General features: G+C 39.5%; 1 protein-coding gene across 1 annotated transcript; it reads right to left on the reverse strand.

Annotated features, from left to right (window-relative positions):
* Nucleotides 1-28,503: 28,503 nt before the first annotated feature.
* On the reverse strand, nucleotides 28,504-80,314 carry slitrk6 (SLIT and NTRK-like family, member 6). Its single transcript, XM_062059634.1, has 2 exons — nucleotides 79,979-80,314; nucleotides 28,504-32,222 (listed from the first exon to the last, which is right to left on the reverse strand). The coding sequence occupies exon 2, from the start codon at nucleotides 32,205-32,207 to the stop codon at nucleotides 29,673-29,675; it is 2,535 nt and encodes an 844-aa protein (XP_061915618.1). The 5' UTR covers nucleotides 32,208-32,222; nucleotides 79,979-80,314; the 3' UTR covers nucleotides 28,504-29,672.
* Nucleotides 80,315-144,179: the final 63,865 nt, after the last annotated feature.

The raw sequence follows: 144,179 nt of genomic DNA on the forward strand, positions 1-144,179 counted from the left end.
ATTCAGCTGGGAATGACTACAACAGTAAATAAACACAAGACATATATATACTCTATTAGCCACAACACAACCAGGCTTATATTTAACATGCCACAAATTAATCCTGCATAAAAACACCTGCGTGTTTGTTATGCTAGCTCCTAGCTCCTCTGCTAGCTCCTAGCTCCATAGAACACGCCAATACAATTCAAACACCTGATCAACACACACAATCACTCAGCCCAAAAGACCGTTCACCTAACCCAAGGTTCATAAAGCTTATATATTTTTAAAAAGTTACGTACGTGACGCGCACGTACGGTACGGTACGTGCTATGCTAGCTCCTAGCTCCTATGCTAGCTCCTAGCTCCATAGAACACGCCAATACAATTCAAACACCTGATCAACACACACAATCACTCAGCCCAAAAGACCGTTCACCTAACCCAAGGTTCATAAAGCTTATATATTTAAAAAAAGTTACGTACATACGCAAAAAAAAGTTGCGCACATACGGTCAAGCGATCAAATGTTTAGAAGCCAAAGCTGCATACTCACAGTAGCACGTCTGCGTCTTTGTCATCCAAATCAAAGTAATCCTGGTAAGAGTCTGTGTTGTCCCAGTTCTCTACAGGCGTCTGTGTATCGAAGTCAAAAGTCCTCCTGGTTAGAGTCTCGGTTATCCGAGTTCTTCCATCTTGACTGCATCTTTCGGGAATGTAAACAAAGAAGCGCCGGCTGTGTACTGTTGTGGCTGACTACGTTCGAAAAATACGTCCATTTCGCACCGACAACTTTCTTCTTTGCTTGCTCAGCTTCCTTCTTCATAATGCAATGAACATGATTGAAACAGATTCACGAACACAGATGTCCAGAATACTGTGGAATTATGAAATGAAAACAGAGCTTTTTCGTATTGGCTTCAATGTGGAAGGCATACCCGTGTTCGCCGGTCTACGTCACGCGCATACGTCATCCTCAGAGGCGTTTCGAACCGGAAGTTTAGCGGCAAATTTAAAATGTCACTTTATAAGTTAACCCGGCCGTATTGGCATGTGTTATAATGTTAAGATTTCATCATTGATATATAAACTATCAGACTGCGTGGTCGGTAGTAGTGGGTTTCAGTAGGCCTTTAAATGGTCTTGTGTGCTCTACAAATAAACTCGCCTCGCCCGATGAGACGCCCTTAGTAAGAATGGTTAGCGCAATGCATCTACTAATATCGCTAATATTATTACACGCAACATGTATATGAGGTGATATTGCCGGAGTAATCTGGGGGTCATACTTGCGGAGTTTGCAAACAAACGACAAAAAAAAAAGATTTCGAGAAAATTAGCAAAAGTATCAATCTAATCCCTCTCGTATCGATTATGTACCATTGGTATCAACTACCGATTGACGCATCAATCCGTCTCCCGCTTACGTGTGGATCTGGCAGCGGTTGCTAAACTTAATTTCCTGTTAAAAGCTGCTTACTTACGAGCTTATTAAACTTGACTAAATAACACATTTTACAATTTATTTAACTTTGCTAAGCACGTATTTCCTGTGTTGTTTCAAGCTAATTTAGCAGCTAGCTTAGCTAAGGGCTTGCCTGCTCCTGCTTGCTCTTCTGTGTGTAACATGTTTAGCGTTAATTTGCCGCCATTATTGACTCAATGTGTTGCAGCTATTTCTTCCGGTCAATTAACTACCCAACCTCTATCCTGGGCTTATTTTTATTTATTTATGCATTCATTTGTTGACAGCATTATTAGAAGGCGTTTCTCATGAGCAGAAGCAGCTTCTTGAGGAGCCACGGGCGCTGATGTCGGCGCCGCACTCCCTTCATGCTTAACACGCTCACACTGTGTGGCCAACGAATAAAAATGGCCCAAAAGTGCTCTCTTGTGGGACGTGCACTGTACTTGTATTACCTTCGCTTGAGTGCACTTGTCTGTTTACATTTGCAACAATTGCACTTCGAGGGTAAAGTTTTTTTAAGCCTGTTTGGCCTATTGATTTTTTTTTTTCTCCCATAGTGCTGACCGGTGCAAAAAACACACGATGGAACCTCGAAAGATGGGTTGTTCCGTTTAGAATCTCAATACTCACAAGTAGTGATGGGTTGATGAGGCCTCATGAAGCGTTTCGACACATTGTGAAGTGAAGTGAAGTGAATTACATTTATATAGCGCTTTTTCTCAAGTGACTCAAAGCGCTTTACATAGTGAAACCCAATATCTAAGTTACATTCAAACCAGTGTGGGTGGCACTGGGAGCAGGTGGGTAAAGTGTCTTGCCCAAGGACACAACGGCAGGGACTAGGATGGCGGAAGCGGGGATCGAACCTGCAACCCTCAAGTTGCTGGCACGGCCGCTCTACCAACCGAGCTATACCGCCCCATTGCAAAACTGTATTGATACTGTGTCGATACTGTGTCACTAAATACTGACATCTGCTGGACATTAAAAATCCCTACAGGCAACCTATGGACCGACTCAACTGACACTGATTTTATGACCTAGTATATACAATAATATAAACCAAGTCATTGTATTTCATTTAGGATTATTTCATATCTTCATTTAAATAAAAATATATTTTTATCTTTTTTAGATACAGTCAATAAATAATGTGAACATGTATCGTGACTAGGATGGTAGAAGGTGGGGATTGAACCCCGGTAACCAGCAACCCTCCGATTGCTGGCACGGCCACTCTACCAACTTCGCCACGCCGTCATTCCTGTAACTTTCTCTAGTAACAGTAGTGATGGGTCTTGCAACACAGATGCATCGGCGCATGTGTCGAGCTCATAGAGCGAAACCCTGTGTCGGTGCGCGTACCGCTTTTAGAAAGTCACGTGACCGATCATGAGCTGCTTTGGTCACGTGACCGATACGCGAACTGTATCGCACTGACGCCTCCTCTGTGCCCTGTGAGCAACGTTCCCTCTAAGGTGCGCGCCTGCGCAATTGCGCAGTGCTCAAGCGTCCTCCGCGCATACCGTGCGCCGCACAGCCAATATATGCCGCGCACCAAATCAAACCCATCTGAATTCTAAACAAAATAAACACATTTATTCTGTGTAATTTTGAAATGCAACTTTGAGTGACAGTGACAACAAGCGGCCCTAACGGTGTTCGTCAACAACACGCATTGCGCCGCTTCCTAATAAACACAGTTTGGCGCGCAGGCGTCAGTGCGATACAGTTCGCGTATCGGTCACGTGACCGGAACAGCTCATGAGCGGGTCACGTGACCAGAACAGCTCATGATCGGTCACGTGACCAAAACAGCTCGTGTTCGGTCACGTGCCTTTCTAAAAGCGATACGCACACCGACACAGGGTATCGCTCTATGAGTTCGACGCATGCGCCGATGCATCAGTGTTGCCGGACCCATCACTACTCACAAGGTGTTAGGAAGAGAAAGATATGAAGACATAAAAAGTATTAATTAATTTATTCTAAAATTCTAAAACAGGGTTTTATCATTTCTACGCCTTAAATAATTTATTCAAACAGTAACAAACAGAACGTTGTAAATGAATTTCTGTGAAGTAGGAAATGTTCATTATAAATCAAGTATTTTAATAGCAAACCTGTTTACAACCTTCTAATTATGGCTTTTAAAATTATGAGAGCCCTCTAGAAATTAAATAACACCAACATGTTAAGTTAAAGTACCCGTGATTGTCACACACACACACTAGGTGTGGCAAAATTATTTGACCCATCACCCTTGATCACCCCCTGGGAGGTGAGGGGAGCAGTGAGCAGCAGCGGTGGCCGCGCCCGGTAATCCTTTTTGGTGATTTAACCCCCAATTCCAACCCTTGATGCTGAGTGTCAAGCAGCGAGGTAAGGGGTCCCATTTTTATAGTCTTTGGTATGACTCTTGACTCATTTCATCCAATATAGAAATGCTGCCTGAAACTCAGAACACTGAACTCTGAACAGTGCGCTTATTTAGCCTTTTTTTTTTGCTAGATTTAGGCCAAAAATACATCGAATATGCTTGAAAAAAAGAAAAAGAAAATAGCTGCCAAAGAGGCGGTTAGCAGCATACACAGTGTGGAGCCGCTCCAGTAGAGCCATCCATTGCGGGAAATAAACTACATTTTTTTCGACATAGCTTTATCACTGGAGGATGAGGATTAAGATGTTTAATACAGAGTAAGAGCAAGCACGAGCAGACAAGAAGGCATGCTAATTGCCAATGTTACCTCTAATTTTTCATGTGTGTGAGCAAACGCAAAAACTCCCTGAGCATTCAGTGGAGCCCATGTGAGCAACATCAGACGTGCACACTGTGGCTACACCAGCAGCACACCTGTCCCAAACCTGACTAAATAAGTTCAATCTCCATCCATCCATCCATTTCCTACCGCTTGTCCCTTTCGGAGTCGCTGGAGCCTATCTCAGCTGCATTCGGGCGGAAGGCGGGGTACACCTTGGACAAGTCCCCACCTCATCGCAGGGCCAACACAGAGACAGACACCATTCTCTTATTATTATAATCAAATGACAGCAGTCATTTCCATGAGGTTATTTTGTAATATAAGTGTTTAGGCCCACTTACAATAACAATAACAAAAAATATTGTTTTTCATGAACTGTGTACTTGTATTGTTTGTCTGGGTGGAGGTCCTGCTTTGGAAATAATTTGTACCCCTTTCAGACATTGCATTTAGTTCCCATTAAAACATTCACATGTTGCACAATGAGATGTAAGCAGGGGATCATGTGTACTTTCCTGCAACTTCCTGTGTGTAAAAAAATACATTTGTATTAGTATTTATTTAATATACTAACAGCATTTAATGATTAATATTTATAAATTGAGATTCCTAATAAATGACACTTGAATAAGCACACATTTAATTGGTAAATCATAGTGTAACGACCTGGAATTACACTTTGTGTGGTGTTGGAGTTGTCTGACTTTTTGTGTGTCTGTAAACGCATCACTGGCTAAGTGCCATATGTGCATGTGTTGGCGCAAGTGAGAAAGAGCGAGCGGCTGCTGTTGATATAACAAAGTTGATTTGGGCTGGTTTGTACTGCAGAAAATTACCACTTTTGCTAGATATCATTTTTTTTACTAATGTTTTGGCGATGTGTTTATGGCCGACAATAAAGAGTTTTGCTCAATAAAGTGATCGATGGAATTCATGTCCTCAAAGCGTCTCGACAGACGTTACAATATTTGAACAATGATGACGAAAACGGTTTTCTCTGTCGTGTCCGTGTGTCGAAAATTGTTATGCGCTTATTTTTTTATTTGATTTTGTGCGTGGCATAGATTTGCCGTGCGCAGAGGACGCAATTGCACAGGCGCGCACCTTAGAGGGAACGTTGCTAATCGCTAAACTAGCCACTAAGCTAAACGCTAAAACCCATTAAATAACCATCCAAAAAGCGCCAACATAACTCTATTTACATGTTGTGACCTGCTCAGTGGCCTAGTGGTTAGAGTGTCCGCCCTGAGATCGGTAGGTTGTGAGTTCAAACCCCGGCCGAGTCATACCAAAGACTATACAAATGGGACCCATTACTTCCCTGCTTGGCACTCAGCATTAAGGGTTGGAATTGGGGGTTAAATCACCAAAATGATTCCCAGGCGCGGCACCGCTGCTGCTCACTGCTCCCCTCACCTCCCAAGGGGTGAACAAGGGGATGGGTCAAATGCAGAGGACAAATTTCACCACACCTAGTGTGTGTGACAATCATTGGTTGGTACTTTAACTTTAACTTTAACTAAGTATTAGAGATATTGTTCTTATAAGGGCTAACGTTAAAGGCCTACTGAAACCCACTACTACCGACCACGCAGTCTGATAGTTTATATATCAATGATGAAATCTTAACATTGAAACACATGCCAATACGGCCGGGTTAACTTATAAAGTGCAATTTTAAAATTCCCGCCACACTTCCGGTTGAAAAACTCCTTTGGATATGATTTATGCGCGTGACGTCACAAAATCCACGGAAGTGGTTGGACCCCATCGACCCGATACAAAAACCTCTTGTTTTCTTTGACAAAATTCCACAGTATTCTGGACGTCTGTGTTGGTGAATCTTTTGCAATTTGTTTATTGAACAATGGAGGCTGCAAAGAAGAACGTTGTAGGTGGGATCGATCGGTGTATTAGCGGCTAAGTACAATACTTACAGCAACACAACAAGGACTACTTACTACGCCTAGCCGATACTTGCCGCCAAACCCACGGATGAAGTCCTTCGTCGCGCCGTCGATCGCTGGAACGCAGGTGAGCACGGCTGTTGATGGGAAGATGAGGGCTGGCTGGCGTAGGTGGAGCGCTAATGTTTTTATCATAGTTCTGTGAGGTCCGGTTGCTAAGTTGCTAAATTAGCCTTAGAGTCGTTAGCAACAGCATTGTTAAGCCTTACCAGGCTGAGAATTTTTAACCGTGTAGTTACATGTACATGGTTTAATAGTATTGTTGATCTTCTGTCTATCCTTCCAGTCAGGGGTTTATTTATTTTGTTTCTATCTTCATTTGAGAACGATGCTATCACGTTAGCTCAGTAGCTAAGTGTGTCACCGATGTATTGTCGTGGAGATAAAAGTCACTTTAAATGTCCATTTCGCGTGCTCTGCTCTCATTTTCAAGAGGATATAGTATCCGAGGTGGTTTAAAATACAAATCCGTGATCCACAATAGAAAAAGGAGAGAGTGTGGAATCCAATGAGCCAGCTTGTACCTAAGTTACGGTCAGAGCGAAAAAAGATACGTCCATCACTGCCTCTCTGGTCCTTCACTGTAACGTTCCTCATCTACGAATCTTTCATCCTCGCTCGAATTAATGGGGTAATCGTCGCTTTGTCGCTCCGAATCTCTCGCTCCATTGTAAACAACGGGGAATTGTGAGGAATACTAGCTCCTGTGACGTCACGCTACTTCCGGTACAGGCAAGGCTTTTTATTATCAGCAAGCAAAAGTTGCGAACTTTATCGTCGATTTTCTCTACTAAATCCTTTCAGCAAAAATATGGCAATATCGCGAAATGATCAAGTATGACACATAGAATGGATCTGCTATTCCCGTTTAAATAAGAAAAAACTCATTTCAGTAGGCCTTTAAGGACATACATTTAGCGACTTCCTTATGCTGCTGTACTGACATACTGAGCTGGTGAGCTGCTTTCTGCCCTCTGAGCTTGTGAAAGTTCATTCTAGATTATAAATCATGCTTCTCACCTGGATAGTACAAGGATGTGGACATAAACCGAGAAGTTGGTACAATTCAACGGCCGACTCAGACCTGTAAATGGCGAAAAAAGTTCTTATAGTCTTGGGTTCTTGACCTGTGTGTTTATTTCCATACCTGACGGTTTCGGCTACAACTGTTGCCTTCCTCAGCATATGAATATGTTATAATTAATTAAATAATTAACATATATTTTTTCTTACACAATATCCCTTTGCTCTATTTTTTAATTGTTGCTGCTCATTGTGCAATCTACATTTTATGTATTTTTTTTTCTAGAGATTTCTCCAATTCTGTTAGTCACATTTTCTTTATTAAAAACGACTGGCAACAAATCTAGCATCTATTTCTGGTGTCATTGGAGACTGTACTCGTGTTTAGGGACTTTTTACTTCTGTCGCTCCATGTCCGCGACGAAAAGCGAACTGCAGAAAGCCCGACGTCACAATCGCTTTGCCTTTCTCTCCTTAGAAGCCGCCTGTGTCATCTTAACTTTTGAAGATCGCTGTCCTTGGGTAAATCTTGGATACGATAAAGTACGTCCACATCGCGGACATGCTGCCTTCGCTCCAAACAACCCCTGGCATATGGCTTTTGTCATCACAACAAACGGTTTCCCCTCCATCACTTGTCAACAGTGTGCAAAAATAAACCAAATATATCCATTCATACTGTAACTACCTAAATGTGTATGTTAGTGTGTTATGATTTTCTTTTTTCCCACGGTCTGTGAACACACCGTGAATGAGGAATTGTCGTGTGTCTAGGAGTGAAACACGGAGACACGGAGGCTAACGTGTGCACGTGGGACATACTTTATTTTGTTGTCACGTAAAAAACCCTAATTTTTAAGGTGTGGCGGCTAATATTTTGCCGTGGTGCACTGCCACAGGCAAATACGTTAAAGGCCTACTGAAATTATTTTTTTTAATTTAAACGGGGATAGCAGATCCATTCTATGTGTCATACTTGATCCTTTCGCGATATTGCCATATTTTTGCTGAAAGGATTTAGTAGAGAACATCGACGATAAAGTTCGCAACTTTTGGTCGCTGATAAAAAAAAAGCCTTGCCTGTACCGGAAGTAGCGTGACGTCGCAGGTTGAAAGGCTCCTCACATTTCCCCATTGTTTACACCTGCAGCGAGAGCGATTTGGACCGAGAAAGCGACGATTACCCCATTAATTTGAGCGAGGATGAAAGATTTGTGGATGAGGAACGTGAGAGTGAAGGACTAGAGTGCAGTGCAGGACGTATCTTTTTTCGCTCTGACCGTAACTTAGGTACAAGGGCTCATTGGATTCCACACTCTCTCCTTTTTTTATTGTGGATCACAGATTTGTATTTTAAACCACCTCGGATACTTTATCCTCTTGAAAATGAGAGTCGAGAACGCGAAATGGACATTCACAGTGACTTTTATCTCCACGACAATACATCGGCGAAGCACTTTAGCTACGGAGCTAACGTGATAGCATCAGGCTTAACTGCAGATAGAAACTAAATAAATAAACCCCTGACTGGAAGGATAGACAGAACATCAACAATACTATTAAACCATGGTCCTGTAACTACACGGTTAATGCTTTCCAGCCTGGCGAAGCTTAACAATGCTGTTGCTAACGACGCCATTGAAGATAACTTAGCTACGGGACCTCACAGAGCTATGCTAAAAACATTAGCTATCCACCTACGCCAGTCAGCCCTCATCTGCTCATCAACACCCGTGCTCATCTGCGTTCCAGCGATCGACGGAGCGACGAAGGACTTCACCCGATCATCGATGTGGTCGGCGGCTAGCGTCGGATAGCGCGTCTGCTATCCAAGTCAAAGTCCTCCTGGTTGTGTTGCTGCAGCCAGCCACTAATACACCGATCCCACCTACAGCTTTCTTCTTTGCAGTCTTCATTGTTCATTAAACAAACTGCAAAAGATTCACCAACACAGATGTCCAGAATACTGTGGAATTTTGCGATGAAAATAGAGATTTTTGTATTGGATAAAATGGTCCCTGAATACTTCCGTTTCAACCATTACGTCACACGCATACGTCATCATACATAGACGTTTTCAACCGGAAGTTTCGCGGGAAATTTAAAATTGCACTTTATAAGTTAACCCGGCCGTATTGGCATGTGTTGCAATGTTAAGATTTCATCATTGATATATAAACTATCAGACTGCGTGGTCGGTAGTAGTGGGTTTCAGTAGGCCTTTAAGGGGAAACCCTGAATGTGATCGGTATAGGACAATTTCACCCATGGATTATCGGGATCTGTGCCAAAAAACCCTGATCAGAACATCCTTAGTTACAATACTGGGTCACCGGCTTGGTGTTCCAACTGTTTGCTCAGCGAACAGCAGGATTGGGGTACAATCCAGCATGGCATAAGATGGCCTCTGGGGAAGTTCTCACTGGCAACTCTTGCATACTCCAGCTGGAAGGGGGAAGATGTTTTTGAAGGGTGACAACTGAACATTTCATTTACCGTTTTGTCGACATGTCAGTCACTTTCCAGTAGGGCTGCGAATCTTTGGGTGTCCCACGATTCGATTCGATATCGATTCTTGGGGTCACGATTCAATTCAAAATCGATTTTTTTTTTCGATTCAACGCGATTCTCGATTCAAAAACGATATTTTCCCGATTCAAAACAATTCTCTATTCATTCAATACATAGGATTTCAGCAGGATCTACCCCAGTCTGCTGACATGCAAGCAGAGTAGTAGATTTTTGTAAAAAGCTTTTATAATTGTAAAGGACAATGTTTTATCAACTGATTGCAATAATGTAAATTTGTTTTAACTATTAAATGAACCAAAAATATGACTTATTTTATCTTTGTGAAAATATTGGACACAGTGTGTTGTCAAGCTTATGAGATGTGATGCAAGTGTGACACTATTGTTCTTTTTTTATTTTTTATAAATGTCTAATGATAATGTCAATGAGGGATTTTTAATCACTGCTATGTTGAAATTGTAACTAATATTGATACTGTTGTTGATAATATTCATTTTTGTTTCACTACTTTTGGTTTGTTCTGTGTCGTGTTTGTGTCTCCTCTCAATTGCTCTGTTTATTGCAGTTCTGAGTGTTGCTGGGTCGGGTTTGGTTTTGGAATTGAATTGTATTGTTATGGTATTGCTATGTATTGTTTTGTTGGATTGATTAATAAAAAAAATTAAAAAATTAAAAACTAAAATATATATTTAAAAAAAAAAAGAGAATCGATTCTGAATCGCACAACATGAGAATCGCAATTCGAATTCGAATCGATTTTTTCCCACACCCCTACTTTCCAGAGTATATTTTAACTGAAGAAAAACACATTTGATGAAAATCATTGCAAATGGCATGTTTATTGTGGTTTGATTGTGTTCTTTCAGTGAACAAACACATTCATGCTTCAATGACTACAGTAGACATATTCTCGATGATTTCCCCAAGCCGTAGGAAAGTACAAACCATCTATCATTTCAGGTCTCAGCGGATCTCACCAATATCCCTTAATGTCACATTTTCCAGTAATCTTAGGTGTACTTCACTTCATGTGTTAATGTGCTATAATAGATCAAATATAATCAACACAGTAAATCATCCAAGAATAATACTTGACTAGATAGTAGTCTGGGTTCCAATGTAGAAGTCCGGTCTCAATACTTCTGTATCATGCAGGATTTTGTTCATCAAATACGATCTCTTATATCAGCTAACCTAGTTTAGCACATTTGGATGTCCTGCTTAAAGTACAGTTGGTCCTCGTTTTATACAGTTGAATGTTTTGTTTTATGGTACGACATTTCATTGTTTGACTTTTTATGTAACAACCTTTCATGGTACAACCTTTTCATGTTACGACATTTTATGGTATGACGTTTCATGTAACAACCTTTCACGGTACGAATGTTCATGTTACGACATTTTATGGTGTGACGTTTCTTGTAACAACCTTTCATGGCACAAAGTTTAATGTTACGTTTCATGGTTAGATGTTTCATGGTAAAACGTTTCAAGGTATGGCGTTTAATGTTACGACATTTTATGGTACGTGTCATGTCTGTGTTGATCTTGTTTTTGTTTTGCTTGGTTTTTGGACACTTTTTAGTTCTTGTCTTCACTCCAAGGCTTTGTCACCATAGCAACCATTAGTTTCACCTGGTTCACATTGTCATGTCACGCACCTGTTCACGGTTAGTCACGCACCTGTTTTCACTTATCATGTCACTATATAAGCTTTTCTGTTTCTGTTGTTCGTCCTGGCGACATCACACCTTCTCCACACAAATGTATGCTCTGCACCTGTTTACCATAGTTCTTGTTTCATCTCATGCCAAGTAAGTTTTGATTTAATGTTTATAGTTTTTATGCCCAAGTGCATGTCTTTTATTTCATAGCCAAGTTTGTTACCTCCTCTGTGAGCGCCTTTTGTTTATTCCTTTTTATTGTCCTTATATTAAATTATGTACTCACCTGCAAGCCGTGTCCAGTCAAGTTGCTTTGCACCTCGGAAAAACAATCCACGCCAAGGACCAAGTCGTGACAGTACGGCGTTTCATGGTTTGACGTTTCATGTAACAACCTTTCATGGTCCGAAATTTCATGTTATGTTTCATGGTAAGATGTTTCATGGTATGACGTTTAATGTAACAACCTTTTATGGTACAAAGGTTCATATTACGACATTTTAAGTTACGATATTTCATGGTACAAAGTTTCATGTTACGTTTCATGGCACAAAGTTTCATGTTACAACATTTCATGGTATGACGTTTCATGTTACAAAGTTTTAATTTACGACCTTCCATGGTACAAAGTTTCATTTTATGACATTTTATGGTACGACGTTTTATGGTATGACTTTTTATGTAACAACCTTTCATGGTGCGATGTTTCAAGTTACCACGTTTCATGGTAAAACGTTTTATGGTACGACTTTTCATGTTACGCCATTTCATGGTACGACATTTTATGGTACGACATTTTATGGTGTGATGTTTCATGTAACAACCTTTCATGGTACGAATGTTCAAGTTAAAACGTTTCATGGTACAAAGTTTCATGTGACAACATTTCATGGTATTACGTTTCATGTTATGAAGTTTTAAGTTACGACCTTCCATGGTACAAAGTTTCATATTACAACATTTTATGGTACGACGTTTTATGGTACACGTTTTTATGTAAAAACCTTTCATGGTGCGAAATTTCATGTTACAACGTTTCATGGTAAAAATTTTCATGGTACGACTTTTCATGTTACGACATTTTATGGTACGACATTTTATGGAATGACGTTTCATTTTACAACATTTTATGGTACGGCGTTTCATGGTTTGACGTTTCATGTAACAAGCTTTCATGGTACAACGTTTCATGTTACAACATTTCATGGTATGACGTTTTATGTTACGTTTCATGGTACAAAGTTTCATGTTACAACATGTCATGTGACGACGTTTTAAGTTACGACCATTCATGGTACAAAGTTTAATGTTACAACGTGTGATGGCACACAGTTTTCACGGTAACTTAATGAATTATTGTGGCAACTCTGTGTTGCCAAAAATTACTTATCCACACCAACTTAAAGACAGCTTAAGTCCATTCCAGATGATTAATAATTAGAGATGTTCTGATCTCGATCATGGGATCGGATTGGGGCTGATATTTGCCTTATTTTTTTAACTGATTGGTGATTGGCCGATTAACTGCTGAACCCAACAATCTTTACCACAGCTTGGTCCTAGTTAGGGTTGCAATGATTTATCGAGTAAACGCAAATCAAACTAATACTACAAAGATGTGGTTATTGCTGTTTGACACCAAAAAAAAGACACTTTATTTTTCAGTTGTATTTTTTGTATTTTAAAATAAAATAAATCAATATTGTTTTTGTTCATCAATTCCATTCACGAAAAGAAAAAGCAATGACCAAAACACAGACTGATCATGAACATGCTTTTTACTAAATTACATTCATACTTACAGCATGTGTATATACAACTTTGTTGAAATTTTTTTTAAGAGGGTTCTATTATTACAATAGATGAATCCTTATTAACCGTACTATTAGCCGGCTCGTACTAGCAGTTTTTCACTATTTAGAACACACAGATAAGGGAAACACGTGTCTCACATAAGGATTGTGGATTATGGGCAACATTCCAGATAAAAAGTGCAGTTGTCTTTTACGGTTCAAAGTGAAGCTGCTGGTGAGGATGATAAAGCAGGAAGTGAGATTCCTGATGTGTTGGCTGCGATTATAAAATAGATTTTTTATCTATACATTTTTTTTATTACTTTTTTCATTTGGTACTTATATTTAGTGTTTTATTACTGTATTTTATGTAGTTATGCAATATAGTTATGGTTTTGGACTAACAGTAAAATCCAATTTACATAATCTCGTTCGTAACCCGAGTAGGTTGGAGTGAAATTGCTGCCAAAACCACACAAACATGTTTTTACTCACACCCAACAATTAACAAGTAAATTAAATAATTGTCTTCAATTAAAAAAACAATTTTGTGCAAGTAAAAAAAAATAAATTCTGCAGTTAAACGGTTTGCAAGTACTGTATTTTTCGGAGTATAAGTCGCACCGGCCGAAAATGCATAATAAAGAAGGAAAAAAACATATATAAGTCGCACTGGAGTATAAGTCGCATTTTTTGGTGAAATGTATTTTATAAAACCCAACACCAAGAATAGACTTTTGAAAGGCAATTTAAAATAAATAAAGAATAGTGAACAACAGGCTGAATAAGTGTACGTTATATGACGCATAAATAACCAACTGAGAACGTGCCTGGTATGTTAACGTAACATATTATGGTAAGAGTCATTCAAATAACTATAACATATAGAACATGCTATACGTTTACCAAACAATCTGTCACTCCTAATCGCTAAATCCCATGAAATCTTATACGTCTAGTCTCTTACGTGAATGAGCTAAATAATATTATTTGATATTTTACGGTAATGTGTTAATAATTTCACACATAAGTCGCTCCTGAGTTTAAGTCGCACCCCCGGCCAAACTATGAAAAAAACTGCGATTTAATAGTCCGAAAAATACGGTAAAAAAAATAAATCTTCAATTAAAAAAAAATATTTGCATGTATAAAAACAATTTTCCTTAATTAAAAAAATTATTTCCAAGTATAAAAACTATTTTCTTAAGTTAGAAAAAAACGATTCACGAGTATAAAAACAAGTTTCTTAAAAAAACAAGACGATTCGCGAGTATAAAATAATCTCAATCTGTAAATTTCCTCTCCTCTGTCTACCATTTTAAACCCAACTCTGCTTCTTCTTTATTTATTTGTCGTAGAGTGTAAATTACGAAGAAGAATATTGAAGAAAATTGTTTTAATACTTGCAAATCGTTTTTTTCATTGAAGAAAACAGTTTTTGCAGAAAATGTTTGTTTTTTTAACCTAAAATGTGTTTTTTAATTGAAAAAAAAAAATAACAATGTTTTTTTTTACTTGCGATTCATAGGGTGTTTGTGGTATTTTGGCAGTAATTTCACTCTACAGAGGACCAACTGTGTTATTGTTTTTGTTACAGTAGAATTATTTAAATGGTGTGAATCACAATTCAAGTTTCCAGAGTTTTTTTAGAGGAAAAAGAACCCCAAAAAACACTCGTCCGGACTGGAAAATTCTACTCGAGGACAGGATGTGGGTTCATTGTGATGAAAAACAAATACAGGCGAACGGTTACAGTGGGTGGTCAATGTGTTATTCTGCCTCGCTAGTTTTTAACGCATCAGAAAATGAATCATGTGCGCTTTTTGGAAGCCTTTACCAAATTAGATCCGGTCACACTTGAGTAAGTTGAATAACAAATGAAGTTTCCACATAAATACATTTCATTGAATTACAGTGCGTTTGAACTGGAGAATCTGTACTGCTGCTGCCTTGACTCGCTGGCTTTGACAGCGCCTTGGCCCAACTGAAACTAAAAATATATAACCCTAAAATCGAGGTTATGTGTAGTTTAAATGTCACCAAAATTTAAATTAAAGGGTGATCATTTAAACAGAAAAATATGTGATTTTTAATCATATTATTTTTTAACTCAACTAACTTTTTTGTATTATATTAGTCAGGTCTTACATGTATTTATTTAACCTTTATTTATCCAGGATAAGGAACTTAAAGGCCTACTGAAACCCACTACTACCGACCACGCAGTCTGATAGTTTATATATCAATGATGAAATCTTAACATTGCAACACATGCCAATACGGCCGGGTTAACTTATAAAGTGACATTTAAAACTTCCCGGGAAATATCCGGCTGAAACGTCGCGGTATGATGACGTATGCGCGTGACGAAGTCAGAGTAACGGAAGTTATGGTACCCGTAGAATCCTATACAAAAAGCTCTGTTTTTATTTCATAATTCCACAGTATTCTGGACATCTTTTGCAATTTGTTTAGTGAACAATGAAGGCTGCAAAGAAGACAGTTGTAGGTGGGATCGGTGTATTAGCAGCGGACTACAGCAACACAACCAGGAGGACTTTGTTGGAGCGCTAGCCGCGGACCTCACCTTGACTTCCTACGTCTCCGGGCCGCCAAACGCATCGGGTGAAGTCCTTCGTCCTTCTGCCGATCGCTGGAACGCAGGTGAGCACGGGTGTTGATGAGTAGATGAGGGCTGGCTGGCGTAGGTGGAGAGCTAATGTTTTTAGCATAGCTCTGTGAGGTCCCGTTGCTAAGTTGCTAAGTTAGCTTCAATGGCGTCGTTAGCACAGCATTGTTAACCTTCGCCAGCCTGGAAAGCATTAACCGTGTATTTACATGTCCACGGTTTAATAGTATTGTTGATTTTCTATCTATCCTTCCAGTCAGGGGTTTATTTTTTTGTTTCTATATGCAGTTAAAGCACGATGCTATCAGGTTAGCTCGTAGCTAAAGCATTTCGTCGATGTATTGTCGTGGAGATAAAAGGCACTGAATGTCCATTTCGCATTCTCGACTCTCATTTTCAAGAGGATATAGTATCCGAGGTGGTTTAAAATACAAATCCGTGATCCACGATAAAAAAAGGAGAGTGTGGAATCCAATGAGCCAGCTTGTACCTAAGTTACGGTCAGAGCAAAAAAAGATACGTCCATCACTGTCTCTCAAGTCCTTCACTGTAACGTTCCTCATCTACGAATCTTTCATCCTCGCTCAAATTAATGGGGTAATCATCACTTTCTCGGTCCGAATCTCTCTCGCTCCATTGTAAACAATGGGGAATTGTGAGGAATACTAGCTCCTGTGACGTCACGCTACTTCCGGTACAGGCAAGGCTTTTTTTTTATCAGCGAGCAAAAGTTGCGAACTTTATCGTCAATTTTCTCTACTAAATCCTTTCAGCAAAAATATGGCAATATCGTGAAATGATCAAGTATGACACATAGAATGGATCTGCTATTCCAGTAGGCCTTTAAGAACACATTTGCAATATACACCTACCAATGAGGTAGCATTTACTAACAAAAGTTAGCATTATAGCTTGCTATCAATAGTTCAGAAACGCCCATAACAGGTGTTTGAACAAAAATGAATGTTTAAGACGGACAAACAATTTTAAAGTGTAAAACATAGACAAAAAATGTGTTCCAATTGTGGGCGACAGTACGGGACGGCAATAAGAAAGCCTTTGGTGGTGTTTTGTAATGACTGGGAAGCCAAGGATGCAGAGAACGGCAGGCGTAATGCAGGTAGAAGTATTATTCATTACAAGGTTTAGAGTAGTGCAGCCAGCGAGTGCACAAGAACCTTCCAGCAGTGGCCAGGGCTGGCATTTATATAGGAGCCTGATTGGCAACCAGGAACTGGTCTGTCCAGGTTGCCAATGAGGCACACGTGACAACACCTGTCACGAAGGTCATGACAGGTTTCTTTTAATAATTATATTGATTTATTACTATTATTAGTTATAGTTATTAATACAGAACAATAATTTGACAATGAGCTCTCAGTATGTGCTTTTACTGCTTACTAGGGCCTGATCTACTAAAGGTTTGCGTGTATTAAAACAGGTGCAAACTTGATAGCACATGCAAAGTTGATCTACTAAACCTGTGCGCAGAGGATTGCTTTTCTTAAGGGGGTAAAATACGGAGTGCAATCAATTTAGCGTGTCTGTATTCATGAATATGCAGAATATATATTGATTATCAAAGCACCTACAATAACGAGAGGAGAAAATGCAAAAACAAGAATTTAGCACACACAGTGTGATCTATCAAGACTGATATTTTTAGTAGGTCTTGAAAAAACGTGCAAACTGACAGTTGTTCAGTAATGGCTGTGATAAAGGAGGTGATCGCTCTGCAGTGCTGTATTGCGTGGACTGTCAAAAATCAAAACATAAGACATTTATAATTTATAATTTTATAGCTGCTGGATGACTTAAGGGGCTGATTAAGACAAATCATGTTTAATGGCGTTGTTTTTTTAATTTACAAAATACATTGTTATAATATATCTTTAATGAGAAACAAATGTCTTGCAATATGCATTTTCTTGCCTTTGGATCATTCCAGATGAATGTGTTGCGGTGTTGTGATGGTCCACCGTCTCCCCGCAGAGCACATCGCCAGCATACTTAAAGTAGTTTCTGTTGTCTATTATATATATATATATATATATATATATATATATATATATATATATATATATATATATATATATATATATATATATATATATATATATATATATACATATATATATATATATGTGTATATATATATATATATATATATATATATATATATATATATATATATATATATATATATATATATATATATATATATATATATATATATATATATATACGTGGTCAAACGTTTGCATACACTTGTAAAGAACATAATGTCATGGCTGTCTTGAGTTTCCAATAATTTCTACAACTGTTATTTTTTTGCGATAGAGTGATAGGAGCACATACTTGTTGGTCACAAAAAACATTCATGAAGTTTGGTTCTTTTATGAATTTATTATGGGTCTACTGAAAATGTGAGCAAATCTGCTGGGTCAAAAGTATGCATACAGCAATGTTAATATTTGGTTACATGTCCCTTGGCAAGTTTCACTGCAATAAGGCGCTTTTGGTAGCCACCCACAAGCTTCTGGCAAGCTTCTGGTTGAGTTCTGAACCACTCCTCTTGACAAAATTGGTGCAGTTCAGCTAAATTTGTTGATTTTCTGACATGGACTTGTTTCTTCAGCATTGTCCACATGTTTAAGTCAAGACTTTGGGAAGGCCATTCTAAAACCTTCATTCTAGCCTGATTTAGCCATTCCTTTACCACTTTTGACGTGTGTTTGGGGTCATTGTCCTGTTGGAACACCCAACTGCGCCCAAGACCCATCATCATCATAGGTCTTTATTGTCATTGCACAAATCATCAGCCCGGAGGCTGATGATTTTAGGTTGTCCTGACAAATTTGGAGGTAATCCTCCTCTTTCATCGTCCCATTTACTCTCTATAAAGCACCAGTTCCATTGGCAGCAAAACAGGCCCAGAGCATAATACTAACACCACCATACTTGACGGTAGGAATTGTGTTCTTGGGATTAAAGGCCTCACCTTTTCTCTTCCAAACATATTGCTGGGTATTGTGGCCAAACAGCTACATTTTTGTTTCATCTGACATCACATGGACAAATATAATACCTATTGGAGGAAAGTTTTGTGGTCAGATGAAACAAAAATGGAGCTGTTTATAAATGATAAATAAATGATAAATGGGTTATACTTGTATAGCGCTTTTCTACCTTCAAGGTACTCAAAGCGCTTTGACAGTATTTCCACATTCACCCATTCACACACACATTCACACACTGATGGCAGGAGCTGCCATGCAAGGCGCTAACCAGCAGCCATCAGGAGCAAGGGTGAAGTGTCTTGCCCAAGGACACAACGGACATGACTAGGATGGTAGAAGGTGGGGATTGAACCCCAGTAACCAGCAACCCTCCGATTGCTGGCACGGCCACTCTACCAACTTCGCCACGCCGCCCCTTACGTTTGGCCACAATACCCAGCAATATGTTTGAAGGAGAAAAGGTGAGGCCTTTAATCCCAGGAACACCTCCCCTACAGTCAAGCATGGTGGTGGTAGTATTGTGCTCTGGGCCTGTTTTGCTGCCAATGGAACTGGTGCTTTACAGAGAGTAAATGGGACAATGAAAAAGGAAGATTACCTTCAAATTCTCCAGGACAACCTAAAATCATCAGCCCGGAGGTTGGGTCTTGGGCGCAGTTGGGTGTTCCAACAGGACAATGACCCCAACACATGTCAAAAGTGGTAAAGGAATGGCTAAATCAGGCTAGAATTAAGGTTTTAGAATGACCTTCCCAAAGTCCTGATTTAAACGTGTGGACAATGCTGAAGAAACAAGTCCATGTCAGAAAACCAACAAATTTAGCTGAACCGCACCAATTTTGTCAAGAGGAGTGGTCAAAAATTCAACCAGAAGCTTACCAGAAGCTTGTGGATGGCTACCAAAAGCGCCTTATTGCAGTGAAACTTGCCAAGAGACATGTAACCAAATATTAACATTGCTGTATGTATACTTTTGACCCAGCAGATTTGGTCACATTTTCAGTAGACCCATAATAAATTCATAAAAGAATCAAACTTCATGAATGTTTTTTGTGACCAACAAGTATGTGCTCCAATCACTCTATCACAAAAAAATAAGAGTTGTAGACATTATTGGAAACTCAAGACAGCCATGACATTATGTTCTTTACAAGTGTATGTAAACATTTGAGTACGACTGTAAATGTATATTTTAAATTACTCATTGTTAAACGCGGCCCTCTGAGGGCAACCATAACTGCGATATGGCCCTCAATGAAAACGAGTTTGACACCCCTGATTCAAAGCATCCGTTACAAATTTATAGAACTTCAACAATCTAATGTCATTTTGTCCGGATTCACCGCAGTCCTTCCAGAAAGCTGCGGCACACGAGGCTGCAACCATCGCCAAACAAGTCCGTGAAATCCTGCAGGGACTGTTTTAAGCAGCGGTTCTAAGAGTTTCAGTGTATAAAAACAAAGTTTGTCCTTTTTCATCCTCTGAATAACGTGTTAAGGTTAAATCTAAGCCTCCCACTGGCAAAAAAAAACAACTTTTGTAGCCTTACTTACTTAAACAATTCCCTAGTGGGTTTACTACAAGTGCTCCACATTGGACCTACTCCTGTAATTTCCCCCTATAAATCTTTTAGCCCCCTTAAAATGGAAAACAGTGCTTTGTTCGCCGTTTTGACATACCTTCTTGCTTGGAGCAGCTTTTCTTACCTTCGAATGTCTGACCTTTTGTGAAGCTGCAGAGCATCCTTCATAACCGCGTGGAGCGCACGAGGCCATAAACAAACATCCGTCATTGTGTTATCGTGTGCTGTTTTCACGTCTCCCGCTGCGAGGTTACATCAGGCATGTGATTTGACCACAATGAAAAAGACTGAAAACCTTTCCGGGGGTCTGGGGGACGAAGGCCCCCAGCCTGGTCCAGGGCGGTGCCCTGGTGGGGGGACAAGGTGGGCAACGCCCCCCGAAGCTCCTGGTTTTTCACCAATTTAACATGCTAAAATTAACAAAGACAGCACCATTTGAAGAAAATATTTTAGTGTTTAAAGACATGAAAACATCATTAATAGAACATACATAACCCAATTATCCTAATGAATCACTGTATATGGTTCAGTCCCAACAGTATTTAGTCACTAATATTTACATCTTGTGTTCATTTCACATCCACAGGTGTCACATTGATCAGTGTTATTATCTACAGTTTATTTACAGTATTACTTCAGTTCACTTCCCACATTAGCTTCCTCGGAGAGCCCAGCCCTAACATGAGCTTTCCTTGCAAATTTCTGAGCAGCCTGCATTTTCCTTTTGGTCTCTGCTTTTGTAGCTTCTTTTTTGGATTTTTGGATAAATATAACAAAATACCAAATGTAAACATTTCATTTTTTTCTGCCAAAATAGGATATAAATTTATGAAAATAATTAAACATGTTTAGTATTGTTTACTCATATTTGAAAATAGGAAATAATAATAATAATGTGAGGACACTGACATATTGCATAAAACAAGCGTGAAAATATTTACCTTCAAGATTGTTACACCACTGACAAAACAAAGGATGAAGTCCGTAAGGTTTGCTCACTTTCGGTTGACATCCAAAAGTACCAGCTAGTGAAAAGTTTGTTTTCCTTGCTTCAAGTTGTTTCATATGTTCTTGGCGTTTCGCATGTACTTCCAAAGCCTTGAAACCTCGTGATCCATAGTCAATATTATCATGACACCACGTGCACAAAACCTTTCCGGGACGATCGATTTTCCGAATAAAATCACCGAACAAAGTCGTAACTTCCTTCTTCCCAACAGTATCAGTGATTTCCCTTTCCATCCAGTCCCATCGAAACTTATTTTTGACATGTTTATCAATTTATTTTACTCGTAAAGCGTCCTTTCTCTCGAGAACCGACATCGTTTACATATGGAAAATGGCGGTAATAACCATTATGAATGATGACGTTATTAACGTCATCATTCATAACAGATGTCCGGATTGGTCACAAGGAACATATCGACCAATCAACTACGGCGTAATATAAACTACGCCTCGAATCTTGATTTAGGGTCGGAAAAAAACCCGGAAAAACGGGAGATAATTTTTTTTCCCCCGAGATTAAAAAAGACGGAATTCCGACTTTAGACGGAAAAATCACATGCCTGTTACATGCGTCGCTCTCGCAAGGAGTTTGGATTGTTATAGGAAATGTGTTGGCGAGCTGCAACCCCTCCCCACCCCCCAAACACAGCCATTGTTGTGTGATTAAGGAGTAGATTTAAGCCATCGCGCGGAAAACAGGGGTACAATGGAGGGGAGGATAACCTAATTAGTGCTTGGGCAAATGCGCGCCTGGATTTTTAGGAAGCTGTTCAGGCGGTAATCCAAAAAAGCTGAGATGTCAGTTCTGTAAAATTTGAATTTACGATAAATGCATGTCACACACCCAATATTATTTTTTATAGGCCACATCTCCAGGACACACAGATGGTGGTTGGAAAGTACTTCCAACATTAAAGTAAACCTTTTACAATTGTTTCGTGTTCTTTTAAAAGTAATCTGTATTGCCAAGTTAGTCGTCCGTGTTGATTTGTTGTTTTTTATGCTCAGCCAGACACAATGCAGGCATGTGAGCACCCTTTGAGGAAAACTGACCACAAAAAAAAGAGGAAAAAGTACTGCCATGCAAGCCCCGAGAGGAAATTTTGAAAATCAAGACTACATTTTAAAGTTAATAGTTAAAGTACCACTGATGGTCACACACACACTAGGTGTGGTGAAACTACCCTCTGCATTTGACCCATCCCCTTGTTCTACCTCCTGGGAGGTGAGGGGAGCACTGAGCAGCGGCATTGGCCGCGCTCGGGAATCGTTTTGGTGATTTAACCCCCAATTCCAACCCTTGCTGCTGAGTACCAAGCAGGGAGGTAATGGGTCCCATTTTTATAGTCTTTGGTATGACTCGGCCGGGGTTTGAACTCACAAATCTACCGATCTCAGGGCGGACACTCTAACCACAAGGCCACTGAATGTCCTGCAAGTGGGTGCATTCCTACACTATATTTTAACATTATTCTCATATACCAACCTCTTTTATTAGGCTTTTTGACACTTAAATGTCCAATTCAATGTAAAACAGAATTTGTAGGTTTTTTTTTTTTTTTAGTAATTTAGTAACAATATTATCATTGATAATGAAATGTAAAATTCTATCCATCCATTTTCTACCGCGTGTCCCTTTTGGGGTCGCGGGGGGTGCTGGAGCCGATCTCAGCTGCATTCGGGCGGAAGGCAGGGTACACCCTGGACAAGTCGCCATCTCATCACGAATGTAAAATTCTACATAACCCAAAACCAGTAAAGTTGGCATGTTGTGTAAATCGTAAATAAAAACAGAATACAATGATTTGCAAATCCTTTTGAACTTATATCTAATTGAATAGACTGCAAAGACAAGATATTTAATGTTCGAACTGAGAAACATACTTTTTTTTTTGTGCAAATAATCATGAACTTAGAATTTAATGGCAACAACACATTGCAAAAAAGTTGGCACAGGGGCATTTTTACCACTGTGTTACATGGCCTTTCCTGTTAACAACACTCAGTAAACGTTTGGGAACTGAGGAGACCATTTTTGAAGCTTTTCAGGTGGAATTATTTCCCATTCTTGCTTGATGTACAGCTTAAGTTGTTCAACAGTCCGGGGTCTCCGTTGTGGTATTTTAGGCTTTATATTGCGCCACACATTTTCAATGGGAGACAGACTGGCCTACCTGTAGTCCAGACCTAGTACCAGCACTCTTTTACTACGAAGCCACGCTGTTGTAACACGTGCAGAATGTGGCTTGGCATTGTCTTGCTGAAATAAGCAGGGGCGTCCATGAAAAAGACGTTGCTTGGATGGCAACATATGTTGCTCTAAAACAGGGGTCACCAACCTTTTTGAAACCAAGAGCTACTTCTTGGGTACTGATTAATGCGAAGGGCTACCAGTTTGATACACACTTAAATAAATTGCCAGAAATAGTCAATTTGCTGAATTTACCTTTAACTCTGTTATTATTAATAATTAATGATATTTATCTTTGTGGAAACACTGATCATCTTAATGATTTCTCACAATAAATATATATAGAAACAGATAAATATCAATATGCAACACTTTATTTTTATATTTTCTCTAAGTGCACATTTTTCAAATTGAACATTTTCAAATGATCACTTCTAAGACAGTCTTGTGAAATCACAATATCCCATTTTAACTAGCTAGCCACTAACATTTTTTAACAAATCATGAATTACTTTGCACCATGTTTGTACAAATAATAACTCATGTAAAATACAAAAGTCAACTCTCAAATTTTTAAATAAATCATGTCACACTTTGAACTGGACACCAAATCTGTTATCTGTTTCTTTGTCAGTTAGTGGGAAGCCTGGCATTGCATGCTGTTAACTAGTGTGTTGTACTCTGGTGTGTAACTTGACACTGCAACTGTGAGTGAGTCTTGCAGGTGTGCGTCAGTGAGGCGTGTTCTGTGTTTGTTCTTGATGAAGTTCATGTCAGAAAAGGCTGATTCACAAAGATAAGTTGAACCAAACAGGCTTGCAATCTTCATAACTGCTGCGCATACACCACTGTACTTTTCTGTGTCAACAAGGCACCAAAAGTTTGGTGCAGCCTGGTGGGCTTTGAGGTGGAGGTCATTGTGCAGTGTTACAATTTCAATCTCCACCTGTTCAGCATCCAGGCTGAATGGTGCACTTAAAGGCCTACTGAAACCCACTACTACCGACCACGCAGTCTGATAGTTTATATATCAATGATGAAATCTTAACATTATAACACATGCCAATACGGCCGGGTTAACTTATAAAGTGACATTTTAAATTTGCTGCTAAACTTCCGGTTCGAAACGCCTCTGAGGATGACGTATGCGCGTGACGTAGCCCGGCGAACACGGGTATGCCTTCCACATTGAAGCCAATACGAAAAAGCTCTGTTTTCATTTCATAATTCCACAGTATTCTGGACATCTGTGTTCGTGAATCTGTTGCAATCATGTTCATTGCATTATGGAGAAGGAAGCTGAGCAAGCAAAGAAGAAAGTTGTCGGTGCGAAATGGACGTATTTTTCGAACGTAGTCAGCAACAACAGTACACAGCCGGCGCTTCTTTGTTTACATTCCCGAAAGATGCAGTCAAGATGGAAGAACTCGGATAACAGAGACTCTAACCAGGAGGACTTTTGACTTCGATACACAGACGCCTGTAGAGAACTGGGACAACACAGACTCTTACCAGGATTACTTTGATTTGGATGACAAAGACGCAGACGTGCTACTGTGAGTATGCAGCTTTGGCTTCTAAACATTTGATCGCTTGACCGTATGTGCGCAACTTTTTTTTGCGTATGTACGTAACTTTTTTAAAATATATAAGCTTTATGAACCTTGGGTTAGGTGAACGGTCTTTTGGGCTGAGTGATTGTGTGTGTTGATCAGGTGTTTGAATTGTATTGGCATGTTCTATGGAGCTAGGAGCTAGCATAGGAGCTAGGAGCTAGCATAACAAACACGCAGGTGTTTTTATGCAGGATTAATTTGTGGCATATTAAATATAAGCCTGGTTGTGTTGTGGCTAATAGAGTATATATATGTCTTGTGTTTATTTACTGTTGTAGTCATTCCCAGCTGAATATCAGGTACCGTGAGTATGCAGCCTTGGCTGCTAAACATTTGATAGCTTGACCGTATGTGCGTGTCACGTACGTAACTTTTTAAAAATATATAAGCTTTATGAACCTTGGGTTAGGTGAACGGTATTTTGGGCTGAGTGATTGTGTGTGTTGATCAGGTGTTTGAATTGTATTGGCGTGTTCTATGGAGCTAGGAGCTAGCAGAGGAGCTAGGAGCTAGCGTAACAAACACGCAGGTGTTTTTATGCAGGATTAATTTGTGGCATATTAAATATAAGCCTGGTTGTGTTGTGGCTAATAGAGTATATATATGTCTTGTGTTTATTTACTGTTGTAGTCATTCCCAGCTGAATATCAGGTCACCCCCGGCTCTCACAGCATCTTCCCTATCTGAATAGCTTCAACTCCCCACTAGTCCTTCACTTGCACTTTACTCATCCACAAATCTTTCATCCTCGCTCAAATTAATGGGGAAATTGTCGCTTTCTCGGTCCGAATCTCTCTCACTTCATGCGGCCATCATTGTAAACAATAGGGAACTTTGCATATATGTTCAACTGACTACGTCACGCTACTTCCGGTAGGGGCAAGCCTTTTTTTTATCAGATACCAAAAGTTGCAATCTTTATCGTCGTTGTTCTATACTAAATCCTTTCAGCAAAAATATGGCAATATCGCGAAATGATCAAGTATGACACATAGAATAGATCTGCTATCCCCGTTTAAATAAAAAAAAATCATTTCAGTAGGCCTTTAGCAATGCATGACATGTCCACGTTCATGAAAGGATTAGAAATGAACGACACACATGGCTCAAGCTCAAACTCTTGCCCAACTCTGTTTATGACCTGAGAGTACTTTTCTGCAACTTTGTCAAAAGCCTCAGATGCAGAAGCATTGTCTTTCAGCACCATCTGCACAGAGGGAAAGTGCAGCACTTTTTTTCTCTGTAAATGCCAGCTCACTGGTAAGTGCTGCTATTTGAGCTTCTCTTAGAAGAGGCCAGCGGGCGACTCATCTGGTCCTCACGGCCTACCTGGTGCCCGCGGGCACCGCGTTGGTGACCCCTGCTCTAAAACCTGTATGTACCTTTCAGCATTAATGGTGCCTTCACAGATGTGTAAGTTACCCACGCCTCGGGCACTAATACACCCCCATACCATCACAGATGCTGGCTTTTGAACTTTGCACCTATAACAGTCCGGATGGTTCTTTTCCTCTTTGTTCTGGAGGACACGACGGCCACAGTTTCCAAAAACAATATGAAATGTGGACTCGTCAGACCACAGAACACCAAATTGTGTTTAGATCCTAATTTTTTGATATTGTAGTGAGTGTACATAATTCACCCACAGTCGGACGGGTTTTCACGGGACACATTTCCAGTGTTGTGTGTCGCACTGAGAAGCCACGGATGTTTAGTGACTGCTGGATTGCTGATAAGAAAACAAATTTAGCGCCATATTTTGACACTCCTCCTTCTACTCCTATCCTTACATGCTACTATAAGTCATTGAAGAAGCGCGGAAGTGATATTTGGACGCGAAAACAAATGTTTAAAAACGCGGATTTCCGCGGACGTATCCATGCCCGACAATTACATTTCCGTATTCCTTGTTGCACACATGCAGGAGTTGCATGAATTCGTCTATCCACAGTGTGACACCTCCTCAACTCTAGGGATGTAACGATATGAATATGTCATGTCACGGTTATTGTGACCGAAATGATTACGGTTATTGCGGTATTGTTGAATGTGCTCAAAAAGTAGTGAAACCTTTGAACCAAGTTTATTGAATTTTTTTTTATAAAATAGAGTGACACAAAATATTTTCATTGGTACAATAGATATTAGGTATTGTTCTGGTTTTGCGAAGGTTTTAGAGTGTTTTTCTATGATGGGTTTAGGGCGCATCACTTGAATGCAACGTGGTTATATTAATGTATGTCGTTTTTTCATGGGGACAGATGTTAATAACTCTCGTATTCGAGTAAGCATTTAAACTAGCTAATTTTTCCAGGACATGAGGAGTACTTAAGTGTTATCAACCCCAGTTTTACGATAATTTTAATTTAAAACAATAATACTAACCGTTGGGACAGAAAAAGGAATGGCTAAGCATGAAAGCAGGACGACTGCAAAATCTAAAGCTTCAATGTAAAGTAGGGGTGATTGTTACAGATGTCCATACTACTGATACCTAGTATAGTATCAGTATATAAACGATACTAAAGTGATTAGGTTCATATTTTTTTTTGAAAATCATTTTTTTGGTCGTTTTTGTTATTGTTTATGAATTTAAAGTCTCTGGAAACAGGAATATCTAATGGCTATTTAAATGGGTAGTAGATTTTGCTTTTGTTTAGTTATTGTGCACAAAAGCAGAATTCAATACCACAAATTAGGACATCCCTGTTTTTTTTCATGATCAGATTTACAACAATAATAACAAATTAAACATTTTGAAAGATAAGCTTCATAAAAATGTGTTTTAGCAAGTAATGAAAATAAATACCAAATAACATTAGTATCGGTTCAGGACACGAAATGAGGCCAAATAATAAGATCTGGATCTGAGGCCAGAAACGTGGATTAGGACATCCCTGTTTTTTAACCTGCTCAGTGGTCTTGTGGTTAGAGTGTCTGCCCTGAGATGGTAGGTCGTGAGTCATACCAAAGACTATACAAATGGGACCCATTACCTCCCTGCTTGGCACTCAGCATCAAGGGATGGAATTAGGGGTTCATTCACCAAAATGATTCCCGAACGCGGCCACCGCTGCTGCTCACTGTTCCCCTCACCTCCCAGGGGGTGGAAGAAGGGGATGGGTCAAATGCAGAGGGTAATTTCACCACACCTAGTGTGTTTGTAACTATCAGTGGTACTTTAACTTAACTTTACACTCATACCAATTTATTGTACAAATAATAACTAATAAATAAATCCCAAAGGGGTTACTTTTCAATCACGCTGTGGACAAAAATGTGCATGTCCATGTTATTACATCATATTCTTTATTTTCTGTTTATCAGTTACAACTTCTGAATATGTTCTGTACAGCACTGAAGGCACACAAAACCAAAAGATAGAATGCAACATGACTATTTACAAGATGTACAGAATAAATAATTCAATCTAGTTAGGTAGAAAAGCTACGGAGTGTGTGCTTACATGGACTGTATTCAGGTTTATAAAGGGCACAAGGGGAGTTTAGGGCAAACTCTAAATTCTGAACAATGTCCAAGTCGGGATAGTAGTCATCGACAGTCTTTTGCTTTTAGAACGAGGCATGAAATGGGGGAAACATGCATGAACGGGGAACATTTCAAACAGAGTCCGGTTCAGATCAAACATAAACGGGGGCCCGGGAAGAAAGAATATGTTTCAGCAGGTTAAAAGTTGATTGTCATGCACCGTATTGTGGCATCTGATTAGTGCAATGCATTCTACAAGATGATGGTTATGTACTGTACTTCTGAGTGTTTGCTAGACACAGAAATACTCCTCTCTGCGACCTGTTACACGCTTGTATAAAAATAAATAAACGTTCTGTGATTGCATTTGAAATATCTGACAAGAGAAAGTACAAAACCCATGCTTCTGATTTTTCTGATGTACAGTGGATATTTTTTGCTGACCCATAAGCCCCGCCCCACCCCCCGCAGCCAACATATACCACCTGGCCCATGGCACAATGAGCATTCGGGTTCCAGCAATCCAGCTGGCTTATGCTGACAGAGGGCGTAATCAGGTCAAACCCGGAGTGAGGATAGACTGATTAAAAACGCAATTCTAGGTCAAGTGGTGATTCAGATTCACTGTTTTTCAAACATCTGCTTTATCCTGACGGGATGGGCGGGGACAGAGTCTTTGCCAATCAATTTGTTTGGCAGCCGCAGATTTCGCATGGGTTAAAAAAACAAACAAAAAAACAGTCACATTTGGCCAAAAATGACACCTTTCACTGGCTACATAACATGGCTGTCAGATGACAAAAGAAACGTTACATTCTGTGCTACAATTGGACTTAAAGTGACGTGCCCATTACAGATATTTCATACTGTGGAAAATACGAGAGGGCAAAGAGGACAAGGCACTTGTTTCGAAACGTCCCGTGTGATTTCTCTCTGCTGCCGAAGTTCAGTTATACGCAGCTTGATGCTCCACAATCTCCAAATAGTCCGGCTCAGTATGTAAATTGGCCTTCAGTTCAAAGTACTCATTCTTAGTTTGCTCCAGCATGACCTTCCGCGGCCGGGAGTACATAATGGTCTCCATTAGCTTTAACTCCTCCTGGTGCCCCGGGACTTGCATTTCTACAGCCGGCTGTAGCTGGGCCATGTTTTTACGAAGGTACTCCGTAATTCCAAGTTGCTGCAGCTTGTTCTCCCGCTCCAGCATATTCCTGTACAAGGAATTTGGGTCCCCGAGAGTTAGAAACTCGGACGGGCACTCTCCCGGCATGGCTTTGAACTTTGAGCCCGGGTTGCCTGTGAGAGGGGAGGTGTTCTCCTTCTCCATGATGCTTCGGCAGACATGATTCTTAGAGCTGGGGTGGTCTAGGCCGTAATCCAGATCTGCCTCGTGCTCCTTTTGCTGAGAGCAGTAGGTCGGGTTCCGGCAGATCTGCACAATGGGACTGTGCGATCTCTCCTCATACAGGGTGCCAGCTCCGGGTCTTTGTGTCAGAGTGTGATGTGTTGTTTTTTGCCCGTACATGCTGTAATGTAAGTGAATGGGACTGTTGCCGCTGTTTTCTCTCGGATGCTCGCCTGCTGCTTTTCTCTTTGCTCTGCGGCGCCGCCGGTGCACCACGAAAACAACCAGCCCCGCTGAGCAGAATATAATCATTAAGACTAAAACAAGAAGACTTAGGATGAGCACGGAGAGTGGGACGCTGTCTGTGAGGGAGTTCAGAAAGCCTCTGCCAGAACCGTCCGGGCCCAGCGTGGCAGTCACGCTTTCTTCTCCATCCGGAGCCAAAGAGTGGGTGCCCAAACCGGTGCAGAGCACTTCGTGACGTAAGCTCCTAAGATCAGCCTGCATCGCTTTCTTTGGGGTGTGGCACAAAATGGAGCCCACCACCGTGTCTGTCCTCAGTTTTTCCACCCACTGTTTGAGGCTGAACAAGTCACAGCTGCAGTCCCAAGGGTTGTCCTCGAAATAAATCTGCTCTAATGAGTCGAGTTGATCAAGCACGTTGCTCACTGGCAGGTGCATGAACAGATTTTTTCTCAGATTTAATTTGGTGAGGGGTGCGTTGCGAAATATCTGTGCAGGAAGCGAGCTGAGCAGGTTGTTGTTTAATGATAACAGATTAAGGTTTGGCAGGGGATTAAATGTGCCTGGAGCGATGTCCTTGATAAGGTTATATTCCAGATACAAGTATTCAAGGTTGTGGAGCCCCACAAACATTGTGGAGTAAAGTTTTTCAATTCTGTTGCCGTTCAAATGCAGTTTCTTCAAACTGCTCAAACTGAGGAAAGTCTCGTTGTCGATATAATCGATCCTATTATTTGCCAAATTGAGCAATTCCAGCCCATCATATGTAACAAAATCGTACCTGTACAGTTTCTGAATCATATTTCCTGTCATGACCATTTTAGCGGGGCTTTGCTGAAGTATTCCGATATCTGAAACCTTTTGAATTCCTCTGTCTTGACAATGCATCAAAAACCCAGCCACAGGGTGATTGTGACAGGAACAATGCTCTACACAAGGACTACCGGGAATGTGAGACGGTGTTGGCTCCTTGGCGTCGTCTCTGGCATCAGTCAACTTGGGACTCTGCGCCCCTTTGGACGAGGGCGTAACAACCATATCCAGTGACTTGGAGGGTTCCTCTAAATTGATATCTGCGTGGGACGGACAGAGAATTTCTCGCTTGACTTTAGCTAAGATGGTGCCCTTGAGATTCTTTGGTGTGCTGCAGACCACCTCCCCGATTGCAGACTGGCCCCGCATGTTCTCCATCCAGATTTTTAAATGCAAAATATCACAGTCACACAACCATTGATTGTCCTCCAAGAGTAGTTCCATAATCCGACCGATGTGCTCTAAAAACCCAACAAAAGGCAGCGTCTGGAGCTTATTGCCACGCAGGTCCAGGTGGGTGAGAGGCACAAAACGGAAAATGTTGTTTGGTAAAAACTCGATGGAATTGTCATTGAGGATTAAGACCTTGAGGCGGATCAGTTTGTTAAAGGCCCCTGGCTCGATGACCCGAATGAAGTTTGTGTCAGCTTGGAGAAACTCCAAATTCACCAGGCCTTGAAAAGTGTCCTCTCTGAGTGTGACGAGGAAGTTTCTGTTGATGTGGAGTTTTTTCAAAGAACCAAGAGCACTGAAAACCCCTGGTTCCAATTCTTGTATGCTATTCCCTCCGATGTGCAGCGAAAGGGCATTTTTCAGCCCTTCCATTTCCTCGGTGCGAATCTCAACCAAGTCGTTTTTGTAAAGGTTCAGGTGGAAGGGCACATCTGACGGGACTTTAATTTGGGAGATGGTGCTCAGGTTTCTCTGCTCGCAGTTGATGTAGAAGATGCCGTCCTTTGCCTCGCAGGAGCACAAGGAGTCACAAGACTCGCTAATGGAGGTCGACGGCTGTAAGGGATGAGAATCTTGGCATCGGATCGCCTTCAAAAACAAGCTGACCAAAATCAGACAGGGCAACATGATGGTCTGTGATACCTGTAATGAAAAAAAGTGGGAGAGGGGAAAAATTATATTAGGTTCAAGCAGTTTCACATACACAAAATGTCTAAAATTGCATTCTGTTGTTTTAGTTGTTGTCTTTGAAATAGAGGTGTCGCCAAAAATCTGTTTAAAATACATTGCCGACAAATTAAATTGTTGATAATATTCGGTGATATCATCACTCTTTTTTTTCTGGAAGGAAACGAATGTGCGCGGGTCAACACGAATCGTGACTGACGAGGAAAAAAAGGGTGCATCCACTGGCAACAAAACTGTGAGAGAAACCATCGAAAGCAACGATCGCTCTAATTTCTCATGTGTGTGAGCAAACGCAATTGGGTGGAGCACATGTGAGCAACATCAGACGTGCACACTGTGGCCACACCAGCAGCAAACCTGTTCCAAACCTGACTAAATAACAAGTTACATTTCCTATTATCATAATCAAATGACAACAGTCATTTCCATGAGATTATTTTCTAATATAAGTGTTTTGGCCCACTTACAATGACAATAACAAAACATATTGTTTTTCATGGACTGTGTTAGGACTTGGCGATATATTGAGTTTGTAAGATATATCGATATATTTTTAAACAAGATATGAATAAGGAAAATATCGTAATATCGATATAATTTATCTCACCTTAAAATTAGCAAACGCCGCTTATTTGTTGTGTTCCTTGTTCTCCCCAGCTCCCCCTCCATGGGCTACTAAACCCCTCCCCTTCCTCCTTCCAAGACTTGCTTGCACGTATAAAAACATCCATGATTGGTTGGTTGTTTACTATGAAGAGTCACGATTAGGGACAGGCCAATCAGAGGCAAGATAGGGCGGGTCATCGAACCAGGAAGGGAAATCACAAAGTCTGCAAATTTATTTTGTATCCGAGTTTGATACATTTTGTATTATTTGCACAGCTTTTTTATTTATTTTACGTAGAAATAATATTTTTCTATTTCAGTTATGTTATGTAATTCTGTACTACTTAAACAATTTATTTTCTGTGCTGCTAATACCCATCTTGACTAACTGGGTTAATAGAAGTGCCATTGACTGTTCACAGTACAGTTGTCATTCACTTCAATTTCACTGAATATCGCTCAAAAATGAATATCTTTATATGTATACTTTCACCGAAAAATATATCGAGATATATATCAAATATCGAGTTTAAGTAAAAATAGATCGATATATACTTTTTCGTCCTAAGCTGTGTACTAGTATTGTTTGTCTGGGTGGGGGTCCTGCTTTGGAAATAATTTGTACCCCTTTCAGACATCGCATTTAGTTCCCATTAAAACATTCACATGTTGCACAATGAGATGTAAGCATAGGATCATGTGTACATTCCTGTAACTTTCTGTTTGTAAAAATATACATTTGTATTAGTATGTATTTAATGTACTGACAGCATTTCATGGTTAACATTCATAAATTAAGATTATTAGTAAATGACAGTAGAATAAGCACACATTTGATTGGTACATCATAGTGTAACGACCTGGAATTACAATAAAGTGATCAATGGAATTTACGTCCTCTTTAAAGCGTCTCGACAGACATTAATTACAATAATTGAACAACGATGACGAAAACTGTTTTCTCTGTCATGTCGCGTGACATTGAAAATTGTTATGTGCTTTTAAAATGTTTTTATTTTGTGCGTGGCATAGTTTTGCAGGACGCACGTGTGAGCAGTGCGCTATTGCACAGGCGTGCACCTTAGAGGGAACATTGATCGAGAGTATGGAAACATTTCACTCTAAACACGTCAAAGACAATAATAAATAAATACATTGTTTAAAAATCAAAAGTGCCTTACTTTTAATGGTAGTACATCTGTGATGCAGGAGCATTTAAAAAGCAGAGGCATGTCTACGACTCTCCTCGGTGAGATAGTTAGCTAGCTAGCTAACAAAGAAGGGACGGAGTTGTGTGAAAAATAACGTGAACGATAATTTTAGCCAAATTTTGTGTACAGCTTTTTAAACACATCATCATCACAAAATGCACTTTTGTTTTTGAGGAACCTAGACAGCTGCCATTTTGACCCTCCTTTGTTTACAACAGTGGTCCCCAAACTACAGCCCGCGGCACGTCCCTAGTTAATTTTTGTCAACATTAAAGTTAAAGGCCTACTGAAATGAGATTTTCTTATTTAAACGGGGATAGCAGGTCCATTCTATGTGTCATACTTGATCATTTCGCGATATTACCATATTTTTGCTGAAAGGATTTAGTAGAGAACATCGACGATAAAGTTCGCAACTTTTGGTCGCTGATAAAAAAGCCTTGCCTGTACCGGAAGTAGCGTGACATCACAGGTTGTGGAGCGCCTCACATCTGCACAATGTTTACAATCATGGCCACCAGCAGCGAGAGCGATTCGGACCAGGAAAGCGACAATTTCCCCATTAATTTGAGCGAGGATGAAAGATTTGTGGATGAGGAAAGTGAGAGTGAAGGACTAGAGGGCATTGGAAGCGATTCAGATAGGGAAGATGCTGTGAGAGGTGGGTGGGACCTGATATTCAGCTGGGAATGACTAAAACACTAAATAAACACAAGACATATATATATACTCTATTAGCCACAACACAACCAGGCTTATATTTAATATGCCACAAATTAATCCCGCATAACAAACACCTCCCCCCTCCCGTCCATACAACCCGCCAATACAAATCAAACACCCGCACAACACACTCAATCCCACAGCCCAAAGTACCGTTCACCTCCGCAAAGTTCATACAGCACATATATTTCCCCAAAGTTACGTACGTGACATGCACATAGCGGCACGCACGTACGGGCAAGCGATCAAATGTTTGGAAGCCGCAGCTGCGTACTCACGGTACCGCGTATCCAACTCAAAGTCCTCCTGGTAAGAGTCTCTGTTGTCCCAGTTCTCCACAGGCCAATGGTAAAGCTTGACTGTCATCTTTCGGGAATGTAAACAATGAAACACCGGCTACGTGTTTGTGTTGCTGCATCCGGCCGCTAATACACCGCTTCCCACCTACAGCTTTCTTCTTTGCTGTCTCCATTGTTCATTAAACAAATTGCAAAAGATTCACCAACACAGATGTCCAGAATACTGTGGAATTTTGCGATGAAAACAGACGACTTAATAGCTGGCCACAATGGTGTCCCAAAATGTCCGCTACAATCCGTGACGTCACGCGCAGACGTCATCATACCGGGATGTTTTCAGCAGGATATTTTGCGGGAAATTTAAAATTGCACTTTACTAATCTAACCCGGCCGTATTGGCATGTGTTGCAATGTTAAGATTTCATCATTGATATATAAACTATCAGACAGCGTGGTCGGTAGTAGTGGGTTTCAGTAGGCCTTTAAAACATTGCTAATGAATATTTTCAAGATTGTTAGTCATTGACCGTGAGCATTTAACCCTGTAACCCTAATATACAGGTACCAACTCAGACAACCTTTCCTAGTCATAGTCTAAATAATCCAAAAACAACACAGAGGTAATATTCATGGTACAAAACCCACAACCTGCCAAAGGAACTATGTGGACAATATAAAAAATGTCCAGGTACATGTACAATTTAAAATTACTCCCATTTAAATCCACTACATAGCATGATGGGTAAAATGCAAAACATTCTTTCTCCAAACTTTGACGAGTTTAAGGCATTTTAGCTGCTTGATATTTCGGATGGATTACAAAACATGAAGGAGGTTGTTTGGGAAGTAAACAAGGCAGGAGTGGCTCACATACTCTTATTATTCAATATCTTATTGTTTATACTTCATATTGTAGTGAAGTGGGGGTGTGACTAGTGTCGTGCGATTGACAATATCAATTATTGAAATTTGGCTGATGAAATAATGCATGTTGATTACACATTCTAGCTGTGTACCGCACATTTGACCTGAGAACAGAGGCATCCTCAACACAATGTAGCGTCCTCGCTAGTAACGAATGTCCCTCCAGAGTAAAACTTCTAAATCAATAAACCTTGCCTTCATGGCGGAAAATAAATTACGTTTCTTACAGGTATTATTATTACTGGAGGATGAAAAATAGCTGACCTTGCTACACTACACACTGTAGGAAGATAGAAAAAAGCTAAACGCTAAGCTAAAGCTCTCGAATGTAAACATTAATAAACAAGGGTGGGTGAATTGATACAAATATCAACAGGAACGATACAAAGTATAGCATCAGTATATGGTCGTTACTGCAGTGATTAGATCAATGTTTTTTATCATCACAAAATCGTCTTTTGGTGTTTTTGTTAATTGTTTACAAACTCAAGAAATAATTGTAGTTATTTGCTTTTGTTTAGTTATTTTGCACTTTGATGTTAATATCAATGTTATATGTAGTAAAAGGGAATAAGGAAATAATAATAATAATAACATCCGATGATATCATTCCAGCACCATTTTGTGTTTTTGTCTGATAAACAATGGAATCCTTTAATGATTTTAAACATTTTAGGTATGAACATTGGTATGAACACTATTAATTAGATCCACTTGACGTCCATTGCACCGGTCCCCCAGGGGGGGTCCCCACATCTGCGGTCCCCTCCAAGGTTTCTCATTGTATCCCATTGGGTTGATTTTTTCTTGCCCTGATATGGGATCTGAGCCGAGGATGTCATTGTGGCTTGTGCAGCCCTTTGAGACACTTGTGATTAAGGGCTATATAAATAAACTTTGATTGATTGATCGATTGAACATCGGTATGGCCAATTCTGCCCAAGTAAATACTTAGTGTCGGAAGGATTGATACCTATTCATCCATACATTTTCTACTGCTTGTCCTTATCTATCCATCCATCCATCCATTGTCTACCGCTTATCCCTTTCGGTGTGGCGGGGGGTCCAAATTTGTAATACCGCCCAAAACTAAAGTATCCAAACAACAGAAGAAAAGGTGCTTAAATGTAGTTCTGAGAAAATAAAACAAAAGGAAATTATGCAATATGTTTCCACAAATGTCAGCAGTCAAATTAGGAGACTTTGTAACCTGTTATGAAATGCTTCTATTGTAGTTTATATGCCAAATAATATATTGTGATTTTTCAATATGCAATATATATCGCAACACAGACTTTAGGTAATATTGCCCCTCCATTTTCTACCACTTGTCCCTCTCGGGGTCACGGGGAGTGCTGGAGCCTATCCCAGCTGCACTCACCCTGGACAAGTCGCCACCTTATCGCAGTTGCCCATCTCTAATTAACATTAATTAGGATAATGCATTAGGACAGACCACAATAGTTTTGGCGATGTGAGTTATTTCAGATATGCTTGGTAGGGCTGTCAAACAGAAAATATTGTTGAATGAATCGTGATTCTTGTTTGTAACGATTCTTAATCGATAAAAAAAAAAAAGAAACATAGATCTTAAAATGTTTTAAATTGTCCTGTTTAGCCACTCAGGCAAATCAAATTGTTAATGTAAATGCTCATATCTGCTGTACAGATTTACTTTAGAAAAGATAAGTGTGGGATACTTCTCTCGTTGCCTTATTTGTATTTGACTTTATTAAATATTTGGGGAGAATTTTATCAAAGAAAACCAGTTTCCTTTTAAGTACCGTATTTTTCGGACTATAAAGCACACTTAAAATCCTTTCATTTTCTCAAAACTCGACAGTGTGCGTTATAACTCGGTGCGCCTAATGTACGGAATCATTTTGGTTGTGCTTACTGACCTTGAAGCTATTTTATTTGGTACATGGTGAAATTATAAGTGTGACCAGTAGATGGCAGTCACACATAAGAGATACGTGTAGACTGCAATACAATGGTAGTCACACATAAGAGATATGTGTAGACTAGGGATATCGGATCGGATCGGCCGCCGATATTTGCCAAAAAATGCATATCGGCAAGGCATGGGAAAATGCCGATCCAGATCCAGTTTTTAAAAAAAAAACTCTGGTCCGTGTTTTCCAACGCACCGATTTAAATAATACATTCCACTTTTCTGCTGCTCCCTAATTTCCGTTCCGCATTTTCCAGCACACCTTCAACACACTCACGCTGTTGCTTTTCGCTGCTGGCATTACACGACAGGCTCTTCTCACTCTTTTCTGTGTCTCCCTCTCACAGACAGCAAGCGCACCTTCTTACACACGTCACATACTGTCACGTCATACGTAACATACGTATACGCCCTCCCCGAGCAGAGAGGTAGCAGCATGGCTAACGTTAGCTGTGATGCTAGCGCAGCCGTGCGAGCAACGTTCCCTCTAAGGTGCGCGCCTGTGCAATTGCGCACTGCTCAAGCGTCCTCTGCGCACGGCAAATCTATGCCACGCACAAAATCAAATAAAAAAATAAGCGCATAACAATTTTCGACACACGGACACGACAGAGAAAACAGTTTTCGTCATCATTGTTCAAATATTGTAACGTCTGTCGAGACGCTTATCTCCATTCGGTGCCACACGCCCACACCATCAAAATGCTGAGGCAAAAATTTCCACATCAACATCGTATGAAAAAATTTGTGATTTTTTTAGTTGTGATTTCCTTCTCTGCATGAAAGTTTAAAAGTAGCAAATATTAATGCAGTATGAAGAAGAATGTTTTAATGTAGACATGCAAGCCTTGAAAGAAAATTTTGAAAATCAAGACTACAATTCCTGCAAATGGGTGCATTTCTACCCTATATTTTAACTTTAGTTTTATTCTCATATCAAACTCTTTTGGCTGTCTTTTTGACACTTGCATCCGGCGCCCCCCTCCACACCCCGGATTATAAATAATGTAAATAATTCAATGTGATTATCTTGTGTGACAACTGTATTATGATGATAGTATACATCTGATAGTATATATCCAGTGTTTCCCACACATTCATTTATTTGTGGCGGCCCGCCACGAAAGAATTACGTCCGCCACAAATAAATAAAAAAATATACAGGTATATATATATATATTTTTTGTCCTGTCCAGCTTCTCAGGCAAATCATATAGTTGATGTAGATGCCCATATAGGATGTTCAGATTTACTTTACAAAAGGGAAGTGTAGGATACTTCTCTTGTTGCCTTATTTGTATTTGACCACTACTGTTTTCTGTTTATTTGGGACTGACTGTGGCAGGACATCTCTGCCTCTGTTTCACTTTATGTTGCTGGTAAATAATATGGTTGTAGTAGTAGGCTAAAGTTAAATTATTTAGTATGCACTAATTAAAGGGGCAGAGCTTTAAGAGACATTTTAGCTTTTATATTTTATAAAATATATTTTTTGTAAGAACCACAATTAATAAATATATTTCAGTGAATAACTTATTGTTCAAATCTGTATATAAATATGTACATAAAGTGTTGTAATTATATTGTAAAATGAATGGATATATGGATGGATGGACGTTCAAAAGAAAACTGTTATTATTAATTAGTAAGTATACATTTTTTGAGCCTTTTTAGAGAAAATCATATCATTGTAGTAAATTATGCAAATTGCTCGATGATGTCATGGTGACCACGCCCCTAACCACGCCCCCACCGCAACAGGTATCTTGGCAGTTTATGGGAAACACTGATATCTGTATCATGAATCAATTTAAGTGGACCCCGACTTAAACAAGTTGAAAAACTTATTCGGGTGTTACCATTTAGTGGTCAATTGTACGGAATACTTCACTGTGCAACCTGCTAATAAAAGTCTCAATCAATCAATCAAAACACATAGAAATATCATACTGCTGTGATTATATGCATCAAGTGTTCATTCAAGGCTAAGGCAAAATATCGAATTATATATCGTGTATCGCAATATGGCCTTAAAATATCGCAATATTAAAAAAAGGCCATATCGCCCAGCCCTAGTTCAATGATGCCATTTCTGTTTGGCATGTATAATTTTGTCTATTTTGTGTTTATCCTTCAATAAACAGGTCAGTTTCTTGTTACCAACCATTGTGTATTATTCAAACTCCCCTAATTCAGATGGCTAGTTGTTATCAGGAGTACTAAAACCCTTTTCAACATGATTCTGACAACTAAGTAGGCTAAATAACTTTAAACTTTAATGCATGCTCGGATAGGTCGGTATCGGTCAGTATCGGTATCGGATCGGATTTGCAAAAACAATGTCAGTATCGGATCGGGAGTGCAAAAACCTGGATCAGGACATCCCTAGTGTAGACTGCAATATGACTCAAGTAAACAATACAAAAATTGTATATGTTCCATTTAAAATATAGAACATTACACACGGCGCTCAAAAATGTATCAAAATGTTTTAGTACGACTTTGGTAAGCTATGAAGCCGCACCACTTGATGGATTGTACTGTGCTTCAACATACAAGTATTATGATGGTAAGGTAAGACATATTAGCTGGCGTTTTGTTTCGTAATATCATGCAAAAGCAACTTTTCTTACCTTCTGGTACCTGCTGATCTGTATTTGGGATTTGCATAAATCCTGAAAATTTGCGCGTGTCCGCCTTTGTAATCCGTACCGACACAGTAGTCTATAAGCTTCTTCTTTTTCTCTATCTTGTTGTTATGGGACATTCATCCTCCGCTGTTGCCATTTCTGATATAAAGTAGTGTAAAGTTCTTACTTATATCTCAAAAATAGCTCAAAAATGTATCAAAATGTTTTAGTACGACTTTGGTAAACTATGAAGCGGCACCGCTTGATGGATTGTATCGCTCATCGGCAGTGCGCCCTATAATCCGGTGCGCCCTATGGTATATACCAGTGGTCCCCAACCTTTTTGTAGCTGGGGACCGGTCAACGCTTGAAAATTTGTCCCACGGACCGGGAGGGGGGTAGATTTTTTTTTTTTTCCATTAAGAAATACAATCATGTGTGCTTACGGACTGTATCCCTGCAGACTGTATTGATCTATATTGACATATAATGTATATATTGTGTTTTTTATGTTGATTTAATTAAAAAAATATTTCTTGCGCGGCCCAGTACCAATCGGTCTGCGGACCGGTACCAGGCCGCGGCCCGGTGGTTGGGGACCACTGCTATATACGGTAATATAGAAAATCATCACAGCTGTTTATCCATTTTATGGAAGAATGTCGTTTATCATAGAACTGGCACCAAATGTTAGTAAAAAGTATTGATTTTTAATCAAAAATCATTTTAAATCGGGAATTGGTTCTAAATCAAATCGTTACCCCCTAGACTCGAATAGAATCGTGCGGTGCCCAAAGATTTACAGCCCTAATGCTTGGTATGCATTGTCCGATTTATTGCTAAGTGAAGCAAAATAACACAAAATTACAAGTGTGAAGTCAGCCTTTGACAAGGTAAATACACTCAAGCAGCTAATGGAATTCCAAAGAATACCCTCTTCAGCCATTTACTGATAAATATACATTTCAAAGGCTAAGCGACACACAAAGGCGACATTTCTTTCTTATGACTCAATGTTTGAGCCTCCCTATGCTGTGCATCAACTGTATATGACTCACACAGGGCGACTCTGTTCAAATGCTCGCTCAAGAACACATTTATGAGACATTTTCGTCCGGTTATCTCTCAAGTGGACCGAATAGATAGCGCCACAAACCGCGGTATGTGCCACACTGCTACGTCAATAACAAGAGTCTCGTTGATCTGATTGAAATGACAAAAGATCAAAGGGATGAATCGCTCTCGCGAACTGACCGTGTGATAACTTCCATCACGTAACTGATGGGAAGGTGGGAAAGGACAGCTGTCCTACTTCACAAAGCTGAGCCTCGGAAATGCTTCACGCCAACAGGGAAGCGCATGCTTTGCAGATCTAAAACATCTGATTCTGTTCAAAACTTCCTCACTAGTTGAAGTCAATGAGACACTGTAGACACTGGGCCCCATTCAGCAATAAGTTCCTAACTTTTCCTCTTATCTTTCTTCCTAAGTGATTTGAAGAGGACGACGTGTTCTTAAACGGCCCAATTGTTCCCACCTGCTGTTCTTAAATTGCTGAATGTCAAATGGTTAGCTTGTGCGTGTCTATCATAATTTGCATATAAAAACGCCCTAATTTCCCCAATATGCATATGTAAACACCCTTAATTCTGTAAGTTGCATAGGTAAATGACCTTAATTTCCCATATTAGGGCACAATTCCAGCGGAAAAGCCGAACATCAAACACACAGAGAAAACACAAACACATTACAGAAGAGAAATTCGTATTATCCCGCGGGGGAAATACATAATGTCAAAACGTAAGTTTAAGAAAGGCGGGACTGCTGAGGTAGCCTAAAGCGTTCAAATACATATTTGTCACTTCGGGCAAATAGGTCTACATGGTCGTGAAATATGCACTCCCTCCCCAGGGCACGATCTGCGGCATCTTGCAGTAGCAGCAAAAGCATTGCCATTGTGTGAGTTGAGTCTTTTAAGAACGGTTGCTGAATGGGGCCCATTGTCTAAACTAGGATGTATATTTGTCTGTTTAATTAGTTCTGTCACCCTCAGGATTTATCATTTAAAATCAATTACCAAGTTGCAAAACCTATCGGAGGATTTGCGTGAACAATTACGCCATTGCCGATTAATGCCCTTCTGGCTGATCTTTTTTTTTTTACCCTGGCAGACGGAAACGGCGAGCAGCTATGTGTCTCCATATAGTGTGGAACCACTCCCCTGAGTTAATATTTCAGTTCAATTCAGTTTCAGTTTATTTAGAACATGCATACGATACAATGTAATGCATCACACAATTCCAGTTGTTTCCTTACATCACGTCCGAAAAGGAGTAGGAAGAAGCAGAGCTTATTTAATCCTACCCCTTTTCATACCATAGCAATTTAATCCATATTCCTTGTTCTCTGTAACAGAACAGTGAACAAATAAATGATAAATAAATAATATACCATAGTAAGCAAACAAATATTAAATACATAAATAATATTTGTCTCAATAAAAAACATTTTAAAAAAGGGTTCAAGATGTTCATCATAAATATTGTTCTGTGTACTTTGTGAACACTTGTAGTTTGAACAGTCTCTTAAACTGAATCATATTGGTGCTTTGTTTGATTTCTTTGGTTAATCCGTTCCATAATTTAATGCTAAAGGTTTTGAGTGTTGTATGAGCATACACATGTTTTAAATTAGATTTTCCTCTAAGGTTATATATTTCTCCTCTTTTGTTGAGAATAATTGTTTGACATTCTTGTGTAGCAGGTTATAGTTTGCTTTATACATAATTTTAGATGTTTGCAAAAGCACCAAATCATTGATTTCCAATAATTGTGATTCAATAAATAAAGCGTTTGTATGTTCTCTATATCCAACATTATGTATTATTCTAATTGATCTTTTTTGTAACACAGTAATTGAATGAAGCGCACATTTTTAGTAGTGAAGTGAAGTGAATTACATTTATATAGCACTTTTTCTCAAGTGACTCAAAGCGCTTTACATTGTGAAACCCAATATCTAAGTTACATTCAAACCAGTGTTGGTGGCACTGGGAGCAGGTGGGTAAAGTGTCTTGCCCAAGGACACAACAGCAGTGACTAGGATGGCGGAAGCGGGGATCGAACCTGCAACCCTCAAGTTGCTGGCACGGCTGCTCTACCAACCGAGCTATACCGCCTAGTTGTTTCCCCATATTTCTGCACAATAACTCAGATATGGTAACACTAGCGAGCAGTAAAGAATATGAAGTGATTTTTGGTCTCAAACATTTTTTGCTTTATTCATTATTGACGTGTTTCTTACTACTTTATGTTGTATATTTTTTACAGGAGATTTCCAATTAATTTTATCATCTATTATTACACCGAAAAATGTGTTTTCTTTTACCCTTTCAACGTCTACTCCGTCTATCTGTATTTGTTTGGAACAAATACAACGCATCATCATTATCAAGTATGGCTGTACGAATTTGAGAAAAAAAACCTTTTCTCTCAAATTTTGATTTGATTTGAGATGTATATATTTCATACCAAAAAAAAAGCATATAACTGCGAAAATGACGAGTGTTATGTTACTTTTAGACTATCAATCAACATATTCTTGTCTCAAGGTGCCACACAGAACAAAATGCAATACTCTGCTTTAATACATATTTGGCTTTATGCAAACAGACAGAGAGATTTTTTCTTCATCATGCTTTCAAACTGAGAAAATAATCAATAAAAACTATACAGTGTTTATAATGTAATGTAATCATGATATATAATAATGCAAGTACCCATTGAAAAGGATATACACTTATATTTCTCATTACTGTAGGCTTATTTACCATTGTACTTTAATTGGAAGGTAAATAACTTTATCGTAAATAAACAAAAATTAAAATGGGATTTCTGTAAGCAAATTTACTAAAATAAATATTGAACATCTTAAAGTATTTTTTTCCCAGCTGTAAAAATGAGGTTGGGCATTGTCTTTTTCTTTATTCGCCAGCTTATTCATCCGTGTTGATGGGCTCATATTGCCCACCCGCTTTGAAGTTGAAATATTATCACAACGGGACATTTGGCTTGGCAATCATATTTTTTTCTCCTAATTTTTGTTACTTTGTGGTGAGCCGCGAGTAGAGAGGCTGTCTTTACACCAAGACAAAGATTGCAAATTACTGCGTTCAGTTAATTCTACTGTTAAATAAACGCGCTTAGGTGCTGAGAGCGATGCACAGGGTGAGACGTCTTTCTCCCTGTTTGAAGCCAGAAACGAACAAACGCGAGGCTCGATAATTCTAATTTGTGAACATGTCTGCCACTCAAATGCCGGTGAAGACGGAGAAAAAAAAACCTTGTGACGGTATCAAAGGAGAATTTGGAGTACTCCAGTCAATTAGTGTTTTTCTGGCGCTATCAAAAGGGCTGGTCTCACTAAGGCCCCCCCTGGCCCGCTCTACTATTTGAGAAGAACCAAAATTACAGTGAGTGTGTTTATCCTTAACATTTCTGCCACTTTGTATTACCAAGCTTTTATTTTTTTGACAACCTCAAAATAACATTGTACCATGGCCTTAAAACTGTGACGATATTGTACCGTTGATTTCGATATCAATGTATCCCCATTGTTTAGTTATTGTTTACTATAGACTGGCTAAAACAATTGTATATACCGGTAATTAATTGGACTGTAGAATATAAGCCGCACAAACTAAATTTTAGAAGAACTTTTTTTTTTCTCCACCGGACAATAAGCCACAGATATACAGTATGCATTGCGAAATTAGTTATTTACACAATACGATTCTATAAATGTTTATTTGCATACCTTAATTGTTTCCAAACACACGTTTGTAAAACCTGTCACACGGCAGTAAAACGGGTGATCAAACAAAACAGAAGTCCCACTAGCTGCGGAAGCTAGCTCTACAATCAGCTAAACAGACTCAATAACTCCTTGGTCACATCTTGGTGAGTTTGCTGAGGAATTTGTGAAACCGAAACAATACAAAAAGAATGCCATTGTAAGTTAATAATACTAACACAGACAAGTGTTAGCATATTCGCTGATGCTAACGACGCTAGCGTCATAACATTGCGATAGCGCGTACAAATATGCGTGAAAACACTCGTACAGACATCACATGCGGGACGGTTTAATTATATTGTAAAACAGTTTTAGTTATATTGTAAAACTTACAAACATTGCTTGGAGTGATGAATGAAAAATCCATACGAGTAGAAACGCTATAGACGGTTGAAAAAAAAAAAGGAAATGGAAGGACACTGCAGCACCTGCAGTGAGCGAACTTGTCCAAAACACACTCTCAATGTTTTTGCCTGTTTTCTTTAATACAATTATTTTTATTATGGCCACCAGCAAAGACACATCCATAAATTAGCTGCTCCGTCTTCTAAGCCACATGGTTCAAAGTGTAGGAAAAAAGTAGCCTCTTATAGTCCAGAGTTTACGGCAGTTTAAATATTATGTTGATATTGTTACACCGCCAATAGCATCTACCATCAATAAATTAAGACATTTACAGTTAATACACACAATTTGTATTGGCCGATCTCACTCATGGATGATTAGTATCGGAATCAACAGTTTAAGCAATCTGAATTTAAATCGAGGTTTAACCGCTATCATGTCCTTAACAACAATAATCCTAAAAACATGACAAATACTTTATGAAGAGTTTTTCAGCGTTAAGCACCTTTCTGTCTCTCCTAATACAATTACCCTCGCCACATTGGGTGTCTTCCAAGGTCACTTTCCAGACACAACGCAGACAACCAAGCTCAGCGAAAATGACAAGCACGGATGTTTCAGAGAACATTTCCGGATAAACACGAATGAGACAGCGCATTATGAAATCAAACATAATTTGTGTTAACGGTCGCAGGCATCTGAATAAATAACCGTGTCGCTTACAATTCACCTCGGAGGATGAAAACATGCTTTGAGATGAAACTATTAATTCCTCACACTGTGACAGGGAAGCGGTTTCATTTCCAAGGACAAACTGTGAGAACAAAACTGACCAAAATAACTAATTGTTGTAATTGTGCAGTGGCATCTACGTTCTATTTGAGTTTGGAGTACTTGGTGCGACACGATAGGTGTAAGAATGCCAGAAGAGCAATTAAAGAGTCAATAACGAGCAGAACTAATCTGACCCGTGTGTGAAATCTTCTGAGTTAGCACATCATAAAACATTGTGTGACACAACAATTTGTTTATTATTATTATTTGTTTATGCTGGCAGCGATGTCACATGGCGAGGGCACGAGTCGATATTTTGCGTGTTAACATTGCTTACGGGGTTTTTTCCAGTCACGGCGGTTTACATGTGTGCCGTTTAACAAACCCTTCATTCTAGTGAAATACTGGAACAGTTTCAGGATTGAATCCATGGTTCAAGTTTGTCATATTTTCCACAACTATGGGGCTTTTTATGCAACACTCTTTTGAACTTCATACATGTGTGGTGATTTTGCATGCATGATTTAAATTCTTAGAATTTAGATCGTAATAATGTTTTGCAATATTTATCAAAATGTCGATACATTTGACTGACAGTAGCTTTGTGTACACAACTAATCGGATTAAAAGCCTAACCGGGATAAAAATGCTTCATGTAAATACGCCAATCTGAATATTCCAACTCGATCACACACGTTCAGATCAACATTTTCCTTTCGATCGGGTGGTTTGTGCCGGTTTGAAAACGTAACTTCAGTTTCGCTCCTTAAACCGGAAGTATTCATCCCTAGTGTTTCTGCTCAAAAGGATTCTTCATTAATCACTCCAAGCAATGTTTGTAAGTTTTACAATGTAACTAAAACAGTTCATGGATAAAAATGCTTCATGTAAGTACGACAATCGGAATATTCCGACCCGATCACACACGTTCAGATCAACATTTTCCTTTCGATCGGGTGGTTTATGCCGGGTTGAAAACGTACCTCCAGTTTCGTTCCTTGAACCGGAAGTATTCATCCCTAGTGTTTCTGCTCAAAAGGATTCTTCATTCATCACTCCAAGCAACGTTTGTAAGTTTTACAATATAACTAAAACAGTTCATGGATAAAAATGCTTCATGTAAATACGCCATTCGGAATATTCCGACCTGATCACACACGTTCGGATCAACATTTTCCTTCCAATCGGATGGTTTATGTCGATAGTCATTCAGAGGAGCGCATCTTCAGAAGTTTGGGTCGAAAATATCCTTACTGCGTATGTTTGTGACGTCAGCTATACTTTGGTGGTGGAGAGGGGACTAAATTTAATAGTCTCGGAATGAAGTGATTAGCTCGCTGCTGTCTCCCCCCTTTCTACATGTACAGAAGAAGCGTTTTACTTTTGAGTTTGCTGCTCTAAAACTGAGAGTATCAAAAACAAAAGTATGGTCTGCAGTGTCATGTTGTCGTCTCAACGCGCTGTTTTATTCACTGCCTTACAGCTACTCCAAGTGCTAACTGGTAGCGTCAGGCACGTACACAAAATGTCGTAACATTAGGACACGCCCTGATGACATCACGTCTGCGACTACAGAAACTACAGCAACCCGCACCTATTATAAAATGGAGGGCACGGACAGCTCTATTTCAAAAAGAGAGGTAAAACAAAAGTAGCGAACAGAAGGAAAAAATTATAAATGACGTGATGACATCGGACAAAAAGAAATGCACAGAACCTTGTTTGTTTACATCGGAAGTCACTGCTTCTTTTTCTTCTACTTCCGTTTACGGTATGTGCTGTGCATGTCAAAATACAGTACAGTATAACCTCGATTCACAAATGGCTCTACTTGCGTTCTTTTCGGTCTACGAACATTTAGATTGAGCCAAATATGCCTTGGCGTGCGACCAATGTCGCTTCACTTCATTCATTTTCTTTGATGACAACGCTTCCTGTAAAACGCCATTTTGATGGCAAGTTGATGTCCAAAAGTGACCATGCTGCAACCCAGCACGGAAGAACAATTTAGACTTAGACTTAGACAAACTTTAATGATCCACAAGGGAAATTGTTCCACACAGTAGCTCAGTTACAAAGGATGGAAAGTGTAAGGATGGAAAGGACAATGCAGGTATAAAATAGACTAAAAATGTACCGTAGTAGCAATATAAAATATAACATACAGTATATGTAATATTTACATATATGTACAGTATATGATGTATACTGATATATTATATTGTGTTTATATCGTATATACAATATATAACAATTACCATGTACAATATTACAGTATATGTAACAGCTGCAGCATAAAATAGAGAGTAGATCCAGCAGAAAATAGACATTATAAACAAAGAGAGGGAGCTAACATAGAAGGTGTCAGGTAATAGACAGATATCATCTAGGTGGAGCCGTCCGTGGGTGTTCGTAAAAAATTCGAAAGGGGAGCCGTCATTCACAATGTCGGATGCAGCATGGCTGCTCAGACAAAGCTGCCGCTTCAACATGGTATTTATCTGAGAAGCGGGCTTTCTACCGATCTTTTTAACTGTGATAAGACCAGACTTTTTTGGAAAAAAATGCCAGAGGGGACCTTTACTACAGCAAAGGAGAATGCAGTACCGGGACACAAACTGCTTGTGTGTGCCAACGCTAGCGGTGGCTAGAAGGTGACAATATGCATGTTTACCACTCCCAGATTGTTCAACAAATGCCACAAATATTGAAGGACACAAGGTGAAAGGCCTTTTTTGTTTTTAATTGTAGCAACTTGTTTGGTAACATTTCAAAGTGGATGCACCAAAGGGACTTTTGTGTGTGTGTGCGGGCGCATTGATAGTTAAAGGCCTACTGAAAGCCACTACTACCGACCACGCAGTCTGATAGTTTATATATTAATGATGAAATCTTAACATTGCAACACATGCCAATACGGGCGGGTTAACTTATAAAGTGCAATTTTAAATTTCCCGGGGAACTTCCGGTTCAAAACGCCTTTGAGGATGACGTATTGACTCCATTGAATCCAATACAAAATAGCTGTTTTCATCTCATTCTGGATGTATTCTGGACATCTGTGTTGGTGAATCTGTTGCAATTTGTTCATTGCTGAGCAAGCAAAGAAGAAAGTCGGTGCGAAGCGGAGTAATTTGCGAGGGAAGTCAGCAACACAACACAGTCGGTGTTTCATTGTTTACATTCCCGAAAGATGCAGTCAAGATCGAAGAACTCGGACAACAGAGACTCTTACCAGGAGGACTTTGACTTTGTTAACAGACGCAGACGCGATACCGTGAGTACGCTTCCAAACTTTTGATCGCTTGCTATAACTAGCTCGAGCTAGTAGCTAGTAGCTAGGAGTTAGGAGCTAGCATAACAAACACCTAGGTGTTTGTTATGCGGGATTAATTTGTGGCATATTAAATATAAGCCTAGTTGTGTTGTGGCTAATAGAGTATATATATGTCTTGTGTTTATTTACTGTTGTAGTCATTCCCAGCTGAATATCAGGTCCCACCCGCGCGCTTCCAAACATTTGATTGCTTGCCCGTACGTGCGTGTCATGTACATAACTTTGGTTAAATATATAAGCTTTATGAACCTTGGGTTAGGTGAACGGTTCTTTGGGCTGAGTGAGTGTGTGTGTTGTGCAGGTGTTTGAATTGTATTGGCTGGTTATATATACGGGATCCCGTCCATATTACCCGCTCGAGCTATAACTAGCTCGAGCTAGTAGCTAGTAGCTAGGAGCTAGCATAACAAACACCTAGGTGTTTTTATGTGGGATTAATTTGTGGCATATTAAATATAAGCCTGGTTGTGTTGTGGCTAATAGAGTATATATATATGTCTTGTGTTTATTTACTGTTTTAGTCATTTACAGCTGAATATCAGGTCACCCCCGGCTCTCACAGCATCTTCCCTATCTGAATCGCTTCCACTCCCCACTAGTCCTTCACTTGCACTTTACTCATCCACAAATCTTTCTTCATCCTCGCTCAAATTAATGGGGAAATCGTCGCTTTCTCGGTCCGAATCTCTCTCACTTCATGCGGCCATCATTGTAAACAATAGGGAACTTTGCGTATATGTTCAACTGACTACGTCACGCTACTTCCGGTAGGGGCAAGCCTTTTTTTATCAGATACCAAAAGTTGCGATCTTTATCGTCGTTGTTCTATACTAAATCCTTTCAGCAAAAATATGGCAATATCGCGAAATGATCAAGTATGACACATAGAATAGATCTGCTATCCCCGTTTAAATAAAAAAAAATCATTTCAGTAGGCCTTTAAGCTGGATGTTGTTAGTTGTCGTGTTAGATGAAAAAAAGATATCGTTATGCTATTACCCGTTTATTGTGTTATTTTGATACATATACAGCATACATACACATTTTAGAGTCTTCAAAGTGTGCATTTTTTAATATAAAATAGGGACTTTTGTCGAGGCTAGAACCAATTATTCATGTTAACATTGTTACTTATGAGGAAATCTGTGGGGCAAGTGCGGCAAACTGCTTTTTAATTCATCTTCTGAATGCTACATACACAGTCGTGGTCAAAAGTTTACATACACTTGTAAAGAACATAATGTCATGGCTGTCTTGAGTATCCAGTAATTTTCTACAACTCTTATTTTTTTGTGATAGAGTGATTGGAGCACATACTTGTTGGTCACAAAAAATATTCATGAAGTTTGGTTATTTTATGAATTTATTATGGGTCTAATGAAAATGGGACCACATCTGCTGGGTCAAAAGTATACATACAGCAATGTTAATATTTGGCTACATGTCCCTTGGCAAGTTTCACTGCAATAAGGCGCTTTTGGTAGCCATCCACAAGCTTCTGGTAAGCTTCCGGTTGAATTTTTGACCACTCCTCTTGACAAAATTGGTGCAGTTCAGCTAAATTTGTTGGTTTTCTGACATGGACTTGTTTCTTCAGCATCATCCACACGTTTAAGTCAGGACTTTGGGAAGGCCATTCTAAAACCTTAATTCTAGCCTGATTTAGCCATTGCTTTACCACTTTTGACGTGTGTTTGGGGTCATTGTCCTGTTGGAACACCCAACTGCGCCCAAGACCCAACCTTCGGGCTGATGATTATAGGTTGTCCTGAAGAATTTGGAGGTAATCTTCCTTTTTCATTGTCCCATTTACTCTCTGTAAAGCACCAGTTCCATTGGCAGCAAAACGGGCCCAGAGCATAATACCACCACCACCATGCTTGACTGTAGGGATGGTGTTCCTGTGATTAAAGGCCTCACCTTATCTCCTCCAAACATATTGCTGGGTATTGTGGCCAGACAGCTCATTTTTTGTTTCATCTGACATCACATGGACAAAGATAAGACCTTCTGGAGGAAAATTCTATGGTATGTAAACTTTTGACCACAACTGTATTTGCTGCCATCTTGTGCACGATGTGAGTAAATCAGATCGGTGACCGTTGAAAGTACGTTGAAATAATAGCACAGCATTTACTTATATGACACAAGCAAAACATATTTCTCTACTCATGCTGAAAAAAATAATAATAAATTGCAATTGCAAAGATATATTCACAATATATAATAATGATATGCAAAAAACAATTATAATGTGTAAATAATCCATTTAATACATAATCCATTTAATACATTTCGAAATGTTTTTTCGGGGTGCCCATAACTTTCAAACCAATATGAAGCCCAATCATGGCATCACACGGATAAATAAATAATCCTATAACATTTAAAAAATGGCCCTGATAACAGATAAAACATATTTAAAAATGCTCCAAATGAGGCGAGATGATCCCGTACTGTGCTGTCGGTGAGTTTGTGTGAGCAAATCAAGCGCCCCTTATCTCCTATACGCGCCTTGCTTATTATAAGCCTGCTTTAAACTCCCCCTGAGATCATTGTAAACAAACATGGAGGCATGCAATTTGGGCCAAATGTTCTGTAAACCTTCCATGAAGAGGGGACGAAAAACATTGGGTTTCAACACATCAAACCTTATCATTCACCTGAAACGCCAGCATGGCTACGTCATTCTACTCCCTAAAACCACAGGACATGTATTTATTACTAATTGTATTTATAAATTCATATTATTTGTATTTATTACCATTTATGTACTGTTATATCACTGCTCTCATGCTTGTCGTACTAAATGCGCTGAGGATAAGTAGGTGTAATTTGGTTCACTGTTTGTAACATTTGGAGAATGAACCTTATATTGATGGTGTTTTGAAAGCCGAGGAAGACACATGCCCCAAAGCCAGCCTGCAAAAGAAGGCCCTGGGCTTGTTCCTATTGCAGCAATGTTTAAAAAAAGTTCCAAAAGTTTGCCAGAAACGACCCGAGGGTTAAGCCAATCTGTGATTTCATCATGAAAACAGCTCTTTGCCATCGTTGAAGATAGTGGCTTTTGTCAGGACAAATCTCCAGGTACAGTTTTTCCAAAGCCACCATTGTTTGTGTCTTTTTTTTAACCCTAAGTGCGCACAGTTAATCCTACATTTAAAAAAACAGCAGCAGGAAGTTACTGGTATTGGTGGCAGCTTGAAAAAAGTTTTTGGTTTTGCTTAGTTTTTAGCATTTACATAAATACAAACATATTTGCTAATGCTAACGACGCTAGCTTGAGTACATTACGATAACACGTATAAATGTGCATGAAAACACTCCTACAGACATCATACAAGTGACCATTTGGTAAGTATTAACTGTTTTAGGTATATTGTAAAACTTAAAAACGTTGCTTGGACTGATGAATGAAGGATCCTTTTGAGCAGAAATGTTAAGGATGAATACTTCCGGTTCAAGGAACGAAACTGGGCGTACATTTTCAACCTGCAGCACCTGCGGTGAGTGAACTCGTCCAAAAGATGGCGCCATAGCACAAACAATAACACACATTTTCAGTTTCTCCGTCTGTGTTCTATGAAAACTGTTTGTTGAATACAAAACATTATGGCCGTTAGCAAAGAAAAATCCATAAACTAGCCGCACCGTTTTATAAGCCGCAGAGTTCAAAGCATGGGGAAAAAAGTAGCGGCTTACAGTCCGGAAACTACAATAATGAAATTTACAAGGCAGATACAGGCTCATAACATGTGACTCAATATATTTCAAGCTTTCTTTGGATATATATTTGATGATTATGGCTTACAGCAGGGGTGGGCAATTAATTTTTACCGGGGGCCGCATGAGCAACCCGAGCACTGCTGGAGGGCCACATCGACCATATTTCAATAACATTTTGCTCAATATTATTTTTGATATATACCGTAAGATTAATAATAATAATAATAATAATACTTTCATTTAACCTAACTTAACTTTATACCAAAAGCACTGCTTTGGAAATCATTTGTACCCCTTTCAGAGATCACATTTAGTTGCCCTTAAACATCCTCATGTTGCACAATGAAATGTAAGCATAGGATGAAGTGTGCATTCCTGTAACTTTCTCTAGTAGCAGCATTCCATGATTAATATCAATACATTAACATTAATAATAAATGACAGTAAAATAAGCACACGTATGACTGAGGAGTCATAGTGTAACTTTGTGTGATGTTTGAGTTGTCCAACTTGTCCAACTTTTTGTGTGGCCATAAACGCACCAGTGGTTTAGTGGTATGCGTGTTGGTGACAGATGACAAGTTGGTTTTGGCCTAGTTTGTACGGCAGAAAATGACTAGTTTTTCGAGATAGGAGTGTTTTACTCACGTTTTTGGTGTGGTTATGGCCGAATATAAACAGTTTTGCTCAATAAAGTGATCGATATAATTCCTGGCCTTGAAGCATCTCGATAGACTTTACAATAATTGAACGGTGTTCAATTGAACGGTGTTGACGAACACCGTTAGGGCCGCTTGTTGTCACTGTCACTCAGAGTTGCATTGCAAAATTACACAGAATAAATGTGTTTAATTTGTTTAGAATTCAGATGGGATTTGATTTGGTGTGTGGCATATATTTGCTGTGCGCAGAGGACGCTTGAGCAGTGCGCAATTGCGCAGGCGCGCACCTTAGAGGAAACGTTGCCTGGTAGTCCATGTCTTGTTGAAAACACGCCATTCGTCATCAACTTTTCTCTTTTTAGCCTCTCGGGTGTAAACCGTGCATCACTTGTCGCTGTGCACCTTCACTCACAGGTTACACACGGACATACGCCCATAAATAACACTTTTCAAAATAAAAGCAGCACAGTTGTATTGCGCGCACGACATAGATGTTTTTTCAACTTTATTTTGTAATTTGTGATTGCAGCTGTTCACATTCACTCACAATCACGCACGCGCATACGTCCACACGGAAGTGATACAAATAACGCTTTTCAAAACAAAAGCAGCACTGTTGTATTGCACACTCGACATAGATACTTTTTTAAATGTATCTTGTAATTTATGATTGGCCTCACGCGGGCCGGACAGGGCGAACAAAGGGCCGGATGTGGCCCGCGGGCCGCAGAATGCCCAGGTCTGGCTTACAGCGTATGAAAACTTCAAATCGAAAATCTCAGAAAATGGTGCGATTTCAAAACCTGTAAGCCGTGATCATCACAATTATAATAAATTAAGGCCTGACATATCTAACTTTGCATGTAATGACTTTATATCACATATTAGTTTTACATTTGAAGTTGAATTGCTAAAATCAATGAACTTTTTGCACGGTATTGACATTTTTTGAGTTTGATCCGTATGTTATTGGACAGGTTTACGGTAGGAACAAAGTAATTTTGTATTTTTTTGTTTGGGGAAATTACATTAAATAAAGAAGTCTGACATCCAGCACCAAGTCCATTTCCTTTATAATTTTATAATAACATTTTTGTCTGTAGTGCGCATACGCAAGATGCTCACCTGAACACAAGATGAAACCCAGACTATGAACAGATGTTATCAGCCCATGACTGATGATAACGCAGCAGAACACAGATACGGAAGGAACCTGCAGCCTCGTACCTTTTTTTTAATCTGTACATCACAAAAACAATGTGCTTTATATTTCCAATATGATCAATGTTGCACGGGACAGCACGTCGCATCGTCATACTAGTCTTCCGCATTCGACATTCAAACATGCGTCACTATGCCGTTCAGATGATTCAATTAGCAGAGACGCCACAGCCTGGTGAGAGCTCCTCTCATCCATGTGTGCAAAACCAAGGCATCGCTCAGTGACAAATGACTTTGAACGAGACCACTACAAATATTAGAAAATATATTATGCAAGCTGTGACTACTTACAGACCCATAAATAACACATTTCCGCTTACACACCATTACCACTGATTTTACTCACTGTTTGCTTTAAAAGGGTATAAATTATTTGACTTCTAATTGCCAACCTAAACAATGACTCAAGAGCCAAAATTGAATATCACTCTGAATGTGGACGGTGTGACTCCCAACAAATCTCTGCAACACAACACTGCTCATTATTACTTTGCAAAACAAGGGCACCACGAAGCATGTGATCTCCACTGATGGCGTAACACCCCTTTTTTTTCTGTTTATTTTGCACGCTTCACGCGCACTAATGGCCCGCCTGTTACAATGGTGCTTATTTTTATCCCCAGATGCGTCACTTTGCAGGGAAACATAACTCAATACGCGAATCTAAATGTGGAGAGTGCAGAAATGTGCCATTGTCATCGTCATACAGCTGTTGTCATCATGCCGCCGAAGGAAACGCAACACACTGGGAGCGCACTTTCAATTGCATGTAAGGTCACAATTATAAATGGCTTAAAACTTCTTTTAAAGATCCTACTCAGCATTTGAGCGAGAGAGAAAAAAAATCCCCTGGACATAATTTATTTAAGTCAGTCTTCTTTTTTTCCCCTCTACGTGTCATCAAGGTGATTTATAGATCTCGACAGTGTGTGGGTGTTGAGCAAGTACATCTTAATTCACCAAAGTTCTCCAGCAAAAGTGGCTAAACATACGTATATTGGGGTGGTCTTTTATATAAGAACTAGTGTTGTCTCGGTATCAAAATGTATTTCGGTACTTTTGTAAATAAAGGGGACCACAAAAAATGTCATTATTAAGTTTATTTTAACAACAAATCTTAAGGTACATTAAGCATATGTTTCTTATTGCAAGTTTGTCTTTAAATAAAATAGTGAACATACAAGACAACTTGTCTTTTAGTAGAAAGTAAACAAACAAAGGCTCCCAATTAGTCTGCTGACATATGCTATGCAGTAACATATTGTGTCATTTATCATTCTATTTTGTCAACATCATGAGGGACAAACTGTAAAAATATATTTTTAATCTACTTCTTTATTTACTGTTAATATCTGCTTACTTTCTGTTTCAACATGTTCTATCTACAGTTCTGTTAAAATGTAATAATCACTTATTCTTCTGTTGTTTGATACTTTACATTAGTTTTGCATGATACCACACATTTGGGTATCAATCTGATTCCATGTCGTTACAGGATCATACATTGGTCATATTCAAAGTCCTCATGTGTCCAGGGACATATTTCCTGACTTTATAAACATGATATACATTTTAAAAAAACGAAAGAAGATGTTGTGATGCTAAAAAATATTGACGTAATCATAGTAGTATCGACTAGATACGCTATTGTACTTGGTATCATTACAGTGGATGTTAGGTGTAGATCCACCAAGTTTGTTTATATTGTAGCGTACCGGAATAGTTGGTGCTGCAGGGAATTCTGGGAATTATGTCAATCAATATTATGTCAGACCCACTCGACATCCATTGCTTTCGGTCTCCCCTAGAGGGGCGGGGTTACCCACATATGCGGTCCTCTCCAAGGTTTCTCATAGTCATTCACATCGACGTCCCACTGGGGTGAGTTTTTCCTTGCCCTTATGTGGGCTCTGTACCGCTGATGTCGTTGTGGCTTGTGCAGCCCTTTGAGACACGTGTGATTTAGGGCTATGTAAATAAACATTGATTGATTGATTGATTGATGATTTGAATTTGTTCTGTAGTGTTTATGTTAAGTTAAAGTAAAGTTAAAGTACCAATGATTGTCACACACACACACTAGGTGTGGCGAAATTATTCTCTGCATTTGACCCATCACCCTTGATGACCCCCTGGGAGGTGAGGGGAGCAGTGAGCAGCAGCGGTGGCCGCGCCAGGGAATCATTTTTGGTGATTTAACCCCCCAATTCCAACCCTTGATGCTGAGTGCCAAGCAGGAAGGTAATGGGTCCCATTTTTATAGTCTTTGGTATGTTGTGCTGCGGAGCAAATATTCTCCCAAAATACGTTTGTCATTGTTGTTTCGTGTGGTCTCACTATATGGCACATGTTTATGACAGTGTTGGCGTTGTTCATACGGCCACCCTTAACGTGACATGTATGGCTATTGACTAAGTATGCCCTTCATTCACATGTGTGTAGTGTGTTGAATGTCAAGATGAACGTCTTAAAGGTTAACCATCAGACGTAGTGAAATCTTGACTTGAATGTGGCATCTGTAGACCAGTAATAGCACATCCAACGTGACGAGTCCGGGCTACTACGGTGTGTAGTGAAGCATATATAGCTATCACTCGTCCTACAGGGATGATACTTGAATTAAATGAACTTTACTAGTTGCCATGGAGATAAGGATTAGTGATTTAGAAGTAGTTTCAACACTGCTGACTGCGGATAGATATTAGTCGCTAGCTAGCTAGCCATGTCTTAAAGCACCTCTTACTGAGGGTGTTTTAGTGTTATAACTTTACCTTTATCGTTAGTTTTTGAGCCAAAATGTGTCTGTTCTCTCTTTTCTGTCTACACACTGTGTCTGCTTGTAAGTACTCAGTGATTGTGCACTGCCGAACATGCTCCTCTGCGTGACACGACGTGTACCTGTACTTTTTAGAGGCGGTAGAGTACTGAATATGATTAATTAGTATCGCGGTAGTACACTAATATACCGTACAACCCTAATAAGAACATGAATGCAGAGGCACTAAAATGTGCTCAAACAAATGTGAGCTTCAAAACAAAGTATCGTTATAAACATTCAATGGCAGAAAATGGAACAAACATGGATTTGGTTCTCTCATTTGCTACTGTGTGCAACTGCACCGTGTTGGCGGGCTTTCATTTTAACAGCAAATATAAACATCCAAAACTCATCAGTAACGAGGGGATTCATTCGTCAAGGTTTGCCTGACACATGAAACGTGACAAATTGGGCCGTGCACTAGAGGTGGGGGATATAATAGATTTTCAAATGACATGGACAATTATAAAATCGATTAGCAAACGTCAATAATCGATTTATTTATCGTACATAATGTAGACAGTTTTCAAATTTAGCTGACTGCAGCGAGCCACCTCACTGAGAGCTTAATTTTAGGGCACTTATTGTATGTTACAACATATAACATAAAAAAATGTAAATGGGAATTAATTTAAATGGTTCTTATTACAAAAGCAGTGTTTTTAAAAGTTGCAAGTGATAAACGCTTATTTAGTGAAACAAAAAAAATAACTGCTTCAAATGAAATGAAATTCAAATTAAAGATGCATCAATAATCGATTTTTAATTGAATTGTTGCTCCTGAATCGTAATCGTAATCGAATCGTGAGGTGCCCAAATATTCCCACCTCTTACCATGAATTGATTAACGTGGACTCCGACTTGAACAAGTTGAAAAACTTATTCGGGTGTTACCATTTAGTGGTCCATTGTACGGAATATGTACTGTACTGTGCAATCTACTTAATAAAAGTCTCAATCAATCAATCATGTATTATCCACTTTAGCCACCAGATGGCAGTAGAGTGTCGAATATCTTAGGATGTGTTTTTGTGGCAATTCCAACTTTCAACTTTAACTTTGATAGAGTGGCGCTTTCCATCATTTTCAGCAGATGGCGTTAACCCATCCCTTTTCTCTCACGGGAGAAATGGGGATCTCTTCCCTACTGTATACGGTGGTGCCTCGAGGTGCGGACTTGCAAAAAAGCTTCACCCAATCGAACTAAGTTAAAATTGTGGTGTTTTGAGAGGGCCAACCACGCTGTAAATTAGGCCCTGGGCGATAAACCAATTTAATCAATACATATGAGTTTTTTGTTGCAGAGGATTTGAAAAAAAAAGATAAAATCTATGTTTTTTTGTCCTCTTGCTTCAGCATATTTTAAAAGTTAACGTTACAAGTTAAAGTACCACTGATAGTCACACACACACTAGGTGTGGTGAAATTACCCTCTGCATTTGACCAATCCCCCTGGGAGGTGAGGGGAGCAGTGAGCAGCAGCGGTAGTTTTGGTGATTTAAGTGCCAAGCAGGGAGGTAATGGGTCCCATTTTTATAGTCTTTGGTATGACTCGGCCGGGGTCTGAACTCACGATCTACCGTTCTCAGGGCGGACACTCTAACCACAAGGTCACTGAGTGGGTTTTAACTCGCGACCCCTGGTTTACAAGACCAGTGCTCTAACCACAGAGCTATGAGGCCTCGTGCTTTTTTTGCCCACTCCTAAAGCTTCCGTTAGCCCCCTTACATCTTCTGGGAGATTCACACGACTAGCAAAACACGGTTAATGCAAACAAAAACAAGATTGAGTCGTTTGAGCCAAAGAAGAGAAAAGTGTCGTCAGTGGTTTAGATTTGTGGCAACAGGCATGGAACAAATGACTGCACGCTGCCGAAACAGAAGCATCCCGCCCAGCGGGGGAAACACAACTCTTTATGAGGCGAACAAGAACATAACAACAAACTCCAGCTAAAAAGCGCTTACTGTGGTACCATGTTTGATGAGAAAGGAGTGGAAAATTATTACTAAAGCGGTCGCTCTGCACATCACTAAAGATTTGGAGCGCATACAGTGGAAAAACCTGTGTTAAAACTCCAGACTTCACAATGATACATTTTTTTTAAAGTTTTTTATTCAGTACTCCAACATTGGAGTTTATTTGCATGCAATGATATGCTAAATTTTTGTTTGCAGATTTGTGCATATATATCAGATCGGCCAATTCTTAAGGCTCCAATTTTGGTATTGTATAAGTAAAAAAGTTGATCGCGATACCTCTACTTCTACACTAGAGAGCAACTCCCAACGGTATCTCATTCGATCTGCAGCGCCGTCAAAAAACGCCATATTCTTTTAACGTCCCTGGCTGGGGTTATCGGCTTATTCTGCTTCAACATGGTGCATACTTGCACTGCTTCACCAAGTCAGGCCTCGTCATATTTTTTGTTGATTTATTTCTTATTAATCCGCTTGTTCTTCTGTAAGATATTGGTAAGACTGAGTAAGACTGGGTGTTTTTGTCGGATCTTAAGGGGTTCACTGAGGCATTCGCTACGTCAACTAGCAACGGGGAGACTTGATACCCGAATTTCCAAATTGTCAGGAGGAGGCTCGTATTCTCAAAAAACCTATATCTTGAGATGTCACTGTACTTCAAAAGAAGAGTGCAACGTTCCACCTTTAGGTGCAATGTTCTACATGATGGTCTTTAATTACCTTCAAGGTTCATCTGTTCTTCAATACTTAAATAGTTTGATAGAACAGGACAACCACAGCCAATCAGAAAACCCAGAGGGTATTGGAAATGATAGTCTTATGATTCCTCCATAAATACAGTTTGGCCCAGAAGTATATCGACAGTGGATCGTTCTTATGACTTTGGCTCTGAAGACCACCACATTGAAGTAAAATAAATTAAGATGCTGTAGACATATGATCCAGCTTTTTATTCAAGAGGAATTATAGCTAGTTCGTACAATCCATTTACAGGGATTAAAACACATTTGGACATTTGACAAACTCCCGACGGATAGCATTACCGTTTAAAATAAAAATGATAGAGAAACCGTGACTGATAAATTCACTTTGATAAACTCAAAGACTGACTGGCGCCAGCTCGCTAGCTTAAATGCTAACATTAAAGCAAGAGAATTGTGGGTTTTCTTCTCTGCAGATGCTTTGCCAGGCCTTTACTTTAGCTGCCTTCACTTTTTGCATTTGTTGTCTTGTAATCGTTTCGGTTTGTGTATTTGTAAGCCTTGGTAAAAGTGCTTTATGGACTGTAAAACAATAGTACGCCAGGGAACTGCAGAGGTTAGGCATCCTCCATCAACAAAGTGGCTTGGTGGTCAAAAACAAGAAAATGATCAACCAGAAATAGTTTTTGTTTGGGGATTTTTTTGGGGGTAATGAACATTTTTGTCACGGTGTAGAAACCATTCCTCTATGGCAGTGGTTCTTAACCTGGGTTCGATTGAACCCTAGGGGTTCGGTGAGTCGGCCTCAGGGGTTCAGCGGAGCCTCCGCCGCTGAAGTCAAGACACACCCAACTCATCGTGTAAATAAAAACTTCTCCCGTATTATGGATACCCCCAAACAATTTTCCCTCTAATTTTCCATGTGATTTGCAGGTGTGTAATTTGTTGTGAGTTCATGCACTGTGTTTGTGTTGTTCTTTGAACAAGGTGATGTTCATACACGGTTCATTTTGTGCACCATTAAAAAAACATAACTTTGTCTTGAATTTGAAAAAAAAACATTTTACTTTTCACTAAAGAAGGGTTTGGTGAAGGCGCATATGAAACTGGTAGGGTTCAATACCTCCAACAAGGTTAAGAACCACTGCTCTATTGTTTTAATTATTGGAGAAAATAGCCTTTAAGTTCAAATAATCAATCAAAATGTATTTATATAGCCTAGACCTGGGCCGATATTCAATAAGTAAATGAACAATAAATGAACATGAACTTGATAAGTTTGCCAGCCGAGTTGTAACGAGCTACAAGAGAGGTAACTCTTTTGCATCGGTTTTGGCAGCCACAGGCGTTTGTACTACATGCACATAAACTGTAATATTGATATACGCTGTAAAACTCCCGACAGTATTAAATTAAAATGACAGCCACACGTTGATAAAAAAAAAGACAGACCGACTAGCTAGCGTAAATGCTACGTAATGTAAAAAGAAAAGACATCAATGTCTTTCCCTAATAATAAACATCATATCCCAATTTAAACTTGTATAATAAACACATTACTCTCTAAACAACTAAGCTACAGTATTCACATTGAACATAAAGGCTGTTCTGTCTGTGCACAAAGTTATCGATAAAAACACCAGAATTTCCAGTTGATACAGACAGATTTGTTCAACAGGAAACGAAACTTGTGTGACGTCACATAAACCGGAAGTGTAAACAAAGTGATCAACCAATTTGCATTTATTAAAAAAAACTGTTAACAAATCAAAACAAAAGAAGATAAAAATATTTAAACACACAAATTAAAATAATATGTCTCAATACAATATTTATGTTTCCTTTGCCAAGAAAATAGTTTGTGTGTATATTTATTTTAGGTATTAAAAAAAATACAACTTGGTTAAAAGATTTTAGTGTGTGTATAAGTACTTTTTGAACACATTCAACAATGCCATGACAATAATGACAACTGATAATTTTGGTCACAATGACTTTATTTAACCATTAATGTTTGTCTGCTCTTGAATGGGATTGTGCTGAAAATCTTAATTTCCCCTTGGGGATTATTAAAGTATTTCTGATTCTGATTTCTGATTATTTAATGTTTTGGTTGTGTATATTTGAGGTTCCCCCACACCCTTCTTATCAGAGACAGAACCTATGTTATTGCTCTCGGTTGTGATTTATATTCAAGTGCAACAGTTTGCTAAAAGACAGTATATTTTATGTTGATTGTTTGTTTTATTCAACTTGGATATTTAAAAGTTAGCATTCCAAAGCAATGTTAAAATATACGAGAAACACATTTTATTGCATTCCAAAGGGTATACGTGCATTATTTTCATGCATTTTTCTTATTTTTTAGATAGCACATGCCGAAAAAAACCTCAAAATGAATTTTAAAATCGATTGCTGATTAGGAGCCACTAAATAAGTGTACACCTAATTCAATTAATCGACTAATCGCAATGATAGTCGATGACTATCTGACAATCAAAATAGTCGTTTGTTGCAGGCCTATGGGTTCCAGAATTTAGGGATTAGTTTTAGTCAAATGTCTGAATATTAGCGATACTTATGAAATGGCACACATTCCTGAATGGTCAATGTTATATCTGCTTTTCAATCACACCTTCATTATTGTCAAATACCTAACCAAAATGTTGTGTGGTTGTTTTTTTTTAATATCGGAACTCTCTGATACAAGACACACTGAAAAATTGCCTTTCGTGAAATGCTGAAGTCAGTATCTGGCTGAGGTAAATGATTGATTTCATCGTTTTTCCTCCCTCACCGTATTTGTTTACCGAACACTTCAATGATTCATTTATGTGTCGCACGAGTTCAGGGGTGTCAGACTCAATCGCGCAGGGGGCCGAAACTCAAAGCACACTTTAGATCGCGGGCCGAAAAGGATTTATTGATTAATCTGGTACTTACTAAGAATGGTTCGTGCAATGTATCTTGATAATAACGCTGTGGCATATGTCGCCAATTGTATACCCAAGATGTAGATGTGAACGATGAACTTTGGGGAAGATGGGAGTTTGATACACAGGCTTCATAAAGTAACTAGATGAAAGCTCCAATGCTGAAGTTGAACTGAAATCTTGGAATTTTTTTTAGAATTGTTGAAGTAAAGCACACAATTCCTGAACAGGCTGAATAGTTTGAAGTTGGAACAGTTTGAATCAGATGAAAAATGTGGGAATTGTGGAACTTTGAAGAATGTCCCATTGATTTCAATGGGAATTTCCCAAAAAATTGGGAATTTCGGGAAAAGCGGAATTAAAAAAAAAAATGGAAACAAACTTGAATGGTCTGAATGAGTTAAAATGGTTGGTGTTGAAATTTTTCAAATCGGTCGACAAATGTTGAAGTAGTAATATGTTGAAATTAGCAAAGGTATTACGGAATTCCTGGAATTTCGGGAAAAACAGGAATTTTTCCAGTTCAAAACACAACTTTTTTTTTTGTCCTGATTAAGAGGAATGTTTTGACGGTAGAACCGTTCAAGTGGGTTGAAAAATGTGGGAGGAGTATTCGCCAGAAAAAAGGGTGGAAATAGTGCTTTGGAAAACCAGGAATTCTGGAAAATCCTGGAATTTTTTGGAACTTGGAAAAAAGAGTAGTTTGAATTTCCAGAATGGTGGAATATGTTGAAGGTGGAATAGTTTAAATTGGTTGAAAAATGTGGAAATGGTGGAAATTTGAAAAATGGCCAATTCATTTTGAATGGGAAAAATGTCCCGGAAAACCTGGAATTCTGGGAAATGTGGGAATTTTTGGAATTTGTCAAGGGAAAGCCCGTGATTCCCGAATAGGCTGAACAGTTTGAAGTTGGAACGGTTTGAATCGGGTGAAAATCGTGGAAGGTAGAGCGCGCCAAAATCTGGAGAAGAAGAATATTTTGTTGAATAATAATAATAAATAGATGCATTTTGGTGTAGAAAACCATATGTGTTTGGAGCATTCACACAATAACTTGAAGTGAATTACATTAACCGGTTCCTCAAGGATTTTTAAAATGCCTGAATCTGCGTCGGCTTTTTACTAAAATTGGGACAAAAGTTCTGATGTTTTGAGGCTTATTTTTTGCAATAACATTGAATCGACTTTTGATTTTAAGATTTTGCTATCAATGTTTTAAGTGTTCCTTGTAATCTTAACCTCAAAAAGCCCACGTTGTCAATAAATATTGAAAAACAAATACTTTATACTGTAAATACTGCACTCGTTGTATACTGACCTAATAGTAGACACTAGGGTTGTACCGGTACCAAAATGTATTCGATACTTTTCAATACTTTTCGATATTTTTTTCGAAATAAAGGGGACCATGAAAAAAAAAGTTCATTATTGGTTTTATTTTAACAAAAATGTTATGATACATTAAACATACATTTCTTATTTTAATCAAAGAACAAGGTTGTCATTTAATAAGACAGTGAGCATACTAGACAACTTCTCTTTTAGAAGTAAGCAAAAGGGTTACAAAGGCTCCGAATTTGACGTATGCACTTACATAGTGTAATTTATCACTCTATTATTTTGTCAAAATTATGAGGGACAAGCGGTAGAAAATCATTTTGAATCTACTGTTAATATCTGCTTACTTTCTGTTTTAATGTTCTATCTACACTTTTTGTTCAAATGTAAATAAACACTTACTCTTCTGTTGTTTGGATACTTTACATATGTTTTGGGTGATACTACGAATTTTCGTATCGATCCAATACCAAGTATTTACAGGATCATACATTGGTCATAATTAAAGTTCTTCTGTGTTTAGGGATGTATTCCCTGGGTTTATGAACAATAAAGAAATGACAAAGGAGCCATTCAGCAGCAATGTGAGGTAGAAAGCTGCATAGCTCGTGTTAGGACGTGTCAAAAGAACAACACTTCTAAAGTTCCCCTTGCTTGTTTTAGCACAGCCTTACAATGCTTAAGAATATTTGTGTTAACATACTCCAAATTGGTTACTCGTCTTAAATTATGTTTATGGTTATTCAAAAAAGTACTTATTTCGGAGCATTTTTGCAGGCAGCAACCAACATGTTCAGGTCTTAAAAATGTTTGAGTGTTTTTGCATTGCATCCTGAAGCACTGAGTCCTCCACATTTTATTTTATTTTTTTCAATCTTTTTTCTGAGCTTTTTGACTCTCTCCCAAATGTCTGACAATTACACAGGCATGCGTTGCTGCAAAGCACGGCCTGTCCCGAGCAGCAGTCATCCTTCGCCCCTACCCCCCCCCCCCCCCCCCCCGAGCCCCTCAGAGGTCAACAGCCAACGGTTTGCGTGCGTCCACTAAATCATCGAGTCTGACTCCTTTTGCTCGCGGGCGGAAACTAGTAGGGAGTCTGAGACGGTGTGACTTGTTGCATGCAGCGAAGCGCGGTTACATTTCAGTCACACTCGCAACAACCCACCCCCTTCCTCTGCTTGACTGTGCATAAATGCGAGAGCATTTTTGTGCCTTTTTTATGCACACGTGCGCACTCTCATCGTCGCATGCCAACGCGCCGTGCAGTGATCCCAGGAGCCAATTACTGAGGGACTGAGGGGTCGCTTTTTCATCTGCAGTAATGGAAGTGATGGGGCTAAACCTACAGGGGTCAATGCAACCACCACGCTCTCCAACGTGCGAGAGCAAGAGAGATTCCGTCCAAAGCGACTCTAATTTAATGACACTCCTGGCATCCGCCCTTTTTCGGAATGAACTCAGCTCCTCTTGTTTTACTTCAAAGAACTAAATAAATGCAGTTCTGCTATGCTGCACATTGGTTTCTCTCCTTGGCAACCACTCTTAGGCCATCTGATAGCTAACTGTAAACTTCAAGAGAGTGTCATGCTCTGTGGCTGCGTGTTAATGAGCTTTGAGCTCAACATTATAAACCAGGTGTCCAAAGTCAGGGTGCAACGATTAGTCCACACTGTCGACAATAGGCAGGGTTTTTCCCGGCTCAAATTGAGGCAGAGGTGGTACAATCCTGACCATGCGCCAGAATTTTAACGCAAAGAAATTGTAGTTTTTTTTCAATTTAAAGTAATATGCTGTAAAGAACACTGCAAAATGTATTGTCATTTTTTTTAATTAGATGGGTAGTTTGCAAACAGATATTTACCGTATTTTCCGGATTATAAGGCGCACTTAAAATCTTTATTTTTTCTCAAAACTCGACAGTGCACCTTAAAACCCGGTGCGCCTAATGTAAGGATTACGTTTGGTTGAGATTACCCACCTCGAAGCTATTTTATTTGGTACATTGTGTAATGATAAGTGTGACCAGTAGATGGCAGTCAAACATAAGAGATCAGTGCAGCCTGCACTATGATGGGTCTCAAGTAAACAACACCAACATGTTAAATGTTCCATTGAAAATAAAGAACATTACGCACAGCGCTCAAAAATCTATCAACATGTTTTAGTACGACTTTGGTAAGCTATGAAGCCACACCGCTTGATGGATTGTACTGTGCTTCAACATACGAGTATTATTATGGTGTGTGTATAAAGTAAGACATATTATCTGGCGTTTTGTTTCGCAATACTATGCAAAAGCAACTTTTCTTACCTTCTGGTACCTGCTGATCTGTATTTGGGATCTGCATAAGTCCTGAAAATTTGCGCGCATCCACCTTTGTAGTCCGTACCGACACCGTAGTCGATAAGCTTCTTCTTTTTCTCTATCTTCTTGTTATGGGACATTCATCCTCCGCTGTTGCCATTTCTAATATAAAGTAGTGTAAAGTTCTTAGTTATATCTGTCAGTAAACTCGCCATGAAAACGCTAAAACATACCGGTGTAGTGAGTTTACATTATTCACCCAAGGAACTTTTGTTATTAGAGAGTTCCGATCGAGATGCTGCTCCGTTATTGATTTAAGTAAAGTCTTAATGTCAGTAAAACAGTTAGGTGCATCTTTTGACACTTCTTCCACTCCCGTCCTTGCACGCTACACCGCTACAACAAATATGACGGAGAAAAGACGCTGCCGAAGGTGAGCCACGTAAATAAGACCGCCCACAAAACGGCGCATCCTGAAGCGACTGTCAGAAAGCGGCTTGAAGATGATCTGTAAAACATAATCTATGCAACATTTTGACCAAATAACTACCATTACATGTTATGTAGACCACAAGGAAGTGTTTTCAATTTAGAAAAAAATTATAATAATATGACTCTTTTAATGCGCCTTATAATCCGGTGCGCCTAATATATGAAAACAGATAAAAAAATAGACCATTCATCGGCAGTGCACCTTATATGGTACGGAAAATACGGTTAGTACTTATTTTTATTTAAACAAACATTTTGGGAAAGTATCATAATATACTGTAATATTTGGTGCAATAATGGATACTATTAAAGTTTAAAAGGCATGCAATTTCAAGCAGTACATATAATTTGTCTGTCAAAATAAAAAAAAGTATTACATTTAGTGAGAAAATATAAAGTATTTGATTGACACATATCATTGCCAGGTGTTCGCGGGCCAGATTTGGCCCCCGGGCCTTGAGTTTGACCCCAGTGATCTATTACAATTAGTCAGAAAAGGTTGGAAACAAAGCTAACACTACTAGCTGTTTTCACTTACCAGAGACAAAATGTTCACAGCACAGTCTGGAGTGTTCTGTAGGAGTCCAGTGATCCCTCCGTATCATGCTCCGTATGGCAGAAATCCACTTGTTACTGCGGTCAATTTTATGCACCATGTAGCGGAAAAAACACGATTTGATCTGTTTCTTCTTCGGAGTTGCTTCAGGTGCACTGCTGTCGATATAGCGCCTCTATAGTGGCGCAACGCTGCAACTGCAGTTAAAATATGTAGCTGCCGCAATTTTGAACGCAGGAAAAACCCTGAATAGGGATGTATATCGTTAAGATTTTATCGATACAATACCCTAATTGATATTTTTTTAATTTATGTTGGACCATAAATTACTGTTTAAGATAGTCAAATACTTTGCAAGTGTAAAATAAACATGGGGAATGTCTGCATCTGCAAAAGAAGCCTTTGGTGGTGTTTCTTTCTGTATTCATAATACATTATTACTATAATTAGGTATAGTTACTTTAAAAAAAGGAGATTCATTTGACAATGAGCTGCAAGTATGTGCTTTTTTTGCCATCTAGTGTCTACTTTTAAGTCTGTGTGGTGTTAAACAAACAGCAGTGGAGCTGCACCTCATTTTCCCCATGAAAAACGATACATTGCGAACATTCAACAACTGTTTAATCACAGTAACCGTCTAAAGAAACCTTGTTGTTAGCAGACCGGGCAAGTTCTGTTTCAACCCTCCGCGCATTTACTCGACGCAGACGTGATCCCCTGTACAACATTTTGCGACATGCTCATTTAGCCGCTAGCAAAACAACTAGCTGAATTATTTTCAACAATTAAAAATATGAACGTTATAGTTAATAAACCCACGTTTCCACAGTTCAATTCTGTGCTCATTTGTGTGTATTATGTTTGGACATTGAGGGGACGTGCTATAATTAAATAAATAAAACATCTGGTGATGAAAACTACGATGCGTGGCAGCCGCTATTTTGTCATGCCCTGCGTACACACTATTTTTAATTAGTTGACGTTAAGATGAGAAGATTTTGGCGACAATTCATTTATTGACTCTGTCATTTGGTAATGGGAATGTTTTGTTCATTTGTTAAAATCAGCACTTGTATTCTACTAGTCATTTTATTTTGGTACTACAGACCATAGAGATACCATTTTGTTTTTATTTGAATTGTAGTCATTTATGTTGATGCTATTTACGTTGCTGCAAAAATACTGTTTGATTTGAATGTCATACGTCATGCCACCGTGGCAGTTGTTTTGGAATAAACTTTTCAGATTTGGAATTGTATTGGTGTAATTTCAGATACATTTTGAACATACATGAATGTATCAGTTTATTAAAACCATATACAACCACCATCAAAGGAGTTTAGCACTTAATACAATTTAATAAATAGAAGAATGTAAGTAATAAATCATTTTTTTTAACTGGACCCATTGAATTTCCTAGGGACCCACTCAACTCACCATCTGTGGGTCCCGGGGACTCACTACATTGAAAACCTATCAACATCACTGAACAAGTATAGCATCAATACAGTATTTGTTTCCAATTTGTGTTGCAATGCTCTGCTTTTGGAGGTGAAGGTTGCAAGGGACACTTTAAAAAGCAAATTCATAAAATCCCAAGTTGATTCAATGTTATTAGGCTTTTTCCACCGCAGGAACGTTTACAGGAACTCTCCCATTTACCTGGGAAAATAAAGTTATCCCTGTGATTCCACCAAAAACTACCTGAGTAGATTTAGTTTTTTAGGAACTTTTCAGAGTTCCTGCCAGCTATGTGAGACTTTTGGAAGGTTACCGGAACTTTATCCCAGGCGGGCTGTTCTGTCATATCCTGATTGGTTGAACGCAGCACATAATTTTGTATATTATTGCTTTGTATTTCATTTACTTACTTTTTAGTAACATAACTCTGACCTAATATTGTCTGTATATTTACAAAGTATCAGTGTAGAAACATACTATACCACTCCTCCATACGTCATCAGCCTCATTTGTATAAACTACCCTAAACTGTAAAATGCGGTGGACACACAAACCACACATTTCTACAGGAACCTCCAGTTCCAGGAACAAACATTTTAGGAACCAACAGTTTTCTGAAATGTTGGTTGAAAAGGGCCTGTTGAAAAAAAAAAAAGCCTCAAGACATGGCAACTTTTTCTGCAACTTTCTGAAAAAAGCTACCGCAAATTGAGGCATTGAAGGACGCAACAATCGCAAAAAAGCCTGTGAGGTACTGATTAGTTACAGTGGTGGAATACATATTAATATGGTAATATTTAGAGATACTTTTTCTACCAAAATAATATATTTTTTAATGAATCAATGTCGATAATAAAAAAATGTAAGTTACAGCAAGGCAGTACAAGAAGTCAACAGTTCCGAAGTAGAGCATTTAAGTGGCAAGAAACTTGATCCACTTTCTGTATAATTGCAATACTATAAAAGGATTATTTGAATTACATTGTTGTTGACTTAAATTAATTATTACTCTCCAGTGTTTCCCATAAACTGCCAAGATACCTTCGGCGGTGGGGGCGTGACTATGGGCGTGACTATGGGCGTGGTCACCATGACATCATCGAGTAATTTGCATAATTTACTACAATGATTTGATTTTCTCTAAAAAGGCTCAAAAAATGTATACTTACTAATTAATAACAGTTTTGTTTTAAACGTCCATCCATCCATCCATCCATCCATTTTACAATACAATTACAACACTTTATGTACATATTTATATATAGATTTGAACAATAAGTTATTCACTGAAATATATTTATTAATTGTGGTTCTTACAAAAAATAAATCTTATAAAATATAAAAGCTAAAATGTCTCAAAGCTCTGCCCCTTTAATTAGTGCATACTAAATAATGTATCTTTAGCCTACTACTACAACCATATTATTTACCAGCAACATAAAGTGAAACAGAGGCAGAGGTGTCCTCCCACAGTCAGTAACAACTAAACAGAAAACAGTAGTGGTGGTAGATAGACACAGAGCTTCATCAAACATCTGATTCACTGAACAAAGAGCTCCAAAAATCTTGAACTTTAGACTGCCATCAGTTTTACTCCCTACACTTAACCATGTGTTTCCTACTGCCTGCAGACTTTGCACCGTTTGTTATATACACATGTTGTGTTTCTAATATAAATACATTTAATAAAGTCAAATACAAATAAGGCAACAAGAGAAGTATCCTACACTTCTCTTTTGTAAAGTAAATCTGAACAGCCAATATGGGCATCTACATCAACTATATGATTTGCCTGAGAAGCTGGAGAGGACAAAAAAAAAAAAAAGTTTTTTTTTTTTTTTTGTTTGTTTTTTTTTTTGTTTTTTTTTGTATTATTTTTTTTAATTTGTGGCGGACGTAATTATTTCGTGGCGGGCCGCCACAAATAAATGAATGTGTGGGAAACACTGCCCTCATCTAATGTACAGATATACAACTTGTATTTTAAGCTGCATTTTAAATTCATCAGTGAGCTTTGTAGAATATTGCAATATATCACAATAATGTATCGTATCGTGACTCAAGTACCGTGATACATAGCATATCGTGAAGTCCCTGCCAATACCCAGATCCTAATTAGATATAACACTAACAACTCTTTGCTTTGTCACCTATATCAGTGGTCCCCAACCACCGGTACCGGTCCGCGGACCGATTGGTACCGGGCCGCACAAGAAATTTAAAATTTTTTTTTTTTTTTTTTTTTTTTTTTTTTATGAAATCAACATAAAAAACACAATATATACATTACATATCAATATAGATCAATACAGTCTGCAGGGATACAGTCCGTAAGCACACATGATTGTATTTATTTATGTAAAAAAAAAAAAAAAAAAAAAAAAAAAAAAAATTTAAATACCCAACCCCCCCCCCCCCCCCCCTCCCACACCGGTCTGTGGGACAAATTTTCAAGCGTTGACCGGTCCGCAGCTACAAAAAGGTTGGGGACCACTGACCTATAACACAAAATAAGATAACTGTCTTTGTTGTTAACATCTTTTTTTGTACAAAATGTATCAAGGTGTTCGCCTGCATTCTTTATTTCACAGTTAAAGAGCTGGTACAAGTTGGTTGTCGTTTTTGCAATTATTTACAAACACAGGAATTAAGCCCTTGGTGACAGGAGAACAATAAGGGCAAAAACCAAAGGATTTAAATTGAGCCAATCGTTGGAAATCATTTTAATATTTAACTTATATTGTTACACACAGCCATCCTGTGGTTTTGTCTGATTGTAATCGTGAACAAAAATGAAGTATTAGCATTGGTTTGGCCAATACTGCCTTTGTAACTACTTGGTATTACAAAACCCAAAACCAGTGAAGTTGGCACGTTGTGTAAATCGTAAATAAAAACAGAATACAATGATTTTCAAATCCTTTTTAACCTATATTCAATTGAAAACACTGCTTAGACAAGATGTTTAATGTTTGAACTGAGAAACAAATTTTTTTTTGCAAATAATCATTAACTTAGAATTTAATGGCAGCAACACATTCCTAAAAAGTATGGCACAGGGGCATTTTTACCACTGTGTGACATGGCCTTTCCTTTTAACAACACTCAGTAAACGTTTGGGAACTGAGGAGACCAATTGTTTAAGCTTTTCAGGTGGTGGCGTTTCTGGGTGTTGTTGATAAATGGCTTTCGCTTTACATAGTAGAGTTTTAACTTGCACTTACAGATGTAGCGACAAACTGTAGTTACTGACAGTGGTTTTCTGGAGTGTTCCTGAGCCCATGTGGTGATGTCCTTTACACACTGCTGTCGCTTTTTAAAGCAGTACCGTCTGAGGGCTCGAAGGTCATGGCCTTGCCGCTTACATGCAGGGATTTCTCCAGATTCTCTGAACCTTTTGATGATATTACGGACCATAGATGGTAAAATCCCTAAATTCCTTGCAATAGCTTGTTGAGAAATGTTGTTCTTAAACTGTTCGATAATTTGCTCAGGCATTTGTTCACAAAGTGGTGACCTTCGCCACATCCTTGTTTGTAAATGACTGAGCATTTCATGGAAGCTGCTTTTATACCCAATCATGGCACCCATCTGTTCCCAATTAGCCTGTTCACCTGTGGGATGTTCCAAATAAGTGTTTGATGAGCATTCCTCAACTTTCTCAGTCTTTTATGCCACTTGTGCCAGCTTTTTTTAAACATGTTGCAGTCATCAAATTCCAAATGAGCTAATACTTGCAAAAAATAACAAAGTTTACCAGCTCGAACGTTAAGTATATTGTCTTTGCAGTCTATTCAATTGAATATAGGGTTAAAAGCATTTGCAAATCATTGTATTCTGTTTTTATTTACGATTTACACAACGTAAGCGGTAGAAAATGGATGGATGAACAACGTGCCAACTTCACTGGTTTTGGGTTTTGTAGATCGATATCCAATTTTGAAGTATTGCCCAAAACTAATATGAAGTAGCCAATCAACAGAAGAAAAGGTGCTTATGACATTGTGGGATGGGTTCCTTTTAAAATTTTAACAGATACGGTACCAATACCTTGGAATCGATACCGGTACTCAACGGTACACATTTTCTGTACTTCTGTGTGCGTTAATAAATATTGTTTTTAAAAATACAATCACATTTTTCATTGTGACATTTACAAATGAGCTCATTATGATAGCTTCTGTCCAGTTGTTACATCTTGTTTTAATAATACATTTCTGAGTCAATTTCTTTGTTGGCATTGACAATTGCAACATTACCTTGAGGCAAATTGGCTGGGTGTTAAGAGCTAGGGATCTAATGATTGAACATTTTATATCGAGGTTATTTTGACCAAAATTTGCACCATTATTATATAATCACAATATTGTTAAATGCGCTCAAAAATTACTTTACTTTTAATACACACACTAAAAGCCTTAGATTTTTTTAAATAACTAAAATAAATAGATTGTTAAAAACACTATTTATATAATAATAAATGGTCATAATGAATAATGATGTATTTAAAAAATGAAAGCACAACTTGTAGGTTTAATATGCACAGTTGAACATAGTTGTGTTTATACAAGTTTATATTATGTGTATGTATGTTGTTTCTTAATAGGGAAGGACATTCAAGTTAAAGTTAAAGTACCAATGATAGTCACACACACACTAGGTGTGGTGAAATTACCCTCTGCATTTGACCCATCCCCTTGTTCCACCACTTGGGAGGTGAGGGGAGCAGTGAGCAGCAGCAGTGGCCACGCTCAGTAATCATTTAGGTGATTTAACCTTCAATTAATCCCTTGATGCTGAGTGCCAAGCAGGGAGGTAATGGGTCCCATTTTTATAGTCTGGGCGATATGGCCTTTTTTTAATATCTCAATATTTTTAGGCCATATCGCGATACACGATATATATCTCGATATTTTTGCCTTAGCCTTGAATGAACACTTGATACATATAATCACAGCAGTATGATGATTCTATGTGTGTACACTACCGTTAAAAAGTTTGGGGTCACATTGAAATGTCCTTATTTATGAAGGAAAAGCACTGTACTTTTCAATGAAGATAACTTTAAACTAGTCTTAACTTTAAAGAAATACACTCTATACATTGCTAATGTGGTAAATGACTATTCTAGCTGCAAATGTCTGGTTTTTGGTGCAATATCTACATAGGTGTACAGAGGCCCATTTCCAGCAACTATCACTCCAGTGTTCTAATGGTACAATGTGTTTGCTCAGTGGCTAAGAAGGCTAATTGATAATTAGAAAACCCTTGTGCAATCATGTTCACACATCTGAAAACAGTTTAGTTTGTTACAGAAGCTACAAAACTGACCTTCCTTTGAGCAGATTGAGTTTCTGGAGCATCACATTTGTGGGGTCAATTAAACGCTCAAAATGGCCAGGAAAAGAGAACTTTCATCTGAAACTCGACAGTCTATTCTTGTTCTTAGAAATGAAGGCTATTCCACAAAATTGTTTGGGTGACCCCAAACTTTTGAACGGTGGTGTACATTAAAACATTCTTGTTCATACTGCATTAATATACGTTCATTTTAAACTTTCATGCAGGGAGGGAAATCACAACTAAGTCAGTTTAGCAAAACTGTATTTATTAAACAGTTATTAAGCAGTGGCACAACCATTCATGTCATTTCCAAAACAGAAAGTGCAAGATTGTCAGAGACATTTTAAAACAAGCTATAAGTGCACTTTTTTGCATGATGACACACAAGATATTTCAATAAGTGTCACATAAAAATGAGCTGCACATCAAATAGTATATGTCCTACGGTGTTGATGTGGAAATAGTTGCTTCGGCATTTAGTTGGTGTGGCACCGAACGGAGATGTTGACATGATGTAAAGACATATTCCCGCTTGAAGCCAAACCACCGTCAGATGATGGACCCCGTGTTGTTTTTCATGGGAATTAATTATTCCTCCATTTGTTACCAGATTCGCACCTTCTCTCTCTCGTATTACCCCTCAAACCACACCGTTAGCTGTTAGCATCGCAGCTAACGTTACCATGTCGCTACCTCTCGCTCCGCGGGAGCGTGTGACGTTGCTCACGTGACGTGTGTAAGAAGGTGCGCTTGTTTTAAAGTCTCTGTGAGAAGGAGAGACAGGAAAGAGTGAGAAATGCGTGCAGTTTAATGCCCCACAGCTAAAAGCAACTGCGTGAGAACGTATACTCGAATATCACGATTTAGTCATTTTCTATATCGCACAGAGACAAACCCGCGATATATCGAGTATACCAATATATCGCCCAGCCCTAGTCTTTACCATCTTTGGTGTTAGTAAATAACTATTTTTTACGAGGGATGGGGACTAAATCCAGTACTTTTTTTGGCGCTGACCAAATCCGGCCGGTTCTACATAAAATCCAACGGTGCCTTGTTATGGTACCTGGGTTGCACATGACGTCACGTCCAGTTGCAAACTCTAACTAGGGATTACAGCAGGGCTGTCAAACTCATTTTAGATCGGGGGCCACATGGAGAAAAATCTACTCCCAAGTGGGCCGGACTGATAAAATCACGGCACGATAACTTAAAAATAAAGACAACTTTAGATTGTTATCTTTGTTTAAAAATGTATGTTGTTGGGTTTTTTTACACGTACATGTGGCGGTTAATACTATTCTATCTTTATTTGTAGTTATTTATACTTTCTGAATAAATTATGTGATAATGTTCATCAGTCAACTCATTGGCGTTCATTTTCAATCTATCAATTGTCAATCTATCTGTGGTTTGCTCATTTTCCTCCACTGGTGTACTAACATCATGTGGTTTGTTTTTTTACATATGTAGCATAATCTACCGTATTTTCCGGAGTATAAATCGCTCCGGAGTATAAGTCGCACCGGCCGAAAATGCATAATAAAGAAGGAAAAAAACATATAAGTCGCACTGGAGTATAAGTCGCATTTTTGGGGGAAATTTATTTGATAAAACCCAACACCAAGAATAGACATTTGAAAGGCACTTTAAAATAAATAAAGAATAGTGAGCAACAGGCTGAATAAGTGTACGTTATATGACGCATAAATAACCAACTGAGAACGTGCCTGGTATGTTAACGTAACATATTATGGTAAGAGTCATTCAAATAACTATAACATATAGAACATGCTATACGTTTACCAAACAATCTGTCACTCCTAATCGCTAAATCCCATGAAATCTTATACGTCTAGTCTCTTACGTGAATGAGCTAAATAATTTTATTTGATATTTTACGGTAATGTGTTAATAATTTCACACATACGTTGCTCCTGAGTATAAGTCGCACCCCCAACCAAACTATGAAAAAAACTGCGACTTATAGTCCAAAAAATACAGTACAAAGATACAAAGAATTGCTATTGCGACATCTAGTGGACACATGTAGAACAGCAGTTTCTTCCATTCAAAAATGTCGGCTCATTTTTAAACTTAACAAACTCATCCCGTGGGCTGGATAAAGCCTGATCCGGCCCACGGGCCTTACGTTTGACACCCCTGGATTATAGCACGAAAACGGTCATAATGATAACCGCAGAAAGACTCCTGACGTTTTGTATTACTGTTTTAAATGGAAATGATGTAAAACCTAAGATTGATAACTGCACTTTGACAAACTCCCGAACTGACTGGCGCTAGCTCGCTAGCTTAAATGCTAACATGAAAACAACATACCCCAATCTAAACTTATATAAACACGTTGCTGTTTGAACAACTTTGATATTTAATTTTGCACATTAAACCTACAAGCTGTCAAATAGAATGATCGATCGGAGAAATATGAGACGTAGGTGGTGTTACGGTGCGTTCAAGGACCGCTGAAAATAGTAGGAAAACCAAAGAGTGGAACGCCCCCCAGAAATAATACAAATATAATAGATTCTATTTGCAACTCACTTTTTATTTAATAAATAAATATTTTACAGTGCTACAGTACAAACCCTTATTTAAAACAATAAAAGCTTAGCCATTCAAACAGATACAATACTAAGACTTAAACAGAAGACAAGCAAAATACTGGCTTTTCTAACAGTGCGTCTATTTATTTCAGTTATTTTAAAAAATCTAAAGATTTCCGTGTTTGTAAAAGCACTTTTTGAGCACGTTCAACAATATTGCAATTATGACAAGAGTGATGATTTTGTTCCTGATAACTGTGGTAATATTTTCATATCGTTAACACCAGGGATGTCCAAAGTGCGGCCCGGGGGCCATTTGCGGCCCGCAGGTAATTTTTTAACGGCCCCACGGCACATTCTAAAAATACGATAGAAAAAACAAAAACATAAAAAGTAGTATAAAAGAGTAAACAGGTGACAATAAAATGTTGCTATGTTGACTCTAATAACACTAAGCTGTCATGCAGGCTGTTTCTTTCTTTAACACATAATAATGAATCAAAAACAATGTTATTATGAATTATTGACCTATTCAAGGCTCCAATTAGGTCACATTAAATATTCCACTTTGAGATATTTTTTGGGGAAAATGTTGCATATTTTGTGTTTGCCATATAAAAAACTGTGTTGTTGTTTTTTTTTAAAAGAAGGGCCTAAAATGAACAAACAAGGAACATAACAAACAACAATACAAGTTATAATTTCACGGATAGATCTGAAGTTGATCTCGAGACTATTGTGTTAACACTTTTTTTAAAAATTATGATTTATTTTTTAACACTTTACTGAGCAGGACCCTTTTGGATCCCCAATAATTTAAGTGGGATTTTTGTTTTTAAGTGTCATTGCTCAAAAAATAATAATACATTAAAATCAATGTTGTTATGAGTTATGTTATGAGCTCCAATTATTTTATAATCTGAAATGTTCCACTTTAAAATTTTATTGGGGGAAAATATTTCATATTTTGTGTTTTTTCCATAAAAAACTGGGTTTTCTTTGACAAAAAGGGCATACAACTTAAATAAAAAAAACGTTATATTGACAGATATACCTAATTTTGATCTAGATATTTAAACTTTGAATAATAATAATAATACTGAATAATGACATTTATTTTTATTTTTTTGAACCTAAAACCTTTGGAGTCCCCGGTATCAAGCCTGAGTGGAGGCCTAGATGTATATTTTTTATACATATATTGTATTGGTTTTTAAAATAAAAAATATAAAAATGGCCCCCGCTTGGTTTTTCATTTTTCAGTGTGCGGCCCTCAGTGGAAAAAGTTTGGACACCCCTGGTTAACACTAACACTTGGCTATTACTCCAGCAGCACTGAGAGCAGACCTTAGTTAATGTTGCCATTGTCACTGCCAACAAAGAAATTGACTTAGACATTTCATAATAAAACGAGATATAACAACAAGACATAAGTTACCATAATCAGCTATTTTGATCAGCTATGTTATTGTATTATTTTTTTTTAAAAAGGTGATATTTATTAACACACACAAAAGTACCAAAAACTGGATCGGTATCGATTCTCAGGTACCAGGAATTGGTTCAAATGTGAAAGATAATTTAAAAAATGATGTCCCTTAAGAAGGACATGTTAGAAAATAATTGAGAACAACTGCTTTAAGAGAGTATGAAAACTACTTGTGGGCTCAATTACAGTACATTTCGTTTTGTGATATGATCGGTAGAGAGTGCCTGAAAAGCCTAGTGTTGGGGGCGAACAAGCAACGCCTACAAAACAAGGACCGGGGAAAAGTACAGTAGTCTCATTACAGTCAGGTAGGCTCAATGTGACCTGCCTAGTCCAAGCTCGTTTTTTTTCATCACTTAATAATACAAACTATGAACTAATCTTACGTTTTTTGGGGTGCAAACATGAACATTTGGAAAGTTCAAAAATAGTGACTTTGAACAAAATGTAATGACACAGCATTCTTACCGGTGAAAAGTGGTGGGAAATAATAAGCTCATCCAAATGTCACCGCGTCGAGTCCCATCGGTGCGCGGACGCGTCTCCGCGGCGAGGGTGAACTTCACCGGCAGACGCGGTGGAACGACGTCCTCACTCCTCCGGGTCCCGGGACTGACGAGCGACACTCCTCCCGCTACTTGTCCCCGTAATTAACGGTGGTAAAGTTGCGGTACCCGGCCCAAATGAGTGGAACGGCTGCAAAAAATGATGCGTTTCTTTCTCAAGCCCGCAAAAGTGATCAGGAGTGGTCGTCCTCTCGCCGCGCCGCGCGTTGTGGCGCGTTAACGAATCTGCGGACGCCTTGGCTCTGCTGCGTAATTTGCATGCGGTGGAGGTGCAATAAAAAGGGACTGCGGTCAAGTTTGAAAGGGGCACGCTTTCACATCCGGTTTGACTTACCAAAACAAGAGCATTGTTATATTTAAAGAATGGCTTCAAATCGATTTTGCTTTATCTATTAAAAACACAATATATTATTTTTTTTCACAGACATTTTTGATGTTATTTTTAGCTAAACAAAATACACATGTGTTAAAAAAAATAAATAAATAAATAAATAAAAATTCCGGCATTTGCCTTGCCGAACGTCTGGCGTTAAAAGGGATTGCTGTTACACCTAAACCCCTTCCTTTGGGAGTTTTCTTAAATTACTAAAGGAGAAATCCTCAAATTGATGTGCTTTAAATAGCCTGGCTGCAGCATCACAAATGGTTGCTGTTATGCAATAGGTCGGGGGTCGGCAACCCGCGGCTCTTCTTTAGCGCCGCCCTAGTGGCTCTCTGGAGATTTTTCAAAAATGTATGAAGAATGGAAAAAGATGAGGGGGGAAAAAAAAAATCAATTTTTTTGTTTTAGTATGGTTTCTGTAGGAGGACAAACATGACACAAACCTCCGTAATTGTTATAAATCACACTGTTTATATTAAATATGCTTCACTGATTCAAGTATTTGGCGAGCGCCGTTTTGTCCTACTTATTTTGGCGGTCCTTGAACTCACCGTATAGTCTGTTTACATGCATAACTTTCTCCGACTTTCTAGGACGTGTTTTATGCCACTTCTTTTTCTGTCTCATTTTGTCCACCACACTTTTAACGTTGTACATGAGTGCACAAAGGTGAGTTTTGTTGATGTTATTGACTTGTGTGAAGTGCTAATCAGACATATTTGGTCACTGCATGACTGCAAGCTAATCGATGCTAACATGCTATTTAGGCTAGCTATATGTACATATTGCATCATTATGCCTAATTTGTAGCTATATTTGAGCTAATTTAGTTTCCTTTAAGTCTTCTTAATTACATTTATATCTCATGACACATGTAATATGGCTTTTAATTTTTTGCGGCTCCAGACAGATTTGTTTTTGTTTTTTTTGGTCCAATATGGCTCTTTCAACATTTTGGGTTGCCGACCCCTGCAATAGGTAGTGGGGAGGAATAATCACAGGACTAAGTGGAAGAGATGTGAGACAAAGGAATGGTTACGGTCAAATGTGTGTTGTTGGTGGTGGACGGAAACTACAAGCTAGTCCGTGTCCTTTGATGCTGAGACAATCTTTGAACAAACCCACTGACATATAACAGGGGTGTTCATTCACCGGCTCACGGGTTCAGTTTAAAAAGCTTAGAAGAGTGAAGTGAATTATATTTATATAGCGCTTTTCTCCAGTGACTCAATTAAGCGCTTTACATAGTGAAAGAGACTAACATTTTTGCAGCAGATTCCTAAAACGCCAGAGTCCTGTCATATATATCAGGGGTTCTTAACCTTTTTGACCTCGGGAGCCCAACTTTTCTACCACACTCAATTATTAACGCTGACTTAGTACTTTACTCTTGATTTAATCATATTCAATAATTGTATCTAACCCGCTTACAGTTTACAACCTTTTCAAATGATACAAAACCATGTTTAAATCATAACGATTTGTGTTTATTTGACAAATATACCTTATACTTAGGTCAGGCTTACAAGAAAAATAAGTAAAAAAAGATGAATTTACATACAATTATTCTGTGCTAAATACAAAATAGTAATGAATGTTTTTTTTTTTTAAATAAACTGTCAATAAACTTTAAGTGCAAATGAAAATACAGCTTCACCACTTAAGTCGGGGGTCAGCAACCCGCGGCTCTTTAGTGCCGCCCTAGTGGCTCCCTGGAGCATTTTTAAAAAAGGATTGCAAATGCAAAAAGATGGGGGGGAAATTATTTGTTTTGATTTAGTATGTTTTTTGTTTGAGGACAAACATGACACAAACCTTCCCAATTGTTAAAAAGTCCACTGTTTAATATGTTTGTGTGTATGCTTCACTGATGAGAGTATTTGGTGAACATTGTTTTATCCTTTTAATTTCAGCGGTTCTTGAACTCACCATAGTGTGGAGTGTGATGCAACAGTTTGTTTACATGTAAAATCTTCCACTCCTTCTTTGTCTCATATTGTCCACCAAAACTTTCATGCTGTGCGTGAATGCACAAAGGTGCGCTTTGTTGATGTTATTGACTTGTTGGAGTGCTAATCAGGCATATTTAGTCAGTGCATGGCTGCAAGCTAATCAATGCTAACATGATATTTTGGCTAGCTTTATGTACATATTGCATCATTATGCCTCATTTGCAGGTATATTTGAGATCATTTAATATCCTTTACATGTATCCTCTTTGTATATAATTTAGTTATGCATGTCTCATGACACATTATCTGTATGTAATATTGGCTGCATTTCTGATAGTTGTTTGTGTGCAATGTTGTTCCAGACCACAGCAAACATTACCTAGCTTGCCAAAGATTGTAATAAATCTATTAAAAGACAGCATGCCGTTTCCTTTAACTTGGACATAAAAATCTATACCTTTGGCCACTTTAAGACAGTCATTTCCAGGAGTTATCTCACCCTCTGAGAAGTTTTACTAATGTTTTTCAATGTAGTAAAAATGTGTGGAATAAATATTACATTTCGACATTTCTGGAAACAAATATTTGCTTAAGTCATAATTTTTGCACTTAAGAAACTTCTCTGTGACTTTAGTTTCTTCTTCTTTTTGTTTCCGATTTTTCATTACTGCCACAAGTGGTGGAAAACTGTATCACAAGTGAGTGGCAATGCAGCCCATACAGACCACAGCTGAGAAACAGATGTTTTAGGGGGCGCTATGTTTAAGAAACTCTCATATAGATGATCTTTGACTACCGTTTTGCAGTAGGTCCTCAAAGCAGCACAGCAATCCTGAGAGAGGGCTATTTTCAGAATGGTGTAACTCATAATAAATAGTAGGGATGTTCCAAACAGGGATTTATGCTGCTGATTGCGATCATCCATGAGTGAGGTCGGCCGATACCAATACCGAACACATGTATTAACTGTAAATTTTTCAATTTATTTATGTTTCGATTGACATTTTAACAATATCAACACGATATCTAAACTAGTTCCTTATTGTCTTTATTACATACAATTGTTTGATCAAAACAATGTCCATAGTACACAATAAACCGGACTTGGGCAAATTAAGGCCTGAGGGCGCTCATGCGGCCCGTTAAGCTTTTCAATCTGGCCCCCCGGACATTCCCAAATATTTTTTTTATATCTTTAAGATGGAAATTGTAGCTGCCATTATGATGTGCAGTGATGTTTTCAAATTACCGTAAGTCTTGAACTATGCAAAGTATTTCAATGGTTGGAATCTGCACTTTTGCATGATATACTGTACTAGTTACTATGGTCATTTAAGTCACAGCAGCTCAGACGAGGCACCAAGCAGTGTGGGTGTGGTTTGTTTCCACAGAGTGTTTCCAGAGCGGCAAGCCTGAAATGCCGCAATGTGGGTGTCAGGGACAGACGCGAAAGGTGATTTCTACAACAAAGTTCTGCAAGTGAAGTGATATTATATCAGATTGTAGGTGTTTTGTTTTTTTTACCCTTCGCATTCATATCTCGCTGTGTTTGATGCATTGTTGTTGTGTTTCGCTTGATTGTAAATAATGTCGATCGAGAGGGGGAGTGACGTTCATATGTTGTCAATATTCAGTGTTTTATCGTTCATAGTTTATATCGTCAATCCCACATTATTGTCATGTACTTTCTGAGTGTCTCATTCAGTAGAAAATGTAAAATTCTATTCCGTTTTTTAAGGCGGTCTGTCAGAACTTTTTTAGCATTCCATCAGACATTATTGTGAGTTTTTGTATTTGTGTTCCTAAAAATAGGACCCAAACACACACATATCGTACAGCAGATTGTCACAGCTTTTGTGTGTGTGTGTGTGTGTGTGTGTGTGTGTGTGTGTGTGTGTGTGTGTGTGTGTGTGTGTGTGTGTGTGTGTGTTCTTGTATTTATACCCTTCTTGAGACATCAACAAGGAAAAGTACCTGCCATATGAGGACCGGTGAACAAGTTAGGAGTGAAATCACGGTCCCAATACGGAAAACTCATTTGCAGTGGTGAAATCTATCAAAATGAGGGTGGTCCCAAAAAGGAGGAGTTTTTCAAATTGACTGTGTGTCGGTTTTAAAAATGCTCCCCCTCTGGTGAACATATGAAATAACAAGTGTGTGTAAACATTTGAAGTGCTCCCCCTCTGGCCAGCATATGTAATAACAAGTGTGTGTAAGAAATTCAAACGCGCCCCCTTAGGCCCAAATTTTAAAAAAAATTAAATATGTACATAGAGACATACTGTAATAACTTGAAGTAAATAATAAAAATTACAAACAAAAAAATCCCCATAAAAATAATTAACTAAAAGGCTTACCTTTTTTTATATTTGCATAGTATGTATATATTATTAATGTTGTAAATACAAATCTTTATATATCTAGAAAGGGGGGTCCTGAAGAGGTAGGCATTTTTCAGAGGTCTCAAGAATTTAACAAATACAATAATGTGTGTGAGCGTGAGTGTGAGTGTGTGTGTGCGCGTGCGTATATTTATATATATATATATAGATAGATAGATTGATATATATACCGGCCCCCAGACACATTTGTTTCTCTAATTGTGGCCCCCCGAGTCAAAATAATTACCCAGGCCTGCAATAGATAAGCAAAAGCAAAAACTACTATCTACTACAAATTTAAATCCTCCAGTTTTTGCTCTTTTTCCAACAACTAATCGATTTAATTAGAAGAAAATTGTATTCATATTATGTTGCTTGCATTAACAGTTTAATGAGTGCAACTAATACCATTTTGTAAGATCCGGATCACATAGAGTGCCCGGAACTTTAGCTACGCGGACATAGTTTCCGTACGGTCGCTGCACTATAGTAGAGCATGTTAATAGTGCACTTTTGATGATGATGTGTATTTATAACAATAAAATAATGGAGGTTATGGCAAGCAGAAGATGTTTTATTTTAATCATTTTCCCTCAAATATGCACTGAGGCTATAAAGGGGGTTTTATCTGATTACTCAAACAAACTGATCGATGGACATTTACTAAAAATATCGATAGCTGCAGGCCTACCTCAAAGTCCTGCTGTTTCCAGGAATTTGAGAAAATAAAAATATTGAAATAATGTCTGCAGCTAAGAAAAGATTATCTCGACGAGGTCAAGGTGAGCCTTTCAAACCTTAGAACGCTACCAAATGCCAATAATGGTGGGCGCGTCATGTGAGAATGTGGGTTTTTTTCTGCCAGTGAACTGCACAAACTTAAATATCCAAAACATCTTTTTGGTGGCTACAAAATATTTGTATAATTTAGACCCTGCGTGAATGAGAAAAAATAAATAAATCCAAACTGTGCAACTATTTATTCTTATTATAAATAATGGAAGATGTACAGTGCTACCTCTGCTTATGACTTAGATATGTATTGTTTTTATGTATTAAAGGGGCTGTTTGCAACTTGCCCAAAGTTAAGTTTTTCAAACCAAAAAGTGAACAAGAACATACTGTATATTTTGTTTTATTACACATCCGAGTCTCATTAGTACATAATTATTAATAACTAGGTAGGACAAAATTAGTAGGACAAAACGGTGCTTGCCAAATACTCTCATCAGTGAAGCATGTATAACATAAACAGTGGGAATTCTACAAATTAGGAAGGTTTGTGTCATGTTTGTTTTCCTACAGAAAATATATTAAAACAAAACAATTTTTTTTTCTTCTTTTTTTTTTCTACTTTCACACATCTTTGAAAGAAGTCCAGGGAGACACTAGGGCGGTGCTAAAGAGCCCCGTCCTAGGTGTATTGCCGCATTTAGGAGTAGTGGTTATTTACAGCTAGAATTCACCAACTCGAGTATTTCATATATATTTCATATATATATATATATATATATATATATATATATATATATATATATATATATATATATATATATATATATACACTACCGTTCAAAAGTTTGGGGTCACATTGAAATGTCCTTATTTTTGAAGGAAAAGCACTGTACTTTTCAATGAAGATAACTTTAAACTAGTCTTAACTTTAAAGAAATACACTCTATACATTGCTAATGTGGTAAATGACTATTCTAGCTGCAAATGTCTGGTTTTTGGTGCAATATCTACATAGGTGTATAGAGGCCCATTTCCAGCAACTATCACTCCAGTGTTCTAATGGTAAAATGTGTTTGCTCATTGGCTCAGAAGGCTAATTGATGATTAGATAACCCTTGTGCAATCATGTTCACACATCTGAAAACAGTTTATCTCGTTACAGAAGCTACAAAACTGACCTTCCTTTGAGCAGATTGAGTTTCTGGAACATCACATTTGTGGGGTCAATTAAACGCTCAAAATGGCCAGAAAAAGAGAACTTTCATCTGAAACTCGACAGTCTATTCTTGTTCTTAGAAATGAAGGCTATTCCACAAAATTGATTGGGTGACCCCAAACTTTTGAACGGTAGTGTATATATATATATATATATATATATATATATATATATATATATATATATATATATATATATATATATATATATATATATATATATATATATGTATGAAATACTTGACTTTCAGTGAATTCTAGCTATATATATATATATATATATATATATATATATATATATATATATATATATATATATATATATATATATATATATATATATAAAAATAAATATATATATATATATTTTTATTTTTTTAATTTTTATTTACATATAAATAAAAGAGAGACTTGAATTTCAGTGTTCCGGTGGCTATCCATTAGATGGCAGTATCGTCCTGTTTAACTTCTCCGTTCATGATGAGTATATCATTTCGGCCACCGTGTTCAACGGAGAAGTCTGTTCTACAAAATTTACAGGCATCATACACCTTCCCCTTCGAACTGTCCTGGATGAACTGAAATTCTTGTTTCCATTCGTTTTGGAACTTGCAAGCGTATTTCTTCATCTTGCTCGTTGACGGCGTCGCCATGTCTGTAATTTCCTCGTTCTTCTGCTTCGTCTCCTTGTTGTGTGCGCAGTTGTGCACTCTACTCTCTAAAAGCCCTAGATGTTATGACGTCAATGGTCAGGCAAGCTGTTTATATTGTGGGAAAGCGGACGTGAGAACAGGCTGTCCCCACTCAGTCTCAGGTCCCGGCTGAATACCGGGAGTTTGTCGGGAGAAAATCTCTGCCGGGAGGTTGTCGGGATTCTCCCGCTAAATACGGGAGGGTTGGCAAGTATGAGCTAGTGTAACCGAGGGTTTGTAATTGGATGAATCCCAGCAGAAAGGACAGACAGCAACAAGGGAATCAAGAGGTACGTTCTTGATTGACAAGCGTCACGTCTCTCTTCAACACACTCTGGCTTCCCGTCTAGGCGCCTTCTCTCACACACACACTTCTGACTTCACAACAAAAGCGCACCACAAAAAGAACAGACTGCTTGTATCGGAGTCCTTATACATCCACATTTTGCATTAACACACCATTTTTATATAAATGGAAGAACTTTTAATGTTGCTTTTAATGATGTAATGTCCGATGTGTCCAACATGTCATGTGGTGTGGCCCAGGGTTCTGTTCTGAGGCCTGTTTTATTTTTTGTTGTATCTGATGCCGCTTGGGAGGTTGATCAGTAGTTTTAAAAATGTTTCATATAATTTCCTTGCAGGTGATATTCAACTGTTATGCTCCTTCAATGATTCAGAGATTCACTTTTTATCTGAGTTCTTGGAGTGCGTATCCTGTATTAAAAAGAGGTTGTCCTCAAATTTCCTCCAGATAAATTCAAACAAAACGGAAACTCTGATAATTGCTCCTGGTATCAAGAACCACCTGATCAAGAACTCCCTTGGTGCTCTGGGTGCATCTGTTCAAAGCAGCCTCAGAAACCTTGGGGTTGTGTTTGATCAGTCCATGTCTTTGGAGGGTCACTGTCGTCAACTGACCAAAAACTGTTTTTATCATCTCAGAAATAATTCTAAAGTGAGAAATTGGATCTCCAAATGATCATTCACGTGTTCTCGCAATTCTCTTTTCACTCTTTTCAACAAGTTAACGCTAAAGAGACTTCAGACTGTACAAAATGTGTCTGCCAGACTTTTGACCGGTGCCCCCAGAACAGCCCATATCACCCCAATTGTATCCAGTCTTCATTGGCTTCCAGTTAAATTCTGCATTGAGTTTAAGATTTTAGTCCTGACATTCCGTGCGTTGCATGGTGGGGCCCCTCAGTACATCACTGACTTGTTGTGCCCCTACTCTTCAGGGCGGAGTCTCCGGTCTTCAGGCCAGGGTCTTCTAAAGATCCCAAAAAGTTGTTTTAAAACCTGTGGAGACCTGGCATTCCAGGCTATAGCTCCCAGACTCTGGAACAATTTGCACCAGTCCCTCCGTGATCTTGACTGTGGTGAAACGTTTAAGAAACATTTGAAAACTTCTCTTTTCAGTAAATATTTTAGTTAAAGGCCTACTGAAATGATTTTTTTAAATTTAAACGGGAATAGCAGATCCATTCTATGTGTCATACTTGATCATTTCGCGATATTACCATATTTTTGCTGAAAGGATTTAGTAGAGAAAATCGACGATAAAGTTCGCAACTTTTGCTCGCTGATAAAAAAAACCTTGCCCCTACCAGAAGTAGCGTGACGTCACAAGCGGTAGTGCTGCTCACAATTCCCCGTTGTTTACAATGGAGCGAGAGATATTAGGAGCGAGAAAGTGACGATTACCCCATTAATTTGAGCGAGGAGGAACGATTCGTGGATGAGGCACGTTAGAGTGAAGAACTAGAGGCAGTGCCGGACGTATCTTTTTTCGCTCTGACCATAACTTAGGTACAAGCTGGCTCATTGGATTCCACACTCTCTCCTTTTTCTATTGTGGATCACGGATTTGTATTTTAAACCACCTCGGATACTGTATCCTCTTGAAAATGAGAGTCGAGCACGCGAAATGGACATTCAGAGTGACTTTTATCTCCACGACAATACATCGGTGACACACTTAGCTACTGAGCTAACGTGATAGCATCGTTCTCAAATGCAGATAGAGACAAAATAAATAAACCCCTGACTGGAAGGATAGACAGAAGATCAACAATACTACTATCAGGAGACACCGAACCAAACACTGGACATGTAAATACACGGTTAATGTGTATTTGACGCCTGTCGAAGCCTAGCAATGCTGTTGCTAACGACGCTAACTTAACAACGGGACCTCGTCAGAGCTATGATAAAAACATTAGCGCTCCACCTACGCCAGCCAGCCCTCCTGAGCTCATCAACACCCGTGCTCACCTGCGTTCCAGCGTTTGACGATGCGGTCGGCGGCCCGGAGACGTAGGAAGTCAAGGTGAGTTTGCCGCTAGCGCGTCTGCTATCCAAGTCAAAGTCCTCCTTGTTGTGTTGCTACAGCCAGCCGCATACACCGATCCCACCTACAACGTTCTTCTTTGCAGCCTCCATTGCAAAAGATTCACCAACACAGATGTCCAGAATACTGTGGAATTGTGTCGAAGAAAACAGAGCTCTGTGTATTGTGTCCAATATGGTCCTAACACTTCCGTGGATCTCTCGACGTCACGCGCATACGTCATCCTCCAAAGGCATTTTGAACCGGAAGTTTAGCGGGAAATTTAAAATTGCACTTTATAAGTTAACCCGGCCGTATTGGCATGTGTTGCAATGTTAAGATTTCATCATTGATATATAAACTATCAGACTGCGTGGTTGGTAGTAGTGGGTTTCAGTAGGCCTTTAATGCACCTTTTAACTATCATTTTTAATCCACTTTGTATCCTTTTTATGATGTTGCCCCAGTTGTTTTAAATGTAATTGTTGTTTTACTTCGCCTATGTTTTGTACAGCGCTTTGTGATTTTATCTGTGAAAACATTTTATAAATAAAATGTGCTTACTTACTTACTTACACATTTTAGCTGCCGGTCGATACGATCAGGTACCAATATCGGATTGGGACAAATGCTATTGTATTGCGATTGATACAATACTCATTATTTAAAAGTGTGTTTTTATATTAAAAAGCATGTTAACATGTTAGACGTGTGTTTTTGGGGGCACCCGGCACAGAATAATGGCATTGCTACTAATTTAAAAGGGAAAGAGTAAATCAAGTCACAAATCAAATTAAACTTGTATATCAAGGCACTACTGCTTTTTGTGTTACGTTTTGAATTGAATTCCAGTATGCAAAACAAAAATATATCCAGGCATAAATGAGATACAGTACTCTTTAATGTAACAAACGCAAAAATATACCAGTAGTCGAGCAACAGCTCGCCAGCAAAATAGCCAAATCTAGAAAAAGGTAGAAAGGTCAACTGGAACCATTGAGGCTAGTCAATGAAAAACCAAAAACGGCCGGACAGGTGACTGAATGGATATGACAATACCTTGGGTGAAGGTGGGAGCAGGCAAAGTAGAACCGAGATCAGGTGACGCGTGAGTCAGTACAAACCTGGTGTGGCCGCCAGGTGATTAAAGGGTGATTTATGACAATGTCCAACAGGTGGGCTACGTACGTGCAACCGACCACCGCCAGCGATCTGAGAGGAAAGCAAAAGGAATAACCTCAACAGACAATCAATCTTTGAAAAAGGTCGAATTAAAGTAAATATAGATGTTATTAAAAACACCCATGAGGATTGTACGTTAAGTTATGGCATAGTCAACACGCAATTGTGTCTAAACTCCAGTAAAAATGTGGAAGTACTATTTACTCTGTCATCCTTCACTGGCTGAAGACTGTGTGGCAAGGCTCTGCGGAAACTTTCCAGATGGGAGCATAATTCACCGTAAATCTGGTGACAAACCCAGTTGGGCTCCGAGTTGTATGAAGCCACATCGTGGCCCATCTGAAAGTGATCAACCTGTAAAAGTGCAGAGAATTTAGATTGCAGTATCTCATCGGTCTTTTGTCACATGGAGGCATGGTCTGGAATAATGGACGGCATATTATCATAGGTGGCGGGGTTTTCAAATCACTTGTTTTGCGGGCCACATTTCCAGAAAGCTAAGGACCTGGGGGCCAGACTTCAATTCACACTATTATTTGTTTAGTGTATTCTTAGGAACCAGCGCCATTTGCAGTGGACGTTGTATTTTTTGTCTGTTTATCAGTGTCTAATCATTAGGGATTTTCAAGAAATAGAATGGGATTGCCATTGCCGATTATTGCCTTTTACTGGGATCCCCTTTGGATGACAACATATGTATTTATAGTTCCCCTCCTGACAAGCTAGCAACTAATTGTTCATCTCCATCTACAATGTGGAGCCACTCCCCGGAGCTAATAATAACAATCACCTGCCTCTCACCTGGACATGAGACGTCGGAGTAGGCAATCAGACAAGTTGGGACACTTTGACAGTCATTTAGGACCTACAACTGACATGACATGAAAAGCGCTTCCTTGCAAGAATTATGAGACATTTTTTATCTAAATAGGAATATATGAACATTGCAGCATTCGGCATCCTAATGACAGCAGACATTGTGCAGTAAGTGATGTTTTATTATGTTTGTTGGCTCTCATGAAGTCTGCAGTGAGTAATAATCAGTGATGAAGAAACAAAAAAAGCAAACGTTGTGATACGTTTTTGAAATTATATGCTTAAAATGATCAAAATACATTAATATTAAATATCATTATAAATGTGCCCATTACTGCATTACATACATACTTACATCATGTATATAAAATCCTAACGGAGGTGGGGGTTTTTAGGGGCTCTATAGGCAGAATTGAACGGCTCCTATATGTTCCATTGTAAGCGGACTTTGAAACGCATTTATGTAATATTTAGAATGCATAACAGAAAAATAATCCATCCATCGTCATGTCTTTCATAATGATTGTGAATGATAGGCAAAAATTCCCAAAAACGTAGAGTTTCCCTTTAAAAATTATGCAGGTGCTTAAACAGTGTACTTAAAAATGGAAAATATGAAAAAATAAAAAAGAACTATGCTTTTTTATTGTTATGGAAGTTTCAATTATATTAAAAATGATAACTAAGGAATGAATTCAAAAATAATAAATACAATCCACAACAAATTGTCATAAGAACATATAGTAGAGCAGTGTTTTTCAACCACTGTGCCGTGAGATACAGCCTGCTGTGCCGTGGGAGATTATGTCATTTCACTTGATTGGGTTCAAAATATTTTTGCAAACCAGTAATTATAATCCGCAAATGTGCCGTTGTTGAGTGTCTGCGCTGTCTAGAGCTCGGCAGAGTAACCGTGTAATACTCTTCCATACCAGTAGGTGGCAGCAGGTAGCTAATTGCTTTGTAGATGTTTGTTGTGATCACAATATGCAGATGACAGCGGGAGGTAGCGTTCAGGTAAAAAGGTATCTAACGCTTAAACCTTAAGAAAAGCCATTGAAGCTTAGGGATGTTTATGCAAAAAGAAACTAAAACTGAACTGGCTGCAAAGTAAACAAAAACAGAATGCTGGACGACAGCAAAGACTTACAGCGTGTGGAGTAGAGACAGCGTCCACAAAGTACATCCGTACATGACATGACAATCAGCAATGTCCCCACAAAGAAGGATAGTGTCCGCACAACTTAAATAGTCTTGATTGCAAAGCAGGTGCGGGGAATAGCGTTCAAGGAAGACATGAAACTGCTGCAGGAAAATACCAACAAAAGAGAAAAAGCCACCAAAAATAGGAGCTAAAGAACTAAAACACTACACACAGGAAAACACCAAAAACTTCAAAATAAGTCACGACGTGATGTGACAGGTCGTGACAGCACACCTACGTTGAGACAAGAGCTATAGTGATGCATGGTTTATGGTTTAAAGTCATATCTAACAATTGTGAGAACGACTTTTTATCGTCAATTTCGGCTACTGAGTTTCATTTTTTAATGTTTTTTGCTGGTGGTGTGCTTCGGGATTTTTTCAATGAAAGAAATGTGCCTTGGCTCAGAAAAGGTTGAAAAACACTGTAGTAGAGGACGAGCGAAAAAAAACAACAACTTGAGTTGTTATTTATATGCGGTATAGCTCGGTTGGTAGAGTGGCCGTGCCAGCAACTTGAGGGTTCCAGGTTCGATCCCCGCTTCCGCCATCCTAGTCACTGCCGTCGTGTCCTCGGGCAAGACACTTTACCCACCTGCTCCCAGTGCCACCCACACTGGTTTAAATGTAACTTAGATATTGGGTTTCACTATGTGAAAGTGCTTTGAGTCACTAGAGAAAAGCGCTATATAAATATAATTCACTTCATTTCATTTTGGTGCTCATAATTCCTAGGAATAAATGCAAACCCGTCATTGGTACATAAGGAGGAAGTGCTGTGTTGTTGTGTCTACTGGCGAGCACTGTGGTGCCAGCGGTGTTATGAAGGTTGCTGTTGACCTGTTAAAAGTTAAAAACAGCGTCAGACTCTACATTACTTACAAAACGTTACTTGTACAATATCAAAATCAAGCACTTGTTGCAGGTGGTTGAGTCAGGATTCATTTAGCACCGAAATGAGGCACCGATAGCTACTTTATTATGTGTAAATTAGAAAAAATCCATAGCAAATTTTAATTATTGCATTACATTTTTGTTTTCAAAATTAATGACAATGTTGTAGTCTCATCCGTCCTGGAATTAAAAAAAAAAATCCTTAACAAATTTTAATTATTGCATTAAATTTTTGTTTTCAAAATTAATGACAATGTTGTAGTCTCATCTGTCCTGGAAAATGAACTGTCTAAATACGTCATCATGGCCCCAAAATTAGTTGAAACATTGAAAACCAAGTCAAGTAAACTTCTGACCGGACAACTATACATTTTTTTCAACAAAATATGCTAACCTGTGCTGGAAAAAAGAGAGCTCTGTATTTTTCTCCCTAAATGAAAGCACTAGCTCAGTGCCAATCTCATCCTTTGATTGAGTCATCAAGAGCAGTGTTGTTTTCAACATTTTTGATCTCAATGACCGTCACTTGCTGGAGCTCGGCTCTTTGTTGTAATTTTTTTTTTTTTTTTAATGAGATGTTTCCTTATTTGTGGCGTGTTGTATAATTTGGCTGCATTCTCTGGAATGAGTATTAGCGGATGCTTAAGCTGACGCGGATGCAGTTTTATTTACTTGATGTTACCCTTTTTGTCTGCTTTTTCTTCTGGAATGCAGTCTCTATGAGTGTGGTTTGTATTTATTTGTCTCCAAACAATCTGTGGGGAGCCGTTAAATGTGATCGATCAATGTTTTTCATTCTGTAGGGCCATTTACACAATGTTGGCTTTAACAGAAACCTGACTTGCTTTTGTTGTTGGTTTATATGTGACATTTAGTACAAACATTGGAAAATGGCTCTCAAAGTGGAGGTACAAACCCTGTTTCCATATGAGTTGGGAAATTGTGTTAGATGTAAATATAAACGGAATACAATGATTTGCAAATAATTTTCAACCCATATTCAGTTGAATATGCTACAAAGACAACATATTTGATGTTCACACTGATAAACATTTTTTTTTGTGCAAATAATCATTAACTTTAGAATTTGATGCCAGCAACAAGTGACAAAGAAGTTGGAAAAGGTGGCAATAACTACTGATAAAGTTGAGGAATGCTCATCAAACACTTATTTGGAACATCCCACAGGTGAACAGGCAAATTGGGAACAGGTGGGTGCCATGATTGGGTATAAAAGCAGATTCCATGAAATGCTCAGTCATTCACAAACAAGGATGGGGCGAGGGTCACCACTTTGTCAACAAATGCGTGAGGAAATTGTTGAACAGTTTAAGAAAAACCTTTTTCAACCAGCTATTGCAAGGAATTTAGGGATTTCACAATCTACGGTCCGTAATATCATCAAAGGGTTCAGAGAATCTGGAGAAATCACTGCACGTAAGCAGCTAAGCCCGTGACCTTCGATCCCTCAGGCTGTACTGCATCAACAAGCGACATCAGTGTGTAATGGATATCACCACATGGGCTCAGGAACACTTCAGAAACCCACTGTCAGTAACTACAGTTGGTCGCTACATCTGTAAGTGCAAGTTAAAACTCTCCTATGCAAGGCGAAAACCGTTTATCAACAACACCCAGAAACGCCGTCGGCTTCACTGGGCCTGAGCTCATCTAAGATGGACTAATACAAAGTGGAAAAGTGTTCTGCGGTCTGACGAGTCCACATTTCAAATTGTTTTTGGAAACTGTGGACGTCGTGTCCTCTGGACCAAAGAGGAAAATAACTATCCGAATTGTTATAGGCGAAAAGTTGAAAAGCCAGCATCTGTGATGGTATGGGGGTGTATTAGTGCCCAAGACATGGGTAACTTACACATCTGTGAAGGCGACATTAATGCTGAAAGGTACATACAGGTTTTGGAGCAACATATGTTGCCATCCAAGCAACGTTACCATGGACGCCCCTGCTTATTTCAGCAAGACAATGCCAAGCCACGTGTTACATCAACGTGGCTTCATAGTAAAAGAGTGCTGGTACTATACTGGCCTGCCTGTAGTCCAGACCTGTCTCCCATTGAAAATGTGTGGTGCATTATGAAGCCTAAAATACCACAACGGAGACCCCCGGACTGTTGAACAACTTAAGCTGTACATCAAGCAAGAATGGGAAAGAATTCCACCTGAGAAGCTTAAAAAATGTGTCTCCTTAGTTCCCAAACGTTTACTGAGTGTTGTTAAAAGGAAAGGCCATGTAACACAGTGGTGAACATGCCCTTTCCCAACTGCTTTGGCACGTGTTGCAGCCATGAAATTCAAAGTTAATTATTATTTGCAAAAAAAAAATAAAGTTTATGAGTTTGAACATCAAATATCTTGTCTTTGTAGTGCATTCAATTGAATATGGGTTGAAAAGGATTTGCAAATCATTGTATTCCGTTTAAATTTACATCTAACACAATTTCCCAACTCATATGGAAACTGGGGTTTGTATTTGAAAATGATCCAGTTTTGTGCAAAAAAAACAGAGTAAAGCATGTCAGTGCTGTTCAATCAAAACGAAGGCAGGGTCGGGGCCGCACAGACTTACGGAAGTGCGCATCCTTTCTGATTTCAATGCCTAAAAAGACACAAAAAGAGCGTTAACGCCAAAACGGATCAACGTGGTATCAATGTCTTGTGCCTGCTGGGCTGGTATCTTTTAGTACCGACAGAATTTGGTCTTTACCTATAAAAATACTGAATTTGGTACCCATCCCTACTCTTAACCGAAACTATCTTTTGCGTAGTCTTCAAGGTATGGGTACAGAATCTGATAAGATAAGCACTAACTACAGTAAGTCAACAAATATCTTGTGTTGAGCCGTTCTGTAGTTCGTGCTTATCTTATCAGATTCTATACAAAGTGGATTGTTTCAAATGTGGAAGGCACCAATCCCGAATTTGAAATAGATGAAATATTGTATTCGTGGTCTTTGTCAAAGTGTGAAAAGTTAATTGGAAGTAAGTTTAAATGTCATGTACTGTAAACATACTGTAGCACTCACTAATAAGGAGGAGGTTGGTAAGAACATTTTAAAATGTAAGAAGCCATATTTCTTGTGTATGGAAAAGTGAGAGTGCAGGCCTGCAGATTTTTATTAGCATAACTAAATTATTTGCGTCTTGCTTCCAAATGCGCCAGTCGAGGACTGAGCGCCACAACCTTACATCTGGCTTTGTTAGTTTCTGCAGTTTTGCTGCAGCTGTTCTCATTCATAATTAAAGCACTTTGAAAAACATTTGCTCCTTTTTCCCAATATTCGAATCTTAATTAAAGAGACATGTGCATTATAATTTGGGCAACTGAACCGTAGCTACTGTATATTCACGACTATTTTTCCTTTGTTCGGGTCATTGTCCTCACTGCATCTTTAGGTTTTAGCAAAAAATACAAAAAAACGAGGACTTCACATGCAATCTTGGCTTGTTTGGACCCCAAGGCATTGTCTTCCTGTTCATTTTCTGCTTCCAATTCAGAACCATATCCGCCACGGTCTTACTTTCCCTACCTCCGATGTCACTACAAGTCATCTTCACGGGGGGCAATACGGTACCGAAAGAGCCAAAGGAGTAAAACACAACTGCATGATGGGATGCAAAAGACAAGACGGCTATATATTGCTCGTCGACAAAACGCATCACTTGGCTCCTTGCATGGGTCTCGGAGAGCACATGAGAACTGTTCAAGGTCACGTCAGGTCACAAAGCTGCTACATTACACACTATCAGAAAAAGAGAGGGATTATCATTAGAAAAATAGGTCTGCATTAGTTTCTGTACAGCAGGGGTCACCAACCTTTTTGAAAGCAAGAGCTACTTCTTGGGTACTGATTAATGCGAAAGGCTACCAGTTTGATACACACGTAAATAAATTGCCAGAAATAGCCAATTTGCTCAATTTACCTTTAACTCTATGTTATTATTAATAATTAATGATATTTTCACTTAATTGAACGGTTTAAAAGAGGAGAAAACACGAACAAAATTACAATTACATTTTGAAACATAGTTTGTCTTCAATTTCGACTCTTTAAAATTCAAAATTCAACCGAAAAAAAGAAGAGAAAGACTTAAAAAAATAATTTATGGAACATCATTAGTAATTTTTCCTGATTAAGATTAATTTTAGAATTTTGATGACATGTTTTAAATAGGTTAAAATCCAATCTACACTTTGTTAGAGTATATAGCAAATTGGACCAAGCTATATTTCTAACAAAGACAAATGACGATTTTCCAGAACAAAAATTTAAAAAAAAAAATTCAAAAGACTTTGAAATAAGATTTAAATTTGATTCTACAGATTTTCTGGATTTGCCAGAATAATTTTTTTTGAATTCTAATCATAATAAGTTTGAAGAAATATTTCACGAATATTCTTCGTTGGAAAAATAGAAGCTACAATGAAGAATTAAATTAAAATCTATTTATTATTCTTTACAATAAAAAAAACATTTTTTACTTGAACATTGATTTAAATTGTCAGGAAAGAAAAGGAAGGAATTTAAAAGGTAAAAAGGTATATGTGTTTAAAAATCCTAAAATCATTTTTAAGGTTGTATTTTTTCTCTAAAATTGTCTTTCTGAAAGTTATAAGAAGCAAAGTAAAAAAAATAATGAATTTATTTAAACAAGTGAAGACCAAGTCTTTCAAATATTTTCTTGGATTTTCGAATTCTATTTGAGTTTTGTCTCTCTTAGAATTAAAAATGTCGGGCAAAGCGAGACCAGCTTGCTAGTAAATAAATACAATTTAAAAAATAGATGCAGCACACTGGTAAGTGCTGCTATTTGAGCTATTATTAGAACAGGCCGGCGGGCTACTCATCTGGTCCTTACGGGCTACTTGGTGCCCGCGGGCACCACGTTGGTGACCCCTGCTGTACAGCATGGTACAATCTACTTCATTGTACACAGTAGGTTTTAGCAATTGCCCATTTTTACAATAACAAACAAAAAAATGCATTATTGCATGCCCATAAGAGAGTGTGTGTTTAACAAGCACTTTATCTAACCTAGGTATTTAATTTCCCCGAACGCTTAATCCCTTTCCAAGTGCTTTGAAAGAGACCCTCACCTTCTCTAAGCCAGACCACTTCATCCCCCGAGTAGTCCTCTGCTTAGGTCTAAACGCCCTTTCCGTCAGCCTGATTGGTTCTTTGGGTTTTATTGCAAGTCCCTGTAGGTTCCTGTGATTCAGCCGCAGATTGTTGACAGTTAGTTCTTCCGCATGTAGAAACAAGCCAGACGACGCTTGCAGATGGAGGTTTTATGGAAGGTACAAGTCCAAACCCATACACTCCACCCAGATCATCTGACGACAGCACAGAAAGCTACAGGAGAAGTTAATTTCTCACCCTCAAGGCACAGTACATGTACCACTCGGGACTAATAAATAGATTCCAAGGTATATGTTTCTACCTTTCCCAGTAAAGCACAGGTATGTCCTGCTTTAAAAGCGGTGAAAGTCAGGTTTAAAAACATACATTTTGATAATACCACCTGATAATTTCACCGTTTCCAGTTTCTTCCACGTTCCCTTTCTTTGGGAAGACTCAGAGGGTCACATAAAGGGAGGATTCTTTGTCGCTACACTGCTGCCTTTTTTTTGACAAACTGGCTATGAGGCGGTACGTCGTGACGAAGAAGGCATGCTAATTTCCCTGGCTGACTCACGTCCAGGCTTGTGTAGGACGCTTGCTCGCCGCATTTGGCAACCGACCAGAATCGGGCTCAACACCCTGTCTGCGCCGTTTACATACCATTCGGGAAATTGTGGTCCAATGTTTGTTTTGCAAATTCACAGTTTGACTCAAATTAAAGTGTGATGAGGCATTTAAGGATTGTTTTGATTTTTGAAGTTGTACTTGTTACCACAGGACAGAGTATGATCTTTAGAGATGTGTTATGTCACCAGGTTTGTTCTCTAACTGCTAAAAAAAAAAATGCAACTTGTAATGAGCAATGATGTATGATTTTGTAATGATACTTTGAGGCTACCATTAGAAGAAAAGACACACCAAAGGCATACCGTATTTAACAGTGGCGGGCAGTGCGTTTCCCACTTAGGCCTTCAGTGATGTCCTACTTAGTCCGATTTCAATAAATACCACTCAAAATACTTTAATAATACTTTTAAAAAAATACTTTAATAATCATTTATGTCGCCACATGACCACGGCTTCAAAAATACTATACAGAAACACACTTGCGCACTACTGGGCAGTGTACAAAACGGGTGATATTTATGCACATTTAAAAATCAATAAACCTGCATGGGACGTGGTAGTGTCAAAACTAAAATAATTGTAAAAAACATATTGAATGTGCTGACCTCGTCTCACAAGATCTAGTCTCTCTTTAAATATCCTTCCTAAAAAATGCCCTTGCATTTTAATCACAGCAAGGTGGTATTGCCGCTGGGCCTTAGGCCGGTCGCACCTCCAACGGTGCCTGTGGTGGACTGTGCATGGCAGGGACGTCCTCTTCCCTGAGGCAGGCCTAAACCTGACCGTATACCAGAAAAGGTTTTGCTGCAGGGTCTTCAGCTGGGGACCACCTCTCTTTCGCCCCTTAGCCCAGAACATCTCCTGGAGTGAACAGAGACGTCTCCCTGACACCCCCTGCAGCAAACCTATTCTGATGTTGCTCCCCAAGCCTTGTCGCTTCGTTTCAGCCAGAGCCAGTGGCTAGCTTTTTCTGCTACTTCTGAAAGCTCCTAGGTGGATCTGCTCAGGGTGGCTCCACGTAGTCCCAGGTCCTTGAGCAGGCGTAGTGTTGATCTGCCCACCAAGCCTCAGGCCTCCCACCTCCACCGGGTACAGCCTCACACTCCATCCACTTTCTCTGCACTCCGCAACCAGGTCTGCATACTTCACCTTCTTTCTCTCGTAGGCAGCTTCCAGTCTCTCCTCCCATGGCACTGTCAGCTCAATCAGTACTACTGACTTCACAGCTGCAAACCACAGCACCACATCTGGTCTTAAGGTGGTGCTGCATATCTCCTGTGGGAACTGGAGCTGCCTACCCAGGTCCACTTCCATCTTCCACGCCGCCCCTGGTGTTAATAGCTTGGCGGGTGGTCTCTTGCTGGAATGTGTCGCAGGTTCCCCCTGCAAATATATTTCTGCCACCTAATCAATGTTTTGCTCTGCTTCTTTGTTGGTAAAAAAGTGAGTACCGCTGATTTCTCCGCTGGCCGGGTATGGCTCCGGTGCCACTTTCTGCTTTCGTAAATCACAACTTGTAATTTGGACACTTGGGAGTGACAAGTGAGTATCCTATCAGAGTCACGTTCAACGTCAGCCTACCTCATACTTGCCAACCCTCCCGTTTTTAGCGGGAGACTCCCGGTATTCAGCGCCTCTCCCGATAACCTCCCGGCAGAAATGTTCTCCCGACAAACTCCCGGTATTCAGCCGGAGCTGGAGGCCACGCCCCCTCCAGCTCAATGCGGACCTGAGTGGGGACAGCCTGTTCTCACGTCCGCTTTCCCACAATATAAACAGCTTGCCTGCCCAATGACGTCATAACATCTACGGCTTTTAGAGAGTAGATTGTACAACTGCGCACACAACAAGGAGACGAAGCAGAAGAACGAGGAAGTTACAGACATGGCGACGCCGTCGACGAGCAAGATGAAGAAATACGCTTGCAAGTTCCAAAACGAATGGAAACAAGAATGTCAGTTCATCCAGGACAGTTCGAAGGGGAAGGGGTATGTATGTTGCCTGTACATTTTGTAGAACAGACTTCTCCATTGAACACGGTGGCCGAAATGATATACTCATTCATGAACGGAGAAGTTAAACAGGACAATGCTGCCATCTACTGGATAGTCTCCGGAACACTGAAATTCAAGTGTGTATAATAAAATAATTCAAGTATGTATAATAAAATAAATATATATATATATAGCTAGAATTCACTGAAAGTCAAGTATTTCATACATATATATATATATATATATATATATATATATATATATATATATATATATATATATATATATATATATATATATATATATATATATATATATGTATGAAATACTTGAGTTGGTGAATTCTAGCTGTAAATATACTCTCCTCTTAACCACGCCCCCCCCCCCCCCCCCCCCCCCCCAAGTATGGCCTACCTAGATAGGCTACTGTCAACAACTTGTGATCTGATCGCAACTGTCTGTTAACTGAACGTCCTTTGTTCGTTTACACTGCACAGCCGAAGCTAATGTTGATTAAGAAGGCCTCAAGCAGAATTCATACAGCGCTGGCAACAAGCTAGCTGAATTCTGATTGGATGAAAGCTCTAACTTAAAAACAGAAACACTGTAGCTTAATATGACATGAAGATACTTTTATATATTGATGAAAAGTAATTAAAAAATAAAATGAACTTTGATTAATTTATGATCATGATTTATGTTAGGCCAGCAGAGAAGGCCTTGCTGGCCCTAACGGCACACCATTGGTATTTAAGTACTGACAGATATAAGTTAGAACTGTACGCTACCAAGTAAACATCATCAGGTACCAGAAGGTGAGAAAAGTTGGTTTTGCATAATATTGCGAAACAAAACGCCAGTTAATATGTCTGATCTGCCATGAATCGGTGCGGCTTCATAGCTTACCGAAGTCGTACTAAAACATTTTGACAGATTTTTGAGCGCCGCGTGTAATGTTTTATATTCTCAATAGAACATTTAACGTTTTGGTGTTGTTTACTGGCGTCATATTGCAGTCTTCACATATATCGTATGTGTGACTGTCATCTACTGGTCACACTTATCATTACACCATGTGCCAAATAAAATAGCTTTGCGGTCGGTAAGCACAACCAGTACTATAAGGTTATAAGTCGATTTTTGAGAAAATTAAAGGATTTTAAGTGCACCTTATTTACAAAAAATATGATTGAACACAGCGGAGTTCTTATCCAAATTCCTGCATATTATACATCTTCTATACTAACGGTAATGCCCAACTTGATTTAGATGCAATGCTAATTTGCCGACAGCAACCCTTGTAGGGGCGTCATCCTCCCCCGGAAGATTTCTTTGTGATTTTCACATACAAATATTGAAGATCTTTGCTCATTCTCAACTCTGTGGTAATATTCTTTTCACAAAATACAACCAATAGTACGTTAATGTTAAATCTTACTTGTGAAAAGTAATCCCCTGATTCCTATTTTCAATAGTCCGCTCATTTGAGCAGGAAAACGCTGAACACCAGCCCGGCATCTTTGTTTTCTACCTGTCAACTATCAGTTTAGGCTGCTCGCCGGTTCCTCATCACCACTTCAAGATGGTGGCCAATTGATCGCGTCACAGCAGCCAATGCTGCGTCTACTTATAAGATGTCTATGGTTATAACGTCATTGCAAACACGGCAATCTGTTTCGTCCACTGCAGTTCGCTACCTTATTCATACTTTTTGTCAAGTGATTTTTTTTTAAGGAGGGTTTCATGAGGTACCTATACATAATGTTACGTTAAGTGCGTCTTATTTACAAAAAATATGGTAGTTTAAGCAACTCTGCAGACCAATAATCAGATTGAACACAGCGGAGTTCTTATCCAAATTCCTGCATATTATACATCTTCTATACTAACGGTAATGCCCAACTTGATATAGATGCAATGCTATTACGCCGACAGCCCAGCAAAGGGTTGGCAACACACAGCAGCCAGATGCAAAGGCCCAGCAGGACAGAAAAGCATGGCAGGTGTCTAAAATTCGAAATCTCTTCCCAACAGGGGTGCGACGCACTTCACAAGTCAGGGGAGCATGAAACGGTTGCCACTGGCCTGTTGGTCGCATTTAAAGTTCTCACAGAAATAACGTCAAAGGGTTCCAGTTGTGCTGTTTTGCACCAAATGCTACACTCCTGCTTTAAATGCATCCCAAGCCTATTTTGGAGTAATTGCCACAATGTATTGTTTGTCTGAAGTACAATATACAGCAACAAACCCAGATCCAGATGTTCATACCTTTTAAGTCAAAGGAAGTGACTTCTACAAACAGGACATGTTGGGGTTATCACAAACATGGAGTAGGAGCGGAGTATTTCAACCCCTCATTTGTAATGCATTTGTGATGCTGATTGTGAGAAATAACGTGCTGGACAATTGAGATCAAGTCATTTGGAAAATTAAAAGCAGGATCTAGGCGCCATAATCAGAGTCTAGTAGTGTAGCCAAAAATTGCACTCAAGTAAAACTACCATTACTCTAGAGCAGGGTCATTCAACTACATAATGAAGAGGGCAGCAGTTTCAGGAGCCCAAAGGCTCTGGGGCCGGACATCAAAATGTGGATGTTTCGTCAGAAAGTGCCTCCGCAGGTTATATTGCTTTGAGACTGCGTTCTCCTAATTACAATGTGTACACATTGCCTTTCACACTGCATTGTCAATAAATTACTACTCGTTTCCAGCGTGTGCAGCTACACAGATAGTTAACAGCATGAAGAAACCGAAGATCCAGAAGTTTTGTTGAGGATTGAGGTCCCTTCTTTTTTTTATTATCACTTCTTCCTTCATTTAGGTTTGTAAGACTGAAAATGTAGACATAAAATAAACAATACAAAAGTATAACATCTATTGTGTATTGTACATACATTTCCATTGTGTATTTTACGTAAAAGAAATAGACGGTTTAGTGTTAATACATTCACACAATAAACTACAGATGTTTACGCTTGTAGAAATTACACAACATCCACATCAAACATTGCACACAATGTATTTGACTCATCACAATTAAAAGTAAGGTGTAGCTTTATCGCCCTCTATTGGTCAAATTTAGCGCTACACGTCCTACAATAAGAAGTGCATTCAGTGTGATGGGTGTTACTGAAAAACCTAATTATTTCTATGTAAGAGATTAAGATTTTTGATTTGCCAAATTTAAAGGCCTACTGAAATGATTTTTTTTTATTTAAACGGGGATAGCAGATCCATTCTATGTGTCATACTTGATCATTTCGCGATATTGCCATATTTTTGCTGAAAGGATTTAGTAGAGAACATCGACGATAAAGTTCGCAACTTTTGGTCGCTGATAAAAAAAGCCTTGCCTGTACCGGAAGTAGCGTGATGTCAAAGATTGAAAGGCTCCTCACATTTCCCCATTGTTTACAATGCAGCGAGAGCGATTTGGACCGAGAAAGCAACGATTACCCCATTAATTTGAGCGAGGATGAAAGATTCGTGGATGAGGAACGTGAGAGTGAAGGACTACAGTGCAGTGCAGAACGCATATTTTTTTGCTCTGACCGTAACTTAGGTACAAGGGTTCATTGGATTCCACACTCTCTCCTTTTTCTATTGTGGATCATGGATTTGTATTTGAAACCACCTCGGATACTTTATCCTCTTGAAAATGAGAGTCGAGAACGCGAAATGGACATTCACAGTGACTTTTATCTCCACGACAATACATCGGCGAAACACTTTAGCTACGGAGCTAACGTGATAGCATCGGGCTTAACTGCATATAGAAACAAAATAAATAAGCCCCTGACTGGAAGGATAGACAGAAAATCAACAAAACTATTAAACCATGGCCCTGTAACTACACGGTTAATGCTTTCCAGCCTGGCGAAGCTTAACAATGCTGTTGCTAACAACGCCATTGAAGCTAACTTAGCTACGGGACCTCACAGAGCTATGCTAAAAACATTAGCTATCCACCTAGGCCAGCCAGCCCTCATCTGCTCATCAACACCCGTGCTCACCTGCGTTCCAGCGATCGACGGAGCGACGAAGGACTTCACCCGATCATCGATGCGGTCGGCGGCTAGTGTCATATAGCGCGTCTGCTATCCAAGTCAAAGTCCTCCTGGTTGTGTTGCTGCAGCCAGCCGCTAATACACCGATCCCACCTACAGCTTTCTTCTTTGCAGTCTTCATTGTTCATTAAACAAATTGCAAAAGATTCACCAACACAGATGTCCAGAATACTGTGGAATTTTGCGATGAAAACAGAGCTTTTTGTATTGGATACAATGGTGTCCGAATACTTCCGTTTCAACCATTGACGTCACGCGCATACGTCATCATACATAGACGTTTTCAACAGGAAGTTTTGCTGGAAATTTAAAATTGCACTTTATAAGTTAACCCGGCCGTATTGGCATGTGTTGCAATGTTAAGATTTCATCATTTATATATAATCTATCAGACTGCGTGGTCGGTAGTAGTGGGTTTCAGTAGGCCTTTAAGTCGTGACCCTGTTATTAGCAATGTTTGATTTATGAAAAATGTGCAATACAGGCCAGAAACTCATCTGGCATGTGAGTCACGCATGTTGCCGGAATCCCATTGATCCATTATTGAATCCAAATCTTGATAGCCATCTTTTTGTCATGAGTCACAAGTGCCGTCTATGAACACACAAATAATAATGTTACCTTTTCCATTCTGTGAACACCTGCCCTTGCCTCCTGAGCGGTGTTCATTTGACATTGATCCTGGATATCACCTCATGAGGAACCTCTCATCCCATCCCTTCAACGCACCCAAAGGGGTTTATTGTTCACTTCTAATTAAAGCCCAACATTGCTTTTGTGTCTTGAACAATGCAATCGGGAGGCACCTCTGCTTTTATGTTGACTCCCTTTATTGACTGTTGGTCTATGAGTCACTTCCAGGTAACACAGTAAACAGTAGCCTAACAAAGCAAAGGAAACGAAAATCAGGTGACAGCTGGTTTTTAGTGATGACCGGAAGGGCCTCAGGGTGCAAACCCTCGTGTCGCATGCTTTCATGGCCCATTGCGCCCTAAATTGGGTTTTATTATGTGTTTTGATGCTCTTTATGGCTGACTTTTTCCCCCTTTTATAATCCGCAGGAGCCACAATACATACCTTGACAAAATGTCAAGTGTAACTTCAAATTGTGGTTGAAGAACAATATACATCCTGTTTCTGATGACTTCCATTGCTTGTTTACAATAGAAATCCAGATGTATTGATATGTACCTATACATCCAAGTCATTGTATCTTTTTGAAAGATTCTAATATTTTCCACTCTGTGTCTTTAATCGTGTTTTTATTGCAGCATTGGGGAAATAGCTTAATAATTGAAGAACCCCATAATCACTTCAATGGTTGCAGTTTAAGGGGGCTGAATAATGTTAATTGCTAGTTTAGGGCAGCCTCTGCTGGCGATTTGATGTAACTGCAACTAGTTATAATGATAGTCAAAGGGCAATTTTTGAAGCTTGAAATATGATTAAATTAAAGAAAAAGCTAAAATAACTTTAAAAAAAAAAAGCATATTATATGCTTTTAGAAATGAAGGAAAGAATAAGTAAAAGGTTAAAGAAATTAAAAGCATTTAACTAATAACCACACTGGTCACTGGATGGAAACAAGAGCAACATGGAAACCAAATTATGTTTAAAATATTGATTGAAAGCGAGGCTCTAGTGGTGACCAGTCGAGGGTGTACCCCTCTAGCCTAAACTTAGCTGAGAAAGGCGTGAGCTGCAGTTGTTTTTCATTTATTATGACATGTTTTTTTGCAGTGAAAATGCAAAACATACAAACTGTGACGATTGAGTCACATAGTGATGCGGGGTTTGTTCTCCCAAGATGCAGACGGACTTCGGACACAGCGTGCAGGTAGGAAATGATTTATTTAGGCAATAAATCAGGCGGGAACAAACAAAAATGTGCTCATAGCACGGAAGGCAAAAATTAAGGGGGGCTAGCGTGGGAGCTAGCAAAAGAGCCTAGCGTGGAAGCTAGTATGTAAATAGCAAGAATCAATACCGTCGTCAACTGTTGCAATAAGCAAATTAGGAAGCCAGGCTGACTGACCGGAAAAGGCAGGACTAAAGAGCTCTCTGATTAGTGCTCGAGAACAGGTGAGCGTCCCGAACACTAATCAGAGACAGGTGAAAACAATAAGCACCCATGGTAACTGAAAACAAACCCAGGGGTGCACAAAACAGGAACTGAGGGAGTCCAAAAACCAAACAGAACATGATCCGGGCAACGGATTATAACACAAACCTCATTAATCTACTTTTAAGATATAGAAAGAAATCGGGTCATCAAAGGGACGGCTCGGGCATTGTTTTGAATTTCCACATGTACTGTAGGGCTGCTTACTCCTCAGTTCTCCAAAGATGCATGCACAGAGGGGCGGACTGGAACAAACATTTCACCCTGGATTTTTTGGTCCAGACTGGCCCACTCCAGTCCGCGTGCAGAAACACGTTCGATTCTTAGATGCGTCCCGATCGGGACGTAGATGATTGTGACTCGATGGATACACGTCCAAATATCGATGATTTAAATATGTTGAATAAAATAATAGATGGTTCTAAAATGTTTGTTTTTTTATTCAACATATCCAAGGCTCCAGCAATCATCGATATTTGGAATAAAATAATAGATGTTTCTAAAATGTGGGCAGCACGGTGGCATGGTTACTGCATGTGCTTCACAATACGAAGGTCCTGAGTTCAATCTTTCTGTGTAGAGTTGGCACGTTCTCATCGTGGCTGTGTGGGTTCCCTCCAAGTACTCCGGCTTCCTCCCACCTCCAAAGACATGCACCTGGGGATAGGTTGATTGGCAACACTAAATTGGCCCTAGTGTGTGAATGTGAGTGTGAATGTTGTCTGTCTATCTGTGTTGGCCCTGCGATGAGGTGGCGACTTGTCCAGCTGAGATAGGCTCCAGCACCCCCCGCGACCCCGAAAGGAACAAGTGGTAGAAAATGGATGGATGGATGGATGGTTCTAAAATGTGCGACTAATGTGGAAACACACAGGGAAAAATAACGTCAGGAGCAGAGAATGCGAACCACTAAGCTAGCAATGCTCAAAGTTTAACTGGATTTTTTTTGTTAAAGCAGATAGTAACCAGCTAAGAAAATTAGAGAATAAGGTAGATACGATACATCTTTTTGAGCTACATGCTTATGGTGAACATGGTTATAGAAAGTAGGAAAACTCAGACAACTATGTGTGCTTTTAATATTTTACATATATATAAATGAATATGCATACATAGTTTATAATCGAATCGTAGCCATTGAATCATAATCGAATCATGACGTGGCCAAAGATTCCCACCCCTGCTTTCTGGTATCGTGGCTAATGGTACATGCTGCCATTCACCCCTGATTAGGATTTAAACACAGATCTCCCTGTTACCTTTGCTCATGCAAGAGCTGGATTTATGTTCATCCGTGGTGGTGTAGTGAACGTGTGTGTTTAGGCGCATGTTAGTCAGAGCTCAGTGGTGCAGTATATTTGAGGTATGGGCCAAGTGGCCAAAAGCAGCTGCCCTGGAAGTGATGCATTCCGCCAATCTCTGGTCCTCAGCTTCAGGTTTCCCTCTACTGGCAATTACTTTCATCCAGAGACTGTGACCAGGAACTGTTCCTCCCTGGGTTGGCACACACACTTGCACTCCGCCAGCCTGCCGAATGCTAATTCTGGGCTTCTGCCAGTGCAGCTTTGGTTTGGACTCCTAATCCCTTTGTGTGTGGCGGGAATCCTGCTAAATGCACCCTGATGGTTGTGTGTTCACCAGTCCATGCCCGTCCATGCTGGTCAAACACATGGAAGACACGCTGGTGAAACGCACATCAGTGTGAGAACAATAAAAACACACAGTTGGCCAAGCTTTTTAGCAATGCTTTGAATGAAGCAATGATGCATTTTTATGTCGGGACCAGGGCAGGGATATTCAACTAAATTGTTTTGGGAGCCACCTTTCCAGAAAGCTAAGGACCGTAGGGACGGACTTTTCCCGTCACTATCAGTCTTATTTTGTATATTCCGAAGAACCAACGTCCTCTGTAGTAGACATTTTACTTGGGTCTATTTATTTTGTCAGAGTTACAGGAGCACTCTGCTGTTTTTAAGGACCCACTCAACGATCATCTCTATGAAAGCATTCCAGTGTTTTTAGGAATCTGCTGCAAAAATCAGAGTGTCTCAAATTTTTTGTGTCTAACTGAACTAGCGGGCCACCGGTTGAGAAGATGAAAAAGAGAGGACCTGAAATGGAATCTTGGAGAACACCACTAATATATTATTTAAATAAGCTGAACCATTGACTGCATCTGAAGTAAACACGCTTCAGATACACCTTAATTACAGATATAACATTCTGAGAATACATTTGTAACTGCTAAAATGGAGAGGACTTAAAGGGGTGCTTTGAGGAACGCCTCAGTTATGCAAATCACAAATTTGGACCCCAGTGTGTGCTAAAATGTCCATGCAAGGATCTGCCAATGTGTTTATAGTGGTCCAAGTTCCTCTGTACCAGTGGTTTTCAAACTATTTTTTACCAAGCAGCACCCCAGAAAACACTTGGCTCTCCAAGTACCACCATAATGACAAACATTAAAACAGTAGCTGAGGTCAAGGTATTCATTAAAAACAAAACCTAGTTTTTATTGAACAAGTATATCTGAATGTTTTGGCCACTGTAATATTACACACAGTTTGAACAGTAACACTGTGTTTGAAAATAAGAGTTTATTTTATTTATATCGAACGGACTGGCTCCTATGTTATGTTCCACATGTGGTTTATTCAATGTTTGATAGATGTTGTGGTTTCCCGTGGCCTGGAAGGCCTTTGTTTATATGTGTTCTGCGTGTTGATTGGCTGGGAGGCTGGGAAAGGATGGACTTAAGTGGAAAATGTGGAGAACATTCGGTTTTTGAGTGATAGAAATGACGGAGTAAAACGTTCTGTTTGTTTCTTAATTGTTTATTTGGCGTAGACTACGGTCTGCAGTTGTCGGATTGTAACAACTTTCACTGATAGCTGATAAACATTTGATAACGACTATTTAATAGATTCTTAAAAACAAAAACGTTTTAAATAATTATTTGGCGTACTACTAGATAGAGCCCATGTACCGTACCACACGCTCTGGTACCACAGTTTGAGAATCACTGCTCTATATATTTTGAACGGAACTCTGGGGCCGGTAAGGTGTCATTCCCAGGCCGGATTTGGCCCACAGGCTGCAAATTGAAAAAAAATAGTTAAACACTCATCCACGCCAACAAAACAGCAACACGCCAAAAATCTACATGAGCTTTGGTGCCCTTGAAGATGATCATAATGAAAGCAAACAGTGAGAGAGGAGGAGTAGTGTTTGGTTCAAACTCATTTTAGCTCTGGGGCCACATGGAGGAAAATCTATTCTATGGTAAAATCACGGCATGATAACTTATCAATAAAGACAACATTAAGTTGAAAATGTACAAATCACATATAATCCTCTAGACCAGGGATGTCAAACATGCGGCCCGTGGGCCGGATCAGGCCCTCGAACAGGTTCAATCCGGCCCGCGAGATGAGTCAGTGTAAAATTGAGCTGCATTTTTAAATTAAATAAACTGTTTTTCTAAATGTGTCCACTGGATGTCGCAATAGCATTTCTGTTAGGCAAGCAAATTGTTTATATTGGGGCGAGCAAGTATACCAAGCAAGAGGTACACAGTAGCGGGGCTGGGACTCCTCCCCCCTGACCCAACGTGAAACACACAGGAGTAAAATAAACAATTGGTAACCCCACTTAAAATGCTGCATGAGACACATTGATATGGTTCTGTGAAAATTAGTTTCTTCTGTGAAAATTCAAAGAAAGTGAACAGTGGAAAGACAAATGAGGTAGTTGATACATAGAGGAGTTTTTATTTATGCTTTCTTATGTTTTTTGTTCAATCCTACATGGGCTGTGACTTAAAGTTGAATTGCTTTGTAGATACACTGAGATTAAGTCTAAATTCATTGTGTTCTTCATGGAGTTTTTGAAACTGTACCATTTTTTTCCGCAGATTTTTCAACTAACTTGAATTGTTTTGTCAAGAGGATCATATGTGATATGTCCTTTTTTCAGAATGTGCTTGTTCTATTTTAGGCCAAAGTAAAACCAAGAAAACAATCTGAAGTTGCCGTAGTTGTATTTTAAAGTTATTATGCCATGATTTTACCAGTCCGGCCCACGTAGGAATAGATGGTTCTCCATGCGGCCCCTGAGGTAAAATGAGTTTGACACCCCTGCTCTAGACAAAACCCTTCAGGTTAGTTGAAAATTCTGAGGAAAACATTTGTTTGGAATACACAATGAAGAACACAATGAACTTAGACTTTGACTCAGTCAAGCCATGATTAAACTTCAAGTCACAGTCTCTCTGAGATTGAACAAAAAACACAATACATAGACGTAAACTCTTCTAGGTATCGACTATCTCATTTGTCATGTCCACCTATGAATCCAGTGCTAACTCAACAAACCACAAGAAACGGAGGTAGGAACTATTCAAAGCGGCTAAGTTACACTCTGCGTTCACAGTTTTCGTTTTTGACAGAGACATTTTGGGGCAATGGGGTTGCCAAATAACGATGCGAAGCAGAAGACGTAAAACGGCATTTGGGTCGAGGGGGAGGAGCCGCACCCATGCTTTAACTGTGTACGTCTTGCTTGGCCATGGTATAAACCTAACCTGAATGCTATTGTGACATCTCGTGCACACATTTACAACCGCTGTTTCTTTCACTGAAAACAATTCAGCAATATTCCAGATTCCCTCCGGGGACTGCATTCCTCCCATGTGCAGCGCAGGCACTTCAAATAAGACGTCTTACAGCTCCAACACCTGCCGACAAGCGCGCCTGCCGGACCCCCCACTGCCGCCTAACGCAAAGGGACCTAGTTTGTCGCAAACAGCCAGGCCTTGTTTAGCACCAGGGACAAGGTCGTTTAAGTGATAATGAAGTCTTCTCATTAATGTAATGAGACACGTTTTTAATGAAGGTGATTTGGGGGCAAAACTGTGCACACAAAGAGGCAAACAAGCAAGCTGACAAACGCAACGAGCAGGCAAGCGCAGGAGTTTACAGGAAAAAAATAACAAGCGTATAACCTTGTCAGAAGTGCTAAAAATACTTGTCGCCAGCCTTTTGGTGTCATGCTGCAGTCTCCAAAGTCACCTCGGAGGCCAACATTTTCATATGGTCGCAACAAACCTTAGCTTAATAAATGCACCAGTCAGTTCCGTAATGGAGACTCCTTTCTGGACAAAATGTACCTTTCCTTAAGTAAACACCTCCCCAGCTACTGTGAATCTGAATCGTGCTCCTAATAGTCCTTTAAGCAAAAGCAATGAAAGTAAATACAATTTAACTAATTATTATTTCCCAGGCAAATACAAATGCATGATTTCCAATTCCTCCAAATTGCAGCAATGATGGGTGTGGTTTATTTTGGCCACCAGAGGGCACTGGTGATTCTCCCCCACAGAGCACGGGAGGCTGTCAGGTGCTGCAGTGCTTCATGTAGAAGGCGACATATACACTGTCAACTGTTCCGACTGAGTGTCAGTCTGTGACTATGGCCAGCTCAGTACGGTGTGACATTAAGCTCCGAATGATAGAGTGACATCACAGCAATGAATCCCAGCAACAAAGAGGACACAGACACAATAAACAAAGAATGACAATGAAGGTCATCCAGAGTTTTGAGTTCTCTCATCTTAGCATGTGACCGAGCTCAGGGACGTCCAGTCCGTGGTATCCTCCCATAGGGATGGACAGTGTTTACATTTTAACCGGTATCCGTGCATGAACGGTGCCCACTTTAAAACATGGAACACATACAAATGTTTCTAAGAGGCAATGTTTTTTGTTGTTATTGTTGAGTCTTTATGACCTTTTAAGTTGAACAGACTAGTAATCAAAATAGAATAGAATAGAACGCTTTGTCATCAAACATCAGAGCAATACAGGTGGCTACTCTTTTGTTTGTTAAACTCTGTAATTTAACAAACAATAAATAACATATTAAAAATAAATACATAAATACCAGTACGAATAGCAGTGCAACAGTGAAAAACCTCACATTTTCCCCATCAACCCCCCCACACCCCAGTAGTAGTTTTTTTTCAATTTACAGTAATATGCTGTAAAGAACGTAACATTTATTGTCATTTTTATTAATTTGATGGGTAGTTTGCTGTAAAATTAAGTATTTTTGTTTAGACAAAAACATATTTGAAAAGTATGATAATATACTGTAATATTTGTTGCAATATTGGATACTATTAAAGTTGAAAAGGGATGCAATTTCAAGCAGTACATATATTTTTTCTGTCAAAATGAAACAAATCTATTACATATAGTGAGAAAATATTAAGTACTTTCTTGACACATCATTTCCAGGTTTTTACGGGCCAGATACAATTATGTCACGGGCCAGATCTGGCCCCCGGGCCTTGAGTTTGACACCTGTGATCTGCATCAACAATATGATTTGCCTGAGTGGCTGGACACAAAAATAATAGATATTAGATTTTTTTTTAATCGATTAAGAATCGCTACAATTCTGGAAATCGATTTTTGGGACACACCTCCAAATCATACAGGTTTATGCACATAACTGAACTGGCCTGTCCCTGTGTCCTCCAACTGTATGCATTCATCATGTCAGTTCAGTTCAGTTCAGTTTCAGTTTATTTGGAACATGCATACGATACAATGTAGTGCATCACACATTTCCAGTTGTTTCATTACAGCACGTCCGAAGAGGAGTAGGAAGAAGCAGAGTTTATTTAATCCTACCCCTTTTCATACCATAGCAATTTTATCCAATTTTCTTGTTCTCTGTAACAGAAAAGTGAACAAATAAATACATAATATACCATAGTAAACAAACAAATATTAAATACATAAATAATATTTGTCTCAATAAAAAAAAAGATGTTCATCATATTTCTTGTTCTGTGTACTTTGTGGACACTTGTCGTTTTAACAGGTTTTTTTTAATAAATCATATAAGTGCTTTGTTTGATTTTCTTGCTTAATCCATTCCATAATTTAATTCCAAGTATGGATATGCTAAATGTTTTAAGTGTTGTACGAGCATACATTTTCCTCTAAGGTTATATTGTTCCTCTTTTGTTGAGAATAATTGTTGTATATTCTTGGGTAGCAGGTTATAATTTGCTTTGTACATCATTTTAGCTGTTTGCAAATGCACCAAATCGTTGAATTTCAATAGTTGTGATTCAATAAATAAAGGGTTTGTATGTTCTCTATATACAACATTATGTATTATTTTAATTGATCTTTTTTGTAACACAGTTAGTGAATTAAGTGCACATTTGTAGTTGTTTCCCCATATTTCTGCACAATAACTCAGATATGGTAACACTAGCGAGCAGTAGAGAATATGAAGTGATTTTTGGTCTAGAACACGGGTCGGGAACCTTTTTGGCTGAGAGAGCCACGAAAGCCAAGTATTTTCAAATGTATTTCCGTGAGAGCCATATAATATTTTTCAACACTGAATACAACTAAATGCGTGCATATTTAAGTAAGACCAACATTTTTAGAGTATAATAAGTCTCTTATTCTTTTTAATAACATTATTATTAGCCCTTTGAGACACTTGTGATTAAGGGGCTATATAAATAAACTTTGATTGATTGATTGATTTTTCTGAAGCTAACCAGTAATAAATAAAATACTTCTTACCATAAATGCGACTTCTGGAACAGGTGCGGTAGAAAACAGATGGATGGATTACAATGCATGGAAATGTTTTATATTTTGAACGTTATTTTTAACACTGTGATTACCAGCGTAATTATTCATTACTTATCATGTTAAGCAATGTCAGCTAAGATTTATCTGAGAGCCAGATGCAGTCATCAAAAGAGCCACATCTGGCTCGAGAGCCATGGGTTCCCTACCCCTGGTCTAAAACATATTTTGCTTTATTCATTATTGACGTGTTTGTTGCTACTTTATGTTGTATATTTTTTACACGAGATTCCCAATTCATTTTATCATCTATTATTACACCCAAACATTTTACCCTTTTAATGTCTACTCCATCTATTTGTATTTGTTTGACTTTCTCTTCTACTGTTACCAAATTGCATTATTTTAGTTTTGCTGAGATTGAAAGATAGTCTGTTTTTGTCAAACCATCTTTTTAATTTGTTCATTTCTTCTGTTATTATTTGTATTAGCTTCTGTGTGTTCTCTCCTGAACAAAATGCTGTTGTATAATCTGCAAATAATACTAACTTTAAGTCCTTTGTAACTTTGTCCACCTGAATCACGAGTAAGGGCGTGTGTGTAAGGCCATGTCTACACTAAGTTTAACCCCTTAAACAAATAAATATTTAGCCTAAGTCCCGTTTCAGCCACACTAAACCAGCGTTTCAGGTCCCCCTCCTCGGACAAATTTTTACACGGGTAAGTGCGCCTTCTATTTCTTGAATCTCCGGCTCTTAGCTTTGTATGGACTCATTGATCATTTACAAACTGAGTTCGGAGAGGAAGTGACGCCAGAAAGACCACGCCCCACACGGGAAGTGACGTCAGAAAGAATGCGCCACAGCCAGCTTCATAATAAAGCGGTTTCGTAACTCGGAGCTAACCACTGGAAATATGGAGGAGAGTCATCCAGATATGCCCGTGCTTCTCCTTCCTCTACATGTACAGACGCTTGTAGAAATCACACATGAATACCTTAAGAGAAAGTGATCGCAGCTATTTGGGATACAAAACTTCTCAGACGGCAAAATAACTTTCATGTGTCCAGGTCAGCTGTGATTCTACTTAGCAAAAAAAATTGTCAATTTGTCGAAGGAGAGACAACGAGAATGCGGGCTCCCGCCGATGTGATTAAAAAAAGGTAACGTGTGCTTTGTATTACCTGGCCGTCAAGGGAAGACTACGGAAAACGGCAAATGGTTTTGGACTGGCAAAGCAGACTGTATCAGTTATTGTCCGCCATGTATGTCGCGGACTCAACGTCTAGGTCCAGAGTATATAAAGTCACCAAAAACGAATGGACAATGAAGGTGAAGGCAAAAGAGTGAGGAGTGTCTTGACCAGATATCTAGATCCTTAGATTGATTGATGTAAAATGTTTTTATCACATTGTTTACGTGTCTAATAAAGATTTTATTAATTTATGATGGCTCAGGTGTGATTCACTACAATAGGGCCCCACAACACACTGGATTCCAGTTAATTAAAATACCACAACACTGGATATTGTTCAGATAAGTTACATTTAATTTAAGAACTTGCACACAAAGCAACACTAGAGGTGACTATGACGTGTTCATATGAGTACTAGGTCACGTTGCACCGGCGGACGGAGGGGGGGGGGGGGGGTCTTAAACGACCATTGGTTGTGTGTGTGGACACGGATAAGGTTAGGTGGGATCTACCCTGGATAACCTTATCCGGTTTAGTGTAAACCGGGCTTAAAAGCCTACTGAAATGACATTTTCTTATTTAAACGGGGATAGCAGATCCATTCTATGTGTCATTTCGCGATATTGCCATATTTTTGCTGAAAGGATTTAGTACAGAACATCGACGATAAAGTTCGCAACTTTTGGTCGCTGATAAAAAAAAGCCTTGCCTGTACCGGGAGTAGCGTGACGTCGCAGGTTGAAAGGCTCCTCACATTTCCCCATTGTTTACACCAGCAGCGAGAGCGATTCGGACCGAGAAAGCGACGATTACCCCATTAATTTGACCGAGGATGAAAGATTCGTGGATGAGGAACGTGAGAGTGAAGGACTAGAGTGCAGTGCAGGACTTTCTTTTTTCGCTCTGACCGTAACTAAGGTAAAAGGGCTCATTGGATTCCACACTTTCTCCTTTTTCTATTGTGGATCACGGATTTGTATTTTAAACCACCTCGGATACTATATCCTCTTGAAAATGAGAGTCGAGAACGCGAAATGGACATTCACAGTGACTTTTATCTCCACAACAATACATCGGTGAAGCACTTCAGCTACGGAGCTAACGTGATAGCATCGGGCTTAACTTCAGATGGAAACAAAAGAAATAAACCCCTGACTGGAAGGATAGACAGAAGATCAACAATACTATTAAACCATGGACATGTAACTACACGGTTAATGCCTTCCAGCCTGGCGAAGCTTAACAATGCTGTTGCTAACGACGCCATTGAAGCTAACTTAGCTACGGGACCTCACAGAGCTATGCTAAAAACATTAGCTATCCACCTACGCCAGCCCTCATCTGCTCATCAACACCTGTGCTCACCTGCGTTCCAGCGATCGACGGTGCGACGAAGGACTTCACCCGATCATCGATGCGGTCGGCGGCTAGCGTCGGCGGCTAGCGTCGGACAGCGCGTCTGCTATCCAAGTCAAAGTCCTCCTGGTTGTGTTGCTGCAGCCAGCCGCTAATACACCGATCCCACCTACAGCTTTCTTCTTTGCAGTCTTCATTGTTCATTAAACAAATTGCAAAAGATTCACCAACACAGATGTCCAGAATACTGTGGAATTTTGAGATGAAAACAGAGCTGTTTGTATTGGGATACAATGTGTCCAAATACTTCCGCTTCAACCATTGACGTCACGCGCATACGTCATCATACATAGACGTTTTCACAGGGGCGCCGCTAGGGATTTTGGGCCCCAAGAAAATAATCTTTACAGGGCCCCCTGTATTATAATTTCATCATCATTGGGGGCCTCTCTGGGCCCCCCTCCATCATGGGCCCCTAGAATCCGTCTCCTTTACCCCCCTTTTCGGCGCCCCTGCGTTTTCAACCGGAAGTTTCCCAGGAAATTTAAAATTGCACTTTATAAGTTAACCCAGCCGTATTGGCATGTGTTGCAATGTTAAGATTTCATCATTGATATATAAACAATCAGACTGTGTGGTCGGTAGTAGTGGGTTTCAGTAGGCCTTTAAGGGGGTGCACCAACGACAGTCATAATGGCCGGCAATTGGACATCTATCAGTTTCAAATAGGCGCTATTAGCTTGTCAGCTGTGGTAAATAGACAACTCTTGGAGGAGCCATTTGTCTAAACGGGCCGAGGGACTCGTTGTCTATCTTGTCGCAAAGCGTGAATTCCCAGGGGATGTCTTGCACCTGTCAGGTGGCCGACACCTGCACCGCGACCACACCGGTGACGCATGCACCTTTGAAGCATACACTATATTTGGCCACCTGCCTTGACTCACATATGAACTTGAAGTGCCATCCCATTCCTAACCCATAAGGTTCAATATGATGTGGGTCCACCTTTTGCAGCTATTACAGCTTCAACTCCTCTGGGAAGGCTGTCCACAAGGTTGCGGAGCGTCTTCATAGGAATTTCCGACCATTCTTCCAAAAGCGCATTGGTGAGGTCACACACCGATGTTGGTCGAGAAGGCCTGGCTCTCCGTCTTCGTTCTAATTCATCCCAAAGGTGTTCTATCGGGTTCAGGTCAGGACTCTGTGCCGGCCAGTCAAGTTCATCCACACCAGACTCTGTCATCTATGTCTTTATGGACCTTGCTTTGTGCACTGGTGCACAGTCATGTTGGAAGAGGAAGGGGCCCACTCCAAACTGTTCCCACAAGTTTGGGAGCATGGGATTGTCCGAAATGTTTTGGTAATAAAGCCGACAGTTGACTTTGGAATATTTAGGAGTGAGGACATTTCACGACTGGATTTGTTGCATCCTATGACAGTTCCACGCTGGAAATCACTGAGCTCCTGTGTCACGTGAGGGTCGCATCTTACTGCGGGGTCGTTCTTCCAGGATGCAGACAGACAACTGCGGACAAAGCGTGAAGGTAGGAGATGATTTATTCTCCATAAATCATACACAGTCAATCAAAACAGACAAAAAAACAAACAAGACGCGTGCCGATCGCACAGGAAGCTAAGGCGAGACTTAGCACAGGAATCAAGAAGCATAGAAGACAAGGAATTACCCAACGTAACTGTTGAATTTGGCAAACACTGAAGCCAGACAGAGTGTGGCGAGCAACGTGAATAAATAGCTCTCTGATTAGTGCCCGGCAGCAGGTGAACGTGCCGAACACTAACCAGAGGCAGGTGAAACCAATCCGTACCCATGGTGACCAAAACAAACCCAGGAGTGCACAAAACAGGAACTAAGGGAGTCCAAAACTAACAGAACATGACTAAACAAAACATGATCCGGGCCACGAATCATGACATCCTGAGAGCGGCCCATTCTATTCAGGTCTTTTTTCATACTGTACATAAGGCGCATTAAAGGGGTCATACTGTGAATTGTTTCTAAATTTAAAACATTATCTTGTGATCTACATAACATGTAATGCTGGTTCTTTGGTCAAAATGTTGCATAGATTATGTTTTACAGATCATCTTCAAGTTGCTTTCTGACAGTCTCTTCAGGATGCACCATTTTGTGGGCGGTCTTATTAACGTGGCTCACCTTCGGCAGCGTCTTTTCCCCGTCATCTTTGTTGTAGCGGTGTAGCGCGCAAGGACGGAAGTGGAAGAAGTGTCAAAAGTTGGAGCTAACTGTTTTAATGACATTCAAAATGTACTTAAATCAAAAACGGAGCAGTGTCTTCTCATCCGTGGCTCAATAATGCAACATCAATGCCGGAAATGTGTCCCGTGAAAAATCGTCCGACCGGAACTCTCTAATAACTAAAGTTTCGTGGGTGAATTAATGTAAACTCACTACCGTATTTTTCGGAGTATAAGTCGCACCGGCCGAAAATGCATAATAAAGAAGGAAAAAAACATATACAAGTCACACTGGAGTATAAGTCGCATTTTTTGGGGAAATGTATTTGATAAAACCCAACACCAAGAATAGACATTTGTAAGGCAATTTAAAATAAATAAAGAATAGTGAACAACAGGCTGAATAAGTGTACGTTATATGACGCATAAATAACCAACTGAGAACGTGCCTGGTATGTTAACGTAACATATTATGGTAAGAGTCATTCAAATAACTATAACATATAGAACATGCTATACGTTTACCAAACAATCTGTCACTCCTAATCGCTAAATCCCATGAAATCTTATACGTCTAGTCCAGGGGTCGGCAACCTTTACCACTCAAAGAGCCATTTTGACCCGTTTCACAAATTAAAGAAAACAATGGGAGCCACAAAACTCTTTTGAAATTTAAAATGAAATAACACTGCATATAACGTTGTTTTTTTTTTTGCTTTGTGCTATGTATAAACAAACTATTATGGGTTACATTTATGAAATCAATGAGAGATATATAATATATAATACAATTTCTGCATGCAACAAAACGTTTTTAACTCCGAAAAAGACGGCGGGTTGAAGGTTAAGTAAAATACTTAATGTCAATTTAAGTCCTCCTTGTAGTAATGAAAAAACAAAACGCCAAACTTAAATTATCCACTGGCAGAGAACCAAAAATGCCGTCCTCCTTTTACTGGCGCCGTGCAGTCAGCTGCCAACCTGAATAACAAAATGTCTATTTCACTGAACAATTAAAAAATGTGAATATATGCAAAATTATAGGAAATAAAAAGATTTATTATACAGTGATTTCTGCTCCTGAACCGCAGCGCACATTGTCTCCACATCAGGGCTGTATGACGCCACCTTTATCTTCACACCGGATTGTAAACTCTCATCTGTGAGGCGTATGCCATGTTTGTTTTTAATAAAGTTAATGTTGGAGAACACCTGCTCACATACATATGTGGGTGCAAAGATCGACAGGACTCCAAGTGCATAACTTGTTCATGTTCACATAAAAGTGGGGGATAGCGGTCCATGTTTCGAACACAAGTTTGTCTGGTTTGGGGAGGTTTTCAATATCACACCATTTGTGATTCTGAGCAAGAACAGCCTTCTGGCGTGAAACATCTTCAAGGTCCGCTGTTAACTTGGACACCCACATGTCTTTGTCGGTTGTCAGCCAGTTCCATCTCAAGATCAGGTGGACACGTAGAGAGAGAGAGAGCGAGCATAAAGCTTGTGTCGGCTTACGGTACAGAAGACTATATCCCAGCGCGTGATGGCAGGTTGAGCAGGCTTATGAAGGCAGCTCCCTCATTACAGGCAGGTGCGCTGATTGCCGGTGAATGATTGCAGCTGCCTGGCTGCTGCAGGACGGAGACGCGGCGGCGCGTCCCTGGATGTGCGCGGCCGTGGGCGTGTTCCGAGGTTTGACTAGCAGAGCGCAAAGATGAGGAATGCGCCCTGGCCGTATTCCAATGCGCCCTGGCCGTGACAAGCTGAGCCGCATCAATCAATCAATCAATCAATGTTTATTTATATAGCCCTAAATCACAAGTGTCTCAAAGGGCTGTACAAGCCACAACGACATCCTCGGTACAGAGCCCACATATCATCAGAGTGATCAAAGAGCCGCATGCGGCTCCGGAGCCGCGGGTTGCCGACCCCTGGTCTAGTCTCTTACGTGAATGAGCTAAATATTATTATTTGATATTTTACGGTAATGTGTTATTAATTTCACACATAAGTCGCTCCTGAGTATAAGTCGCACCCCCGGCCAAACTATGAAAAAAACCGCGACTTATAGTCCGAAAAATACGGTAGTTTTTAGCGCTTTAATAGCTCGTCCACGAATCATGACATCCTGAGAGCGGCCCATTCTTTCACAAATGTTCGTAGAAACAGTCTCCATGCCTAAGTGCTTGATTGTATACACCTGTGGCCGGGCCAAGTGATTAGGACACCTGATTCTGATCATTTGGATGGGTGGCCAAATACTTTTGGCAATATATAGTGTATTTGTTGTATGCGGGGGTACGTCCACGGGTGCCAAACATCCATTGAGCCCTGTTTGTCCGCCCTCGTCTTTGCTGCTTGCAGTTTTGCACACGGAGAGAGGCTCCTGCCGTCCATTTCAATTAGCAGCAGTTAACTGGCCACTGCACCGGGCTGCACATGACTACATTTCCCACAGCGCAGGGATGGGAGATCGTCTCCCATTATTAATGGCACTGCCGGGGAGGAGACGGATGCTGAGTGCTACTCAGTGAACCTGCCATTGGATGTGTTCCACCATCCCCCCCCACCCCCTCCCTGAGCCCCCACTTCTCCTGCAAAAGGTCAACGCTTCATCTGCAGAGACATTTTTATCCACTTGCTGCATGTTTGATCTTGTAGTTTATTTCTCCGGCTCGCCTCGCTGCAAAATTTGCAGGATGTGATTGTGTGAATATTAATACGGTTCTGCCCGTGCCCTCTGAAAAGGCAGGGCGACGGGGGCCGCGGGTGGCGGGGAGTAGAGCGGGCGAGCCAGTGGTGACTAATCGATTTTGGCATAGTGTTAATGGTTTTAACGGCGAAAGGCATGACTCCCTGCGTGTGTGTGTGTGTGTGTGTGTGTTGCCTGCGTATGCGCATATGTCTTCCAAGGCTCTATTGATTGTGTGCTCAGGAGGGTTAATGCGCAGCGTTTGAGGGCTAAGGGCAACATCTCAGCCAAAGTCACTCCATGGAAGAAAGAAAAAAAAAAACGGGGCCCGCTGGTGAGAGATCTGTGAGTTTAATCCTTAAATCAAGAGGAAGGGGTAAAATGTTGTGTGTCACCTTCATCTAAAGTGACTCTCAGTCGCCACGGGCGCTCAGCTCAGGGTCAGTGGGTGTCTGGGAACGTTTACTGCAGCGTGGCGTAAATTCATCTGCAACTAGAAGCATTGATTTGGTGAAATTTGTACCTTTTAAAATAGCTACTCGAATTGCTTTTATGGTGCACCGGGAATAAGGAATTGTTCTATTGTCTATATTTACTGTCCCCACAGCAACCTATCATGGTTAGTAGAGTTGTATTTTTAGTGTTTTAGTCCCCTCAGACTAGAGTTTGGACTCTGGAATGCCCAGAGATGCTACCTCAGTCGAATCATTTAAGTCCCATCTTAAAACTCATTTGTATATGCTAGCCTTTAAATAGACCAGTTGATCTGCCGTCTCTTTTCTGCTCTGCCCCCCTCTCCTGCGTGGAGATGTTATTAGGAGACCACAGATGACGCGCTATCTGTTCAAAGTCGGGACCTGAGGTGGAGCACTCATCTGTGCATTGGTTGACGTGAAGTCAAGTGAATTATATTTATATAACACTTTTCTCTAGTGACTCAAAGTGCCTTACATAGTTGGGGACTTCTCTAAGCTCCTGACTTGTTTCCATTCAAGATGATCCCCTGCTGGCCCCACTATGGACTGAACTCTCACACTATTAACTAGATCCACTCGACGTCCATTGCAACGGTCGCCCGGGGGGGTCCCCGCATCTGGGGTCCCCTCCAAGGTTTCTCATTGTATCCCATTGGGTTGAGTTTTGTCTTGCCCTGATGTGGGATCTGATGGCTTGTGCAGCCCTTTGAGACACTTGTGATTTAGGACTATATAAATAAAATTTGATTGATTGATTTTAATTACGGTATTTTTCGGACCATATGGCGCACAGGATTAAAGGCCTACTGAAATGATTTTTTTTTTTTTAAACGGGGATAGCAGATCTATTCTATGTGTCATACTTGATCATTTCGCGATATTGCCATATTTTTGCTGAAAGGATTTAGTATAGAACAACGACGATAAAGATTGCAACTTTTGGTATCTGATAAAAAAAAGGCTTGCACCTACCGGAAGTAGCGTGACGTAGTCAGTTGAACATATACGCAAAGTTCCCTATTGTTTACAATGATGGCCGCATGAAGTGAGAGAGATTCGGACCGAGAAAGCGACAATTTCCCCATTAATTTGAGCGAGGATGAAAGATTTGTGGATGAGTAAAGTGCAAGTGAAGGACTAGTGGGGAGTTGAAGCTATTCAGATAGGGAAGATGCTGTGAGAGCCGGGGGTGACCTGATATTCAGCTGGGAATGACTACAACAGTAAATAAACACAAGACATATATATACTCTATTAGCCACAACACAACCAGGCTTATATTTAATATGCCACAAATTAATCCTGCATAAAAACACCTGCGTGTTTGTTATGCTAGCTCCTAGCTCCTCTGCTAGCTCCTAGCTCCATAGAACACGCCAATACAATTCAAACACCTGATCAACACACACAATCACTCAGCCCAAAAGACAGTTTACCTAACCCAAGGTTCATAAAGCTTATATATTTTTAAAAAGTTACGTACGTGACGCGCACATACGGTCAAGTTATCGAATGTTTAGCAGCCAAGGCTGCATACTCACGGTACCTGATATTCAGCTGGGAATGACTACAACAGTAAATAAACACAAGACATATATATACTCTATTAGCCACAACACAACCAGGCTTATATTTAATATGCCACAAATTAATCCTGCATAATAACACCTGCGTGTTTGTTATGCTAGCTCCTAGCTCCTCTGCTAGCTCCTAGCTCCATAGAACACGCCAATACAATTCAAACACCTGATCAACACACACAATCACTCAGCCCAAAAGACCGTTCACCTAACCCAAGGTTCATAAAGCTTATATATTTTTAAAAAGTTACGTACGTGACGCGCACGTAAGGTACGGTACGTGTTATGCTAGCTCCTAGCTCCTCTGCTAGCTCCTAGCTCCATAGAACACGCCAATACAATTCAAACACATGATCAACACACACAATCACTCAGCCCAAAAGACCGTTCACCTAACCCAAGGTTCATAAAGCTTATATATTTTAAAAAAGTTACGTACATACGCAAAAAAAAGCCAAAGCTGCATACTCACAGTAGCACGTCTGCGTCTTTGTCATCCAAATCAAAGTAATCCTGGTAAGAGTCTGTGTTGTCCCAGTTCTCTACAGGCGTCTGTGTATCCAAATCAAAAGTCCTCCTGGTTAGAGTCTCTGTTATCCGAGTTCTTCCATCTTGACTGCATCTTTCGGGAATGTAAACAAAGAAGCGCCGGCTGTGTACTGTTGTGGCTGACTACGTTCGAAAAATACGTCCATTTCGCACCGACAACTTTCTTCTTTGCTTGCTTGGCTTCCTTCTCCATAATGCAATGAACATGATTGAAACAGATTCACGAACACAGATGTCCAGAATACTGTGGAATTATGAAATGAAAACAGAGCTTTTTCGTATCGGCTTCAATGTGGAAGGCATACCCGTGTTCGCCGGGCTACGTCACGCGCATACGTCATCCGCAGAGGCGTTTCGAACCGGAAGTTTAGCGGCAAATTTTAAATGTCACTTTATAAGTTAACCCGGCCGTATTGGCATGTGTTATAATGTTAAGATTTCATCATTGATATATAAACTATCAGACTGCGTGGTCGGTAGTAGTGGGTTTCAGTAGGCCTTTAAAAGGCGCACTGCCGATGAGCGGGTCTATCCAGGTCTTTTTTCATACATAAGGCGCATTAAAGGCCTACTGAAACCCACTACTACCGACCACGCAGTCTGATAGTTTATATATCAATGATGAAATCTTAACATTGCAACACGTGCCAATACGGCCGGGTTAGATTACTAAAGTGCAATTTTAAATTTTGCACGAAATATCCTGCTGAAAACGTCTCGGTATGATGACGCCTGCGCGTGACGTCACGGATTGTAGAGGACATTTTGGGACAGCATTGTGGCCAGCTATTAAGTCGTCTGTTTTCATCGCAAAATTCCACAGTATTCTGGACATCTGTGTTGGTGAATTTGTTCAATGAACAATGGAGACAGCAAAGAAGAAAGTTTTAGGTGGGAAGCGTGTATTTCGGTCGGCTGCAGTAACACAAACACGTAGCCGGTGTTTCATTGTTTATATTCCCGAAATATGACAGTCAAGCTTTACCATTGGCCTGTGGAGAACTGGGACAACAGAGACTCTTACCAGGAGGACTTTGAGTTGGAAACGCAGACGCGGTACCGTGAGTACGCAGCTGCGGCTTCCAAACATTTGATCGCTTGAACGTACGTGCGTGCCGCTATGTGCATGTCACATACTTTGGGGAAATATATGTGCTGTATGAACTTTGGGGAGGTGAACGGTACTTTGGGCTGTGGGATTGAGTGTGTTGTGCCGGTGTTTGATTTGTATTGGCGGGTTATATGGACGGGAGGGGGGAGGTGTTTGTTATGCGGGATTAATTTGTGGCATATTAAATATAAGCCTGGTTGTGTTGTGGCTAATAGAGTATGTATATGTCTTGTGTTTATTTACTGTTTTAGTCATTCCCAGCTGAATATAAGGTCCCACCCGCCTCTCACAGCATCTTCCCTATCTGAATCGCTTCCACTGCCCTCTAGTCCTTCACTCTCACTTTCCTCATCCACAAATCTTTCATCCTCGCTCAAATTAATGGGGAAATCGTCGCTTTCTCGGTCCAAATTGCTCTCGCTGCTGGTGGCCATGATTGTAAACAATGTGCAGATGTGAGGAGCTCCACAACCTGTGACGTCACGCGCATATCGTTTGCTACTTCCGGTACAGGCAAGGTTTTTTTTTATCAGCGACCAAAAGTTGCAAACTTTATCGTCGATGTTCTCTACTAAATCCTTTCAGCAAAAATATGGCAATATCACGAAATGATCAAATATGACACATAGAATGGACCTGCTATCCCCGTTTAAATAAGAAAATCGCATTTCAGTAGGCCTTTAAAGGGGTGTTATTGTGATTTTTTTTCTAAATTTAAAACATTATTTTGTGGTCTACATAACATGTAATGGTGGTTCTTTGGTCAAAATGTTGCATAGATTATGTTTTACAGATCATCTTCAAGTAGCTTTCTGAGCGCCTCTTCAAGATGCGCCGTTTTGTGGGCGGTCTTATTTACGTGGCTCACCTTCGGCAGCGTCTTCTCCGCGTCATCTTTGTTGTAGCGGTGTAGCGTGCAAGGACGGGGGTGGAAGAAGTGTCAAAAGATGGAGCTAACTGTTTTAATGACATTCAAAATGTACTTAAATCAACAACGGAGCAGTGTCTTCTCATCCGTGGCTTGATAAAGTAACATCAATGCCGGAAATGTGTCCCGTGAAAAACCGTCCGACCGGAACTCTCTAATAACTAAAGTTCTGTGGGTGAATTATGTAAACCCACTAGTTTTTAGCGCTTTGAAAGCTAGTCTACTGACAGATATAAGTAAGAACTTTACGCTACTTTATATTAGAAATGGCAACAGCGGAAGATGAATGCCACATAAGAAGGTAGACAGAAATAAGAAGCTTATAAATACGGCGTCGGCACGGACTACAATTGCGGACGCGCTCACATTTTCAGGATTTATGCAGATCCCAAATACAGATCAACAGGTACCAGAAAGTAAGAAATGTTGGTTTTGCATAATGTTGCGAAACAAAACGCCATATAATATGTCTTACCTTATACACACACCATAATAATACTCGTATGTTTAATGCGCCGGCAATCCATCAAGCGGTGCAGCTTCATAGCTTACCGAAGTCGTACTAAAAACATTTTTACAGATTTTTGCGCTACCTGTGTAATGTTCTATATTCTCAATGGAACATTTTAAGTTTTGGTGTTGTTTACTGCCATCATAGTACAGTCTACACATATCTCTTATGTATGACTGCCATCTACTAGTCACACTTATCTTTACACCATGTACCAAATAAAAATTGCTTCGAGGTCAGTAAGTACAACCAGAATCATGCCGTACCGGGTTACAGGCACGTGCACACATAGGGCCCTATGGGTGCTTGAGCCCCTGCCCTTTTTTGCCTCGTCTTAAAAAGTGCCCTCTGCCTGTGTGTGTGTTTTTTTCTTTTCTTTTATTTTATTTTTCTTTAAACAACATTAATAAATTCCTGTCAGGGATGTAAAAAAAAAACAAAACAAAAAAAAAACAGCGGTACAAAAACTCCACGTTTTCTTGTAATACCGGATTGTTTGAGCCTGCCGCTTCCGCCAGAGAGAGAGAGAGAGGGCGAGTGAGTGAGTAAGTGAGAGGAGAGAGAGCCAACTGCGCCCCTGAGGAGACGTGACAGTGGAGCAACTTGAACCTGTGAGTTATGGTCTAGTCGCCGTCCACTTATTCAGCATCTAATATGGGTAATATTTTAGAAAAATGCTGTATTATTCTATTATTCAATGTGTCAGCTTCTGTTTTTGCCGGACGTCGGAGCACGGCACATCAATTCCGCACAGAGCAGAGCGGATCGTGCGGGACGTGAAGTAGTGTACAAAATACAAAATAAAACACCGGGTTAATTTTCAAAATAAAATGCACTGTGTTTACGGCGGATCACATTTCTCTCACAGTAGAAGTTTAGATATAAAGTTTATTGTGACTTTGCTATTACTGTGTGGGTTAACAAAATAATAATAATAATGATAATAATGATAATAATAACAATAATAATAAGAAGAATAATGATAATGATAATGATAATAATAATAATTATTATTAGTATTATTATTATTAATAATAATAATAATTTCAGCATTCTGGGGATATAAGATGTAGGTTATTTGTTAGGAATATTACCATTTGTATTTAAACTTGATTCATGTTGATTATGCCTGCAGCACAATTCCAAAAAAAAAAAGGATACAGAAAAGGAAGGAGAAGGAGCGCCAGGAAGCAGCTAAGGGTAGCAGACCTCTTAATGCATGGCTAAAACCAAGTACTAGCACCAGAATTCAAGAAAGACCACAGACCTCAGAAAGTGTCACACCTGAGAGAGAGGCGGAGACCTTAGAAGCAACACCTGAGAGAGAGGAGGAGGAGAGTGGAGAAGCAACACCTGAGAGAAAAGAAGCTTTAGATGCAACTCCTGACACAGAGGAAGCCATATAAATCTCGGTAAATGTTGGGGAGGAAGAATCCACAGGAAGGGAGGCAGATGATACTACTGCAGAGGAAGCCATAGATGAGGGGAAAGTTGAAGGAGCTACAAGTGATGTAGGAGAAGAGGTCTTATCAAATATTGCACTGTTAAAGTATCCTACAGATCCTGCCCACCAACAAGCTTTTGATCTAAAATGTAATGCCAGCTATGTCAAAATGTGTGTTGATAGAGGACCATGTCAACCTGTACTTAGATGTCCCAAAAATGCAGATGGACGATCATTTCAAAGAAACTGGTATAACACTAGGCCGTGGTTGGAATACTCACCAGACAAGGATGGTATGTTCTGCTTCAGCTGTCATCTTTTTCTTAATGAAGAAAAGTACAGCAAGTCTGCTTGGAGAGTGGCTGGGTTAAACAACTGGAGAAAAGGGCTTGAAAAAATGCAAGAGCATGCAAACTCAGAGGCCCACTTAACAAGCATGGTGCGATGGAACACTTTCAAAAAGAGTGCATTACAAGCAGCTCTTGATGTATCAGACATTCAAGGCAAGGCGATGAGAGAGCGAGAGAAACAAAGAAACAGGGACATTTTGACCAGATTGATTGACATAATTGTATATCTCGCACGACAGGGAAAGGCTCTCAGGGGTGATGATGAGTCTTCTGCAAGCTCAAACCAGGGCAACTTCCTTGAACTTGTGAAAATGTTCAGCCAATACGATAGTGTTCTCAAGCTACATTTAGATAGTGTAAAAGAGAAGAAAGTTGGTAAGAAGAAGAGTTGGGTTTCATTACTCTCAAACAGAACACAAAATGATCTCATAACAGCCCTGGCCACATTCACAAGAACAGAGATAAGAAAAGAAATGGAGGAAGCAAAAATCTATTCCATACTTGTAGATGAAACCACTGATGTATCTCACTGTGAGCAGGTCTCCTTTGTTGTACGTTATGTGTCTGAAATGGATGTCAAGGAGCGCTTCCTCCAGGTTTGTAATGTGTCAACCACAACAGGTGAGGAGATGGAGAAAACAGTTCTGGACCTGTTACAAATGAATGACCTACAGATTGAAAACATGCGTGGTCAAGGCTACGATGGTGCTGCCAATATGAGTGGTCAGTACAAAGGACTGCAAACAAGAATACTGCAACACAATGCCAAGGCTCTATATGTCCACTGCCACGCCCACTGCCTGAATCTAGTCCTGGTTGAAAATGCAAAATCAAGCCTGGACTTTATCACCTTTTTCAACCTTGTAGAGAAGCTCTATGTGTTCTTCACTGCCTCTTCAAAAAGACACACAGCATTTGTAAAATGCCAACAGGACCTGCGCCCTGGAGAGCGTGTCATTCAACTACAGAAGCTCTCTGACACACGCTGGGCATGTAGGGAGAAAGCCCTGAAGGTCCTCAACAAGGTGATGGATGCTGTAGTGAAGACCCTCACTGATCTAAAAGTCCAAGAGCCTGCAGATACTGCTGCTGGTGATGCAAGAATGTACCTTAATGCCATCGACTTTGAGTTCTTACTGTGCCTTGCAATAGCCACACCAGTTTTTGATGTCACTGCACTTGCCTCTGATGCACTGCAGAACCAGAGTATTGACCTGTCCACGGCATATAGTGTTGTTGGGGGAGTGATGGATACCTTGTCCAATCTGAGAACAGAAGAACATTTTTACAAACTGTTCAAGAATGCCACAGAAAAGGCAGAGGCTTCTGAAATCAGCATTCCCACAGTCCCCCCGGGACAGAAAAGGCAGAGGAAGGTTCCTGCAAAGTGAAGATGTACTATCCATTCATTGATGTTCTTTCTCAGTAACTACATAGGAGATTTAAGGGAGATGGGAAGACACAGTCCTTCAAAGTACTCAGTGCACTCCACAGTTTGACGAAGGCCAGGAACTGGGTAGGTAAAGATGCCATGGGTCCTGACTCTACTGAAGCTGTTCGCACGCTGTGCGAAATCTATGGAGGAGAAGAAGAGAAGCTGAAGACAGAGCTCAGAGTTTTCTATGCATCATTCCATGACACTCTCACACTGAAGGGGATCTTAAGAACACTAAAAGACCACAGTAGAGAGGTCTTTTTCTAAACTGAAGCTGGTCAAAAACTCACTCACAGATCTATGCACAGAAGAGAGGCTGTCTGATCTCCTTCTCCTCTCCATTGAAAAAGACATAGTCATAAATCACAATGATGTGATCAACATCTACAGGGACATGGCCCCCAGAAGGTTGCTGCTTTAAGGCCCCCAGAAGGTTTGGCTACTGATTGTGCACTGATTTCACAGCATTTCATGGAAGCCCTGAATTTACATTGAGGAGCATATTTGGGTATGGGTGGCCTCCATCCTACAGCCCTCCACTGGCCCCTGGTCCATATTTTTGGCCCTGTATTGCGTTTCAGTTGTTTAGTCTGAGCATTAAGTGAGAAAGACCACAAGTTACAACTTGATGGTGTTTTCATCAAGTTAAGGGAAGAAGGACAGATTTTCACATTGAAGTTTTTTCCATTTGGGTATTTATTTTTGTATTTTTTTTCAAAGTTCATGTTGCACTGTTCAATGTTCAATATTAAAGTGTTTATCTTTAACAATAAATAGCTTAATAATAAACCAGTGTTTTGTTGCTTTACATGTCTTCCAAGCCTATGATAATGTGAATTTACTCATTATGACAATAATTTGTTGACACAAAAGAAATGGCAATCACTTTTACCTACAAAGGACACACAGCTAAGTAGTTAGCTTCCTTTTAGCAAATTTAATTTCACATTAATTTCCATATTGTGGAAAGGACCAAAAAAAAAAGTCCTGCCCTTTTCTGACTTTGAGCCCCTGCCCCTCTATAATCATGTGCACGTCCCTGCCGGGTTATAAAGCGCACTGTCGATTTTTGAGAAAATGAAAGGATTCTAAGTGCGCCTTATAGTCCGAAAAATATGGTAGATGTTTTACCTTTGCATGTTGTTTATCATATTTTGCTTCACTGCAGTATCTGTTTTCTTTTTTTTATAGATGTCTCCATCCAATGCGATACCAGGATCGCATGCAAAATCTCAGATACAAGCAGCGTGTTTGCACAGCTGGACACCCAGGTAACATCTAAATGTCCTCCAATAAGCGCACAAGGTTGGTCTTCACTTGTCATTTTGGTGAAGTAATTTATAAAAGATAAACATGCTAGGCGATACATTACTAGAAGCTAGTAGCAGCTACACAACAGCTAAGCACACAATAGCACACAAGCTAGATGTTCATAATAAGTGTCCTTAATTGAACAATACTGTATGACATTTGTAAATATAAACAGGTACTAGATACATATAGTTTACTGCATCAAGAGCTGAACCTAATTAATTATTGTGGCCAAAAGACAAATAATCACTCCACTTCAATTTAAAGACAGAATATGTGTCATAAAGTAAGTATAATGGAGTAATTTCCGTTGATTAAACATTACACACTACCAAATAATACTATGATGGAATTAATATCGGTATCGGCCAATTCTCAACACTCCAACATCGGTATCGTATCGGAAGTGAAAAAGTTGTATTGGGAAAACCCAAATTTTCTTTCAAGACCTCCTAATGCTGGGTTGCATATGACATCAAATCCGGTTGCCTTCTTCGCAGCTTAATTAACACGATTGTCGAGCAGCTTGAGCGTAGCATTAAAACAAGTGAGAGTGAGTGTCGAGTTTTAGCAGAAAATGCCGTATCGCTGTTCTGTTCTTGGATGTTCCAATCGTTCAAATAGATAGATAGGAGTCACGAAATAACTGTTTTATAAAAGTAATATAGTCAGGGAAAAAAATCGAAAGTGGGTTGAAGGAAATGGCTCCTAAAAATATCACTACAAAATACAATCGGACCATGCTCGTGTCTGCAGTGATCACTTTGTAAAATGTTTGTTTGAAAATTTGAGTTGTTAGTAGTGTTTGAGAGCAGAACTGAACGTAAAGAAAGGACAAGGGATCACATTAGTTTGTGTTCTTTTGTGGTTGCTATGCCTGAATAGAACTACGAGGACGTGGTTGTGCAATTCAACTAACGCCATGTTAAGTCCAAGTAATAAATATTGTGATTGTTGATCCAATGCACCGTATTTTTGTTGTCGATTTTCATAACAGAAACTAAAACCTTAGTTCTAAGGAAAGCCAAGTACTTTATTCGACACGGATGACCACATTATAGCGTGAAGAAAATATCCTTAATAATATTAATAAACTAGACAAACAAATCTGTCGTAGGCTCAACAGCATATACTGAATCTTGATATCGCTAGCAAACATTGCTAAACAACAGGGACATCTATAGCTAAATAATGAGACAAAATATGAACTTCACAGCATAAAACAACTGCAGACATGAATTGTAGATGAGACTAATATTTGTAGCAGCAAATCAACTGCAAACTAACGTATCCTTTTTCACGATCACAGCAGCACGGCACTCGTTACGTCAATCAAATGCGTTACTTGCCGATGCACGAATAAGTCCAACATAGTCTTTTGCCGATTAATGCTTAATTTGCGGACCCCTCCAGATGCAAAGACATGATATGCTCCAGTCTTTTCTTATGTTCTTATGTATATCCTTGTAATTCATGTCGAAGGAAGTGAAGTTGAGGCGAGCAGTAACGCTGGTGATGATGAATGCTTTAAATCTTTCAAAAATGATTGTTTGTAAAGCTCATACTTGCCAACCTTGAGACCTCCGATATCGGGAGGTGGGGGGAGGGGGGGCGGCGTGGGCGGGGGGCGTGGTTGGGGCGTGGTTAAGAGGAGAGTATATTTACAGCAAGAATTCACCAACTAAAGTATTTCATATATATATATATATATATATATATATATATATATATATATATATATATATATATATATATATATATATATATATATATATATATATTTTATTTTTTATTTTTTATTTTTTATTATACATATAAATAAAATAAATACTTGAATTTCAGTGTTCCGTAGGCTATCCAGTAGATGGCAGCATTGTCCTCTTTAACTTCTCCGTTCATGAATGAGTATATCATTTCGGCCACCGTGTTCAATGGAGAAGTCTGTTCTACAAAATGTACAGGCAACATACATACTCCTTCCCCTTCGAACTGTCCTGGATGAACTGAAATTCTTGTTTCCATACGTTTTGGAACTTGCAAGCGTATTTCTTCATCTTGCTCGTCGACGGCGTCGCTATGTCTGTAACTTCCTCGTTCTTCTGCTTCTCTCCTTGTTGTGTGCGCAGTTGTGCACTCTACTCTCTAAAAGCCGTAGATGTTATGACGTCATTGGGCAGGCAAGCTGTTTATATTGTGGGAAAGCGGACGTGAGAACAGGCTGTCCCCACTCAGGTCCGCATTGAGCTGGAGGGGGCGTGGCCTCCAGCTCCGGCTGAATACTGGGAGTTTGTCGGGAGAAAATTTCTGCCGGGAGGTTATCGGGAGAGGCGCTGAATACCGGGAGTCTCCCGCTAAAAACGTGAGGGTTGGCAAGTATGGTAAAGCTGGGGTACTTGAATCTTGTGTCATCGGGCAGAATTCAAATTATAAATCCCGCCCCCTACTCTGTGCACCTCGCTGATAGTCCCTCCCAGTCTCCTCCTCTCTGGAAGTGCACGGAATTGCACACGATATCTATATGTGCACACAGATAGGTTGTTGACAGTCTGAAGTTGCATCGACGGATCCGCTAGTTCATATTTCGTTGCAGATTATCGGTAACACAAAGATAAACTCAAACTATAGGAAAACGGAACTTTAGATTACCTGTCTAGAAGGAAAACAGCCACTTGCGCGTCCAAAGTAATAGTCCAAGACTGGCCCGCTATCTTGAATACACCGGACCAATATTAATTCGAGTTTTGGCTCTTTTTTGTTTTTTAGACATATTTATTTTCTTCCTCTGAGTTTGTCTTTTTATGTTTTTAGCAGTATATGCTGTAACAGTATTGCGATCTTTCCAGGTGGGTGTTCGGCAGTTTTACCTTACTGAAAACAAGTTCGCACCGTGCACGCGCTTCACTATGTATCGCGTCAGCCTATGAGGAGGCTCCTTCGTGGACTCTGCTCACCCCTTCATTCTCTAAATCCTGTGATTGGATCTGGAGGGGTTGACAGCCACGAAGACAAATGAGTTTGTCTTCCGGGGTTTTATTTACTAAAATATTTAATTAAAAGACACAGACCGCACAGAAATGATTGATTGATTGATTAATTGAAACTTTTATTAGTAGATTGAACAGTACAGTACATATTCCCTACAATTGACCACTAAATGGTAACACCCGAATAAGTTTTTCAACTTGTTTAAGTCGGGGTCCACGTAAATCAATTCATGGTACAAATATATACTATCAGCATAATACAGTCATCAGACAAGCTAATCATCGGAGTATATACATTGAATTATTTACATTATTTACAATCCAGGGGGGGGGGGGGGTTGGGGTTGAGGTGTGGGGGGGGGGGGTGGGGTTAGGTTTGGTTGATATCAGCACTTCAGTCATCAACAATTGCATCATCTGAGAAATGGACATTGAACATTGAAGCAGTGTAGGTCTGACTTCGTAGGATATGTACAGTGAGCAGTGAACATAGTGAGTTCAGAAAGCATGAGAACAAGTATATACATTTGATTATTTACAATCCGGGGAGGTGGGATGTGGAGGGGGTAGGGTGTTAGTCTAGGGTTGAAGTTGCCTGGAGGTGTTCTTTAAGTGCGGTTTTGAAGGAGGTTAGAGATGCGCTTTCTTTTATACCTGTTATATGATTACTGTTACCATATACTGTATGATGCTAATATTATTCTTATTATTTAGTTAAAGAATACAACTTAATTTTATATAATAATTTATAATTAATGTTCTTAATTTCCCCTCTGGGATTAATAAAGTACTTCTCATTCTGATTCTGAGAACTGAAGTACCCCAGCTTTGAGAGTGTAGACATCCACTCCATCCCATTTCATACTTGCCAACCCTCCCGTTTTTAGCGGGAGACTCCCGGTATTCAGCGCCTCTCCCGATAACCTCCCGGCAGAAATTTTCTCCCGACAAACTCCCAGTATTCAGCCGGAGCTGGAGGCCACGCCCCCTCCAGCTCAATACGGACCTGAGTGGGGACAGCCTGTTCTCACGTCCGCTTTCCCACAATATAAACAGCTTGCCTGCCCAATGACGTCATAACATCTACGGCTTTTAGAGAGTAGAGTGCACAACTGCGCACACAACAAGGAGACGAAGCAGAAGAACGAGGAAGTGACAGACATGGCGACGCCGTCGACGAGCAAGATGAAGAAATACGCTTGCAAGTTCCAAAACGAATGGAAACAAGAATTTTAGTTCATCCAGGACAGTTCGAAGGGGAAGGGGTATGTATGTTGCCTGTACATTTTGTAGAACAGACTTCTCCATTGAACACAGTGGCCGAAATGATATACCGTATTTCCTTGAATTGGCGCAGGGAATATAGTATTCGCACGTCTAGAATTACAGCCGGGTCAAACTCGTTTCTCAAAATAATTAACGCATGCTTGGCCTTATCGCCGGTTCATTATTAACGCCGGATCAAAATATTAATTTTATTAACGCATGTCTAGAATTTTCGCCGGGTCAAACTCGTTTCGCAAAATAATTAGCATATGCTTAGAACTTCCTCCGGGTCAAACTCGTGACGTCACGAGTGACGCTTTACCTGTCCTCCTTTTCAAAATGGAGGAAGCTGATTTCAATAGTTTGAAATCGCACAAAGGCAAAAAGATTAAGAGCTATTCAGTAGGATTTAAGGTCCAAGCTATTGAATAACGGTATGCTAAAAAGAACAGTAAGCAGCTATGTTTTATTAATATACCGTAGCTGCGTGTGTCAAATATTATGAATCATTAAATGACTCCCGCCTTTTGGTGGTAGAGGGCGCTAGTGATCCTTCTTGCAACTGCTGGTACTCGGCAGCAGAAGAAGCGGCAGCAAGAGATCGTTTTTTTCCCCCTCGCTTTGACTTTTAACAAGGAGGATTACATATCTAAAATAAAACAGTTTTCTAAACTGGACTTTCAATCGAAGCAGGAGGTAATAATTAAAGGTATATCTCCATCGAGACAGAGACTTTTAAAACTGAAGAAAAATAATACTTCTACAAACAAGTTTGTAATGATAGTGTTTGACCACATGGTGGTAGTAAGAGTCTACAAATGACTAGGAACCGATATATACCGTACTATGTGTCAGGTAGGACCCTTCAGAGAGGAACACACCTTGTACGCACGAAGGTTGAAGTAGCGTTGGTAATATGTGATCGTGATTAAAAGACAGTTCTACAAGTCATCCAACAATGTCTTATTTAAAACAATAACATGGTACCAGGAGTGAAGAAGGACAGATACTATGTCGCAATTGTCGCAGTTTGCTGAGGTTCCAGAGACTGTTTCAAACCAAGCAACAGCTGAGTCCGATGTTTCATCTACACCTACTGACTTTGAAACAATGCTAATGCAGCACAGGAATGAAGATGTGACTGACGATTCTGAACCTGTGTACAGAAGAAACCAATAATAACATAACAAAGTCATCGATGCTTTTGGTCAGAAGGAGCTGCGCATGGACTTAATTTATAAGTAAAGGTAAGACCATAATAACGTTTTTTTTTTTTATTAAATGTGCTTTTCATGATGGTATGCTTACATCACACTCAAAGCGCACGCCTAAATTTACCGCATTCCTTTTGGTAAACGCCGGAGTGAGAAGAGGTTTTAAAATAATTACCGCATGCACGGCCATCCCGCCGGTTTCGGGTAAACGCCGGAGTGACAGGAGGTTTTAATTTAATTAGCGCCCCTGAAGCTATTCAAGGAAATACGGTACTCATTCATGAACGGACCCTAGAGGGTCGCCAAAAAATAGCGGTCTCTCAGCTGTGGTCCGTATGGTCCTCAGCGGTACTCGGTTATAATAAACTGATCCACCATGTGTGGCAGTAATGATGATATCAGACAAACAGAAGACGTCTGTAGCTGAAGTCCTAGACAAGTTTCTTAAGCGCAAAAATTATGACTAATGCGGTGAAGCTGTATTTTCATTTGCACGTTTTATCTTATTGAAAGTTTTGTCAAGAAACATCCATCCATCCATCCATCCATCCATCCATTTCCTACCGCTTGTCCCTTTTGTGGTCGCGGGGGGTGCTGGACCCTATCTCAGCTGCATTCGGGCGGAAGGCAGAGTACACCCTGGACAAGTCGCCACCTCATCACAGGGCCAACACAGATAGACAGACAACATTCACACTCACATTCACACACTAGGGACAATTTAGTGTTGCCAATCCACCTATCCCCAGGTGCATGTCAAGAAATATATTCATTATTAATTTTGTGTATTTATTTTAGCACAATATAATTGTATGTACATTTATTTTTTTGTCAGTAATTCATCCATTTTTCTACCCGCTCGTCCCTCTGATTTGGTAGGATAAAAACTACCGTATTTTTCGGACTATAAGTTGCAGTTTTTTTTCATAGTTTGGCCGGGGGTTCGACTTATACTCAGGAGCGACTTAAGTGTGAAATTATTAACACATTACCGTAAAATATCAAATAATATTATTTAGCTCATTCACGTAAGAGACTAGACGTAAAAGATTTCATGGGATTTAGCGATTAGGAGTGACAGATTGTTTGGTAAACGTATAGCATGTTCTATATGTTATAGTCATTTGAATGACTCTTACCATAATATGTTACGTTAACATACCAGGCACGTTCTCAGTTGGTTATTTATGCCTCATATAACGTACACTTATTCAGCCTGTTGTTCACTATTCTTTATTTATTTTAAATTGCCTTTCAAATGTCTATTCTTGGTGTTGGGTTTTATCAAATACATTTCCCCCAAAAATGCGACTTATACTCCAGTGCGACTTACATGTTTTTTCCTTCTTTATTAAGCATTTTCGGCCGGTGCGACTTATACTCGGGAGCGATTTATACTCCGAAAAATACGGCAGTCGGAAATTCTAATAACGGATATTACAGAAGCTTCTAGGGTCGTACAGTATACCGGTATTAGAATAGTACTGCGATACTAATGAATCATTTTCGGTACGATACCGTCTCTGAAACATACCGGTCCACAGCCCCCCGCGCCCGTGTCGAAGTCACGTCGTGTCATTGCTGATTTACGAGCAGAGGAGCATGTTCGGCGGCACACAATCACAGAGTACTTACAAGCAGACACAGTGTGTAGACAGAAAAGGGAGAACGGACACATTTTGGCCTAAAAAACGACAATGAAGGTGAAGTTATAACACTGAAACGCCCTCAGGAAGAGGTGCTTTTAAGACATGGCTAGCTAGCTAGCGGCTAATGTCCAGCCCCAGCCGGCAGTGTTTAGCTACTTCTAAATCACTAATCCTCGCCTCCATGGCGACAAATTATAATAATGATACATGGGTTGTACTTGTATAGCGCTTTTCTACCTTCAAGGTACTCAAAGCGCTTTGACAGTATTTCCACATTCACCCATTCACACACACATTCACACACTGATGGCGGGAGCTGCCATGCAAGGCGCTAACCAGCAGCCATCAGGAGCAAAGGGTGAAGTGTCTTGCCCAAGGACACAACGGACGTGACTAGGAAGGTAGAAGGTGGGAATTGAACCCCAGTAACCAGCAACACTCTGATTGCTGGCACAGCCACTCTACCAACTTCGCCACGCCGTCCCTATAAAGTAAGTTTCTTACAAGTATCATCCCTGCAGGACGAGGAATAGCTAAACATGCCTCACTACACACCGTAACTCACCGGCATCAAAATGTAAACAAACGCAATGGGGTGGGTCTACACCTGACATCCACTGTAATGATATCAAATACAGGCACATATCTAGTCGATACTATTATGATTACGTCGATATTTTTTGGCATCACAACATCTTCTTTCGTTTTTTTAAATGTTTATAAACTCAGGAAATATGTCCCTGGAGACATGAGGACTTTGAATATGGACCAATGTATGATCCTGTAACGACTTGGTATCGGATTGATACCCAAATTTGTGGTATCCTCCAAAACTAATATAAAGTATCAAACAACAGTAGAATAAGTGATTATTACATTTGAACAGAAGTGTAGATATATGTTAAAAGAGAAAGTAAGCAGATATTTACAATAAATGAACAAGTAGATTAATAATTAATTTTCTACCACTTGTCTTTAAAGGCCTACTGAAATGAATTTTTTTTATTTAAACGGGGATAGCAGATCTATTCTATGTGTCATACTTGATCATTTCGCGATATTGCCATATTTTTGCAGAAAGGATTTAGTATAGAACAACGACGATAAAGATTGCAACTTTTGGTATCTGATAAAAAAAAGGCTTGCCCCTACCGGAAGTAGCGTGACGTAGTCAGTTGAACATATACGCAAAGTTCCCTATTGTTTACAATGATGGCCGCATGAAGTGAGAGAGATTCGGACCGAGAAAGCGACAATTTCCCCATTAATTTGAGCGAGGATGAAAGATTTGTGGATGAGTAAAGTGCAAGTGAAGGACTAGTGGGGAGTTGAAGCTATTCAGATAGGGAAGATGCTGTGAGAGCCGGGGGTGACCTGATATTCAGCTGGGAATGACTACAACAGTAAATAAACACAAGACATATATATACTCTATTAGCCACAACACAACCAGGCTTATATTTAATATGCCACAAATTAATCCTGCATAAAAACACCTGCGTGTTTGTTATGCTAGCTCCTAGCTCCTCTGCTAGCTCCTAGCTCCATAGAACACGCCAATACAATTCAAACACCTGATCAACACACACAATCACTCAGCCCAAAAGACCGTTCACCTAACCCAAGGTTCATAAAGCTTATATATTTTAAAAAAGTTACGTACATACGCAAAAAAAAGTTGCGCACATACGGTCAAGCGATCAAATGTTTAGAAGCCAAAGCTGCATACTCACAGTAGCACGTCTGCGTCTTTGTCATCCAAATCAAAGTAATCCTGGTAAGAGTCTGTGTTGTCCCAGTTCTCTACAGGCGTCTGTGTATCGAAGTCAAAAGTCCTCCTGGTTAGAGTCTCTGTTATCCGAGTTCTTCCATCTTGACTGCATCTTCCAGGAATGTAAACAAAGAAGCGCCGGCTGTGTACTGTTGTTGCTGACTACGTTCGAAAAATACGTCCATTTCGCACCGACAACTTTCTTCTTTGCTTGCTCAGCTTCCTTCTCCATAATGCAATAAACATGATTGCAACAGATTCACGAACACAGACGTCCAGAATACTGTGGAATTATGAAATGAAAACAGAGCTTTTTCGTATTGGCTTCAATGTGGAAGGCATACCCGTGTTCGCCGGGCTACGTCACGCGCATACGTCATCCTCAGAGGCGTTTCGAACCGGAAGTTTAGTGGCAAATTTAAAATGTCACTTTATAAGTTAACCCGGCCGTATTGGCATGTGTTATAATGTTAAGATTTCATCATTGATATATAAACTATCAGACTGTGTGGTCGGTAGTAGTGGGTTTCAGTAGGCCTTTAATAATGTTGACAAAATAATATAATGATAAATGACACAATATGTTACTGCATATGTCAGCAGACTAATTAGGAGCCTTTGTTTGTTTACTTACTACTAAAAGACAAGTTGTCTAGTATGTTCACTATTTTATTTAAGGACTTAACTGCAATAATAAACATATGTTTAATGTACCCTAAGATTTGTTGTTAAAATGAAGCCAATATTGAAAATTTTTTGTGGTCCCCTTTATTTAGAAAACTACCGAAAAGTACTGAAATAATTTTAGTACGGGTACCGGTACCAAAATATTGGTATCGTTACAACACTAGAAGCTTCTAATATTGTTCACACTCAGAGCAGCCGCCTTTGAAGGGCAACTCGGGGTTTCCTACTCGCCGACTTTGCGAGTAGGAAATTCAAACTTGGGGGGCGTTCAAGTTTAAACTTCCGACTGGTAACTCGGAAAGTCCTACTTCCCAGTCCAAATAAAACGCACCATTATTTCCCCTCTGGCTTCTTTATTAATCACAATAAAAGCCTGAACATTACGAGGCGTCAATGAGGGAGCCTTGACTTTTATTTTAATACTGTAATTTGACATTGTGAAGCAGCCAAATTAACAATAGTTGTTAGCGGTAATGCCAAGACCGACTTTTTAAGAGCTCAAGATCCTCCCGCTGTACCTTTTCAGGTCACTGGCACTGATCAATAACTTTGCTAATGATATGTTATGGTCATTTTGTGCAAACGGTGTGGGCATTGATCCGATTCAATGGCGCTTAAAAAAAAAAGTAAAAGTCGTAAAAGGAGTTTATTGATGTTGACGATTCTGGCTTCCAGTTCAGGGCCACTATGCGTCCTTCTAAAAGCCTCTTGCAAGCCTCAGGGAGTCGCACAATCCACACCTCCAGCTTAGGGGCTTCTCGACTTGACGGTGCTCATAAAATTAACAGTGGCGATTAAAAAAAAACCACACCAGCGAAGTCTGCTTCTAATGACACCTGGAGGCCCGCAGGTCATTGACGACGAACAGGAGCCAGTAAAATAATATCGACGTGCCATGGGATCAGAGAGCTTTTATAGCTACTGCTTGCATTTGCTGTTAAAAAATAAATACAATCCCGTGGACAATTATTTCAATAATAGTCAAAGGACCGGGGAAATCTGGCGATCATCATTAAAAGTCCCCTCCCTTGGACATAAATAAGTGCCTTTGTATAAACAGCAGTTATTTATAAATCTTCTGCGCTATGAAGTAGTGCATCATAGAATATTGGCTTTCAAGTTATGAGGAGCTGCAGTGGTCCCTGCAGCTCATTATTTTATATGTGTGAAGATGTGAGAGTGCCTGGAAGCTGCCCATCAAATTGCCAGTTTTCACGGCAATTGCTGGTAGTTTTAGGGCCCAGCATACTGTAGAAGTATAAATAAAAATCTGGGTCACATAGACCCTATTTTTTTTTTTTTTTTCGCAAAGTTGGCGCAGCGTACTGTAGAAGTATAAATAAAAAATCTGGGTCACATAGACCCTATTTTTATTTATTTTATTTTTTTGCAAAGTTGGCGCAGCGTACTGTAAAATTATAAATACAAATCTGGGTCACATAGACCCCTTTTTTTTTTTTTTTTTTTTTTTTGCAAAGTTGGCCATTACCTTACATGATTTGAAAAAATTATGTGCACAGGTAGAGGGAGGGATGAGGAAACACTGTCCAGAATTAAAAATGTGTTACCAAGTGCTGTGTTTTTCAACCTTTTTTGAGCAAAGGCACATTTTTTTCATAAAAAAAAAATACCAGCAGAAAAGGTTAAAAAAATGAAACTCCACCGGGTTGTCGTGCTTTATTTTGAGTTTGTTGTTGTTTTCCTGTGTGTAGTGTTTTAGTTCCTGTCTTGTGCTGTTATTTTGGTGGCTTTTCCTGTTTTGTTGGTGTTTTCCTGTTGCAGCTTCACGCCTTCCTTTGAGTGCTATTGCCTGACCTGCTTTCTATTGGCAAACAAGACTATTTCAGTTGTGCGGACGCTTTCCTTCTTTGTGGGGACATTGTTGATTGTCATGTCATGCACGGATGTACTTTGTGGACATTGTCTCTGCTCCACATGCTGTAAGTCTTTGCTGTCGTCCAGCATTCTGTTTTTGTTTACTTTGTGGCCAGTTCGGTTTTACTATTGTTTTGCATAGCCA

This window comes from Entelurus aequoreus, linkage group LG01 (genome assembly GCF_033978785.1).
Source record: "Entelurus aequoreus isolate RoL-2023_Sb linkage group LG01, RoL_Eaeq_v1.1, whole genome shotgun sequence".
Classification (NCBI taxonomy): Eukaryota; Metazoa; Chordata; class Actinopteri; order Syngnathiformes; family Syngnathidae; genus Entelurus; species Entelurus aequoreus.

Coding starts and splice junctions, on each gene's coding strand:
- slitrk6 (XM_062059634.1), bottom strand. CDS start 32,207: ATGTTGCCCTGTCTGATTTTGGTCAGCTTGTTTTTGAAGGCGATCCGA.